Here is a 136,786-nt window from a genome sequence, read left to right on the forward strand (position 1 = left end):
ACTACTTTTCGATCATTGCAGTCAAACTTGGTGACGCTTATCACAGTTCTTGTCATATTTATCAATTATTTTGTCTTGGCTTTGTGGGCAAGGAAACAAGACAAATGCGAGTTGACCAGCAAACATACTGTTATAATATTACCAGATAATGATCCTTATGAAACAGAATGTTTCTTAGTTACTCTTTATACTGGCAGTCGTTTTGGATCTGGGACGACAGCAGATGTATATTTGATGATGGTGGGCAAAGCTAGTGAGAGCCAGGTACATCTTTTAAAATGCCCTGGGCATCAAGTATTTGTACGAGGAGGGATAGATACATTTCTGATAACTACCAGACATTCATTAGGAGACTTAAGTTACATCAGGATATGGCATAATAATGCAGGAGACTCTCCTGGCTGGTTCCTAAGCAGGATTAAGGTTGAGTGCATGCGTACCAGGCAGGTGTTGTATTTTGTGTGTCAAAATTGGCTTCATATTGGCAAAGACAATGGTTTCATACATAAAAGAATTGCCCCGTTAAAAACAGATAAGCCATTAAATAAAATCAATTATTTTCAAATTCAGCTCTCTTCCAAACTCTGTGAGGACCATTTGTGGTTTTCTGTTTTCTTCACTGCTCTGCCGGGAGTCTTCAATAGATTTCGGAGACTTTCATGTTGTTTGGTTATCCTTATGAGCAGTTTACTGGTCAACATCATTTTTTTCAATGCAGAAAAAAGTGAAGACGATGAGCCGCAGATCCAGTTTGTGAGATCAGTTATGGTAGGTGTTGAAAGCGCTTTAATTGCAGTACCCATACAGCTTATAGTGTGTTCATTGTTGAGGTTCACAGAAGACAAAGCACCTTTTCAGCAACACACATTTTCAGAAAGCAAATTAGATTATGACAGCTTTAGCAGACATTCAAAAGTGAAGACCATTAATTTGAAAGAACGCTTAGAGGTGTTCTACCAAACACAAGACGACCGTGACTCCACCGTGGAAATACATTCTATTAACTCAAAATCGCTTTCCGTACCTTCTTCCCCAGTAAACTTACCTGCTAAGCCACACATTTCACGTCAAATCAATAACTGTGTTATTTCTGAAGTTTTAGCAAATAAAATTGACACACTTGAAAATGACCTTGAAGAACTTAGCCAAAGCTCAGAAAGTATTCATATTTGGAAAAAACCTCAATCAAATTACTTTAAACTGATTAAACAAATTCAAGCTTGTGTTCCACCTTGGTGGTGCATATATGTAGCTTGGATTTTTGTTTCCATAACCTCAAGTGGGTCAGCGGTTTTACTCGTAATGTATGGTTTATCCTATGGCTACGAGTTGTCAATGACGTGGCTCCTGGCATCCACGATATCATTTTTTCACAGTGTTTTTGTTATTGAAATTGTCAAAGTTGTTATTTTGACAGCATTGGCTGCTTATTTTCCCAAATATTGCCATGACATCCAGTGGGCAAGTAGTTTTTTGCCAGAAAATAGTCTTTTTGAGATGTCCACTAATGCAGATGAAAGAGAGTTACACTGCAAGCTGGTAGCACTCCGAAAGACAGAACAATACCGACCACCTCGCGATGATGAAATGGTAATATAGCGGCAACTGAAAAAAAAGAGATAAATATTTAGCTGTACATCTTATAGCAAACCGCAACCTAAAATGGATTATACAGTAGGTCGGAGGATACAAGTAATTAATGGGATGGAAACACCTTTTTTGTTTGTGTGAAAGAACTAGCTTGCAGAGAGCGATGGAAAACTTGTGTTGGTGGCTGGGACATTATCACCTGTATTGCCTTTGTGTTGTTTAATGTAATGCTATTACCTTAAAATACAAGCATCGTGACTTTGTGGGCGATAGCCCTCTGTGTATAAAAATACAAGCACCGTGACTTTGTGGGCGATAGCCCTCTGTGTATAAAAATACAAGCACCGTGACTTTGTAAGCAATAGCTCTCTTTGTAAAAAAATACAAGCACCTTGACTTTGTGGGCAATAGCCCTCTGTGTATAACAAATACAAACACCGTGACTTTGTGGGCGATAGCCTTCTGTGTATAAAAAATACAAGTATTTGACTTTTTAGGCGATAGCTTTCTGTGTATAAAAATACAAGCACCGTGACTTTGTAGGCCATAGCCCTGTTTGTAGAAAAATACAAGCACCGTGACTTTGTAGGCAATAGCCCTGTGTATAAAAATACAAGCACTGTGACTTTTTTGAGCGATAGCCCTGTGTATAAAATTAGAAGTACCTTGACTTTTTAGGCGATAGCTTTCTGTGTATAAAAATACAAGCACCATGACTTTGTAGGCCATAGCCCTCTGTTTATAAAAATAAAAGCACCGTGACTTTGTAGGCCATAGCCCTAAGTGTATAAAAATACAAGCACCGTGACTTTGTTGGCCATAGCCCTCTGTTTATTAAAATACAAGCACCGTGACTTTTTTGAGCGATAGCATTCTGTGTATAAAAAATACAAGTACCATGACTTTTTAGGTGATAGCTTTCTTTGTATAAAAATACAAGTACCGTGACTTTTTAGGTGATCGCTTTCTTTGTATAAAAATGCAAGCACCGTGACTTTGTAGGCCATAGCCCTGTGTGTATAAAAATACAAGTACCGTGACTTTGTAGGCGATAGCTTTCTGTGTATAAAAATACGAGCTCTGTGACTTTGTAGGCCATAACCTTGTGTGTATAAAAATACAAGTACCGTGACTTTTTAGGCGATAGCTTTCTGTGTATAAAAATACAAGCACCGTGACTTTGTAGGCCATAGCCCTGTGTGTATAAAAATACAAGTACCGTGACTTTGTAGGCCATAGCTCTGTGTGTATAAAAATACAAGTACCGTGACTTTGTAGGCAATAGCCCTGTGTATAAAATACAAGCACTGTGACTTTTTTGAGCGATAGCCCTGTGTATAAAATTACAAGTACCTTGACTTTTTAGGCGATAGCTTTCTGTGTATAAAAATACAAGGACCATGACTTTGTAGGCCATAGCCATCTGTTTATAAAAATACAAGCACCGTGACTTTTTAGGTGATAGCTTACTTTGTATAAAAATACAAGCACCGTGACTTTGCGGGCCATTGCCCTGTGTGTATAAAAAAACAAGCACCGTGACTTTGTGGGCCATAGCCCTAATTGTATCAAAATACAAGAACCGTGACTTTGTTGGGCATAGCCCTCTGTGTATAAAAACATAAGCACCGTGACTTTGTAGGCGATAGCCCTGTGTGTGTAAAAATACAAGCACCGTAACTTTGAGCGATAGCCCTCTGTTTATAAAAATACAAGCACCGTGATGTTGTAGGCGATAGCCCTGTTTGTATAATAATACAAGCACCGTGACTTTGTGGGCGATTGCCCTGTTTGTATAAAAATACAAGCACCGTGACTTTGTAGGCAAAAGCCCTGTTTGTATAATAATACAAGCACCGTGACTTTGTAGGCAAAAGCCCTGTTTGTATAATAATACAAGCACCGGGACTTTGTAGGCGATAGCCCTGTGTATAAAAATACAAGCACCGTGACTTGGTGAGCGAGAGCCCTGTGCGTGTAAGAAATACAAGCACCATGACGTTGTGGGCGATAGCCCTGTGTATAAAAATACAAGCACTGTGACTATGCAGGCGATAACCCTCTTTGTTTAAAAATACATGCACAGTGACTTTGTGGGCGATAGCCCTCTGTGTATAAAAATAGAAGCACCGTGACTTTGTATGCGATAGCCCTCTGTGTATAAAAATACAAGCACCATGACTCTGTAGGCGATAGCCCTGTCTGTATAAAAATACAAGCACCATGACTTTGTAGGCCATAGCCCTGTGTATAAAAATACAAGCACCATGACTTTGTGGGCGATAGCCCTCTGTGTATAAAAATACAAGCACCGTGACTCTTTAGTTGATAGCCCTGTGTGTATAAAAATACAAGCACCGTGATGTTGTAGGCGATAGCCCTCTGTGTATAAAAATATAAGCACCATGACTTTGTAGGCGATAACCCTGTGTGTAAAAATACAAGCACCGTGACTTTGTGGGCCATAGCCCTCTGTGTATAAAAATACAAGCATTGTGACTTTGTAGGCTATAGCCCTCTGTGTATAACAAATACATGCACCGTGACTTTGTGTATAAAAATACAAGCTTCGTGACTCTGTGGGCCATAGCACTGTGTATAAAAAATAGCACCGTGAAATTGTGGGCAATATCCCTCTTTGTATAAGAAATACAGACACCGTGACTCTGTGGGCCATAGCCCCCTGTGTATAAAAATACAAGCACCGTGACTTTGTAGGCGATAGCCCTGTGCATAAAAATACAAGCACCGTGACTTTGTAGGCGATAGCCCTCTGTGTATAAAAATACAAGCACTTGTATTTGTGGGCCATAGCCCTCTGTGTATGAAAACACAGGCACCGTCACTTTGTAGACGATAGCCCTCTGTGTATAAAAATACAAGCACCGTGACTTTGTGGGCCATAGCCCTGTGTGTATAAAAATACAAGCGCTATGACTTCGTAGGCAATAGCCCTATGTATATAAATAAAAGCACCGTGATTTTTTGAGCGATAGCATTCTGTGTATAAAAAATACAAGTACCGTGACTTTTTAGGTGATGGCTTTCTTTGTATAAAAAATACAAGCACCGTGACTTTGTAGGCCATAGGCCTATGTTTATAAAAATACAAGCACCGTGACTTTGTTGGCCATAGCCATCTGTTTTTAAAAATACAAGCACCGTGACTTTTTGAGCGATTGCCTTGTGTGTATAAAAAATACAAGTACCGTGACTTTTTAGGCTATAGCTTTTTGTGTATAAAAATACAAGCACCGTGACTTTGTAGGCAATAGCCCTGTTTGTATAAAAATACAAGCACCGTGACTATGTAGGCAATAGCCCTGTGTATTAAAATATAAGCACTGTGAATTTTTTGAGCGATAGCCCTGTGTATAAAATTAGAAGTACCGTGATTTTTTAGGCGATAGCTTTATGTGTATAAAAATACAAGCACCGTGACTTTGTAGGCCATAGCATTGTTTGTATAAAATTACAAGCACCGTGACTATGTAGGCAATAGCCCTGTTTGTATAAAAATACAAGCACCATGACTTTGTAGGCCATAGCCCTGTGTGTGTAAAAATACAAGCACCATGACTTTGTGAGTGATAGCCCTCTGTGTATAAAAATACAAGCACAGTGACTATGTAGGCAATAGCCCTGTTTGTATAAAAATAGAAGCACCGTGACATTGTAGGCAATAGCCCTGTGTATAAAAATATAAGCACTGTGACTTTTTTGAGTGATAGCCCTATGTATAAAATTACAAGTACCGTGACTTTTTAGGCGATAGATTTCTGTGTATAAAAATACAAGCACCGTGACTTTGTAGGCCATAGCCCTGTGTGTATAAAAATACAAGTACCGTGACTTTTTAGGCAATAGCTTTCTGTGTATAAAAATACAAGCACCTTGACTTTGTAGGCCATAGCCATGTGTGTATAAAAATACAAGCACCGTGACTATGTAGGCAATAGTCCTCTGTGTATAAAAATACAAGCACCGTGACTTTGTAGGCAATAGCCCTGTGTATTAAAATATAAGCACTGTGAATTTTTTGAGCGATAGCCCTGTGTATAAAATTACAAGTACCGTGACTTTTTAGGCGATAGCTTTCTGTGTATAAAAATACAAGCACCGTGACTTTGTATGCCATAGCCCTGTGTGTATAAAAATATAAGTACCGTGACTTTTTAGGCTATAGCTTTCTTTGTATAAAAATACAAGCAGCGTGACTTTGTAGGCCATAGCTCTGTGTGTATAAAAATACAAGTACCGTGACTTTTTAGGCTATAGCTTTCTGTGTATAAAAATACAAGCACCATGACTTTGTAGACCATAGCTGTGTGTATAAAAATACAAGTACCATGACTTTTTAGGCGATAGCTTTCTGTGTATAAAAATACAAGCACCGTGACTTTGTAGGCAATAGCCCTGTTTGTATAAAAATACAAGCACCGTGACTATGTAGGCAATAGCCCTGTTTGAAAAAAATACAAGCACCGTGACTTTGTAGGCAATAGCCCTGTGTATTAAAATATAAGCACTGTGAATTTTTTGAGCGATTGCCCTGTGTATAAAATTACAAGTACCGTGATTTTTTAGGCGATAGCTTTCTGTGTATAAAAATACAAGCACCGTGACTTTGTAGGCCATAGCCCTGTGTGTATAAAAATACAAGTACCGTGACTTTTTAGGCGATAGCTTTCTGTCACTTTGTAGGCCATAGCTATGTGTGTATAAAAATACAAACACCGTGACTATGTAGGCAATAACCCTGTTTGTATAAAAATACAAGCACCATGACTTTGTAGGCCATAGCCCTGTGTGTATAAAAATACAAGTACCGTGACTTTTTAGGAGATAGCTTTCTGTGTATAAAAATACAAGCACCGTGATTATGTAGGCAATAGCCCTGTTTGTATAAAAATAGAAGCACCGTGACATTGTAGGCAATAGCCCTGTGTATAAAAATATAAGCACTGTGACTTGTTTAAGCGATAGCCCTGAGTATAAAATTACAAGTACCGTGACTTTTTAGGCGATAGCTTTCTGTGTATAAAAATACAAGCACCGTGACTTTGTAGGCCATAGCATTGTTTGTATAAAAATACAAGCACCGTCACTATGTAGGCAATAGCCCTGTTTGTATAAAATTACAAACACCGTGACTTTGTAGGCGATAGCCCTGTGTATAAAAATATAAGCACTGTGACTTGTTTAAGCGATAGCCCTGAGTATAAACTTACAAGTACCGTGACTTTTTAGGCGATAGCTTTCTGTGTATAAAAATACAAGCACCGTGACTTTGTTGGCCATAGCCCTGTGTGTATAAAATTACAAGTACTGTGACTTTGTTGTACATAGCCCTCTGTGTATAAAAACACAAGCACCATAACTTTGTAGGCGATAGCCCTGTGTGTGTAAAAATACAAGCACCATGACTTCGTGGGCGATTGCCCTGTTTGTATAAATATACAAGCACCGTGACTTTGTAGGCAATAGCCCTGTGTATAAAAATTTAAGCACTGTGAATTTTTTGAGCGATAGCCCTGTGTATAAAATTACAAGTACCGTGACTTTTTAGGCGATAGCTTTCTGTGTATAAAAATACAAGCACCATGATTTTGTAGGCCATAGCCCTGTGTATAAAAATATAAGTACCGTGATTTTTTAGGCGATAGCTTTCTGTGTATAAAAATACAAGCACCGTGACTTTGTAGGCCATAGCCATGTGTGTATAAAAATACAAGCACCGTGACTATGTAGGCAATAGCCCTGTTTGTATAAAAATACAAGCACCATGACTTTGTAGGCCATAGCCCTGTGTGTGTAAAAATACAAGCACCATGACTTTGTGAGTGATAGCCCTCCGTGTATAAAAATACAAGTACAGTGACTTTGTAGGCCATAGCCCTCTCTTAATAAAAATACAAGCTCCGTGACTTTTTAGGCTATAGCTTTTTGTGTATAAAAATACAAGCACCGTGACTATGTAGGCAATAGCCCTGTGTATTAAAATATAAGCACTGTGAATTTTTTGAGCGATAGCCCTGTGTATAAAATTACAAGTACCGTGACTTTTTAGGCGATAGCTTTCTGTGTATAAAAATACAAGCACCATGACTTTGTAGGCCATAGCCCTGTGTGTATAAAAATATAAGTACCGTGATTTTTTAGGCGATAGCTTTCTGTGTATAAAAATACAAGCACCGTGACTTTGTAGGCCATAGCCCTGTGTGTATAAAAATACAAGTACCGTGACTTTTTAGGCGATAGCTTTCTGTCACTTTGTAGGCCATAGCCATATGTGTATAAAAATACAAGCACCGTGACTATGTAGGCAATAACCCTGTTTGTATAAAAATACAAGCACCATGACTTTGTAGGCCATAGCCCTGTGTGTATAAAAATATAAGTACCGTGACTTTTTAGGTGATAGCTTTCTGTGTATAAAAATACAAGCACTGTGACTTTGTAGGCCATAGCATTGTTTGCAAAAAAATACAAGCACCGTCACTATGTAGGCAATAGCCCTGTTTGTATAAAAATACAAACACCGTGACTTTGTAGGCGATAGCCCTTTGTATAAAAATACAACCACTGTGACTTTTTTAAGTGATAGCCCTGTGTGTATAAAATTACAAGTACCGTGACTTTTTAGGCGATAGCTTTCTGTGTAGAAAAATAGAAGCACCGTGACTTTGTAGGACATAGCTCTGTGTGTATAAAAATACAAGTACCGTGACTTTTTAGGCGATCGCTTTCTGTGTATAAAAATGCAAGTACCGTGACTTTGTGAGCGATAGCCCTCTGTGTATAAAAATACAAGCACCGTGACTTTGTGGGCGATAGCCCTCTGTGTATAAAAATACAAGCACTGTGACTATGCAGGCGATAACCCTCTTTGTTTAAAAATACATGCACAGTGACTTTGTGGGCGATAGCCCTCTGTGTATAAAAATAGAAGCACCGTGACTTTGTATGCGATAGCCCTCTGTGTATAAAAATACAAGCACCATGACTCTGTAGGCGATAGCCCTGTCTGTATAAAAATACAATCACCATGACTTTGTAGGCCATAGCTCTGTGTGTATAAAAATACAAGCACCGTGACTTTGTAGGCAATAGCCCTGTTTGTATAAAAATACAAGCACCGTGACATTGTAGGCAATAGCCCTGTGTATAAAAATATAAGCACTGTGACTTTTTTGAGCGATAGCCCTATGTATAAAATTACAAGTACCGTGACTTTTTAGGCGATAGCTTTCTGTGTATAAAAATACAAGCACCTTGACTTTGTAGGCCATAGCCCTGTGTGTATAAAAATACAAACACCGTGACTATGTAGGCAATAGCCCTGTTTGTATAAAAATACAAGCACCATGACTTTGTAGGCCATAGCCCTGTGTGTGTAAAAATACAAGCACCATGACTTTGTGAGTGATAGCCCTCTGTGTATAAAAATACAAGCACCGTGACTATGTAGGCAATAGCCCTGTTTGTATAAAAATAGAAGCACTGTGATTATGTAGGCGATAGCCCTGTGTATAAAAATATAAGCACTGTGACTTTTTTGAGTGATAGCCCTATGTATAAATTTACAAGTACCGTGACTTTTTAGGCGATAGCTTTCTGTGTATAAAAATACAAGCAGCGTGACTTTGTAGGCCATAGCCCTGTGTGTATAAAAATACAAGTACCGTGACTTTTTAGGCGATAGCTTTCTGTGTATAAAAATACAAGCACCTTGACTTTGTAGGCCATAGCCATGTGTGTATGAAAATACAAGCACCGTGACTATGTAGGCAATAGTCCTCTGTGTATAAAAATACAAGCACCGCGACTTTGTAGGCAATAGCCCTGTGTGTATAAAAATATAAGCACTGTGACTTTTTTGAGTGATAGCCCTATGTATAAAAATACAAGTACAGTGACTTTTTAAGTGATAGCTTTCTGTGTATAAAAATACAAGCAACGTGACTTTGTTGGCCATAGCCCTGTGTGTTTAAAAATACAAGTACCGTGACTTTGTAGGCCATAGCTCTGTGTGTATAAAAATACAAGTACCGTGACTTTTTAAGTGATAGCTTTCTGTGTATAAAAATACAAGCAACGTGACTTTGTTGGCCATAGCCCTGTGTGTTTAAAAATACAAGTACCGTGACTTTGTAGGCCATAGCTCTGTGTGTATAAAAATACAAGCACCGTGACTTTGTAGGCAATAGCCCTGTTTGTATAAAAATACCAGCACCGTGACATTGTAGGCAATAGCCCTGTGTATAAAAATATAAGCACTGTGACTTTTTTGAGCGATAGCCCTATGTATAAAATTACAAGTACCGTGACTTTGTAGGCCATAGCCCTGTGTGTATAAAAATACAAACACCGTGACTATGTAGGCAATAGCCCTGTTTGTATAAAAATACAAGCACCATGACTTTGTAGGCCATAGCCCTGTGTGTATAAAAATACAAGTACCGTGACTTTTTAGGAGATAGCTTTCTGTGTATAAAAATACAAGCACCGTGACTTTGTAGGCGATAGCCCTGGGTGTGTAAAAATACAAGCACAATGACTTTGTGAGCGATAGCCCTCTGTGTATAAAAATAAAGCACCGTGACTTTGTGGGTGATTGCCCTGTTTGTATAAAAATAAAAGCACTGTGATTATGTAGACAATAGCCCTGTTTGTATAAAAATAGAAGCACCGTGACTTTGTAGGACATAGCCCTGTGTGTATAAAAATACAAGTACCGTGACTTTTTAGGCGATAGCTTTCTGTGTATAAAAATACAAGCACCTTCACTTTGTAGGCCATAGCCCTGTGTATAAAAATACAAGCAGCTTCACTTTGTAGGCAATAGCCGTTTGTATAAAAATACAAGCACCATGACTTTGTAGGCCATAGCCCTGTGTGTATAAAATTATAAGTACCGTGACTTTATAGGCCATAGCCCTGTGTGTATAAAAATACAAGCACCATGACTTTGTATGCCATAGCCCTGTGTGTATAAAATTATAAGTACCGTGACTTTTTAGGCGATAGCTTTCTGTGTATAAAAATACAAGCAGCGTGACTTTGTAGGCCATAGCTCTGTGTGCATAAAAATACAAGTACCGTGACATTTTAGGTGATAGCTTTCTGTGTATAAAATACAAGTACCATGACTTTGTAGGCCATAGCCCTGTTTGTATAAAAATACAAGCACCGTGACTTTTTAGGCTATAGCTTTTTGTGTATAAAAATACAAGCACCGTGACTTTTTAGGCTATAGCTTTTTGTGTATAAAAATACAAGCACCATGACTTTGTAGGCCATAGCCCTGTGTGTATAAAAATATAAGTACCGTGATTTTTTAGGCGATAGCTTTATGTGTATAAAAATACAAGCACCTTGACTTTGTAGGCCATAGCATTGTTTGTATAAAATTACAAGCACCGTGACTATGTAGGCAATAGCCCTGTTTGTATAAAAATACAAGCACCATGACTTTGTAGGCCATAGCCCTGTGTGTGTAAAAATACAAGCACCATGACTTTGTGAGTGATAGCCCTCTGTGTATAAAAATACAAGCACCGTGACTATGTAGGCAATAGCCCTGTTTGTATAAAAATAGAAGCACTGTGATTATGTAGGCGATAGCCCTGTGTATAAAAATATAAGCACTGTGACTTTTTTGAGTGATAGCCCTATGTATAAATTTACAAGTACCGTGACTTTTTAGGCGATAGCTTTCTGTGTATAAAAATACAAGCAGCGTGACTTTGTAGGCCATAGCCCTGTGTGTATAAAAATACAAGTACCGTGACTTTTTAGGCGATAGCTTTCTGTGTATAAAAATACAAGCACCTTGACTTTGTAGGCCATAGCCATGTGTGTATGAAAATACAAGCACCGTGACTATGTAGGCAATAGTCCTCTGTGTATAAAAATACAAGCACCGCGACTTTGTAGGCAATAGCCCTGTGTGTATAAAAATATAAGCACTGTGACTTTTTTGAGTGATAGCCCTATGTATAAAAATACAAGTACAGTGACTTTTTAAGTGATAGCTTTCTGTGTATAAAAATACAAGCAACGTGACTTTGTTGGCCATAGCCCTGTGTGTTTAAAAATACAAGTACCGTGACTTTGTAGGCCATAGCTCTGTGTGTATAAAAATACAAGTACCGTGACTTTTTAAGTGATAGCTTTCTGTGTATAAAAATACAAGCAACGTGACTTTGTTGGCCATAGCCCTGTGTGTTTAAAAATACAAGTACCGTGACTTTGTAGGCCATAGCTCTGTGTGTATAAAAATACAAGCACCGTGACTTTGTAGGCAATAGCCCTGTTTGTATAAAAATACCAGCACCGTGACATTGTAGGCAATAGCCCTGTGTATAAAAATATAAGCACTGTGACTTTTTTGAGCGATAGCCCTATGTATAAAATTACAAGTACCGTGACTTTGTAGGCCATAGCCCTGTGTGTATAAAAATACAAACACCGTGACTATGTAGGCAATAGCCCTGTTTGTATAAAAATACAAGCACCATGACTTTGTAGGCCATAGCCCTGTGTGTATAAAAATACAAGTACCGTGACTTTTTAGGAGATAGCTTTCTGTGTATAAAAATACAAGCACCGTGACTTTGTAGGCGATAGCCCTGGGTGTGTAAAAATACAAGCACAATGACTTTGTGAGCGATAGCCCTCTGTGTATAAAAATAAAGCACCGTGACTTTGTGGGTGATTGCCCTGTTTGTATAAAAATAAAAGCACTGTGATTATGTAGACAATAGCCCTGTTTGTATAAAAATAGAAGCACCGTGACTTTGTAGGACATAGCCCTGTGTGTATAAAAATACAAGTACCGTGACTTTTTAGGCGATAGCTTTCTGTGTATAAAAATACAAGCACCTTCACTTTGTAGGCCATAGCCCTGTGTATAAAAATACAAGCAGCTTCACTTTGTAGGCAATAGCCGTTTGTATAAAAATACAAGCACCATGACTTTGTAGGCCATAGCCCTGTGTGTATAAAATTATAAGTACCGTGACTTTATAGGCCATAGCCCTGTGTGTATAAAAATACAAGCACCATGACTTTGTATGCCATAGCCCTGTGTGTATAAAATTATAAGTACCGTGACTTTTTAGGCGATAGCTTTCTGTGTATAAAAATACAAGCAGCGTGACTTTGTAGGCCATAGCTCTGTGTGCATAAAAATACAAGTACCGTGACATTTTAGGTGATAGCTTTCTGTGTATAAAATACAAGTACCATGACTTTGTAGGCCATAGCCCTGTTTGTATAAAAATACAAGCACCGTGACTTTTTAGGCTATAGCTTTTTGTGTATAAAAATACAAGCACCGTGACTTTTTAGGCTATAGCTTTTTGTGTATAAAAATACAAGCACCATGACTTTGTAGGCCATAGCCCTGTGTGTATAAAAATATAAGTACCGTGATTTTTTAGGCGATAGCTTTATGTGTATAAAAATACAAGCACCGTGACTTTGTAGGCCATAGCATTGTTTGTATAAAATTACAAGCACCGTGACTATGTAGGCAATAGCCCTGTTTGTATAAAAATACAAGCACCATGACTTTGTAGGCCATAGCCCTGTGTGTGTAAAAATACAAGCACCATGACTTTGTGAGTGATAGCCCTCTGTGTATAAAAATACAAGCACCGTGACTATGTAGACAATAGCCCTGTTTGTATAAAAATAGAAGCACCGTGACATTGTAGGCAATAGCCCTGTGTATTAAAATATAAGCACTGTGAATTTTTTGAGCGATAGCTTTCTGTGTATAAAAATACAAGCACCGTGACTTTGTAGGCCATAGCCATGTGTGTATAAAAATACAAGCACCGTGACTTTGTGGGTGATTGCCCTGTTTGTATAAAAATAAAAGCACCGTGATTATGTAGGCAATAGCCCTGTTTGTATAAAAATAGAAGCACCGTGACATTGTAGGCAATAGCCCTGTGTATAAAAATATAAGCACTGTGACTTGTTTAAGCGATAGCCCTGAGTATAAAATTACAAGTACCGTGACTTTTTAGGCGATAGCTTTCTGTGTATAAAAATACAAGCACCGTGACTTTGTAGGCCATAGCCCTGTGTGTATAAAAATACAAGTACCATGTCTTTTTAAGCGATAGCTTTCTGTGTATAAAAATACAAGCACCATGACTTTGTAGGCCATAGCATTGTTTGTATAAAAATACAAGCACCGTCACTATGTAGGCAATAGCCCTGTTTGTATAAAAATACAAACACCGTGACTTTGTAGGCGATAGCCCTGTGTATAAAAATATAAGCACTGTGACTTGTTTAAGCGATAGCCCTGAGTATAAACTTACAAGTACCGTGACTTTTTAGGCGATAGCTTTCTGTGTATAAAAACACAAGCACCATAACTTTGTAGGCGATAGCCCTGTGTGTGTAAAAATACAAGCACCATGACTTCGTGGGCGATTGCCCTGTTTGTATAAAAATACAAGCACCGTGAGTTTGTAGGCAATAGCCCTGTTTGTATAAAAATACAAGCACCGTGACTATGTAGGCAATAGCCCTGTGTATTAAAATATAAGCACTGTGACTTTTTTGAGCGATAGCTCTGTGTGTATAAAATTACAAGTACCGTGATTTTTTAGGCAATAGCTTTCTGTGTATAAAAATACAAGCACCTTCACTTTGTAGGCCATAGCCATATGTGTATAAAAATACAAGCACCGTGACTATGTAGGCAATAGCCGTTTGTATAAAAATACAAATACCGTGACTTTGTAGGCCATAGCCCTGTGTGTATAAAAATATAAGTACCGTGAATTTTTAGGTGATAGCTTTCTGTGTATAAAAATACAAGCACCGTGACTTTGTAGGCAATAGCCCTGTGTATAAAAATATAAGCACTGTGAATTTTTTGAGCGATAGCCCTGTGTATAAAATTACAAGTACCGTAACTTTGTAGGCCATAGCCCTGTGTGTATAAAAATTTAAGCACCGTGACTTTGTTGTGGGCCATAGCCCTAAGTTTATAAAATACAAGCACCGTGACTTTGTGGGCCATAGCCCTGTTTGTATAAAAATACAAGTACCGTGACTTTGTAGGCCATAGCCATGTGTGTATAAGAAATACTAGCACCGTGACTGTGTGGGCCATAGCCCTCTGTGTATAAGAAATACTAGCACCGTGACTGTGTGGGCCATAGCCCTCTGTGTATAAGAAATACAAGCACCAAAATAGAATTTGGTTTGGTTTGAAGAAATGTCTCAAAGAGTTAGTTGTGGCTAATAAAACCAAACTCTCACATCCATAAGAATGAGCATTGTTACTGCAACTTGCTGGTATCTCACTTATCAATTGCAAAGTTAAATATTTCTTTAGGAATATTTTAAAAACATCGTCAGAAATAAAACATCCCCAATCATCATTTTAGACAGACGGTAATATATACATATATTTCAAAGAAAGAAATACATTAATTTAAATACAATGTATATATATATATATATATATATATATATATTATATGTTTAGATATATATTCCTGCAGATGCATTTTTCTCCACTGTGTGACCATAGGGAAACCTGTTCCTTACATAATTGTTAAGCTATCTATCTTACAAAACAATGGATTTGGGCATTCGTGTACTCACGTTTGTGTATACGATATGTATAATTAAGATCATATCTCAGTACAGCAGACCTGTGGAGGTCATTAAACTAGTTCATCCATTGTCCAGTGAGGATCAGCTTATTTGTACATTAAACAAAGGGAATGTTAGTGAATAGAAATTGCACATTTTATGACACCATTATTGTCTGTTCCAACCTGGGCCAGTAAACATGATTCTATGAAACTATGCCAGTTTAATGCGTTAGATTTGGGATATAAGTAATTACTATTATTTAATATATGTCATTTATATCTGACTTTGACAACCCATAACAACTTACTGTAGGGAATATGCTGACCTGTCATACCCATAACAATTTACAATAGGGAATATGCTGACCTGTAATGCCCATAAATATTTACAGTAGGGAATATGCTGACCAGTTATACGCATAACAATTAATTGTAGGGAGTATGCTGACCTGTTATACATATAACAATATACTGTAAAGAATATGCTGACCTGTTATACCCAAAATAATTTACTGTAGGGAACATGCTTACCTGTTATACCCATTACAGTTTACTGTAGGGAATATACTGACCTGTTATACAAGTAACAATTTACAGTAGGGGACATGCTGACCTGTAATACCCATAACAATTTACAGTAGGAAATATGTTGACCTGTAATACCACTAACAATTTATTGTAGGGAGTATGCTGACCAGTTTTACCGACAACAATTTACTGTAGGGATTATGCTGACCTGTCATACCCATAACAACTTACTGTAGGGAATATGCTGACCAGTTGTACCCATAACAATTTACAGTAGGGAATATGCTGACCTGTTATACCCATAACAATTTACTGTAGGGAATATGCTGACCTGTAATACCCATAACAATTTACAGTAGGAAATATGCTGACCTATTATACCCATAACAATTTACTTTAGGGAATATTGTGACATTTTATACCCATAACCAAGTACTGTAGGGAATATGCTGACCCTCATACCCTTAACTATTTACTGTAGGGAATATGCTCAACTGTCATACCCATAACAATTTATAGTAGGGAATATGCTGATCTGTAATACCCATAACAATTTACAGTAGGAAATATGCTGACCTGTAATACCACTAACAATTTACTGTAGGGAATATGCTGACTTGTTTTGCAATTAACAATTTACAGTAGGGAGTATGCTAACCTGTAATACCCATAACAATTTACAGTAGGGAATATGCTGACCTGTTATACCCATAACAATTTACTGTAGGGAGTATGCTGACCTGTTATACCCATAACAATTTACTATAGGGAGTATGCTGACCAGTTGTACCCATAACAATTTACAGTAGGTAATATGATGACCTGTTATACACATAATAATTAACAGTAGGGAATATAATGACCTGTTATACCCATAACAATTTACTGTAGGGAATATGCTTACCTGGAATACCCATAACAATTTACAGTAGGAAGTATGCTGACCTGTTATACCCATAACAATATACTGTAGAGAATATGCTAACTTGTTATACCCTTAACAATTTATAGTAGGGAATATGCTGATCTGTAATACCCATAACTAATTACTGTAGTGAGTATTCTGACCTGTAATACCCAGAACAATTTACAGTAGGAAGTATGCTGACCTGTTATACCCATATCAATTTACGGTAGGGAGTATGCTGACCTAGTACATCCATAACAATTTACTCTAGGGAGTATTCTGACCTGTAATACCCATAACAGTTTACAGTAGGGAGTATGCTGACCTGTTATACCCATAACAATTTTCTTTAGGGAATATTCTGACTTGTAGTACCCATAACAATTTACTGTAGGTAATATGCTGACCTGTTATACCCATAACTTTTTACTGTAGGGGTATGCTAACCTGTAATACAAATAATAATTTACAGTAGGGTGTATGTTGAACTGTTATACCAAAAACAATATACTGTAGGGAGTATTCTCACCTTTTATACCCATAACAATTTACTTTAGCGAATATTCTAACCTGTCATACCCATAAAAATGTACTGTAGGGAATATGTTGAGCTGTAATACCCGTAACAATTTACTGTAGGGAGTATGCTGACCTGTAATACCCATAACAATTTACTGTAGAAAGTATGCTGACCTATTATACCCATAACAATTAATTTAGGTAATATTCTGACCATTTATACCCATAACAATTTACAGTTGGGAATATGTTGACCTGTTATACCCATAACAATTTATTGTAGGGAATATGCTGATCTGTAATACCCATAACAGTTTACAGTAGGGAATATGTTGACCTGTTTTACCCATAACAATTTATTTTTGGGAGTATGCTGACCTGTTTTACCCACAACATTTTACTGTAGGGAATATGCTGACCTATAATACACATAACATTTTACAGTAAGGAGCATGCTGACCTGTTATACCCATAACAATTAATTTAGGTAATATTCTGACCATTTATACCCATAACAATTTACAATAGGGAATATGCTGACCTGTAATGCCCATAACAATTTACAGTAGGGAATATGCTGACCTTTTATACCCATAACAATTTATGGTAGGGAGTATTCTGACCTGTTATACATATAACAATATACTGTAGAGAATATGCTAACCTGTTATACCCATAACAATTTACTGTAGGGAGTATGCTGACCTGTTGTACCCATAACAATTTACAGTAGGGAATATGCTGACCTGTTATACCCATAATAATTTACATAAGGAGTATGCTGACCTGTAATACACATAACAATTTTCTATAGGGAGTATGCTGACCTGTTATACCCATAACAATTAACAGTAGGGAATATGCTGACCTGTTATACCCATAACAATTTACTGTATGGAGTATGCAGACCTGTTATACCCATAACAATGAACAGTAGGGAATATTGTGCCCTTATATACACATAACAATTTTCTTTAGGGAATATTCTGACTTGTACCCATAACAATTTACTGTAGGTAATATGCTGACCTGTTATACCCATAACTTTTACTGTAGGGGTATGCTAACCTGTAATACAAATAATAATTTACAGTAGGGTGTATGTTGAACTGTTATACCAAAAACAATATACTGTAGGGAGTATTCTAACCTTTTATACCCATAACAATTTACTTTAGCAAATATTCTAACCTGTCATACCCATAAAAATGTACTGTAGGGAATATGCTGAGCTGTAATACCCGTAACAATTTACTGTAGGGAGCATGCTGACCTGTAATACCCATAACAATTTACTGTAGAAAGTATGCTGACCTATTGTACCCATAACAATTAATTTAGGTAATATTCTGACCTTTTATACCCATAACAATTTACAGTTGGGAATATGCTGACCTGTTTTACCCACAACAATTTACTGTAGGGAGTATGCTGACCTGTAATACCCATAACAATTTACTGTAGAAAGTATGCTGACCTATTGTACCCATAACAATTAATTTAGGTAATATTCTGACCTTTTATACCCATAACAATTTATTTTTGGGAGTATGCTGACCTGTTTTACCCACAACAATTTACTGTAGGGAATATGCTGACCTGTTATACCCATAACAATTTACTGTAGGGAGTATGCTGACCTGTTATATAAATAACAATTTACAGTAGGGAGTATGCTGACCTGTTATACCCATAACATTTTACAGTAGGGAGCATGCTGACCTCTTATACCCATATCAATTTACTGTAAGGAGTATGCTGACCTGTTATACCAATAATAATTTACTGTAGGAAGTATGCTGACCAGTAATACCCATAACAATTTACTGTAGGGAATATGTTGACCTATTATACCCATAATTATTTACTGTAGGGAGTATTCTAACCTTTTATACCCATAACAATTTACTTTAGCGAATATTCTAACCTGTCATACCCATAAAAATTTACTGTAGGGAGTATGCTGACCTGTAATACACTTAACAATTTAATTTAGGTAATATTCTGACCTTTTATACCCATAACAATTTAAAATAGGGAATATGCTGACCTGTAATGCCCATAACAATTTACAGTAGGGAATATGCTGACCTTTTATACCCATAACAATTTATGGTAGGGAGTATGCTGACCTGTTATACATATAACAATATACTGTAGAGAATATGCTAACCTGTTATACCCATAACAATGTACTGTAGGGAAAATGCTGACCTGTTATACCCATAATAATTTACATAAGGAGTATGCTGACCTGTAATACACATAACAATTTACAGTAGGGAGTATGCTGACCTGTCATAGCCATAAAAATTTACCATAGAGAGTATGCTGACCTGTAATACCCATATCAATTTACTGTAGGGAATATGCTGACCTGTCATACCCTTAACAATTGAGAATAGGGAATATGCTGACCTGTCATACCCTTAACAATTGAGAATAGGGAATATGCTGACCTGTTATAACCATAACGATTTGCTGCAGAGTATATGCTGACCTATTATACCCATAACAATTTACTGTAGGGAGTATGCTGACCTATTATACCCATATCAATTTACTGTAAGGAGTATGCTGACCTGTAATACCCATAACAATTAACAGTAGGGAATTTGCTGACCTGTTTTACCGATAATAATTTACTGTAGGGAGTATGTTGATCTATTATACCCATAACAATTTACTGTAGGAAATATGCTGAGCTGTAATACCCATAACAGTTTACTGTAGGGAGTATGCTGACCTGTAAAACCCATAAAGTATGCTGACCTGTAAAACCCATAACAATTTACTGTAGGGAGTATTCTAACCTTTTATACCCATAACAATTTACTGTAGGGAGTATGCTGACCTGTTATACCCATTACAATTTACTGTAGGGAATATGCTGACCTGTCATACCCTTAACAATTTACTGTAGGGAATATGCTGACCTGTTATACGCATAACAATTTATTGTAGGGAGTATGCTGACCTGTTATACCCATAACAATTTACTGTAGGGAGTATTCTGATCTGTAATACCCAAAATAATTTACCGTAGGGAATATACTGACCTGTTATACAAGTAACAATTTACAGTAGGGAACATGCTCACCTGTAATAACCAAAACAATTTACAGTAGGGAATATGCTGACCTTTTATACCCATAACAATTTATTGTAGGGAGTATGCTGAACAGTTTTACCGACAACAATTTACTGTAGGGATTATGCTGACCTGTCATACCCATAACAACTTACTGTAGGGAATATTCTGACCTGTCATACCCATAACAACTTACTGTAGGGATTATGCTGACCTGTCATACCCATAACAACTTACTCTAGAGTTGTACCCATAACAATTTACTGTAGGGAATATGCTGACCTGTTATACACAAAACAATTAACAGTAGGGAATATGCTGACCTGTTATACCCATAACAATTTACTGTAGGGAATATGCTGACCTGGAATACCCATAACAATTTACAGTAGGGAGTATGCTGACCTGTAATACCCATAACAATTTACAGTAGGGAGTATGCTGACCTGTTATGCCCATAACAATTTACTTTAGGGAATATTTTGACCTTTTATACCCTTAACAATATACTGTAGAGAAAGTGCTAACTTGTTATACCCATAACAGTTTACAGTAGGAAATATGCTGACCTGTAATACCAATAACAATTTATTTTTGGGAGTATGCTGACCTGTAATACCCATAACATTTTACAGTAGGGAGCATGCTGACCTGTTATATCCATTACAATTTACAGTAGGGAATATGCTGACCTGTTAATCCCATAACAATTTACTTTAGGGAATTTGCTGACCTTTTATTCCCATAACAATTTAATGTAGGGGAAATGCTGACTTGTAATGCCCATAATAATTTATAGTAGGGAATATGCTGATCTTTAATAGAAAATAACAATTTACAGTAGGGAGTATGCTGATCTGTTATGCCCATAACAATTTACAGTAGGGAGTATGCTGACCTGTTATGCCCATAACAATTTACAGTAGGGAGTATGCTGACCTTTTATATAAATAATTTACAGTAGGGAGTATGCTGATCTAGTACATCTGTAATAAGTCACTAGTGGTGGGGTGTTGGTAGGTGAGTCGTACCTGTTTCCCTGCAGAAGTCGTCAATCCCGGCCTTTCAAATAGTCTTTGACCTGCTGCTGCTCTTGGATTCTGTAGTGGTTAGGCAGAGAGATGGGAACCCCCCAAAAACCCCTGACAAGTCACTACACGTGTGGACAGTGACAAAATGTTTTATTTTGCCTGAATGGTAGATCACTGTAATGTTAATTCAATATACACAGTTTAGCAATATGACTTTGCTAACAGTAAACTCAGTTTCACGCACAGTATAGTTTAACCTTTCATAATAAGTTATAGCAATATTACAAAGAACAATACAATGACGATAAACGCTCTAATATCTCACAAATAATCTAACAATCTGGCATTACCATTAGGAAATAACAGGAAGTTCTGCAACAGATAGTTTTCCCTTAATGTAGTCTCGCTCAAATAACACCTATTGCACCAAAGTCTTAATGGCTACAGGCAGAAAGCAGAAGAGTTCTCTCCACACTTTTTACTGGGAATGTCAATGTATTACTATTATCCACAAGGTGGTGGCATCGAGATGATATCTTAAATGTATCCAGACTAATGGTCACGTTGCTTTCAATGACTTCCGGATGGTAGAATATATATATGTATAACTGTTCTGTCCTTCATAACTGTATGCAAAGGGGGTAACACCCTGTTCTCTTGAGTGTCTGCTAACAGAATGTATATATCACAGTTCTGTTCTTGGATTGAGTTAACAGAGGTAAAGTATTTCAATTAGGTTAACTGTGTACTATGCAGGCTGTTATTGTGACCAGTTCATTAAACAGCATGAATCCCAAGTCACATACAATGCACACCACTGGTTACTATAGACTGGTAGCTGGTTGCTTTGCTTTCTTAAGGTAAATATCCCTTGGTAGCAAAGGGAGGGAAAATAAATCTTGGATAAAGTTCAGTTTATAGTGCTGTAAGGGTTGTTACTCACTGTGCCTTACTGAGTCTTTCATAATAGATAATGGGAGCCACAGTACACTTTAGGATATCACTGTGCCTGCGATCACTGCACCTGCTCCTTCTTCATTTGTCTCACTGGGAGTCTCTTACTTCATATTGCTGGCTACTTGCTGCCCACTGCGTCCTCTGACCTGGCAGTGCAGCTTCTTCACTTTCCTGGCTTGGCTTCTGGTCACAGACCTGCAAACAATCCCAGGTGCTGCACTCCTCACAGACTACTTCTCAGTTCCCTCACACACCAGACATGTGCTTTCTCAGCCAGTTTCAGGGTCCTTCTCTCTCCTCCCCTTTTTGTTACAGTTTTTAGTCTGAGCTCACTAGTGAAGCACACTCTTCCAGATTTCCTGGGTCCTAGTGCACCTCCTCACTTCAGTTCCAGAACATTCTCCAGCTCAGGGCAACATACAAATGTCCACATATATGGGGGTCTTTACAGGGTATCACACACTCCCCCGCTAGAACTATGCGTGTCCTCACGCAACTTTGTATCTACTCAAAAGTCCTGAACAATCTAACTTTGTCATAGGGCAATTATACGTACAGGTTACAATAGTTCACATTCGGTATCTTACAGGCATTATACCTTTGGTGCTTCGTTCTGACCTTCTGACTTCTAGGTCAGGTACATGACTCTCTAACTGATCAAGGGCAGGAAGGGGGTCAGCTTCGCCTTCCATAGACCTTACTGTTAAAGGTTCTGGGGCTGTACCCCCTACTGTATTAAATGGAACCGGGCCGCACATGAATGTGAGCAACTCTATGGGGTCATTAAGAGGGACGTCCCCAGAAGATCCCCATCTCTCTGCCATAGGGGAGTCCTCCTGCTGTATCAAGGAAGCTTCAGCAGTGCATAACTTTAACTGGTCACGTGGTACTGTGCTGAGTTGGCCATCTTTATTCCTCTGGATTAGGTAGGCGTACCGGCCATCAACGGGGACACCAACAATGGTATAAGGGACATCCTCCCACATGGCATCCAACTTGCTTGATCTGTGGTTTTTCTTCTTCCAGACTTTGTCTCCCATTTGTAAGGGCAGCGCTCTGGCATCTGAATTGTAATTCCTCTCCTGACGTTGATGCACAGTCTCCATCCTCTTCTCAACTATCTCTCGGGCAGTCACTATCCGGTGCTGATGTTCACGAACCCAATTAGTCTGTGTGGTAACAGGATCCATTAGCTCGGGAGCCAACTCCAGATCCTTGGGCAGCTTACCATGCCGTCCGAACATGAGGTAGAAGGGCGTGAATCCTGTGGAACAGTGTTCTGTGTTATTATACAGATACACAAGGTCAGGCAGGAGGGTAGGCCACTGAGAGCGCTTCTCGGCTGAAAGACTTCTTAGCATTCCAATCATAGTCTGGTTTGCTCTCTCACACAAGCCATTGCATTGAGGATGATAGGCGGTCGTCCTCGTCTTCTTACAAAGAGCAAAGTTCATGAAACAGCTGTGACTCGAATGCGGGTCCTTGATCTGTCAAGATCCGATCAGGGTACCCATAGGGGCGGACAAAGTTCCTTAGAAAGACCTCCGCTGTAGTCCTGGCTGTCAGATCACGTACTGGGACAACTACTAGGAATTTGCTGTAGTGGTCAGTGATGGTCAGTGCGTATTGGAATCCACTTGGGCTGGGCTCAAGTTTGACATGATCCAAGGCAACAATCTCCAATGGAAAATTGACTCTTTATTGGATGTAGTGGGTCTCTTTGGCTGGTTTCAGGATTCCTTTTAAGGCTGCAGGCTATACAGTCTCGACACCATTCCTCAATGTCAGTCCTCATCCCTATCCAGAAGAATCTTTTCCGTAATATGGCTTCCGTCTTTTGGGTTCCGAAGTGTCCAGATTTGTTGTGATAAGCAGTAAGAAGGAAGCTGGCCTGTTGTCTCGGTACAACTATTTGGGTTACATTTTGGTGAGTTGCTGGATCAAGGCTTATTCGGACCATGAGTCCCTGTTTGAGTTTAATACGGTCTCTGTGTCTTAACAGTTTGACAAACTCTGGATTGGCATCCACCCTCTGCAGCTTAGTCAGCCGGCGTTCATGTTGGATGAAATCCATCAACTCCTGCAGCACCGGGCTCTCCCTCTGCACTTGTTCCCAATCAGATTCAGATGTGTCAGGCTGAGGACTATTAGATTTTGGGTTGGCAGTGGCAGACACAGGGTCAGAGGTGACGACACTTTGTTTGCTCCTCGGCGTCTTGAATAAGGGAGTCTCAATATCTTCGGCCCAATCTCTATCTTCTTCCGAGACATCCACAGTGGGTAGGCGGGATAAGGCATCGGCATTTCCATTCAACTTCCCACTTCTGTAGGTAACAGTATAATTGAAATTGGCCAGGCGAGACATCCACCTCTGTTCAAGTGCTCCCAGGCGAGCGGTAGAGAGATGTGCCAGGGGATTGTTGTCAGTGACAATTACAAATGGTGTGACAGCCAGATAATTCTTAAATTTCTCTGTGATGGCCCAGACGAGAGCAAGGAGTTCAAGTTTAAAGGTGCTGTAATTCTCATTATTTCTCTCGGTCTTTCGCAGGCCTCGGATGGCATAAGCTATCACTCTCTCGTGTCCATCTTGTACTTGTGACAATACAGCTCCCAGACCATGGTGACTGGCATCTGTGTAGACTTGGAAAGGCTTCTCATAATCTGGGTAAGCCAGAAGGGGAGCCTCTATCAGCGATGACTTCAGTTGCTTGAAGGATATTTGTTGTTCCTCAGCCCATGCAACCAAGGAAGTGCTCCGTCTCTCTTGACCTGACTTGCCTCGCAGGAGCTCATGCAGTGGTGCAGCCACTCTTGCAAAGTTCTCAATGAATCGTCTGTAGTAGCCAACGAAACCTAGGAAGCTTCGGACCTCTTTTACTGTTCTAGGTACGGGCCAGTCTCGCACTACCTGAATTTTTTCTGGATCCGGCTTTACCCCTTCAGCACTGACGATGTGTCCTAGGTACTGTACCCTGGGCTTTAACAGATGACATTTTGATGGTTTTAACTTCAAGCCGCACTTGGTCAGTTGTACAAATACCTCATCTAGGTGTTTCAAGTGCTCTTCATAGCTTCTGGAATAAATGATGACATCGTCCAAGTACAGGAGAACCATTTCAAAGTTGTGTTGGCCAAGGCAGTGCTCCATGACCCTTTGGAAGGTGGCTGGTGCATTGCAGAGTCCAAACGGCATCCGGTCAAATTCAAAGAGTCCCATCGGGGTAGTGAAGGCCGTCTTCTCCCGATCCTCCAGGGCCATCGGGATTTGCCAGTACCCGCTTGTTAGATCCAGAGTGGAAAAGTAGGTAGCTGTCTTCAGTGCCGTTAACGACTCCTCAATCCTAGGTAGCGGATAGGCATCTTTATGTGTCACTGCATTCAGCTTCCTGTAATCAACGCAAAACCGGAGGCTGCCGTCCTTTTTCCTGACAATCACCAGCGGTGCCGCCCATGGGCTGTGGCTCTCACGAATTACACCAGCTTCCTTCATCTCACTGATCATATTCCTCACAGGTTGGTACATGGCCGGTGGTAGAGGTCTGTGTCTTTCCTTAATTGGGGGGTTACTCCCAGTGGGGATGTGGTGATGGACACCTTCAGCTTTCCCGAAGTCGGATGGATGTTGACTGAATGCCTCAGCATTCTTCCACACTACCTGGAGCGCTCCTTGGCGTTTCTCCTCAGGGGTGTCTGAGTCTCCTCCCCTTTTTGTTACAGATTTTAGTCTGAGCTCACTAGTGAAGCACACTCTTCCAGATTTCCTGGGTCCTAGTGCACCTCCTCACTTCAGTTCCAGAACATTCTCCAGCTCAGGGCAACATACAAATGTCCACATATATGGGGGTCTTTACAGGGTATCACACATCCATAACAGTTTACAGTATGGAGTATGCTGACCTGTTATACCTATAACAATTTTCTTTAGGGAATAGTTTGACTTGTAATACCCATATCAATTTACTGTAGGGAATATGCTGACCTGTCATACCCTTAACAATTGAGAATAGGGAATATGCTGACCTGTTATACCCATAACGATTTGCTGCAGAGTATATGCTGACCTATTATACCCATATCAATTTACTGTAAGGAGTATGCTGACCTGTTATACCCATAACAATTAACAGTAGGGAATTTGCTGACCTGTTTTACCGATAATAATTTACTGTAGGGAGTATGGTGAGCTGTAATACCCATAACAGTTTACTGTAGGGAGTATGTTGACCTATTATACCCATAATAATTTACTGTAGGGAGTATGTTGACCTGTTATACCCAAAACTATTTACTGTAGGGAGTATTCTAACCTTTTATACCCATAACAATTTACTGTAGGGAATATGCTCAACTATCATACCCATAACAATTTACAATATGGAATATGCTGACCTGTTATACGCATAACAATTTATTGTAGGGAGTATGCTGACCTGTTATACATATAACAATATACTGTAAAGAATATGCTAACCTGTTACACCCATAACAATTTACAGTAGGGAATATGGTGATCTGTAATACTCAAAATAATTTACTGTAGGGAACATGCTGCCCTGTTATGCCCATAACAATTTACTGTAGTGAGTATGCTGACCTGTTATACCCACAACAATTTACTGTAGGGAGTATTCTGATCTGTAATACCCAAAATAATTTACAGTAGGGAATAGGCTTACCTGTTATACCCATTACAGTTTACTGTAGGGAATATACTGACCTGTTATACAAGTAACAATTTACAGTAGGGAACATGCTCACCTGTAATACCCATAACAATTTACAGTAGGAAATATGTTGACCTGTAATACCACTAACAATTTATTGTAGGGAGTATGCTGAACAGTTTTACCGACAACAATTTACTGTAGGGAGTATGCTGACCTGTAATACCCATAACATTTTACAGTAGGGCGCATGCTGACCTGTTATATCCATAACAATTTACTTTAGGGAATATTCTGACTTGTAATACCTATAACAATTTACTGTAGGAAATATGCTAACCTGTAATACCACTAACAATTTATTGTAGAAAGTATGCTGACCGGTTTTACCCACAATAATTTACTGTAGGGAACATGCTGACCTGTTATGCCCATAACAATTTATTGTAGGGAGTATGGTGACCTGTTATACCCATAACAATTTACAGTAGGGAATATACTGACCTGTAATACCCATAACAGTTTACAGTAGGGAGTATGCTGACCTGTTATACCCATAACAATTTTCTTTAGGGAATATTCTGACTTGTACCCATAACAATTTACTGTAGGGAATATGCTGACCTGTCATACCCATAACAATTTGCTGTAGGTAATATGCTGACCTGTTATACCCATAACAATTTATTGTAGGGAATATGCTCACCTGTTATATCCATAACAATTTACCTGTAGGGGTATGCTGACCTGTTATACCCATAACAATTAACAGTAGGGAATATGCTGACCTGTTATACCCATAACAATTAACAGTAGGGAATATGCTGACCTGTTATACCCATAACAATTTACTGTAGGGAATATGTTGACCTGTAATACCCATAACAAATTACTGTAGTGAGTATTCTGACCTGTAATACCCAGAACAATTTACAGTAGGAAGTATGCTGACCTGTTATACCCATATCAATTTACGGTAGGGAGTATGCTGACCTAGTACATCCATAACAATTTACTCTAGGGAGTATTCTGACCTGTAATACCCATAACAGTTTACAGTAGGGAGTATGCTGACCTGTTATACCCATAACAATTTTCTTTAGGGAATATTCTGACTTGTACCCATAACAATTTACTGTAGGTAATATGCTGACCTGTTATACCCATAACTTTTACTGTAGGGGTATGCTAACCTGTAATACAAATAATAATTTACAGTAGGGTGTATGTTGAACTGTTATACCAAAAACAATATACTGTAGGGAGTATTCTAACCTTTTATACCCATAACAATTTACTTTAGCAAATATTCTAACCTGTCATACCCATAAAAATGTACTGTAGGGAATATGCTGAGCTGTAATACCCGTAACAATTTACTGTAGGGAGTATGCTGACCTGTAATACCCATAACAATTTACTGTAGAAAGTATGCTGACCTATTGTACCCATAACAATTAATTTAGGTAATATTCTGACCTTTTATACCCATAACAATTTACAGTTGGGAATATGCTGACCTGTTTTACCCACAACAATTTACTGTAGGGAGTATGCTGACCTGTAATACCCATAACAATTTACTGTAGAAAGTATGCTGACCTATTGTACCCATAACAATTAATTTAGGTAATATTCTGACCTTTTATACCCATAACAATTTATTTTTGGGAGTATGCTGACCTGTTTTACCCACAACAATTTACTGTAGGGAATATGCTGACCTGTTATACCCATAACAATTTACTGTAGGGAGTATGCTGACCTGTTATATAAATAACAATTTACAGTAGGGAGTATGCTGACCTGTTATACCCATAACATTTTACAGTAGGGAGCATGCTGACCTCTTATACCCATATCAATTTACTGTAAGGAGTATGCTGACCTGTTATACCAATAATAATTTACTGTAGGAAGTATGCTGACCAGTAATACCCATAACAATTTACTGTAGGGAATATGTTGACCTATTATACCCATAATTATTTACTGTAGGGAGTATTCTAACCTTTTATACCCATAACAATTTACTTTAGCGAATATTCTAACCTGTCATACCCATAAAAATTTACTGTAGGGAGTATGCTGACCTGTAATACACTTAACAATTTAATTTAGGTAATATTCTGACCTTTTATACCCATAACAATTTAAAATAGGGAATATGCTGACCTGTAATGCCCATAACAATTTACAGTAGGGAATATGCTGACCTTTTATACCCATAACAATTTATGGTAGGGAGTATGCTGACCTGTTATACATATAACAATATACTGTAGAGAATATGCTAACCTGTTATACCCATAACAATGTACTGTAGGGAAAATGCTGACCTGTTATACCCATAATAATTTACATAAGGAGTATGCTGACCTGTAATACACATAACAATTTACAGTAGGGAGTATGCTGACCTGTCATAGCCATAAAAATTTACCATAGAGAGTATGCTGACCTGTAATACCCATATCAATTTACTGTAGGGAATATGCTGACCTGTCATACCCTTAACAATTGAGAATAGGGAATATGCTGACCTGTCATACCCTTAACAATTGAGAATAGGGAATATGCTGACCTGTTATAACCATAACGATTTGCTGCAGAGTATATGCTGACCTATTATACCCATAACAATTTACTGTAGGGAGTATGCTGACCTATTATACCCATATCAATTTACTGTAAGGAGTATGCTGACCTGTAATACCCATAACAATTAACAGTAGGGAATTTGCTGACCTGTTTTACCGATAATAATTTACTGTAGGGAGTATGTTGATCTATTATACCCATAACAATTTACTGTAGGAAATATGCTGAGCTGTAATACCCATAACAGTTTACTGTAGGGAGTATGCTGACCTGTAAAACCCATAAAGTATGCTGACCTGTAAAACCCATAACAATTTACTGTAGGGAGTATTCTAACCTTTTATACCCATAACAATTTACTGTAGGGAGTATGCTGACCTGTTATACCCATTACAATTTACTGTAGGGAATATGCTGACCTGTCATACCCTTAACAATTTACTGTAGGGAATATGCTGACCTGTTATACGCATAACAATTTATTGTAGGGAGTATGCTGACCTGTTATACCCATAACAATTTACTGTAGGGAGTATTCTGATCTGTAATACCCAAAATAATTTACCGTAGGGAATATACTGACCTGTTATACAAGTAACAATTTACAGTAGGGAACATGCTCACCTGTAATAACCAAAACAATTTACAGTAGGGAATATGCTGACCTTTTATACCCATAACAATTTATTGTAGGGAGTATGCTGAACAGTTTTACCGACAACAATTTACTGTAGGGATTATGCTGACCTGTCATACCCATAACAACTTACTGTAGGGAATATTCTGACCTGTCATACCCATAACAACTTACTGTAGGGATTATGCTGACCTGTCATACCCATAACAACTTACTCTAGAGTTGTACCCATAACAATTTACTGTAGGGAATATGCTGACCTGTTATACACAAAACAATTAACAGTAGGGAATATGCTGACCTGTTATACCCATAACAATTTACTGTAGGGAATATGCTGACCTGGAATACCCATAACAATTTACAGTAGGGAGTATGCTGACCTGTAATACCCATAACAATTTACAGTAGGGAGTATGCTGACCTGTTATGCCCATAACAATTTACTTTAGGGAATATTTTGACCTTTTATACCCTTAACAATATACTGTAGAGAAAGTGCTAACTTGTTATACCCATAACAGTTTACAGTAGGAAATATGCTGACCTGTAATACCAATAACAATTTATTTTTGGGAGTATGCTGACCTGTAATACCCATAACATTTTACAGTAGGGAGCATGCTGACCTGTTATATCCATTACAATTTACAGTAGGGAATATGCTGACCTGTTAATCCCATAACAATTTACTTTAGGGAATTTGCTGACCTTTTATTCCCATAACAATTTAATGTAGGGGAAATGCTGACTTGTAATGCCCATAATAATTTATAGTAGGGAATATGCTGATCTTTAATAGAAAATAACAATTTACAGTAGGGAGTATGCTGATCTGTTATGCCCATAACAATTTACAGTAGGGAGTATGCTGACCTGTTATGCCCATAACAATTTACAGTAGGGAGTATGCTGACCTTTTATATAAATAATTTACAGTAGGGAGTATGCTGATCTAGTACATCTGTAATAAGTCACTAGTGGTGGGGTGTTGGTAGGTGAGTCGTACCTGTTTCCCTGCAGAAGTCGTCAATCCCGGCCTTTCAAATAGTCTTTGACCTGCTGCTGCTCTTGGATTCTGTAGTGGTTAGGCAGAGAGATGGGAACCCCCCAAAAACCCCTGACAAGTCACTACACGTGTGGACAGTGACAAAATGTTTTATTTTGCCTGAATGGTAGATCACTGTAATGTTAATTCAATATACACAGTTTAGCAATATGACTTTGCTAACAGTAAACTCAGTTTCACGCACAGTATAGTTTAACCTTTCATAATAAGTTATAGCAATATTACAAAGAACAATACAATGACGATAAACGCTCTAATATCTCACAAATAATCTAACAATCTGGCATTACCATTAGGAAATAACAGGAAGTTCTGCAACAGATAGTTTTCCCTTAATGTAGTCTCGCTCAAATAACACCTATTGCACCAAAGTCTTAATGGCTACAGGCAGAAAGCAGAAGAGTTCTCTCCACACTTTTTACTGGGAATGTCAATGTATTACTATTATCCACAAGGTGGTGGCATCGAGATGATATCTTAAATGTATCCAGACTAATGGTCACGTTGCTTTCAATGACTTCCGGATGGTAGAATATATATATGTATAACTGTTCTGTCCTTCATAACTGTATGCAAAGGGGGTAACACCCTGTTCTCTTGAGTGTCTGCTAACAGAATGTATATATCACAGTTCTGTTCTTGGATTGAGTTAACAGAGGTAAAGTATTTCAATTAGGTTAACTGTGTACTATGCAGGCTGTTATTGTGACCAGTTCATTAAACAGCATGAATCCCAAGTCACATACAATGCACACCACTGGTTACTATAGACTGGTAGCTGGTTGCTTTGCTTTCTTAAGGTAAATATCCCTTGGTAGCAAAGGGAGGGAAAATAAATCTTGGATAAAGTTCAGTTTATAGTGCTGTAAGGGTTGTTACTCACTGTGCCTTACTGAGTCTTTCATAATAGATAATGGGAGCCACAGTACACTTTAGGATATCACTGTGCCTGCGATCACTGCACCTGCTCCTTCTTCATTTGTCTCACTGGGAGTCTCTTACTTCATATTGCTGGCTACTTGCTGCCCACTGCGTCCTCTGACCTGGCAGTGCAGCTTCTTCACTTTCCTGGCTTGGCTTCTGGTCACAGACCTGCAAACAATCCCAGGTGCTGCACTCCTCACAGACTACTTCTCAGTTCCCTCACACACCAGACATGTGCTTTCTCAGCCAGTTTCAGGGTCCTTCTCTCTCCTCCCCTTTTTGTTACAGTTTTTAGTCTGAGCTCACTAGTGAAGCACACTCTTCCAGATTTCCTGGGTCCTAGTGCACCTCCTCACTTCAGTTCCAGAACATTCTCCAGCTCAGGGCAACATACAAATGTCCACATATATGGGGGTCTTTACAGGGTATCACACACTCCCCCGCTAGAACTATGCGTGTCCTCACGCAACTTTGTATCTACTCAAAAGTCCTGAACAATCTAACTTTGTCATAGGGCAATTATACGTACAGGTTACAATAGTTCACATTCGGTATCTTACAGGCATTATACCTTTGGTGCTTCGTTCTGACCTTCTGACTTCTAGGTCAGGTACATGACTCTCTAACTGATCAAGGGCAGGAAGGGGGTCAGCTTCGCCTTCCATAGACCTTACTGTTAAAGGTTCTGGGGCTGTACCCCCTACTGTATTAAATGGAACCGGGCCGCACATGAATGTGAGCAACTCTATGGGGTCATTAAGAGGGACGTCCCCAGAAGATCCCCATCTCTCTGCCATAGGGGAGTCCTCCTGCTGTATCAAGGAAGCTTCAGCAGTGCATAACTTTAACTGGTCACGTGGTACTGTGCTGAGTTGGCCATCTTTATTCCTCTGGATTAGGTAGGCGTACCGGCCATCAACGGGGACACCAACAATGGTATAAGGGACATCCTCCCACATGGCATCCAACTTGCTTGATCTGTGGTTTTTCTTCTTCCAGACTTTGTCTCCCATTTGTAAGGGCAGCGCTCTGGCATCTGAATTGTAATTCCTCTCCTGACGTTGATGCACAGTCTCCATCCTCTTCTCAACTATCTCTCGGGCAGTCACTATCCGGTGCTGATGTTCACGAACCCAATTAGTCTGTGTGGTAACAGGATCCATTAGCTCGGGAGCCAACTCCAGATCCTTGGGCAGCTTACCATGCCGTCCGAACATGAGGTAGAAGGGCGTGAATCCTGTGGAACAGTGTTCTGTGTTATTATACAGATACACAAGGTCAGGCAGGAGGGTAGGCCACTGAGAGCGCTTCTCGGCTGAAAGACTTCTTAGCATTCCAATCATAGTCTGGTTTGCTCTCTCACACAAGCCATTGCATTGAGGATGATAGGCGGTCGTCCTCGTCTTCTTACAAAGAGCAAAGTTCATGAAACAGCTGTGACTCGAATGCGGGTCCTTGATCTGTCAAGATCCGATCAGGGTACCCATAGGGGCGGACAAAGTTCCTTAGAAAGACCTCCGCTGTAGTCCTGGCTGTCAGATCACGTACTGGGACAACTACTAGGAATTTGCTGTAGTGGTCAGTGATGGTCAGTGCGTATTGGAATCCACTTGGGCTGGGCTCAAGTTTGACATGATCCAAGGCAACAATCTCCAATGGAAAATTGACTCTTTATTGGATGTAGTGGGTCTCTTTGGCTGGTTTCAGGATTCCTTTTAAGGCTGCAGGCTATACAGTCTCGACACCATTCCTCAATGTCAGTCCTCATCCCTATCCAGAAGAATCTTTTCCGTAATATGGCTTCCGTCTTTTGGGTTCCGAAGTGTCCAGATTTGTTGTGATAAGCAGTAAGAAGGAAGCTGGCCTGTTGTCTCGGTACAACTATTTGGGTTACATTTTGGTGAGTTGCTGGATCAAGGCTTATTCGGACCATGAGTCCCTGTTTGAGTTTAATACGGTCTCTGTGTCTTAACAGTTTGACAAACTCTGGATTGGCATCCACCCTCTGCAGCTTAGTCAGCCGGCGTTCATGTTGGATGAAATCCATCAACTCCTGCAGCACCGGGCTCTCCCTCTGCACTTGTTCCCAATCAGATTCAGATGTGTCAGGCTGAGGACTATTAGATTTTGGGTTGGCAGTGGCAGACACAGGGTCAGAGGTGACGACACTTTGTTTGCTCCTCGGCGTCTTGAATAAGGGAGTCTCAATATCTTCGGCCCAATCTCTATCTTCTTCCGAGACATCCACAGTGGGTAGGCGGGATAAGGCATCGGCATTTCCATTCAACTTCCCACTTCTGTAGGTAACAGTATAATTGAAATTGGCCAGGCGAGACATCCACCTCTGTTCAAGTGCTCCCAGGCGAGCGGTAGAGAGATGTGCCAGGGGATTGTTGTCAGTGACAATTACAAATGGTGTGACAGCCAGATAATTCTTAAATTTCTCTGTGATGGCCCAGACGAGAGCAAGGAGTTCAAGTTTAAAGGTGCTGTAATTCTCATTATTTCTCTCGGTCTTTCGCAGGCCTCGGATGGCATAAGCTATCACTCTCTCGTGTCCATCTTGTACTTGTGACAATACAGCTCCCAGACCATGGTGACTGGCATCTGTGTAGACTTGGAAAGGCTTCTCATAATCTGGGTAAGCCAGAAGGGGAGCCTCTATCAGCGATGACTTCAGTTGCTTGAAGGATATTTGTTGTTCCTCAGCCCATGCAACCAAGGAAGTGCTCCGTCTCTCTTGACCTGACTTGCCTCGCAGGAGCTCATGCAGTGGTGCAGCCACTCTTGCAAAGTTCTCAATGAATCGTCTGTAGTAGCCAACGAAACCTAGGAAGCTTCGGACCTCTTTTACTGTTCTAGGTACGGGCCAGTCTCGCACTACCTGAATTTTTTCTGGATCCGGCTTTACCCCTTCAGCACTGACGATGTGTCCTAGGTACTGTACCCTGGGCTTTAACAGATGACATTTTGATGGTTTTAACTTCAAGCCGCACTTGGTCAGTTGTACAAATACCTCATCTAGGTGTTTCAAGTGCTCTTCATAGCTTCTGGAATAAATGATGACATCGTCCAAGTACAGGAGAACCATTTCAAAGTTGTGTTGGCCAAGGCAGTGCTCCATGACCCTTTGGAAGGTGGCTGGTGCATTGCAGAGTCCAAACGGCATCCGGTCAAATTCAAAGAGTCCCATCGTGGGTAGTGAAGGCCGTCTTCTCCCGATCCTCCAGGGCCATCGGGATTTGCCAGTACCCGCTTGTTAGATCCAGAGTGGAAAAGTAGGTAGCTGTCTTCAGTGCCGTTAACGACTCCTCAATCCTAGGTAGCGGATAGGCATCTTTATGTGTCACTGCATTCAGCTTCCTGTAATCAACGCAAAACCGGAGGCTGCCGTCCTTTTTCCTGACAATCACCAGCGGTGCCGCCCATGGGCTGTGGCTCTCACGAATTACACCAGCTTCCTTCATCTCACTGATCATATTCCTCACAGGTTGGTACATGGCCGGTGGTAGAGGTCTGTGTCTTTCCTTAATTGGGGGGTTACTCCCAGTGGGGATGTGGTGATGGACACCTTCAGCTTTCCCGAAGTCGGATGGATGTTGACTGAATGCCTCAGCATTCTTCCACACTACCTGGAGCGCTCCTTGGCGTTTCTCCTCAGGGGTGTCTGAGTCTCCTCCCCTTTTTGTTACAGATTTTAGTCTGAGCTCACTAGTGAAGCACACTCTTCCAGATTTCCTGGGTCCTAGTGCACCTCCTCACTTCAGTTCCAGAACATTCTCCAGCTCAGGGCAACATACAAATGTCCACATATATGGGGGTCTTTACAGGGTATCACACATCCATAACAGTTTACAGTATGGAGTATGCTGACCTGTTATACCTATAACAATTTTCTTTAGGGAATAGTTTGACTTGTAATACCCATATCAATTTACTGTAGGGAATATGCTGACCTGTCATACCCTTAACAATTGAGAATAGGGAATATGCTGACCTGTTATACCCATAACGATTTGCTGCAGAGTATATGCTGACCTATTATACCCATATCAATTTACTGTAAGGAGTATGCTGACCTGTTATACCCATAACAATTAACAGTAGGGAATTTGCTGACCTGTTTTACCGATAATAATTTACTGTAGGGAGTATGGTGAGCTGTAATACCCATAACAGTTTACTGTAGGGAGTATGTTGACCTATTATACCCATAATAATTTACTGTAGGGAGTATGTTGACCTGTTATACCCAAAACTATTTACTGTAGGGAGTATTCTAACCTTTTATACCCATAACAATTTACTGTAGGGAATATGCTGACCTGTCATACCCTTAACAATTTACTGTAGGGAATATGCTCAACTATCATACCCATAACAATTTACAATATGGAATATGCTGACCTGTTATACGCATAACAATTTATTGTAGGGAGTATGCTGACCTGTTATACATATAACAATATACTGTAAAGAATATGCTAACCTGTTACACCCATAACAATTTACAGTAGGGAATATGGTGATCTGTAATACTCAAAATAATTTACTGTAGGGAACATGCTGCCCTGTTATGCCCATAACAATTTACTGTAGTGAGTATGCTGACCTGTTATACCCACAACAATTTACTGTAGGGAGTATTCTGATCTGTAATACCCAAAATAATTTACAGTAGGGAATAGGCTTACCTGTTATACCCATTACAGTTTACTGTAGGGAATATACTGACCTGTTATACAAGTAACAATTTACAGTAGGGAACATGCTCACCTGTAATACCCATAACAATTTACAGTAGGAAATATGTTGACCTGTAATACCACTAACAATTTATTGTAGGGAGTATGCTGAACAGTTTTACCGACAACAATTTACTGTAGGGAGTATGCTGACCTGTAATACCCATAACATTTTACAGTAGGGCGCATGCTGACCTGTTATATCCATAACAATTTACTTTAGGGAATATTCTGACTTGTAATACCTATAACAATTTACTGTAGGAAATATGCTAACCTGTAATACCACTAACAATTTATTGTAGAAAGTATGCTGACCGGTTTTACCCACAATAATTTACTGTAGGGAACATGCTGACCTGTTATGCCCATAACAATTTATTGTAGGGAGTATGGTGACCTGTTATACCCATAACAATTTACAGTAGGGAATATACTGACCTGTAATACCCATAACAGTTTACAGTAGGGAGTATGCTGACCTGTTATACCCATAACAATTTTCTTTAGGGAATATTCTGACTTGTACCCATAACAATTTACTGTAGGGAATATGCTGACCTGTCATACCCATAACAATTTGCTGTAGGTAATATGCTGACCTGTTATACCCATAACAATTTATTGTAGGGAATATGCTCACCTGTTATATCCATAACAATTTACCTGTAGGGGTATGCTGACCTGTTATACCCATAACAATTAACAGTAGGGAATATGCTGACCTGTTATACCCATAACAATTAACAGTAGGGAATATGCTGACCTGTTATACCCATAACAATTTACTGTAGGGAATATGTTGACCTGTAATACCCATAACAAATTACTGTAGTGAGTATTCTGACCTGTAATACCCAGAACAATTTACAGTAGGAAGTATGCTGACCTGTTATACCCATATCAATTTACGGTAGGGAGTATGCTGACCTAGTACATCCATAACAATTTACTCTAGGGAGTATTCTGACCTGTAATACCCATAACAGTTTACAGTAGGGAGTATGCTGACCTGTTATACCCATAACAATTTTCTTTAGGGAATATTCTGACTTGTACCCATAACAATTTACTGTAGGTAATATGCTGACCTGTTATACCCATAACTTTTACTGTAGGGGTATGCTAACCTGTAATACAAATAATAATTTACAGTAGGGTGTATGTTGAACTGTTATACCAAAAACAATATACTGTAGGGAGTATTCTAACCTTTTATACCCATAACAATTTACTTTAGCAAATATTCTAACCTGTCATACCCATAAAAATGTACTGTAGGGAATATGCTGAGCTGTAATACCCGTAACAATTTACTGTAGGGAGTATGCTGACCTGTAATACCCATAACAATTTACTGTAGAAAGTATGCTGACCTATTGTACCCATAACAATTAATTTAGGTAATATTCTGACCTTTTATACCCATAACAATTTACAGTTGGGAATATGCTGACCTGTTTTACCCACAACAATTTACTGTAGGGAGTATGCTGACCTGTAATACCCATAACAATTTACTGTAGAAAGTATGCTGACCTATTGTACCCATAACAATTAATTTAGGTAATATTCTGACCTTTTATACCCATAACAATTTATTTTTGGGAGTATGCTGACCTGTTTTACCCACAACAATTTACTGTAGGGAATATGCTGACCTGTTATACCCATAACAATTTACTGTAGGGAGTATGCTGACCTGTTATATAAATAACAATTTACAGTAGGGAGTATGCTGACCTGTTATACCCATAACATTTTACAGTAGGGAGCATGCTGACCTCTTATACCCATATCAATTTACTGTAAGGAGTATGCTGACCTGTTATACCAATAATAATTTACTGTAGGAAGTATGCTGACCAGTAATACCCATAACAATTTACTGTAGGGAATATGTTGACCTATTATACCCATAATTATTTACTGTAGGGAGTATTCTAACCTTTTATACCCATAACAATTTACTTTAGCGAATATTCTAACCTGTCATACCCATAAAAATTTACTGTAGGGAGTATGCTGACCTGTAATACACTTAACAATTTAATTTAGGTAATATTCTGACCTTTTATACCCATAACAATTTAAAATAGGGAATATGCTGACCTGTAATGCCCATAACAATTTACAGTAGGGAATATGCTGACCTTTTATACCCATAACAATTTATGGTAGGGAGTATGCTGACCTGTTATACATATAACAATATACTGTAGAGAATATGCTAACCTGTTATACCCATAACAATGTACTGTAGGGAAAATGCTGACCTGTTATACCCATAATAATTTACATAAGGAGTATGCTGACCTGTAATACACATAACAATTTACAGTAGGGAGTATGCTGACCTGTCATAGCCATAAAAATTTACCATAGAGAGTATGCTGACCTGTAATACCCATATCAATTTACTGTAGGGAATATGCTGACCTGTCATACCCTTAACAATTGAGAATAGGGAATATGCTGACCTGTCATACCCTTAACAATTGAGAATAGGGAATATGCTGACCTGTTATAACCATAACGATTTGCTGCAGAGTATATGCTGACCTATTATACCCATAACAATTTACTGTAGGGAGTATGCTGACCTATTATACCCATATCAATTTACTGTAAGGAGTATGCTGACCTGTAATACCCATAACAATTAACAGTAGGGAATTTGCTGACCTGTTTTACCGATAATAATTTACTGTAGGGAGTATGTTGATCTATTATACCCATAACAATTTACTGTAGGAAATATGCTGAGCTGTAATACCCATAACAGTTTACTGTAGGGAGTATGCTGACCTGTAAAACCCATAAAGTATGCTGACCTGTAAAACCCATAACAATTTACTGTAGGGAGTATTCTAACCTTTTATACCCATAACAATTTACTGTAGGGAGTATGCTGACCTGTTATACCCATTACAATTTACTGTAGGGAATATGCTGACCTGTCATACCCTTAACAATTTACTGTAGGGAATATGCTGACCTGTTATACGCATAACAATTTATTGTAGGGAGTATGCTGACCTGTTATACCCATAACAATTTACTGTAGGGAGTATTCTGATCTGTAATACCCAAAATAATTTACCGTAGGGAATATACTGACCTGTTATACAAGTAACAATTTACAGTAGGGAACATGCTCACCTGTAATAACCAAAACAATTTACAGTAGGGAATATGCTGACCTTTTATACCCATAACAATTTATTGTAGGGAGTATGCTGAACAGTTTTACCGACAACAATTTACTGTAGGGATTATGCTGACCTGTCATACCCATAACAACTTACTGTAGGGAATATTCTGACCTGTCATACCCATAACAACTTACTGTAGGGATTATGCTGACCTGTCATACCCATAACAACTTACTCTAGAGTTGTACCCATAACAATTTACTGTAGGGAATATGCTGACCTGTTATACACAAAACAATTAACAGTAGGGAATATGCTGACCTGTTATACCCATAACAATTTACTGTAGGGAATATGCTGACCTGGAATACCCATAACAATTTACAGTAGGGAGTATGCTGACCTGTAATACCCATAACAATTTACAGTAGGGAGTATGCTGACCTGTTATGCCCATAACAATTTACTTTAGGGAATATTTTGACCTTTTATACCCTTAACAATATACTGTAGAGAAAGTGCTAACTTGTTATACCCATAACAGTTTACAGTAGGAAATATGCTGACCTGTAATACCAATAACAATTTATTTTTGGGAGTATGCTGACCTGTAATACCCATAACATTTTACAGTAGGGAGCATGCTGACCTGTTATATCCATTACAATTTACTTTAGGGAATATTCTGATTTGTAATACCACTAACAATTTACAGTAGGGAATATGCTGACCTGTTAATCCCATAACAATTTACTTTAGGGAATTTGCTGACCTTTTATTCCCATAACAATTTAATGTAGGGGAAATGCTGACTTGTAATGCCCATAATAATTTATAGTAGGGAATATGCTGATCTTTAATAGAAAATAACAATTTACAGTAGGGAGTATGCTGATCTGTTATGCCCATAACAATTTACAGTAGGGAGTATGCTGACCTGTTATGCCCATAACAATTTACAGTAGGGAGTATGCTGACCTTTTATATAAATAATTTACAGTAGGGAGTATGCTGATCTAGTACATCTGTAATAAGTCACTAGTGGTGGGGTGTTGGTAGGTGAGTCGTACCTGTTTCCCTGCAGAAGTCGTCAATCCCGGCCTTTCAAATAGTCTTTGACCTGCTGCTGCTCTTGGATTCTGTAGTGGTTAGGCAGAGAGATGGGAACCCCCCAAAAACCCCTGACAAGTCACTACACGTGTGGACAGTGACAAAATGTTTTATTTTGCCTGAATGGTAGATCACTGTAATGTTAATTCAATATACACAGTTTAGCAATATGACTTTGCTAACAGTAAACTCAGTTTCACGCACAGTATAGTTTAACCTTTCATAATAAGTTATAGCAATATTACAAAGAACAATACAATGACGATAAACGCTCTAATATCTCACAAATAATCTAACAATCTGGCATTACCATTAGGAAATAACAGGAAGTTCTGCAACAGATAGTTTTCCCTTAATGTAGTCTCGCTCAAATAACACCTATTGCACCAAAGTCTTAATGGCTACAGGCAGAAAGCAGAAGAGTTCTCTCCACACTTTTTACTGGGAATGTCAATGTATTACTATTATCCACAAGGTGGTGGCATCGAGATGATATCTTAAATGTATCCAGACTAATGGTCACGTTGCTTTCAATGACTTCCGGATGGTAGAATATATATATGTATAACTGTTCTGTCCTTCATAACTGTATGCAAAGGGGGTAACACCCTGTTCTCTTGAGTGTCTGCTAACAGAATGTATATATCACAGTTCTGTTCTTGGATTGAGTTAACAGAGGTAAAGTATTTCAATTAGGTTAACTGTGTACTATGCAGGCTGTTATTGTGACCAGTTCATTAAACAGCATGAATCCCAAGTCACATACAATGCACACCACTGGTTACTATAGACTGGTAGCTGGTTGCTTTGCTTTCTTAAGGTAAATATCCCTTGGTAGCAAAGGGAGGGAAAATAAATCTTGGATAAAGTTCAGTTTATAGTGCTGTAAGGGTTGTTACTCACTGTGCCTTACTGAGTCTTTCATAATAGATAATGGGAGCCACAGTACACTTTAGGATATCACTGTGCCTGCGATCACTGCACCTGCTCCTTCTTCATTTGTCTCACTGGGAGTCTCTTACTTCATATTGCTGGCTACTTGCTGCCCACTGCGTCCTCTGACCTGGCAGTGCAGCTTCTTCACTTTCCTGGCTTGGCTTCTGGTCACAGACCTGCAAACAATCCCAGGTGCTGCACTCCTCACAGCCTACTTCTCAGTTCCCTCACACACCAGACATGTGCTTTCTCAGCCAGTTTCAGGGTCCTTCTCTCTCCTCCCCTTTTTGTTACAGTTTTTAGTCTGAGCTCACTAGTGAAGCACACTCTTCCAGATTTCCTGGGTCCTAGTGCACCTCCTCACTTCAGTTCCAGAACATTCTCCAGCTCAGGGCAACATACAAATGTCCACATATATGGGGGTCTTTACAGGGTATCACACACTCCCCCGCTAGAACTATGCGTGTCCTCACGCAACTTTGTATCTACTCAAAAGTCCTGAACAATCTAACTTTGTCATAGGGCAATTATACGTACAGGTTACAATAGTTCACATTCGGTATCTTACAGGCATTATACCTTTGGTGCTTCGTTCTGACCTTCTGACTTCTAGGTCAGGTACATGACTCTCTAACTGATCAAGGGCAGGAAGGGGGTCAGCTTCGCCTTCCATAGACCTTACTGTTAAAGGTTCTGGGGCTGTACCCCCTACTGTATTAAATGGAACCGGGCCGCACATGAATGTGAGCAACTCTATGGGGTCATTAAGAGGGACGTCCCCAGAAGATCCCCATCTCTCTGCCATAGGGGAGTCCTCCTGCTGTATCAAGGAAGCTTCAGCAGTGCATAACTTTAACTGGTCACGTGGTACTGTGCTGAGTTGGCCATCTTTATTCCTCTGGATTAGGTAGGCGTACCGGCCATCAACGGGGACACCAACAATGGTATAAGGGACATCCTCCCACATGGCATCCAACTTGCTTGATCTGTGGTTTTTCTTCTTCCAGACTTTGTCTCCCATTTGTAAGGGCAGCGCTCTGGCATCTGAATTGTAATTCCTCTCCTGACGTTGATGCACAGTCTCCATCCTCTTCTCAACTATCTCTCGGGCAGTCACTATCCGGTGCTGATGTTCACGAACCCAATTAGTCTGTGTGGTAACAGGATCCATTAGCTCGGGAGCCAACTCCAGATCCTTGGGCAGCTTACCATGCCGTCCGAACATGAGGTAGAAGGGCGTGAATCCTGTGGAACAGTGTTCTGTGTTATTATACAGATACACAAGGTCAGGCAGGAGGGTAGGCCACTGAGAGCGCTTCTCGGCTGAAAGACTTCTTAGCATTCCAATCATAGTCTGGTTTGCTCTCTCACACAAGCCATTGCATTGAGGATGATAGCCGGTCGGCCTCGTCTTCTTACAAAGAGCAAAGTTCATGAAACAGCTGTGACTCGAATGCGGGTCCTTGATCTGTCAAGATCCGATTAGGGTACCCATAGGGGCGGACAAAGTTCCTTAGAAAGACCTCCGCTGTAGTCCTGGCTGTCAGATCACGTACTGGGACAACTACTAGGAATTTGCTGTAGTGGTCAGTGATGGTCAGTGCGTATTGGAATCCACTTGGGCTGGGCTCAAGTTTGACATGATCCAAGGCAACAATCTCCAATGGAAAATTGACTCTTTATTGGATGTAGTGGGTCTCTTTGGCTGGTTTCAGGATTCCTTTTAAGGCTGCAGGCTATACAGTCTCGACACCATTCCTCAATGTCAGTCCTCATCCCTATCCAGAAGAATCTTTTCCGTAATATGGCTTCCGTCTTTTGGGTTCCGAAGTGTCCAGATTTGTTGTGATAAGCAGTAAGAAGGAAGCTGGCCTGTTGTCTCGGTACAACTATTTGGGTTACATTTTGGTGAGTTGCTGGATCAAGGCTTATTCGGACCATGAGTCCCTGTTTGAGTTTAATACGGTCTCTGTGTCTTAACAGTTTGACAAACTCTGGATTGGCATCCACCCTCTGCAGCTTAGTCAGCCGGCGTTCATGTTGGATGAAATCCATCAACTCCTGCAGCACCGGGCTCTCCCTCTGCACTTGTTCCCAATCAGATTCAGATGTGTCAGGCTGAGGACTATTAGATTTTGGGTTGGCAGTGGCAGACACAGGGTCAGAGGTGACGACACTTTGTTTGCTCCTCGGCGTCTTGAATAAGGGAGTCTCAATATCTTCGGCCCAATCTCTATCTTCTTCCGAGACATCCACAGTGGGTAGGCGGGATAAGGCATCGGCATTTCCATTCAACTTCCCACTTCTGTAGGTAACAGTATAATTGAAATTGGCCAGGCGAGACATCCACCTCTGTTCAAGTGCTCCCAGGCGAGCGGTAGAGAGATGTGCCAGGGGATTGTTGTCAGTGACAATTACAAATGGTGTGACAGCCAGATAATTCTTAAATTTCTCTGTGATGGCCCAGACGAGAGCAAGGAGTTCAAGTTTAAAGGTGCTGTAATTCTCATTATTTCTCTCGGTCTTTCGCAGGCCTCGGATGGCATAAGCTATCACTCTCTCGTGTCCATCTTGTACTTGTGACAATACAGCTCCCAGACCATGGTGACTGGCATCTGTGTAGACTTGGAAAGGCTTCTCATAATCTGGGTAAGCCAGAAGGGGAGCCTCTATCAGCGATGACTTCAGTTGCTTGAAGGATATTTGTTGTTCCTCAGCCCATGCAACCAAGGAAGTGCTCCGTCTCTCTTGACCTGACTTGCCTCGCAGGAGCTCATGCAGTGGTGCAGCCACTCTTGCAAAGTTCTCAATGAATCGTCTGTAGTAGCCAACGAAACCTAGGAAGCTTCGGACCTCTTTTACTGTTCTAGGTACGGGCCAGTCTCGCACTACCTGAATTTTTTCTGGATCCGGCTTTACCCCTTCAGCACTGACGATGTGTCCTAGGTACTGTACCCTGGGCTTTAACAGATGACATTTTGATGGTTTTAACTTCAAGCCGCACTTGGTCAGTTGTACAAATACCTCATCTAGGTGTTTCAAGTGCTCTTCATAGCTTCTGGAATAAATGATGACATCGTCCAAGTACAGGAGAACCATTTCAAAGTTGTGTTGGCCAAGGCAGTGCTCCATGACCCTTTGGAAGGTGGCTGGTGCATTGCAGAGTCCAAACGGCATCCGGTCAAATTCAAAGAGTCCCATCGGGGTAGTGAAGGCCGTCTTCTCCCGATCCTCCAGGGCCATCGGGATTTGCCAGTACCCGCTTGTTAGATCCAGAGTGGAAAAGTAGGTAGCTGTCTTCAGTGCCGTTAACGACTCCTCAATCCTAGGTAGCGGATAGGCATCTTTATGTGTCACTGCATTCAGCTTCCTGTAATCAACGCAAAACCGGAGGCTGCCGTCCTTTTTCCTGACAATCACCAGCGGTGCCGCCCATGGGCTGTGGCTCTCACGAATTACACCAGCTTCCTTCATCTCACTGATCATATTCCTCACAGGTTGGTACATGGCCGGTGGTAGAGGTCTGTGTCTTTCCTTAATTGGGGGGTTACTCCCAGTGGGGATGTGGTGATGGACACCTTCAGCTTTCCCGAAGTCGGATGGATGTTGACTGAATGCCTCAGCATTCTTCCACACTACCTGGAGCGCTCCTTGGCGTTTCTCCTCAGGGGTGTCTGAGTCTCCTCCCCTTTTTGTTACAGATTTTAGTCTGAGCTCACTAGTGAAGCACACTCTTCCAGATTTCCTGGGTCCTAGTGCACCTCCTCACTTCAGTTCCAGAACATTCTCCAGCTCAGGGCAACATACAAATGTCCACATATATGGGGGTCTTTACAGGGTATCACACATCCATAACAGTTTACAGTATGGAGTATGCTGACCTGTTATACCTATAACAATTTTCTTTAGGGAATAGTTTGACTTGTAATACCCATATCAATTTACTGTAGGGAATATGCTGACCTGTCATACCCTTAACAATTGAGAATAGGGAATATGCTGACCTGTTATACCCATAACGATTTGCTGCAGAGTATATGCTGACCTATTATACCCATATCAATTTACTGTAAGGAGTATGCTGACCTGTTATACCCATAACAATTAACAGTAGGGAATTTGCTGACCTGTTTTACCGATAATAATTTACTGTAGGGAGTATGGTGAGCTGTAATACCCATAACAGTTTACTGTAGGGAGTATGTTGACCTATTATACCCATAATAATTTACTGTAGGGAGTATGTTGACCTGTTATACCCAAAACTATTTACTGTAGGGAGTATTCTAACCTTTTATACCCATAACAATTTACTGTAGGGAATATGCTGACCTGTCATACCCTTAACAATTTACTGTAGGGAATATGCTCAACTATCATACCCATAACAATTTACAATATGGAATATGCTGACCTGTTATACGCATAACAATTTATTGTAGGGAGTATGCTGACCTGTTATACATATAACAATATACTGTAAAGAATATGCTAACCTGTTACACCCATAACAATTTACAGTAGGGAATATGGTGATCTGTAATACTCAAAATAATTTACTGTAGGGAACATGCTGCCCTGTTATGCCCATAACAATTTACTGTAGTGAGTATGCTGACCTGTTATACCCACAACAATTTACTGTAGGGAGTATTCTGATCTGTAATACCCAAAATAATTTACAGTAGGGAATAGGCTTACCTGTTATACCCATTACAGTTTACTGTAGGGAATATACTGACCTGTTATACAAGTAACAATTTACAGTAGGGAACATGCTCACCTGTAATACCCATAACAATTTACAGTAGGAAATATGTTGACCTGTAATACCACTAACAATTTATTGTAGGGAGTATGCTGAACAGTTTTACCGACAACAATTTACTGTAGGGAGTATGCTGACCTGTCATACCCATAACAACTTACTGTAGGGATTATGCTGACCTGTCATACCCATAACAACTTACTCTAGAGTTGTACCCATAACAATTTACAGTAGGGAATATGCTGACCTGTTTTACACAAAACAATTAACAGTAGGGAATATGCTGACCTGTTATACCCATAACAATTTACTGTAGGGAGTATGCTGACCTGTAATACCCATAACAATTTACAGTAGGAAGTATGCTGACCTGTTATACCCATAACAATTTACTTTAGGGAATATGCTGACCTGTTATACCCATAACAATTTACAGTAGGATGTATGCTGACCTGTTATACCCATAACAATTTCCTTTAGGGAATATGCTGACCTTTTATACCAATAAAAATTTACAGTAGGGAGTATGCTGACCTGTTATGCCCATAACAATTTACTTTAGGGAATATTGTGACCTTTTATACCCTTAACAATATACTGTAGAGAATATGCTAACTTGTTATACCCATAACAATTTATAGTAGGGAATATGCTGATCTGTAATACCCATAACAGTTTACAGTAGGAAATATGCTGACCTGTAATACCAATAACAATTTATTTTTGGGAGTATGCTGACCTGTTTTACCCACAACAATTTACTGTAGGGAATATGCTGACCTGTTTTGCCCTTAACAATTTACAGTAGGGAGTATGCTGACCTGTAATACCCATAACATTTTACAGTAGGGAGCATGCTGACCTGTTATATCCATAACAATTTACTTTAGGGAATATTCTGATTTGTAATACCCATAACAATTTACTGTAGGAAATATGCTGACCTGTAATATCACTAACAATTTATTGTAGGGAGTATGCTGTCCGGTTTTACCCACAACAATTTACTGTAGGGAACATGCTGACCTGTTATGCCCATAACAATTTACAGTAGGGAGTATGCTAACCTGTTATACCCATAACAATTTACTGTAGGGAGTAAGCTGACCTGTTATACCCATAACAATTTACTGTAGGGAGTGTGCTGATCTGTAATGCCCAAAATAATTTACAGTTGGGAGTATGCTGACCTGTTATACCCATTACAGTTTACTGTAGGGAATATGCTGACCTGTTATACAAGTAACAATTTACAGTAGGGAATATGCTGACCTGTAATACCCATAACAATTTACAGTAAGAAATATGCTAACCTGTAATACCACTAACAATTTATTGTAAGGAGTATGGTGACCTGTTATACCCATAACAAATTACAGTAGGGAATACGCTGACCTGTTATACCCATAACAATTTACTGTAGGGAGTATGATGACCTGTTATATAAATAACAATTTACAGTAGGGAGTATGCTGACCTAGTACATCCATAACAATTTACTCTAGGGAGTATACTGACCTGTAATACCCATAACAGTTTACAGTAGGGAGTATGCTGACCTGTTATACCCATAACAATTTTCTTTAGGGAATATTCTGACTTGTAGTACCCATAACAATTTACTATAGGGAATATGCTCACCTGTTATATCCATAACAATTTACCTGTAGGGGTATGCTGCCCTGTTTTACAAATAATAATTTACAGTAGGGAATATGCTGACCTGTAATACCCATATCAATTTACTGTAGGGAATATGCTGACCTGTAATACCCATATCAATTTACTGTAGGGAATATGCTGACCTGTTATACCCATAACAATTTACCGTTGGGAATATGCTGATGTTATACCAATAACAATTTATTGTAGTGAGTATGCTGACCTGTTATACATATAACAATATACTGTAGAGAATATGGTAACTTGTTATACCCACAACAATTTACTGTAGGGAATATGCTGACCTGTTTTGCAATTAACAATTTACAGTAAGGAGTATGCTGACCTGTAATACCCATAACATTTTACAGTAGGGAGTATGCTGACCTGTTATACCCATAGCAATTTACTTTAGGGAATATTCTGACTTGTAATACCCATAACAATTTACTGTAGGGAATATGCTGACCTGTCATACCCATAACAATTTACAGTAAGGAGTATGCTGACCTGTTATACCCATATCAATTTACAGTAAGGAGTATGCTGACCTGTTATACCCATAGCAATTAACAGTAGGGAATTTGCTGACCTGTTATACCAATAATAATTTACTGTAGGGAGTATGCGCTGATCTATTATACCCATAACAATTTACTGTAGGTAATATGCTGACCAGTAATACCGATAACAATTTACTGTTGGGAATATGTTGACCTGTTATACCCATAACAATTAACAGTAGGGAATATGCTGACCTGTTATACCCATAACAATTTACTGTAGGGAGTATGCTGACCTGTTGTACACATAACAATTTACTGTAGGGAATATGCTGACCTGTTATACCCATAACAATTTAAAGTAGGGAATATGCTGACCTGTTGTACCCATAACAATTTACTATAGGGAGTATTCTGACCTGTTGTACCCATAACAATTTACAGTAGGGAATATGCTGACCTGTTATACCCACAACAATTTAATGTAGGGAGTATGCTGACCTGTTGTACCCATACCAATTTACTATAGGGAGTATGCTGACCTGTTATACAAGTAACAATTTACAGTAGGGAATATGCTGATCTGTAATACCCACAATAATTTACAGTAGGGAATATGCTGACTTGTAATACCACCAACAATTTATTGTAGGGAGTATGCTGACCGGTTTTACCCATAACAATTGACTGTAGGGAATATTCTGACCTGTTATGCCCATAGCAATTTACAGTAGGGAGTATGCTGACCTGTTATACCCATAACAATCTACTGTAGGGAGTATGCTGACCTGTAATAACCATAACAATTTACTGTAGGGAATATGCTGACCTGTTACAGCCATAACAATTTACTGTAGAGAGTATGTTGACCTGTTATATCAATAATAATTTACAGTAGGGAATATGCTGACCTGTTATACCCATATCAATTTCCAGTAGGGAGTATGCTGACCTAATACATCCATAACAATTTACTTTAGGGAATATTCTGACTTGTAGTACCCATAACAATTTACTGTAGGGAATATGCTGACCTATTGTACCCATACCAAATTACTATAGGTAGTATGCTGACCTGTTATACAAATAACAATTTACAGTAGGGAATATGCTAACCTGTCATACCAATAGAAATTTACTGTAGGGAATAAGCTGACCTGTCATACCCATAACAATTTACAGTAGGGAATATGCTGACCTGTAATACCTATAACAATTTACAGTAGGAAATATGCTGACCTGTAATACCAATAACAATTTATTGTATTGAGTATGCTAACCTGTTATACCCATACCAATTTATAGTAGGGAATATGCTGATCTGTAATACCCATAACAATTTATAGTAGGGAGTATGCTGACCTGTTATACCCATAACAATTTACTGTAGACAATATGCTGACCTTTTATACCCATAACCATTTACAGTAGGGAATATGCTGACCTGTTATACCTATAACAATTTAATGTAGGGAGTATGCTTACCTGTCATACCCATACAGGGTATGACAGGTATGTAGGGAATGTATTATTCCGTATAATACAATTTTTTTCCCCAACTGATGACATCAGAACTCACTGATTATAAGCAATAACGTCAGAACTGATCGTATATATAGACATTTATACATATATTTGCATCACTTGTGCAAAATATACAATTAATATCCAAAGTTACATAGCTCAGTCCATCAGCAGTGTCTAACAATGACCTGGCCATGAGTGTGAGGGAACACGGGATATATATACTAATTATCTTGGCTGTGACTGGAAGTATTAACAAGATATATGTGCTACTGTAGATACACTGCTGACTCTTTACTAAGTAGGTCACTGAATACATTCTATTATTAACCATGTTTGTATACAGTTGCTGAGAATACAAATCACTTATCATACTTATAGGCAAATATTTAGAGGGGCATCGGGGATTAGAATACATTGATAGCGAACATTTTACCGAGACTTCTTTATTTGTTCCAAACAATTTTCTGAGACCAAATTCAAGAGAATAAGGTGGTTTGATGTTTATCAATGTTTTCTTTTCTATGGCTGTATGTTATTATGTTATTATTTTATTTGTTTGTTATCTACCTTTTGAAAAATAAAGAGATTAAAAAAAAAAAGAAATACATTGATAGCAGAGCACAAGTTCTTATAGCAGTTTCTCTCAATGCAGAGCGCGTTTACAAGCGAGGGTGCTTGGAGGGTTACAAAAGTACTCCCCAGGGCTGGCTGGGAAGCCTTAATCATTATGGGACTGCAATGCCATCTTAGCACACAAGGGCATCTGATGGGGCAATGATACATCCCCAAATATTGGTATCTGGCTGATCTCTTAAGGTGCCTACACACAAACCGACTTTTCATCCAATTTGGCCGATTTCAACTAGGGGTGAGCGGGTTCGGATTTCTGAAATCCGAACCCCCCGAACACCGCCGATCTGAGGCCGATCCGAGTCAGGCTCGACTTTTCCCGCCTGACTCAGATCTGAAATCGAGGCAAAACGTCATCATCCCGCCTTCCGGGTCTCGCGGGTTTTGGATTCTATATAAGGTACCCGCGTCGTCGCCATTTTCTCACTCGGCTGTGGACAGTGAAGAGGGAGGGTGGGAGTTAGAGCTGGCTGGGCTGTGTAGTGTAGTGTAGTGCAGTGTTGTGCTGTGCTGTGCTGCTGTTGTCCATAGGGGCTGTGTCCACTCCTCCAAAGTCCATAGGGGCTGGCTGTGTTGTGCTGCTATTGTCCGTAGGGGCTGTTTCCACTCCTCCAAAGTCCATAGGGGCTGGTTGTGCTGTGCTGCTATTGTCCGTAGGGGCTGTTTCCACTCCTCCAAAGTCCATAGGGGCTGGCTGGACTGTGTTGTGAAGTAAGTTGTCCATAGGGGCTGTGTCCACTCTAAAGTCCTGTGCAGTGTCCCAGTCCTAAAGGGGTGCTGTAGTGTTGTCCAGTGGGTGCTCTGTCCATCAGGGGTGCTCCCCCCAAGTGCAAAAAAAAAAAATATTTTTTGTGAATTGTGTGCGCAGTAGCCGCACGTGCATCAACAAAGTAGAGCCAAGCGTGCGCCTGTGTCATAAGTAAAGGGCCGGCTGGCTTGACCGTTTAAGGGTGCTGTAACCCCCAAAGCACACACCAAAGCAAATAAAAAAATATTTTCTGTGTTTGTGAATTGTGTGCACTGTGGCTGCACGTGCATCAACAAAGGAGCAGCGCCAAGCGTGTGCCTGTGTCCCATAAGTAAAGGGCCGGCTGGCTTGTCTATTAAAGGGTGCTGTAACCCCCAAATTGCACTCCAAAAAAAATAAAAAAATATATATTTTTGTGTTTGTGAATTGTGTGCGCAGTAGCCGCACGTGCATCAACAAAGTAGCGCCAAGCATGCGCCTGTGTCATAAGTAAAGGGCCGGCTGGCTTGACCGTTAAAGGGTGCTGTAACCCCCAAAGTGCACTCCAAACCAAATAAAAAAATATTTTCTGTGTTTGTGAATTGTGTGCACTGTGGCTGCACGTGCATCAACAAAGGAGCAGCGCCAAGCGAGCGCCTGTGTCCCATAAGTAAAGGGCCGGCTGGCTCATTTCTTAAAGGGTGGTGTAACCCACAAAGTGCACTAGTCTCCAACAAACATAAAAAATTATTTTCTGCGTTTGTGTGCGCTTTAGCCGCACGTATATATCAATATAACATAAATGGAGGACCAAACTTTCTCCGATAAAAATAAAATAGGGAAAGATCAAGAACCACTTCCTCCTAGTGCTGTTGCTGCTGCTGGGAGTTCTTCATCATCCCAGAGAGGAAGTAGGAACACCACTACTTTTACTAAACAATTGACCCTCCAACAGTCCCTAGCGATGAGGATGAAGTACGACAGCAGTCATCCTGAAGCAAAACGTATAACTGAGGCCTTGACTGCTATGTTGGTGTTAGACGTGCGTCCGGTATCCGCCATTAGTGCAGTGGGATTTAGACAATTGATGGAGGTAGTGTGTCCCCGGTTCCAAATCCCGTCTAGATTCCACTTCACTAGGCAGGCGATACCGAGACTGTACAGAAACATCAGAAAAAGTGTCCTCAGTGTCCTGAAAAATGCGTTTGTACTCAATGTCCACTTAACCACGGACATGTGGACAAGTGGAACAGGGCAGACTAAGGACTATATGACTGTGACAGCCAACTGGGTAAATGTATCACCTTACGCAGCAACAACAGCAGCGTCACCAGTAGCAGCATCTCAGAAACGCCAGCTCGTTCCAAGGCAGGCTACGCTGTGTATCACCGGTTTCAGTAAGAGGCACACCACCGACAACCTCTTAGAGAAACTGAGGGAAATCATCGCCCAGTGGCTTACCCCACTTAGACTCTCCTGGGGATTTGTGATATCTGACAACGCCACCAATATTGTGCGGGCATTACATCTGGGCAAATTCCAGCACGTCCCATGTTTTGCTCACACAATAAACTTAGTGGTGCAGAATTTTCTGAAAAGCGACAGGGGCGTGCAGGAGACGCTTTGGGTGGCCCGAAAAATTTCTGGCCACTTTTTCCGTTCAGCGACTGCGTGCGCCTGTGTCATAAGTAAAGGTCCGGCTGGCTTGTCTGTTAAAGGGTGCTGTAACCCCCAAAGTGCACTCCAAACAAAATAAAAACTTCTTTTCTTTCTGTCTTTGTGAATTGTGTGCACTGCAGCTGCACGTGCATCAACAAAGGAGCAGCGCCAAGCGTGCGCCTGTGTCCCATAAGTCTGTTAAAGGGTGGTGTAACCCCCAAAGTGCGCTCCAACCAAAATAAAATAATCTTTTTTTCTGTCTTTGTGTGTGAAATGTATGCGCAGTAGCCGCACCTACATCCTCAAAGCAGCAGCGACAAGTGTGCGTCTGTCTGTTAAAGGATTACATCGGTGACAGCATCCAAGTAGGCATGTCAGACAGTCCGTACCTGTACTGGCAGGAAAAAGGCAATTTGGAGGCTCCTGTACAAACTGGCTCTATTTTACCTGAGTTGCCCCCCCTCCAGTGTGTACTCCGAAAGAGTGTTTAGTGCAGCCGGGAACCTTGTCAGCGAAAGGCGTAGGAGGTTGCTTCCACAAAATGTGGAGAAGATGATGTTCATAAAATGAATTATCAACTCTTCCAGGGAGACCAGCCTCCAGAACGTACAGAGGGACCTGTGGTTGTGGATTCCAGCGGGGACAAATTAAATTAATACTCTGTGAGGATGATGATGTACACAACACTGAAGAGGGTGAGGAATTGGTGGATGACGAGGATGAGGACGACATCTTGCCTCCCTAGAGCCAGTTTGTGCAGGGACAGATTAATTGCCAGCTTGTTTTGTGGGGGCCCAAACGAACCAATCATTTCAGCCACAGCCGTGTGGCAGACCCTGGCGCTGAAATGATTGGTTTGATAAAGTGTGCATGTCCTGTTTATACAACATAAGGGTGGGTGGGAGGACAATTCCATCTTGCACCTCTTTTTTTCTTTGCATTATGTACTGTTTGGGGCCTAGTTTTTCAAACTTCCATCCTGTCTGCCACTGCAGTGTCACTCCTAGATGGGTCACGTGTTTGTGCCGCCCACTCGTGTCGCTTAGCATAGTCATCCAGCGACCTCGGTGCAACCGTTTGGACATAAAAACACTATTGTGAGGGTTGAGGTGTTCAGAATAGACTGGAAATGAGTGGAAATTAATGTTATTGAGGTTAATAATAGCATAGGAGCAGAAAAACCCACAAATTCTGTGATTTTAGCTGTTTTTATGCCTTTTTAAAAAAAAATACAGATCCAAAACCCAGAACCCAAAACACGGAAGAAAGATCCAGATCCAAAAAACGAAGAAAGATCCAGATCCAAAACCAAAACACAAAACACGAAAAGTGGCCGGTGCACACCCCTAATTTCAACGAATCGTGACGACGAATCGGGTAATAAAAGTATAAATCATTAGTTAATACTCACGATCATGATGCTGATGTGCGTCCCTGCGTGTCGTTACTCGCATCCTCTGATCTGTAGGGCAGATTAGCCAACCTGGAACATGATGGAAGCCGATCGTGAGGGTTTTATTTCGCTCACGATGAATCGTACCATTCATCACACAACGCATTATTAGATTGACAGCTTCCTGTGCACACCCCATCGCCATCTTGTGCAGCATCATGTATGGAGGATGATAGACGCACTTTGGGAGCCTGCACATTGGAAGTCTTGTTTTGTTGGAAGTTTGGTGAGTATTTGTACATTTTAAATGCAACCACACTGACCACCAATATGTGCTCCCCCACTGCCCACCAATGTGTGCCCCCAGGTAATAAATGCATGACCCAGCCACCGCCCGCCGTATTGAGGTGGGCAGTGGCTGGGTCATGCATTTAAGCTCCCACTGCCCACCAATGTGTGCCCCCTTACCTAACCACGTCATGGGGCCACCTAATAATTAATTAGAAAACCAATCAATTTTTAAAAAAAATAATAGACAAAAATATTTAATCAAAATAAACAAATACATTCCAGGAAGATTATTCATATTGAAATAACATATTATATTAATAAGTACTTAAAAAAATAAATAAATACGTATTTTACAAAAGAATCACCATACATTATATTTAAAAACACATTATTTAAAGCTGGGGGTCTTCTACCTTTCGGTCTCCAGCTGTTGTGGAACTACAGATCCCAGGGTGACCTGCCACCCACCCTTGGGAAATAACAGCATGTTAAAACTGTTTTTAGGGCGTCCTGGGATGTAAAGTTCTACAACAGTGACAGACCCAAAGGTGGAAGACCCATGCTGTCAAACAAAGAAAAACATTATATTAGCAAGCAAAGAACACATGACATTCCTATAAAAGAAAACACGATTACAATACCATAACAAACCTTTAAAAACCTGTAAAAAATAAAATATTAAAACACTAAAAATGTTAACTATAACAACATTAAATTTAACAAAACTATATACACAAATATTCAAATTTACTTTTTTTTTCCCTTTTCATAGGTAATGTCCATGGATAGTGAACGTGAATTTGTTACAGGATTCATTGAAATCCTGCACTCGAAAAAGTGTCTGTGAAAGATCAGTTCTCGGAAGTACCACAACAAGTCGCACAAGTTGGCCGCACTAGAGGTACTTTTGGAGTATACGAAAAAGTACATCACTGATGCAGACCTGAAAACTGTACGGCAAAAGATTCAAAATCTCAGGACAGTGTACATCAAAGAAAAAAAGAAGGTGGATGACTCCAAAAAATCAGGAGCGGGCACAGATGATATATATAGTCCTGCGCTTTGGTACTACCATATGATGTCATTCATCAGTGATCAAGAGCCTCAAAGGGAATCTATCGTCTTGATGGCTGAGCGTGAGGGAGATGAGGAGGTTGCAGAAGTCTTGGTAAGTAGTGACAGTTTAAACCAAAATCCTTAATGTTTTTGTTGTTAAATCCCAAATGTCCAAGTTAGTCAGTAGTTCACAGACAGTCCTCCTGCCATGGTACAGCACCTCCCTCATTGTACAGCTCCTCCCTCACTTCTTTGGCACTTGCGGTGGATGTTGTATTTGTTGGTGCAGACACAGATGTCAAATGTTCAATGTCCTCCAGGGGTCCTACATCTTCTGGTCTAGCTGGGACTGGTCCTCGTTGAGTAGATTTTCTTTGCAGAAAGTTGTGCAGCACACAGCACGCCATCACGACCCAGTACGTAGATTGATGCTGGTGTGGAAAATGCGGAAGCGGTTGCTCATTATTCCAAACGCATTTTCCACAATGCGCCGTGCCCGGGATAGATGGTAGTTGTAGATCCTCTTCTCTCTGGTCAGGCCTCTCTGTGCAAATGGCTTCATCACATGTTCATGTAATGCAAAAGCCTCGTCTGCGACAAAAACGTAATTTAGGCCGTGCTTTGTCTGGTCCAGTGAGGGCAAGTTGAGGGTTTTGTTGGCGAGTCTGTGGTAGAAAGCAGTCTTTTTGAAGGACCCACCATCCAAAGCACGGCCATTCTTGCTGACATCCACAAACAGAAATTCGTAGTTGGCATTCACCACTGCCATGAGAACGATGCTGAAGAATCCTTTGTAGTTGTAGTAGTATGATCCGGTGTTGGCAGGTGGGTTGATGCGGATGTGTTTCCCATCGATGGTTCCTCCGCAGTTAGGGAAATTCCAACGTTGTTCAAAATCTTCCGCGATGCTGGTCCCCTCCACGGTGTTAGGAAACTGTACAAATAGTAAAAAAAAGGGGTTAAAACATGACTTTAATATTTTCTTTTTCTTTTTTTCCTATATAGACTCCCACCCAAGACCCTGATTTAGCATCCACACCGGACCTCAGTCTGCTCAGTGGTGACAGTGAGCCGGAGAATACCACACAAGTGTAAACTCCACTTCCACCTGGACCCTCATCTTCTTCACAACAACTGCAAAAAAAGAAAAAAAAACTGGGGAGAAAGGAGAACCTTACTGAACGTGAGGACAATTTTTTCCAAAATGCAGAACGTCTGCCGCAGAAACCCCGAGATGCAATAGATGATTTCACAGCTCATGTGAACAGCACATTGAGAAATATGGATACAGATATCCAAGGAAATTTTCTCAGGTTAACCCACGACCTCTAGAGTCGCTGTATGAGCAAAAATATCTCCAATTCTACTTACATAGCAGACCCAATGCTATTTTCCCCTGCCCCAAATAGGTATGTCCACTCCCCCCCTGCCCAGTTAGATATTACTCCCCCACCAAGCACCAGCACGACCTTGTATAATGCTCTGCTGGATGCAGCGGATGAGTCGCCCCAATATACAGAGATGTAAATTGTGTCTTGCTTTTAATATCACCAAAGGTTATGAATTCTAATAGGTGCTTGCTGCATGGGATAGGGTGGTGATGGCACCATTTGGACAAGGTCACTACACACATGGCACAAGTACACATTGCTGGAAGCCGCGGCCACAATGTGTACTTGTGCCGTGTGTGTATTGGCCTGTTCAAACTGGCGTCTGACCACCCTCTGGCGTCTGACCCACCCTCTGGCGTCTGACCCACCCTATCACATACAGCCGGCTACCTATTGGGATTCATAAATTTGGTGATATTGTTCTTTTGTAAAATAGTTATAAAAAAGGATATTGCACACAGTTAGTGCACACTTTCAGTTGCCTGCAGGTCAGTGCACATTGTACTAAAAGAAGGCAATTTTTTGCTTTATGATGAGTAAAAAAAAAATAAATTCTTTACACAAGACACCAATGTGTGGTGTGTTTTTTACTTACCTTGCAATACTGGTACTGCAGCACTTTAACGATGGCTTTGCAGGTCTCCGGAATGATGACGCCCAAGGACTGAGGTGAGTTGAGTGTCCCAAACTTCAGGTCTTCAAATGACCTTCCTGTAGCCAGGTACCTCAGGGTAGCCACCAGTCTGTCTTCAGCAGGGATTACCCTCTGCCACTTTGTGTCCTGTCTCCAGATGTGGGGGGTCCCCAGATGCAGCAACTCCTGGAAGGTGGCATCATCCATGCGCAGGTAGTTGCGGTAGTCGTCCGGGTTGTTCTCCTTGATCTCCATCAGCAGGGACATGTGAAAGTGAGTATCCCTGTGCTGCAGCCAGTCCTTGGTCCAACATGTTCTTCTCCTCCTTTGCTGGGCCCTCTCCTGGACCACCTTGACCCCAGCTTGGGCGACCAACACTCTATACCGATAGGGATCCATCAGCACAGAATTCAGGAACAGGATAGAATGCAGTTGCACACACTTGCAGGTAGAAGACACTTTGTAAAAGGCAAGCCACATACAAAGAGCACAATAGCAATGTACAGGGGTCAGCAGGTATACACCTAGCCTCATCTACTAGCAGAGCACAGTACAATGTACAGGGGTCAGCAGGTATACACCTAGCCTCACTAGTAGCAGAGCACAGTAACAATGTACAGTGGTACAGCAGGTATACACCTAGCCTCACTAATAGCAGAGCACAGTAACAATGTACAGTGGTACAGCAGGTATACACCTAGCCTCACTAGTAGCAGAGCACAGTACAATGTACAGGGGTCAGCAGGTATACACCTAGCCTCACTAGTAGCAGAGCACAGTAGCAATGTACAGGGGTCAGCAGGTATACACCTAGCCTCACTAGTAGCAGAGTACAGTACAATGTACAGGGGTCAGCAGGTATACACCTAGCCTCACTAGTAGCAGAGCACAGTACCAATGTACAGGGGTCAGCAGGTATACACCTAGCCTCACTAGTAGCAGAGCACAGTACAATGTACAGGGGTCAGCAGGTATACACCTAGCCTCACTAGTAGCAGAGTACAGTACAATGTACAGGGGTCAGCAGGTATACACCTAGCCTCACTAGTAGCAGAGCACAGTACAATGTACAGGGTACAGCAGGTATACGCCTAGCCTCACTAGTAGCAGAGCACAGTACAATGTACAGGGGTCAGCAAGTATACGCCTAGCCTCACTAGTAGCAGAGCACAGTACAATGTACAGGGGTCAGCAGGTATACACCTAGCCTCACTAGTAGCAGAGCACAGTACAATGTACAGGGGTCAGCAGGTATACACCTAGCCTTACTAGTAGCAGAGCACAGTAACAATGTACAGGTTACAGCAGGTATACACCTAGCCTCACTAGTAGCAGAGCACAGTACAATGTACAGGGGTCAGCAGGTATACACCTAGCCTCACTAGTAGCAGAGCACAGTACAATGTACAGGTTACAGCAGGTATACACCTAGCCTCACTAGTAGCAGAGCACAGTACAATGTACAGGTTACAGCAGGTATACACCTAGCCTCACTAGTAGCAGGAGCACAGTACAATGTACAGGGGTCAGCGGGTATACACCTAGCCTCACTAGTAGCAGAGCACAGTACAATGTACAGGGGTCAGCAGGTATACACCTAGCCTCACTAGTAGCAGAGCACAGTACAATGTACAGGTTACAGCAGGAATACACCTAGCCTCACTAGTAGCAGAGCACAGTACAATGTACAGGGGTACAGCAGGTATACACCTAGCCTCACTAGTAGCAGGGCACAGTACAATGTACAGGGGTCAGCAGGTATACACCTAGCCTCACTAGTAGCAGAGCATAGTAATAATGTACAGGTTACAGCAGGTATACACCTAGCCTCACTAGTAGCAGAGCACAGTAACAATGTACAGGGGTCAGCAGGTATACACCTAACCTCACTAGTAGCAGAGCACAGTACAATGTACAGGTTACAGCAGGTATACACCTAGCCTCACTAGTAGCAGAGCACAGTACAATGTACAGGGGTACAGCAGGTATACACCTAGCCTCACTAGTAGCAGAGCACAGTAACAATGTACAGGGGTCAGCAGGTATACACCTAGCCTCACTAGTAGCAGAGCACAGTAACAATGTACAGGTTACAGCAGGTATACACCTAGCCTCACTAGTAACAGAACACAGTACAATGTACAGTGGTACAGCGGGTATACACCTAGCCTCACTAGTAGCAGAGCACAGTAACAATGTACAGGGGTCAGCAGGTATACACCTAGCCTCACTAGTAGCAGAGCACAGTAACAATGTACAGGGGTCAGCAGGTATACACCTAGCCTCACTAGTAGCAGAGCACAGTACAATGTACAGGGGTCAGCAGGTATACACCTAGCCTCACTAGTAGCAGAGCACAGTAACAATGTACAGGGGTCAGCAGGTATACACCTAGCCTCACTAGTAGCAGAGCACAGTACAATGTACAGGGGTCAGCAGGTATACACCTAGCCTCACTAGTAGCAGAGCACAGTAACAATGTACAGTGGTACAGCAGGTATACACCTAGCCTCACTAGTAGCAGAGCACAGTACAATGTACAGGGGTCAGCAGGTATACGCCTAGCCTCACTAGTAGCAGAGCACAGTACAATGTACAGGTTACAGCAGGTATACACCTAGCCTCACTAGTAGCAGAGCACAGTACAATGTACAGGGGTACAGCAGGTATACACCTAGCCTCACTAGTAGCAGAGCACAGTAGCAATGTACAGGGGTCAGCAGGTATACACCTAGCCTCACTAGTAGCAGAGTACAGTACAATGTACAGGGGTCAGCAGGTATACACCTAGCCTCACTAGTAGCAGAGTACAGTACAATGTACAGGGGTCAGCAGGTATACACCTAGCCTCACTAGTAGCAGAGTACAGTACAATGTACAGGGGTCAGCAGGTATACACCTAGCCTCACTAGTAGCAGAGCACAGTAGCAATGTACAGGGGTCAGCAGGTATACACCTAGCCTCACTAGTAGCAGAGTACAGCAGGTATACACTAGTAGCAGAGCACAGGGGTCAGCAGGTATACACCTAGCCTCACTAGTAGCAGAGCACAGTAACAATGTACAGGTTACAGCAGGTATACACCTAGCCTCACTAGTAGCAGAGCACAGTACAAGGTACGGGGGTCAGCAGGTATACACCTAGCCTCACTAGTAGCAGAGCACAGTACAATGTACAGGTTACAGCAGGTATACACCTAGCCTCACTAGTAGCAGAGCACAGTACAATGTACAGGTTACAGCAGGTATACACCTAGCCTCACTAGTAGCAGGAGCACAGTACAATGTACAGGGGTCAGCGGGTATACACCTAGCCTCACTATTAGCAGAGCACAGTATAATGTACAGGGGTCAGCGGGTATACACCTAGCCTCACTAGTAGCAGAGCACAGTACAATGTACAGGGGTCAGCAGGTATACACCTAGCCTCACTAGTAGCAGAGCACAGTACAATGTACAGGTTACAGCAGGAATACACCTAGCCTCATTAGTAGCAGAGCACAGTACAATGTACAGGGGTACAGCAGGTATACACCTAGCCTCACTAGTAGCAGAGCACAGTACAATGTACAGGGGTCAGCAGGTATACACCTAGCCTCACTAGTAGCAGAGCATAGTAATAATGTACAGGTTACAGCAGGTATACACCTAGCCTCACTAGTAGCAGAGCACAGTACAATGTACAGGTTACAGCAGGTATACACCTAGCCTCACTAGTAGCAGAGCACAGTACAATGTACAGGTTACAGCAGGTATACACCTAGCCTCACTAGTAGCAGAGCACAGTAACAATGTACAGGGGTCAGCAGGTATACACCTAGCCTCACTAGTAGCAGAGCACAGTACAATGTACAGGTTACAGCAGGTATACACCTAGCCTCACTAGTAGCAGAGCACAGTACAATGTACAGGGGTCAGCAGGTATACACCTAGCATCACTAGTAGCAGAGCACAGTAACAATGTACAGGTTACAGCAGGTATACACCTAGCCTCACTAGTAGCAGAGCACAGTAACAATGTACAGGGGTCAGCAGGTATACACCTAGCCTCACTAGTAGCAGAGCACAGTAACAATGTACAGGTTACAGCAGGTATACACCTAGCCTCACTAGTAGCAGAGCACAGTAACAATGTACAGGGGTCAGCAGGTATACACCTAGCCTCACTAGTAGCAGAGCACAGTACAATGTACAGTGGTACAGCCGGTATACACCTAGCCTCACTAGTAGCAGAGCACAGTAACAATGTACAGGGGTCAGCAGGTATACACCTAGCCTCACTAGTAGCAGAGCACAGTAACAATGTACAGGGGTCAGCAGGTATACACCTAGCCTCACTAGTAGCAGAGCACAGTACAATGTACAGGGGTCAGCGGGTATACACCTAGCCTCACTAGTAGCAGAGCACAGTAACAATGTACAGGTTACAGCAGGTATACACCTAGCCTCACTAGTAACAGAGCACAGTAACAATGTACAGGGGTCAGCAGGTATACACCTAGCCTCACTAGTAGCAGAGCACAGTAACAATGTACAGGTTACAGCAGGTATACACCTAGCCTCACTAGTAGCAGAGCACAGTAACAATGTACAGGGTACAGCAGGTATACACCTAGCCTCACTAGTAGCAGAGCACAGTAACAATGTACAGGGTACAGCAGGTATACACCTAGCCTCACTAGTAGCAGAGCACAGTAACAATGTACAGGTTACAGCAGGTATACACCTAGCCTCACTAGTAGCAGAGCACAGTACAATGTACAGGGGTCAGCAGGTATACACCTAGCCCCACTAGTAGCAGAGCACAGTACAATGTACAGGGGTCAGCAGGTATACACCTAGCCTCACTAGTAGCAGAGCACATTAACAATGTACAGGTTACAGCAGGTATACACCTAGCCTCACTAGTAGCAGAGCACAGTACAATGTACAGGTTACAGCAGGTATACACCTAGCCTCACTAGTAGCAGAGCAGAATGTGCATAGCGTTAAAATGGTGGCTGCTTTTTATACCCCCTGGCTAGCCACTCCCATTGTTATTATTATTTAAATTTCCCACCAATCATGAAGAGCCTCTTCTGTTGTTTTGGGAAACTCACAATTTATCCTGAAGAATCTCACGATGCGTACGATCCGATAGATCGTGAGATTGGACGTCAAATTGGCAGCTCAGTCAGCAAAAACATTGGTAACATCGGACCCATTCGCACAGTTGTGGTTGACCATGACCTGCCGCACAAACTGCTAAACTTCCTTTCGCCATCTAGACCTCTGGATACGTATACAATCGCAGGGGCTTAATTATGCACATCCCTGTAACGGCGTTCAAACGCACAGGCGTGCCCGCGTTTCTCTAACCTCCCCTCCCCCGTCACCACCCACAAACGGTCACTTCCTGTCAATCAATGTCTGCTGGGTGTAAGTTCTCTCTGCGGCCGCTTCTCGATCGCAGCGGCTGGTTCGCGCACGTGCACTGCGGTGCATATCGCATGCACAGAATGCAAACATCGCCTGGCTGCGTGCGAACGCAGCCTTTGCGAACCAACCTGAATAAGGCCCTAAGTGTTTCCTTTAAATTTACATTTTATAAGCCCTTTTGTTTTAGCCACACTGTTAGCGCATGCTATTTTAATGTCCCCCATCTATTGTATTACACGGGTTGGGTACGGGATGCCGGCTCTTAGGATCCCGGTGCTCAGAATCCAGACGCAGGCATCCCGACAGGGTTAGGATACCGATACCTGCAGGTAAGTATCCTAACCCATAGTTGCCGACATTCTGGCTGCTCTTTCCGGGAGGCCAGCCACGGAGGGCGTGCCATGACTGATGACTACCATTTGTGGGCGGGGTCACTCAATCGCGTAATTTTGGCCCAGCCCCCGCTACACAATGCCAATAATACAGGCATTGCGAAGCAGGGGGCGGGGCTAAAATGACACGATTCAGCGTGAATCGCGTCACTGGCCCCCCGCTGCGGGGGTTTTTACAGTTAATCGCCGGGGGAGTTGGGGGTATCAGCAGCCGCCAGGAGGCTTGCCTGCCCTTCGGGGGGCCCGGGAGCTGCACCCAGTTATCAGGAGGCTAAACCTAACCTTCCTCCCCCAAGACTAAAGCTAAACTTCCCCTTAGTGCCTAACCTCTAACCCTCCCCCCCCCCAGTACATACCGTCGGGATGCCGGCGGGTCTTGATGCTCTCGCTGGGATTCTGACTGGTGTTGGGATTTCAGCGCCGGCATGCTGAGTGCCGACATCCTGACAGCTGGGATATGAACTACATCCCGTTTTACACATCTTTTATTGGTCGTTACCTGACTCTGGTTCCTCAGAACAGGCCCTTTATCCAATCTTTATTTTATCTTTATTTTATTTTTATTTACCCTTTATCATTTTTTTTTGTACCTGACTTCGGGGGCAATAATGTTCCAAAATAATAACAGTTATAATTATGCATACAAGAAATATTTTATGTCATTTGGGGGCATATCCTTTAATTAATTAATGATAGCAGCACCAATTAACTTACAAACTTGTGGCACTACAAGTGTCAGCATGGATGTACTTATAGCATTAACATGGCCTCAATAAATAAATAAAAATATTATTGTCTTCATCGTTTAAAATGTTCTTATCTTTTAACATTAATGCCCCAATAATTAATGAAGTAAATAATCATGGCCTATCAAGATATGTATTATTTTCTGGGGCCCCTTAATTGAGTATTAGGCAGTGGCAAAGTAACACATATGTGTAATGTGGCTGCTTGTTACTTTCTGGTCAGACAGATAGTGTAAAATCATGCAGTCTGAGCAACCGATCAGATTATAGCTGTTATCTTCCAGAAATGTTAAGTAGAATCTGATTGGTTGCTATGGGCAACATCTCCAAATCTAAAAACCCGTACTTTAGTAAATATACCTCTTTGCCTCTAGTATCATTCTATAACATACGCTGGAAACTCACCAGAAAAGATCGTCCGTTATTCACAGGCTATTACATTCCCTCCTATGGGCTGCATTCAATTAGCCGCGATAATTTCGCAGGCGGCAGTGGAATGTACTTTCCTCCGACTTCGCATGTTTTGGACAACAAAACTTTTTGTGCACGGCCCCACTTTTAGCCCTATTCAATTCCATAGGACGCGAAAACGGGTCCCGGCGAAACGCAAACAGGCGAAAAGTGCTGTCAGAGTTGGGGAAATCAGCCGGACCCCCACCAAAAGATGCACTAACATTGGGGATCAGTATAGATGCTCCCGATTAGCCCTACTGAAGCTATTTGGGGTACTTAAGTGCTGTCAATTGCTCCAAAATAGCGTCTTTGCACAAGTGGTGAAGAATAGTATTAAGCAGTTTTTTGGGGTGAAAATAAGTAGCCCTGTCAAATTTGGGGTACTTGAGAATGGGTGCAAGCATAGTTACACATCGCTAACGTCAAGTTTTAAGTGCCGCAAAAAACGCACCTTCAGCAAACATCCGCAATAAAAAACCCTCCCCCATACTTACTGACCCTCCACAAGTCTATTTTACTAGTTTTTGCATTTGTACCCCCACTTTGTACTTTTTCACCCCCATTTTCAAAGTGCTTTTTTGGGGTGTTCCTCTTTTTTTGTTTGAGTTTTTTTTTTTTTACGCAGTTATCCTTTGGGGGGCTGTCCAAAGGGTGCAGAGTGGTTTCCGCACCTTGGCATCCCAAAACCGCAATTCTGCACTTTTGTCCGCTGGTAAACTTTTTCTCCTATTACATTGCATGACTTCCGCGTAAGCGAAAAGTCTTTGCAATTGAATACGACGAATAGTTTCTGCCTGGTGAAAAGCCACAGTCGGTGATACTTTTTCGCCGATCGCGGCTTCTCGCTCCTAATTAAATACGCCCCTTTGTTTGGATACACGTTTATTTATAGGTACCTATGAGGATGTTCATTTAAGACACTTCATCTGTGTGCAGAAAAATACTTCATTAAGATGCTTGAATGAGTTGTTTTTTTTTGCAAGCATATTACCCAGGGCTGTAACTGGCCGTAACAGCGCCCTGTGCCGGCCCGCCCCCATTACACATGACCGCATACATATACCCATACAAACACTCACACACATACATATACCCATACATACAAACACATATATATATATATATATATACCCATACAAACAAACACACATATATATCCATACATACATACAAATACACACACATATATATACCCATACATACACACACACACATATATATATATATATATATATATACCCATACATACAAACACATATATATATATACCCATACATGCATACAATCACACACACACATATATATACCCATACATGCATACAAACATATATATACTAGGGGTGTGCACCGGCCACTTTTCGTGTTTTGTGTTTTGGTTTTGGATCTGGATCTTTCTTCGTGTTTTGGATCTGGATTGGTTTTGCCAAAACCACCCTTCCGTGTTTTGGGTTCTGGGTTTTGTGTTTTGGATCTGTATTTTTTTGAAAAAAAGCATAAAAACAGCTAAAATCACAGAATTTGTAGGTTTTTCTGCTCCTATGCTATTATTAACCTCAATAACCTTAATTTCCACTCATTTCCAGTCTATTCTGAACACCTCACACCTCACAATAGTGTTTTTATGTCCAAAAGGTTGCACCGAGGTAGCTGGATGACTATGCTAAGCGACACGAGTGGGCGGCACAAACACGTGACCCATCTAGGAGTGACACTGCAGTGGCAGGCAGGATGGCAGTTAGAAAAACTAGGCCCCAAACTGTACATAATGCAAAGAAAAAAAGAGGTGCAAGATGGAATTGTCCTTGGGCCCTCCCACCCACCCTTATGTTGTATAAACAGGACATGCACACTTTAACAAATCAATCATTTCAGCGCCAGGGTCTGCCACACAACTGTGGCTGAAATGATTGGTTCGTTTGGGCCCCCACAAAACAAGCTGGCAATTAATGTGTCCCTGCACAAACTGGCTCTACGGAGGCAAGATGTCATCCTCATCCTCCTCATCCACCGATTCCTCACCCTCTTCAGTGTGTACATCCTCATCCTCACAAAGTATTAACTCGTCCCCACTTGAATCCACCACCACAGGTCCCTCTGTACCTTCTGGAGGCTGGTCTCCCTGGAAGAGCTGATAATTCATTTTGATGAACATCATCTTCTCCACATTCTGTGGAAGCAACCTCCTACGCCTTTCGCTGACAAGGTTCCCGGCTGCACTAAACACTCTTTCGGAGTACACACTGGAGGGGGGGCAACTCAGGTAAAATAGAGCCAGTTTGTACAGGGGCCTCCAAATTGCCTCTTTTTCCTGCCAGTACAGGTATGGACTGTCTGACATGCCTACTTGGATGCTGTCACCGATGTAATCCTCCACCATTCTGTCAATGGTGACAGTATCATATGCAGTGACAGTAGACATGTCAGAAATTGTTGCCAGGTCCTTCAGTCCGGACCAGATGTCCAAACTTGGTCCTGCCTGCCCTGCATCACCGCCAGCGGGTTGCTTAGGATACCTAAGTTTTTTCCTGGCAGCCCCAGTTGCGGGAGAAAATGAAGAAGGAGCCGTTGACGTGTCACGTTCCGCTTCAGCTGACAGTGTGTTCACCAGCAGGTCTTTGCACCTCTGCAGGCTTGTGTCGGCCGGAAAGAGAGACACCACATAGGCTTTAAACCTAGGATCGAGCACGGTGGCCAAAATGTAGTGGTCTGATTTCAACAGATTGACCACCCTGGAATCCTGGCAAAGCGAATGAAGGGCTTCATCCACAAGTCCCACATGCCGAGCGGAATCGCTCCGTCTTAGCTCCTCCTTCACTTTCTCCAGCTGCTTCTGCAAAAGCCTGATGAGGGGAATGACCTGACTCAAGCTGGCAGTGTCTGAACTGACTTCACGTGTGGCAAGTTCGAAGGGCTGAAGAACCTTGCACAACACAGAAATCATTCTCCACTGCGCTTGAGTCAGGTGCATACCCCCTCCTTTGCCTATGTCATAGGTGGATGTATAGGCTTGTATGGCCTTTTGCTGCTCCTCCATCCTCTGAAGCATATAGAGGGTTGAGTTCCACCGCGTCACAACCTCTTGCTTCAGGTGATGGCGGGGCAGGTTCAAGAGTGTTTGCTGGCGCTCCAGTCTTCGGCACGCAGTCGCTGAATGGCGAAAGTGGCCAGAAATTTTTCGGGCCACCCAAAGCGTCTCCTGCACGCCCCTGTCGCTTTTCAGAAAATTCTGCACCACCAAGTTTATTGTGTGAGCAAAACATGGGACGTGCTGGAATTTGCCCAGATGTAATGCCCGCACAGTATTGGTGGCGTTGTCAGATATCACAAATCCCCAGGAGAGTCTAAGTGGGGTAAGCCACTGGGCGATGATTTCCCTCAGTTTCTCTAAGAGGTTGTCGGCGGTGTGCCTCTTACTGAAACCGGTGATACACAGCGTAGCCTGCCTTGTAACGAGCTGGCGTTTCTGAGATGCTGCTACTGGTGACGCTGCTGCTGTTGCTGCGTAAGGTGATACATCTACCCAGTGGGCTGTCACAGTCATATAGTCCTTAGTCTGCCCTGTTCCACTTGTCCACATGTCCGTGGTTAAGTGGACATTGTGTACAACGGCATTTTTCAGGACACTGAGGACACTTTTTCTGACGTTTCTGTACAGTCTCGGTATCGCCTGCCTAGTGAAGTGGAATCTAGACGGGATTTGGAACCGGGGACACACTACCTCCATCAATTGTCTAAATCCCACTGCACTAATGGCGGATACCGGACGCACGTCTAACACCAACATAGCAGTCAAGGCCTCAGTTATACGTTTTGCTTCAGGATGACTGCTGTCGTACTTCATCCTCCTCGCTAAGGACTGTTGGAGGGTCAATTGTTTAGTAAAAGTAGTGGTGTTCCTACTTCCTCTCTGGGATGATGAACGACTCCCAGCAGCAGCAGCAACAGCAGCAGCGGCAGCAGTAGGCGTAGCAATGCAGGATCCTCCGGAGGAATCCCGGATAGGAGAGTCAGTCATGCCAGTGATATGGCCTGCAGGACTACTTCCGATCCTGACTAAGGAGGAAATTGACGAGGAGGGAGTTGACGGTGTGGTTTGCAGGCGCTTGGATACAACAGGACAACGGGATTTAGGTGTCCCTGGACTGCTTACGGTCTGAGCCAAAGTTTCTGAACTTGACAGTAACTTTTTATGAACGCGCTGCAGGTGCCGTATAAGGGAGGATGTTCCTAGGTGGTTGACGTCCCTACCCCTACTTATTTCACCTTTACATATGGTACATATGGCAAGACAGTTGTTGTCCGGATTTGGATAGAAATATTGCCAGACCAAAGAGGTGGAATGTTTGGTCTTCTGCCCAGGCATGACCGTGATGGGCTTTTTCATCCCACGGACAACAACTGTCTCCCCCGGAGCCTGATTTAAACAAACCACATCACCATCAGAATCCTCCTCGCCAACTTCCTCCTCAGCGCCAGCTACACCAGTATCCTCATCCTGTTGTACTTCAACAGTGACATCTTCAATTTGCATATCAGCAAGTGGACTGTGGGTGCTCCTTTCAGCACTTGCAGGGGGCGTGCAAATGGTGGAAAGAGCCACCTCTTCCCGTCCAGTGCTGGGAAGGTCAGGCATCGCAACCACCACCACACTTGGACTCTCTTTGGGGATTTGTGATATCTTCTTAGAAAGCACAGTTCTTCGCTGTGCTTTTGCCAGCTTAACTCTTTTGATTTTTTTAGTGGGAGGAGTGCTTCCATCGTCATGTGAAGCTGAACCACTAGTCATGAACATACTAGGGATCGACCTTAGCCGTTCCTTGCCACTCCGTGTCGTAAATGGCATATTGGCAAGTTTACGTTTCTCTTCAGCTGATTTAAATGTCTTTTTCAAGGTCATTTTCCTGAACTTTGCCATTTGGGATTGTATGTGCCCTCTACTATGACATTGGGCATCGGCCTTGGCAGACGACGTTGATGGCATGTTATCGTCTATGTCATGACTAGTGGCAGCAGCTTCAGCACTAGGAGGAAGTGGTTCTTGATCTTTCTCTATTTTATTTTTATCGGAGAAAGTTTGGTCCTCCATTTATGTTATATCGATTTGATATATACGTGCGGCTAAACACAGAAAATAAATTTTTTTTTGGTTCGGACTGGAGTGTACTTTGTGGGTTACAGCACCCTTTAACGGTCAAGCCAGCCGGCCCTTTACTTATGACACAGGCGCACTCTTGGCACTACTTTGTTGATGCACGTGCGGCTACTGCGCACACAATTCACAAACACAGAAAATAATTTTTTTTTGGTTTGGACTGGAGTGTACTTTGGGGGTTACAGCACCCTTTAACGGTCAAGCCAGCCGGCCCTTTACTTATGACACAGGCGCACGCTTGGCACTACTTTGTTGATGCACGTGCGGCTACTGCGCACACAATTCACAACCACAGAAAATAATTTTTTTTTGGTTTGGACTGGAGTGTACTTTCGGGGGTTACAGCACCCTTTAACGGTCAAGCCAGCCGGCCCTTTACTTATGACACAGGCGCACGCTTGGCACTACTTTGTTGATGCACGTGCGGCTACTGCGCACACAATTCACAAACACAGAAAATAATTTTTTTTTAGGTTTGGACTGGAGTGTACTTTCGGGGGTTACAGCACCCTTAACGGTCAAGCCAGCCGGCCCTTTACTTATGACACAGGCGCACGCTTGGCACTACTTTGTTGATGCACGTGCGGCTACTGCGCACACAATTCACAAACACAGAAAATAATTTTTTTTTTGGTTTGGACTGGAGTGTACTTTCGGGGGTTACAGCACCCTTAACGGTCAAGCCAGCCGGCCCTTTACTTATGACACAGGCGCACGCTTGGCACTACTTTGTTGATGCACGTGCGGCTACTGCGCACACAATTCACAAACACAGAAAATAATTTTTTTTTTGGTTTGGACTGGAGTGTACTTTCGGGGGTTACAGCACCCTTAACGGTCAAGCCAGCCGGCCCTTTACTTATGACACAGGCGAACGCTTGACACTACTTTGTTGATGCACGTGCGGCTACTGCGCACACAATTCACAAACACAGAAAATAATTTTTTTTTGGTTTGGACTGGAGTGTACTTTCAGGGGTTACAGCACCCTTTAACGGTCAAGCCAGCCGGCCCTTTACTTATGACACAGGCGCACGCTTGGCACTACTTTGTTGATGCACGTGCGGCTACTGCGCACACAATTCACAAACACAGAAAATAATTTTTTTTTGGTTTGGACTGGAGTGTACTTTCGGGGGTTACAGCACCCTTTAACGGTCAAGCCAGCCGGCCCTTTACTTATGACACAGGGGCACTCTTGGCACTACTTTGTTGATGCACGTGCGGCTACTGCGCACACAATTCACAAACACAGAAAATAATTTTTTTTTAGGTTTGGACTGGAGTGTACTTTCGGGGGTTACAGCACCCTTAACGGTCAAGCCAGCCGGCCCTTTACTTATGACACAGGCGCACGCTTGGCACTACTTTGTTGATGCACGTGCGGCTACTGCGCACACAATTCACAAACACAGAAAATAATTTTTTTTTTGGTTTGGACTGGAGTGTACTTTCGGGGGTTACAGCACCCTTTAACGGTCAAGCCAGCCGGCCCTTTACTTATGACACAGGCGCACGCTTGGCACTACTTTGTTGATGCACGTGCGGCTACTGCGCACACAATTCACAAACACAGAAAATAATTTTTTTTTAGGTTTGGACTGGAGTGTACTTTCGGGGGTTACAGCACCCTTAACGGTCAAGCCAGCCGGCCCTTTACTTATGACACAGGCGCACGCTTGGCACTACTTTGTTGATGCACGTGCGGCTACTGCGCACACAATTCACAAACACAGAAAATAATTTTTTTTTTGGTTTGGACTGGAGTGTACTTTCGGGGGTTACAGCACCCTTAACGGTCAAGCCAGCCGGCCCTTTACTTATGACACAGGCGCACGCTTGGCACTACTTTGTTGATGCACGTGCGGCTACTGCGCACACAATTCACAAACACAGAAAATATATTATTTTTTTAGCACTTGGGGGGAGCACCCCTGATGGACAGAGCACCCCCTGGACAACACTACAGCACCCCTTTAGGACTGGGACACTGCACAGGACTTTGGAACTGACTGCACAACACAGTCCAGCCAGCCCCTATGGACTTTGAAGTAGTGGACACAGCCCCTATTAACAACAGCAGCACAGCACAACACAGCCAGCCCCTATGGACTTTGAAGTAGTGGACAACAGCAGCACTACACTACACTACACTACACAGCACTAACTCCCACCCTCCCTCTTCACTGTCCACAGCCGAGTGAGAAAATGGCGCCGACGCGGGTACCTTATATAGGATCCAAAACCCGCGAGACTCGGAAGGCGGGATGATGACGTTTTGCCTCGATGTCAGATCCGAGTCAGGCGGGAAAAGTCGAGCCTGACTCGGATCGGACTCGGATCGGGGGGGCTCGGGGGGGTTCGGATTTCAGAAATCCGAACCCGCTCACCCCTAATATATACCCATACATACATACAAACACACACACACACACATATATATATATATACCCATACATACACTCACACACACACACACACACACACATATATATATATACCCATACATACAAACACACACATATATATACCCATGCATACAAACACACACACGCATACAAACACACACACATGCATATATATACCCATACATACAAACACACACATATATATACCCATACTTACATACAAACACACATATATATATATATATATACCCATACATACAAACACACACACATATATATACCCATACATACAAAAAGTCACACACATACATACAAACACACACACATGTATATATACCCATACATACATACAAAAACACACACACATATATATACCAATACATACATACACTCACACACATATATATACCCATACAAACACACACATACATATATATAACCATACATACAGTCACAAACATATATATACCCATACATACATACAAACACACACACATATATATACCCATACATACATACACTCACACACATATATATACCCATACATACATACACATACATATATATATACCCATACATACAAACACACACATATATATACCCATACATACATACATACACTCACACGCATATATATATACCCATACATACATACACATACATATATATATACCCATACATACAAACAGTCACACACATATATATACCCATACGTACATAAAAACACACATACATATATATACCTATACATACAAATACTCACACACATATATATATACCCATACATACAAACACTCACACACATATACATATATATACCCATACATACAAACACTCACACACATATACATATATATACCCATACATACAAACACTCACACACATATACCCACACACATATATATATATATATATATATACCCATACATGCATTCAAACACACACACATATATATATATATATACCCATACATACATAGAAACACACACATATATATATATACCATACATACATGCAAACACACACACATCTATGTACCCATACATACATACAAACACACACACATATTTATACCAATACATACAAACACTCACACACATACATACAAACACACACACACACACACACACATATATATAAACCCATACATACAAACACTCACACATATACAAACACACACACACATATATACCCATACATACTCTCACACATATACAAACACACACACATACATATACCCATCCATACAAACACTCACACACACATACATATATATATACCCATACACAGAGCCGTAACTAGACTTTTTGGTGCCCTGTGCCAGAAAGAGCATTGACGCCCCCCTAATTTTTCAAAGGGACATAATGCACCCAAAAAGGGGCCATGGCCTCATGGGGAAGGGCCAGGGAAGAGATAGGAGAGGCCGGGAGATGCTGGGGATGAAATAAGAGGAAGCTACAAGCAAGAATGATAATAAACAGAAATTTGACAGGCCCAAACAGCGCCCCCTGCCCTGTGGTGCCCTGTGCGATGGCACCGGCCGCACTACCCTAGCTACGGCTCTGCCCATACATACAAACATTCACACACATACATATATATACCCATACATACAAACACTGACACACATATACATATATACACCCATACATACAAACACTCACACACATATATATATATACACCCATACATACAAACACTCACACACATATACATATATATACACCCATACATACAAACACTCACACACATATACATATATATACCCATACATACAAACACTCACACACATATATATACCCATACATACAAACACTCACACACATATACATATATATATATATATATATATATATACCCATACATACAAACACTCACACACATATATATACCCATACATACAAACACTCACACACATATACATATATACATCCATACATACAAACACTCACACACATATACATATATACCCATACATACAAACACTCACACACATATACATATATATACCCATACATACAAACACTCATATACATATATACATCCATACATACAAACACTCACACACATATACATATATATACCCATACATACAAACACTCACACACATATACATATATATATCCATACATACAAACACTCACACACACATATATATATATACACCCATACATACAAACACTCACACACATATACATATATATACCCATACATACAAACACTCACACACATACATATATACACCCATAAATACAAACACTCACACACATATACATATATATACCCATACATACAAACACTCACACACATATACATATATATATCCATACATACAAACACTCACACACACATATATATACACCCATACATACAAACACTCACACATATACATATATACACCCATACATACAAACACTCACACATATACATATATATACCCATACATACAAACACTCACACACATATACATATATATACCCATACATACAAACAGTCACACACATATACATATATATACCCATACATACAGTCACACACATATACATATATATACCCATACATACAAACACTCACACACATATACATATATATACCCATACATACAAACACTCACACACATATACATATATATACCCATACATACAAACACTCACACACATATACATATATACATACATACATACAAACACTCACACACATATACATATATATACCCATACATACAAACACTCACACACATATACATATATATACCCATACATACAAACACTCACACATATATACATCCATACATACAAACACTCACACACATATACATATATACACCCATACATACAAACACTCACACACACATATATATACACCCATACATACAAACACTCACACACATATACATATATATACCCATACATACAAACACTCACACATATATACACCCATACATACAAACACTCACACACATATACATATATATACCCATACATACAAACACTCACACACATATACATATATATACCCATACATACAAACACTCACACACACATATATATACACCCATACATACAAACACTCACACACATATACCTATATATACCCATACATACAAACACTCACACACATATACATATATACCCATACATACAAACACTCACACACATATACATATATATACCCATACATACAAACACTCATATACATATATACATCCATACATACAAACACTCACACACATATACATATATATACCCATACATACAAACACTCACACACATATACATATATATATCCATACATACAAACACTCACACACACATATATATATATACACCCATACATACAAACACTCACACACATATACATATATATACCCATACATACAAACACTCACACACATACATATATACACCCATAAATACAAACACTCACACACATATACATATATATACCCATACATACAAACACTCACACACATATACATATATATATCCATACATACAAACACTCACACACACATATATATACACCCATACATACAAACACTCACACATATACATATATACACCCATACATACAAACACTCACACATATACATATATATACCCATACATACAAACACTCACACACATATACATATATATACCCATACATACAAACAGTCACACACATATACATATATATACCCATACATACAGTCACACACATATACATATATATACCCATACATACAAACACTCACACACATATACATATATATACCCATACATACAAACACTCACACACATATACATATATATACCCATACATACAAACACTCACACACATATACATATATACATACATACATACAAACACTCACACACATATACATATATATACCCATACATACAAACACTCACACACATATACATATATATACCCATACATACAAACACTCACACATATATACATCCATACATACAAACACTCACACACATATACATATATACACCCATACATACAAACACTCACACACACATATATATACACCCATACATACAAACACTCACACACATATACATATATATACCCATACATACAAACACTCACACATATATACACCCATACATACAAACACTCACACACATATACATATATATACCCATACATACAAACACTCACACACATATACATATATATACCCATACATACAAACACTCACACACACATATATATACACCCATACATACAAACACTCACACACATATACCTATATATACCCATACATACAAACACTCTCACACATATACCTATATATACCCATACATACAAACACTCTCACACATATACATATATACACCCATACATACAAACACTCACACACACATATATATACACCCATACATACAAACACTCACACACATATACATATATATACCCATACATACAAACATTCACACACATATACATATATATACCCATACATACAAACACTCACACACATATACATATATATACCCATACATACAAACACTGACACACATATACATATATACACCCATACATACAAACACTCACACACATATACATATATATACCCATACATACAAACACTCACACACATATACATATATATACCCATACATACAAACACTCACACACATATACATATATATACCCATACATACAAACACTCACACACATATACATATATATACCCATACATACAAACACTCTCACACATATACATACAAACACTCACACACACATATATATACACCCATACATACAAACACTCACACACATATACATATATATACCCATACATACAAACATTCACACACATATACATATATATACCCATACATACAAACACTCACACACATATACATATATATACCCATACATACAAACACTGACACACATATACATATATACACCCATACATACAAACACTCACACACATATACATATATATAGCCATACATACAAACACTCACACACATATACATATATATACCCATACATACAAACACTCACACACATATACATATATATACCCATACATACAAACACTCACACACATATACATATATATACCCATACATACAAACACTCACACACATATACATATATATACCCATACACATATACATATATATACCCATACATACAAACACTCACACACATATACCTATATATACCCATACATACAAACACTCACACACATATACATATATATATACCCATACATACAAACACTCACACACACATACATATACATATATATACCCATACATACAAACACTCACACACATATACATATATACACCCATACATACAAACACTCACACACATATACATATATATACCCATACATACAAACACTCATGTACATATATATACCCATACATACAAACACTCACACACATATACATATATATACCCATACATACAAACACTCACACACATATACCTATATATACCCATACATACAAACACTCACACACATATACATATATATATACCCATACATACAAACACTCACACACACATACATATACATATATATACCCATACATACAAACACTCACACACATATACATATATACACCCATACATACAAACACTCACACACATATACATATATATACCCATACATACAAACACTCATGTACATATATATACCCATACATACAAACACTCACACACATATACATATATATACCCATACATACAAACACTCACACACATATACCTATATATACCCATACATACAAACACTCACACACATATACATATATATATACCCATACATACAAACTCTCACACACACATACATATACATATATATACCCATACATACAAACACTCACACACATATACATATATACACCCATACATACAAACACTCACACACAAACATACATATATATACCCATACATACAAACACTCACACACAAACATACATATATATACCCATACATACAAACACTCACACACACATACATACATAACTGAACACATACAGTACATTATAGGTGGCAGACATTGAACTGACCTGGTTATGCTTATTTCGGCTGGTCACAGCTGCCTTCCATCCTGGGCAAGTCAGTTCAGCCTCTGTGCTCCACCCTGATCTCATCATTTCCAGGCCAGTTACCGGGGATGGAAGGTGGTTAAAGGGCGGGGCTTCAGCAGGGTCCCAAGTCTCTAATGAACCGGGGGACACAAGTTGTGGACGGCGGCAGGTTGCTTCAGAAGAACCTGGGGGCAGAGCTTCAGGGCAAGGGGCGGAGCTATGGGCTGTAAGGAGAGGATAGTTGGATGGGCCGTGGCCATCTTGGCTCCTCCTGTAGACTGTCAGAATGAGCTTCTATGTAGAAGCTCATTCTGACTAAGGGCCGGGCGGATGCAGCTTGAGTCACATGACCGGCCTGGCCATCCGCTGCGCTGTCCGTTCGGAGAGCTCAGATCGCGGCAGCGCGCTGGGGGAGAGAGTCACTGGATAGCTGCGCCGGCTCTGGGGTAGGTGGAAGCATCGGCAGGGGGGGGGGGGGGGACACGGACAGACAGGCAGAGCTCAACCCTGGAATGCCCCTAGCATTCTGAGCCACCCCTAGACATTTGCTTATTATGCCTAGGGCCGGCTTTGCATTGGAGGACACTGACCCCACATTTTCTCTGATTCATTGTGGTCATTTGTTACCCATTTCACATTTCATTTCCATATATTTTATATACATTTTACACTATGGTCATTGTTTATTTATTTTAATATATATATTTTTTATTGAAGCAATGTACAATAATCATAAACATAACTAGAACTATGTATGTGGTCAAAAACAGTTGGACCTAGTAAACAATTATGACATAAGGCGTAATAATAAAGTCAGGAGTGGAGACAGTTAAACAATATGCCTTTCATTATTAAAATACATCTAACAGCAAACTGGATTGCTGAAATATTAAAGTACATACATAATAAATTGTTGATTTTTCAACTGAACAAAGTAAAACAACAACAATTATTAATAAAGATTTAAATAAATTAAACTAAAAAAAGAAAATTTGCTCTCTCCTCCCTCCCCCCCACGCTCACTCCACGTTAGAAATCGGTGGTACACCCTCCAACTCTCGTGAAAGATACCAGGATGTATATCGTAAGGTGTCTCGAATTTGGATTTGAATACTCGTGGAAAGAGTTGTAATAAAACTTTTCCACATCTCAAAAAATCTTTCAGTTTTCATCTCTTTCTCTTGCACTACTTCTACCCAAGCCATACGAAACAAATAAAATCATTTTGTTTTGAAGAGGGATAGGGTGGGAGGTTCTGGGTGTATCCACTCCTGTAGAATAGACTTACGAGCGGCAGCACTGACTGCTAACAACAGGTGGCTAGCACCTCTTGTAACTCTAGTTCCTCTTGGGAGAATGCCAAACAAGGCCCATTCAGGGGTCATAGTCATGTGATGAACCAAGTGGTCCTTAGAGTAATTTAGTACTTGCAACCAGAGGCCCTGATTCAGAGCCGGACGCTCTGACAGAGCGCTTGCTCTGAATCAGGGCCGTCCCTCTGAATTTAAGAGCAGCCTACTGGCCGCTCGCATAGCTGTGGGTGACCACCCACAGCTATAGCGAGCGGCCAAAATGATGGTCACGATGGTCAAGACCATTGCGACCATCGGGCTTGCGACGAGACCCTTGTGGTAGGGTCTCGTTGCCGTAAGCCCTGGAGTGCTTTTGGCTCTATCAGAGCCAAAAGCACTCCCACTGACATCACTAGTGATGTCAGTGGGGCCGGCCCCAGACGGTAGGCGTTCCCATGGAAACGCCTCCGTCTGGGCAGCCACACCCTAGGCACGCCCACTAAAGGGGGCGTGCTGTCACTCACCATTGACAGCACGCCCCCTTTGGTGCGAGACCCATAACGACGGCTTGGCTGTCATTACTCGGGTCTCGCGCATGCGCACTTGGCCAACATCGACCTGCTTGCGAGCGCTCAGCGCTCGCGAGCGGGTCTGAATTAGGCCCAGAATCTGTGAATTATCAGACATGACCATAAACAGTGAAATAAATCAGCCTGAGATTGGCCGCACTTAAAACAAGAGTCAGAGGTTAAAAGACCAATAATAAATCTTCTATGTGGAGACATATAGGACCTGTGCAGTATATTCAAAAACATCTCTGTGTGTACATTGTGGAAAATAATATATGACATGACCTATGATGAGCTTTTAATAAATCCATACATTGAGAAGCTGTGAGATCCATGTCTGGGGCCCTCCCTGAGAAGGAGAATAGTCTAATATATGTTGGAAGTGGCTGTAAGCTATAGAAATCGCTTTTTTCCTGAACGGTGCCTGTTGTAGCAAGGTGTCCAAAGGGCTTGACCAATCAGTTTGGGAGAAATATCTAATGGTTTGGCTGACATAGTGTTGGGCCAGGAGAAAAGCTACAGGATAAGCAGCCATTACAGGAAATTTCTTGGTTGCCTCCCGAAACGTGAGGGGTCGTTTCGCCGACACATCCACTAAACATCCAATGTTAACCGCCAACCCCCCCACTCTCCATATGTTAGAGGGATGTCTAGCCATGCCCTCTTGGAAATCGGGATTATACATAAAAGGAAGATAAAGGGATTTATGTACATTTAAATTATGTTTTTGTCGTAGACTGCCACAGCTTCCTGGGGGGCCAAAGCAACGGGTTCTCTCTCAGATGGGTCGGGACCTCCTGATCATAGAGGTGCATAAATGATATCAAATCTCCCCCTTCTAGAAATTCTCTCTCCAAAGAAGTATTTGTGTAGACTTCTTTATCGTGCAGCTAATCTTTAAGGTAACGCAGAAGAGCGGCCTGAGAGTACCACTATACATTTGGGAAATTAATTCCACCGTTTGATTTAGGTTGTTGTAGCTTTAACAGGCCAATGCATGGTTTTTCCTTGCCAAATAAATCATCTGAAAAGAAAATGAATATGGGTAATGTCTTTGATGGTGAGTGACAATGGTAGAACTTGTATTAAGTACGTAAGGCGGGGAAAGGTTATCATCTTAATGAGGTTTGCTCTGCCAATGTATGAAACAGGAAGGGATTTCCAGCTCAGTGGCTTTCCTACTTAATTGTTGGGTATAGTTAAGGTTATAAACAAGACCTGGCTTCCTAGGAATTTTCACTCCCAAATAAGTAAAGTGATCAGAGCTCCAAGAAAGTGTGACATTATCTGTTCCCACAAAGTTAGATACATTCTGGCCCAATCCAAGAGCCGTTGACTTAGCCTAATTAACTGTGAAGCCAGACGCCTCTCCGAACAAACGCAGTTTTTCAATTCGATGTGTTAGGGAATCCGAAGGGTTGGAGATGTATAATAGAATGTCATCTGGAAATGCAGTTAGTTTTATGACTTTGGAGCCAATGGAGATGCCCTTAATGACACTATAATTTTCTATTATTCTCAGAACGGGATCAATAGCTATATTAAAAAGGATCGGGGAGAGCGGACATCCCTGACGGGTGCCACGGGACATGGATAAAGGTTCACTACAATAGCCATTTAAGAGAATGGAGGTAGATGGAGACATATAAAAGGTATCGGATGAGACTTATAAAAGTGAGGTGAAAGTTTCGACGAGAGAGAATAGAAAACCGATGTGGTCATAGGACGGTGTCGAATGCTTTAGTTGTGTCTAAACTGATTAGAGTATTGTCGGTCCGAATGTCTTGAAAAGAAGCAACCACTGCGGCTATAGCTGCTCTCACTCCTTGACAGAATGCCAGTCACGTACGAAGCCTAGTTGATGGGTAGTGGGAATCTGAGGAACAATAAGTTGGAGCCTGTCTGACATAATCTTGGCCAATAATTGTATGTCCGTATTAAGCAGGGTTATGGGACGATATGAATCAACAAGTTGGGGGTCACGCTTAGGCTTGGGAACTACAATAGTGTGGGCAGAGTTAAAATGTGGGAATGGTGATTGGTTGTGGAGAATATCATTAAATAGTTCCACCAAGGCAGGAGCAATGTGAGGTTTTAAGATTTTGTAATATTCATTGGAGAAGCCGTCGGGACCTGGAGTTTATGTAATTGGAGCTGAGAAATAGCCGCAGTAATCTCCTCTAATGTGACGTCCTCACCGAATCCCACCGATTGAGACGGAGAAAGAGGGGTAAATTTGCCTCTTGCATAAGCATATCATGTGCAGTTTTATCAAAAGAGGGAGCTGAAATAAATTAGTATAATGGGTCTCAAATTATTTTGAAATATCTGGGGAATTAGTAATTGTGGATCCTGAAATTGGGTGTTTGCTGTAATAAATCTATGAGGTTTACTTGATTTGGCCATGGTCGCCAGCAATCGACCTGTTTTATTTCCCCAGCGAAAATATTCACATTTGGAGAACACCAAGGGGTATATTTACTAAGATGGGAGTTCTATTTTAGAAGTGATGATGCCCATAGAAACCAATCAGTTTCTACTTCTCATTTATCTAGCATCTTTTAGAAGATAATACCTGGAATCTGATTGGTTGCTATGGGCAACATCACTTCTTAATAGAACTCCCATCTTAGTAAATTTACCCCCAAGTCTCTTTAAGCTTGGTATAAAAGAAAATCTTTCAAAAGTTGTTTAGTTTGTGTGTAGTGTTGCATTGAGTTATCTGATGGTGAATAATGCTTGAGATAATGCAGCATGCAGGGATGGGTATTGTTTATTGGATTTTGTTTTAGTCTAGATACAAACTCTATCATATGGCCTCTAAGCACTGCTTTAGACGCTCCCCAGAATGTTGTTGGTCTCTCCCAGCTTTCCACATTGTCGTCTAAATAGTTTGCCCACTGAGCAGTGAGGAAGTCTTTAAATTCGGTAGATTGGTATAGATAGCTGAGAAAGCGCCAGAGACGTGAGCCACCCGTCTGCACGGATCTAGTAAGAGATATAGAAATTGGGGCATGGTCGGAAACCAAAATATTGTGTATATCAGCGTGGTGAACAGACGCCACTAGGGAATTGCTAATTAAAATTGTGTCAATTCGGGACCATGAATGGTGAACCCCAGAAAGAAAGGTGAACGTTTTGTCTGTTGGGTTGAGGAAGCGCCAGATATCCGTGAGCTGGAGAGAGGATTTGAGGGAATGGATTTGTCTCCATGATGAATGGTTATAGTTTCTGGGGGGAGGCTGTTTATCAAGTATAGGGTCATCTACGGAATTGAAGTCCCCACCCAGGATAAGAGGAAAGTTAGTTCGCTGTGCTAAAAGGTGTTTGAGATCTCGCAAAAAATCTGAAGTTGCCACATTTGGGGCATAAATGTTTACTAAGGTGTAGTGGGAGTCCTCGCCTCTACATCTAAAAGCTAGTAGCGGCCGTTAGGGTCTACTTCCGAATGAAGAATAGAATAGTGAAGGTCTTTATGGAACAAGATTGCTACCCCCCTGGCCTTCCTTTGGAAATCAGCTGAAACACATTGGGTCTCATTCAGACCCGGTCGCAAGCGCCGATGCACTCGCAACCGGGTCGATGGTTAGCCCTGCACACGCGCAGCAGCCGCAATGCACGTGCGTAAGCCCCGGATCGACAGCTCGCCCCGTTTTGTAGGCGGGGCAGGGGGGTGGTTTCACAAACTGAGGCGTTCCTTAAGGAACGCCTGCCGTTTTGTGGGTGGCCGCACTGACATCATCAGTGATGTCAGTGGGGAGCTTCGTGCTCGATCAAAGCAGGAAGCTCCCTGGGGCTTGCGGTTGCTGAGACCCAGCCTTAGGGTCTCGTCGCAAGCCCTGATGGTCGCGATGGTGTTCACCATTGCGACCATCAACCTGGTCAGTCGCTAAGCTGTGGGTGGTAACCCACAGCTTAGCTAGCGACCAGGAGGCCGCACTAAAAAAAAGAGAAGCGGCAGCCCTTATTCAGAGAATGATCGCTTCTTGTGACCGCCTCTGAATGAGGGCCATTGTCCCAACCATGGTGCCCAGAGAGAGGACCCGCTGCCCTGCTTCCAGTGAGTTTCTTGAAGAAAAATTAATTGGGGACGAAAACGTTTTAAATGATTAATCATTCGTTTACGTTTTATCGGAGAATTAAGACCCCCCACGTTCCAGGAGACAAGCTTGAAATGTGTGTTGGAGTGAGAGACATTTAAACCAGAAGGATCTATAGGAATATTAGCCAATACCTTTTCTAGGGAGATGCACAGTGAATAGGTTAAATACTTCTATCACCAACCCCCCGTCGCTGCAAGTGGAGGGAAATAGGTGTATCAACATCTGGCCTTTCACAACAATAATATCAAGAGAGGGGAAGAGACGAGCAAACAAAAAACATAAACAAAAATAAAAAAACATACATCGCTTCATATCACTGTTTTCATTGTTTTCCAAAAACCATCAATATCTAGTGAGGACCATATAGCCAAATGGCACTCGCGAGTAACAATAGAACAAAAAGCAGGGGCGTATCTACCCAATGGCCAGGATGGCACTCGCCAGGGGCGCCAGCCAAAGGCAGGGGGGGCGCCGTCCGGCAGTGCCACTAGCAGCCAATGGGTGGACTATCCCAGGGGCTTGAACTGTCCCCGCTAGTCCCCTGGGCCCCACAAGTGTAGGGCAGACCGCAGTGAGAGCGGTCTGCCCTACACAGTAACAAACAGAGCTGGAGTCTGTGTGTTTGTTATTGCAGCCAGCCAATGAGAGTCCATTGGCTGCTGCATCCACAGAGCCGGCTGGAGATCACTCATGAGCTCCGCCTTCCAGCTCCCCCCACAGCGGGTGGTGGGAGAGACATCATGACGTCTCTCCCAATAGTGCAGAGTGAGAGGGGGGGTGTGTGTGTGTTTTTCTGGCATGGGGGGCGGAAGTGTAGCTACTAGGGGGCACGTTATGGATGGAGACGGGGGCTATGGCCGCTACTGGAGGCACTGTATAGGGATTACTACTACTGGGGGCACTGCATAGAGGGGACTACTACTGGAGGCAGTTCCTGAAATTATGGGAGGAGGGGGGCGCCCGTCCATTACCTTGCCAGGGGCGCTCGGATCCCTAGATACACCCCTGACAAAAAGAACAACAGAATTTGAGTAGCTCAATTGTTAGACTACATATTCATATAGAGTAAAACAGAAGTATGTAATAGGCATATCATATATGGAATTATCTGTTTGGAGAGCCGCCCTGGCCAAGCATACGGGTTATATGTGTTTTGGCTTGAGTTGGGTCAGTAAAAAACATTGTACGGCCATTGTCTTGGACCCTGAGCTTACCAAGGTACATTAAGGCAAACCTTTGTTATCATGGAGCTGTTTGCACACATCGGAAAACTCTCTGCGTTTTTGGGATACAGATGCAAAGAAGTCTTGGAATATCAATATGCGAGACTCATTGACTGTGAGATGTGGAAGTCTCCGGAATGCCTGCAAAATGTCCTCCTTCATGCGAAAATCAAGGAATTTTACTATGACCGGTCTGGGTCTAGTTTTAACATCAGGGCGGTCAGGGCCTATACATTGGGCACGTTCAATGTGTGGAATTATGGATTCATCATGCCTATCTAAAGCCCCAAAAATATTAACAGAGAGATATTCGGATAACTGGGCTTCTCGGATATTCTCAGGGATACAGATGAAGCACAAGTTACTTCTCCTGTGCCTGTTTTCCAGGTCATCTATTTTGGTTTGTAAAGTTTGGATTGATACTGCTTGAGTATCTGAAGCTTGTTGAATTGTATGAACTTGGGGCCTGATTCAGAGCCGCTCGTAAGCGGCCGCTCGTTCGCACTGAGCGATGTTCGCACAACTGCGCATGCGTACGGTTTGTAATACGCATGCGCGAACCAGTCAGTGCGGCCGAAAATCGTTTGTTCGCTATATAGCGAATGCCTGCTACTTTGAGTGACAGGATGAGGCGTATGTGGGTGGTAACAGGGGAAGGTGCTTGAAAACGGGAAGTGGAATTCAGAACGCAGGCGTGCTTAAAGGTCAAAACAGGCGTTTTAAGGGTGTGCATAATTAAAACAGCAGCGTCATTGACCATGTCACTGGGTTGTTTTATAGTCAGAACTGCTCGCAATATAGTGGTAGGAAAAACCAACCACAAGAATAGCGAGCAGTACATACGCTGTACGATGTACTTGTTTAATCTAATAAATAGCGGACATGACGTATGGTGCGAGCGGCAAGGGGGCGTACATTTCAAAATTTCGACCGCAAGTTTTGTTCGCTCGTTCAGACTTAGAGGCGTGAACAGACCGCAATGAGCGAACGGTTCATTTGAATAGCCACCCCTTGTTTTTGAACGACCGCAAATAGCGAGCGGCTCTGAATGAGGTCCTTGGTCTCCCGAGTCGCTAACTCGTTGCTCCAGGGAATTTAATCTAGAAGAATTAGCTTAAATTTTACACAATGCTGTATCAAAAAGAGTTTGTAAACTCTCAAGTTTTTTGTCAATCAAGGGAATAAGGATTTTGGATATTTCCTTTGCCATTTCTGCAGAGGAAGGGTGATTAGAAGGGGCAGCTTCAGTAGGAGCAGAGTCTGAGGAGGGGGATGGAGGACCAGATTTCCCAGTGGATTTATTAGATCTGCTCATTCTGGTGTTTGCAGATGGGTTTGATGATTTGTTAGTTGTATTTTTTTGGAAGTATCTGTCCATAACGTGTCACTGTGGACACTAAATTAGGAATGGCATAATACAAGTAAGAATATGAACAAGAAAACTTCCACAATATACCCAATTATTTATACAGGAAGTATAGCGATAAATAGAGAAAGTGTGGAACTACTCAGAAACATATTGCTCTACATTATTAGAAAATAGTGAATACTATCCTTGAAGAAACTAAATATAAAATCCAATAAAATTATATAATATTAAGATAGTACACAAATGTAACCACTAGGTGGTAGTAGAGTATTAGAAACTTTAACTTTAGTAATTACATATAGTAAAGCTAAAATTCAAAACGAGGACCCAGCTTTTTGTGATAGTTACATCAATTATCAAACCATACAAAATGACAGTACATTTTACATATCTACTAATGAATATTGGGATACAAGACAAAGAAATATTGGGAGAAAAAATGTATATAATGAGGTCAACTTCAAACAACTGGATACACAGACATCTCTACTAGGTTTGTTTGTGTTTATCCCATTTTTTAAAGAATATATATTTTTAAAGTTTTCAGACCAACTATCAGAGTAATGAATACAGTAAGGGATACTTTTTTCTTCTTGTTAAATACAGGTCCCCCTGGTGTTCCAGACCATTTATTTTAATTAGAGGGTGTTTTAAGTAGAGATGAGCAGTTCGCATTCTGTGGAATCCGAACCGCTTTGAACATAGGGGATCCGAGTCCACCCGAACCCTGTTCGGGTGTTCCCCGCCTGACTCAGATCCCCGTTCGGGGCCGAACGGCGGCCATCTGATGTCGGATTCTCGCTAGGGAATCCGACATCAGGGCTCCTCGAGTGTAGGGCAGAGCGCTGTGATAGCGCTCTGCTCTACACAGAACAAACACACAGACTCTCATTGGCTGCTGGACGGAGGGAGCCAGCTGGAGCTCACACAGGAGCTCCGTCATCCGGCTCCCTCATCGCGTGGCAGCAGAGCGGACGGCGGCTGGAGCGGGGATACAGGTAATTTTTTTTTTTGTGTGTGTGTATGGGGGCCTGCTAATGGGGGGCCTACTACTGGGGGTGCATACTACTGGGGGTGCATACTACTGGGGGCCTGCTAATGGGGGGCCTACTACTGGGGGCCTGCTAATGGGGGGTCTACTACTGGGGGCCTGCTAATGGGGGGCATACTACTGGGGGGGCATACTACTGGGGGCCTACTACTGGGGGTGCATACTACTGGGGGCCTGCTAATGGGGGGCCTACTACTGGGGGTGCATACTACTGGGGGCCTACTACTGGGGGTGCATACTACTGGGGGCCTGCTAATGGGGGGCCTGCTAATGGGGGGCCTACTACTGGGGGGGCCTACTATGAGGGCCTGCTAATGGGGGGCCTACTACTGGGGGGGCATACTACTGGGGGCCTGCTAATGGGGGGCATACTACTGGGGGGGCATACTACTGGGGGCCTGCTAATGGGGGGCATACTACTGGGGGGGCATACTACTGGGTACCTGCTTATGGGAGCATACTACTGGGGGCCTGCTAATGGGGGGCATACTACTGGGGGCCTGCTAATGGGGGGCATTCTACTGGTGGCCTGCTAATGGGGGGCATACTACTGGGGGCCTGCTAATGGGGGGCATACTACTGGGGGGCCATACTACTGGGGGCCTGCTTATGGGGGCATACTGGTGGCCTGCTAATGGGTGGCATACTTCTGGGGGCCTGCTAATGGGGGGCATACTACTGGGGGCCTGCTTATGGGAGCATACTACTGGGGGCCTGCTAATGGGGGGCATACACTAGGGGGGCATACTACTGGGGGCCTGCTAATGGGGGGCCTACTACTGGGGGCCTGCTAATGGGGGGCATACTACTGGGGGGCATACTACTGGTGGCCTGCTAATGGGGGGCATACTACTGGGGGCCTGCTAATGGGGGCATACTACTGGGGGGGCATACTACTGGGGGCCTGCTTATGGGGACATACTACTGGTGGCCTGCTAATGGGTGGCATACACTAGGGGGGCATACTACTGGGGGCCTACTACTGGGGGGACATACTACTGGGGGCATACTACTGGGGGCCTGCTTATGGGGGCATACTACTGGTGGCCTGCTAATGGGGGGCATACTACTGGGGGCCTGCTAATGGGGGGCATACTACTGGGGGCCTGCTAATGGGGGACATACTACTGGGGGGGCATACTACTGGGGGCCTGCTTATGGGGACATACTGGTGGCCTGCTAATGGGTGGCATACTACTGGGGGCCTGCTAATGGGGGGCATACTACTGGGGGCCTGCTTATGGGAGCATACTACTGGGGGCCTGCTAATGGGGGGCATACTACTGGGGGCCTACTACTGGGGGCCTGCTAATGGGGGGCATACTACTGGTGGCCTGCTAATGGGGGGCATACTACTGGGGGCCTGCTAATGGGGGGCATACTACTGGGGGCCTGCTTATGGGGGCATACTACTGGGGGCCTGCTAATGGGGGCATACACTGGGGGCCATACTACTGGGGGCCTGCTAATGGGGGGCATACTACTAGGGGGGCATTCTACTGGGGGTCTGCTAATGGGGGGCATACTACTGGGGGGCATACTACTAGGGGCCTACTTATGGGGGCATACTACTGGTTTCCTGCTAATGGGGGGCCTACTACTGGGGGCCTGCTAATGGGGAGCATACTACTGGGGGGGCCTGCTAATGGGGGGCCTACTACTGGGGGGCATACTTTTGGGGGCCTGCTTATGGGGGCATACTACTGGGGGTCTGCTAATGGGGGGCATACTACTGGTGGCCTGCTTATGGGGGCATACTACTGGGGGGCATACTACTGGCGGCCTGCTAATGGAGGGCATACTACTGGGAGGCATACTACTGGGGGCCTGCTTATGGGGGCATACTACTGGTGGGGCCTGCTAATGGGGGGCATACTACTGGGGGCCTGCTAATGGGCATACTACTGGTGGGGCCTGCTAATGGGGGGCATACTACTGGGGGCGCCTGCTAATGGGAGGCATACTACTGGAGGGGCCTGCTAATGTGGGGGCATACTACTGGGGGGCCTGCTAATGGGGGCCTGCTAATGGGGGCATACTACTGGGGGGCCTGCTAATAGGGGGCATACTATTGGAGGGCCATACTACTAGGGGGCATACTACTGGGGGCATACTACTGGGGGCCTGCTAATGGGGGGCATACTACTGGGGGGGCATACTACTGGGGGCCTGCTAATGGGAGGCATACTACTACTGGGGGCACTGCATAGGGGGCCCTACTACTAAGGGGACTGCATAGGGGGCACCACTGCTGGGGGCTTTGTGTAAGGGACACCACTGCTGGGGGCATTGTGTAAGGGACACTATTGCTGTGGGCAATGTATAAGTGGCACTACTACTGTGGGCATTGTATAAGGGGCATTACTACTGTGGGCTTTGTGTATAAGGGTCACTACTGTGGGCATTGTGTAAAAGGGGCACTACTGTGTGTCGTAACATAAATAAGAGACACTACTTTATGGTGTAATGTGAATCAGGCCCTACGTGCGGTGTAATGTGAATAAGATTGTGCACTGTGACTCCTTGGGCCGTAGCCCACTTTGTAAACAAGTACTGTGATTCTGCTGGCCGTACCCCACTGGGTGGGTGCACTACTTTTCATTTCTGCCACTGCTGTGTGGCAATGTGTCATAGATGTGCTTTATACTGTGGTGTCGTTGTGCCGCTGCTTTGTCACTTAGTAACCAGTCAGCTCACTGCAACCTTTGGCCAATAATGGTGAAAACAATATTATAAGCTGTGATGTGGTCTAAATTGACTGGAAATTAATGTTAATGAGGTTAATAATACTCTAGGAAGAAAAAAAGGACCAATTTATGTGATTTTAGCTTTTTTTGTAAATTTTTGTAAAAAAATCTAATTCCAAGACCAGTCACCGCAGTTTGGCAAATCCAAATCCAAAGCTGGACGACGAATTAGAACCAAATCCAAATCCGGCAAAACTGGTCCGGCGCACATCCCTAGTTTTAAGTAACTAATGGGAAAATGAACAAGAGGGAGAAGGGTAATAAGACTGGGGACAGGTCGTTAGGTAGGGGGGAGAGGATCAAATACAAGGGAGGAGAGGATTCAAACAAAAAGGGTAAGGTCACTGTAGACCAGGGAGAATAATGGTAAAACAAGCAATGCTAGTACCGGGTATGGTGCTGTGAATGGTATGGGGCACTGAGAACTGTTGTTTTCAGGAATCCATGAATGAGGTTCAGAGCAGCCTTTGTTAGAGGTGAACTCCACAGTCACAGATAATTTACTGTTCAGTTATTATGAGAACCGACGAGAGCCGAAATACAGTAGGTCAGCAGCTGTTCCTCCAGGTACTATGCTGTATTGAAGGGGTGTCAGCCAAACAGTTCCCAGGTATCCCGATCAGCAATAGGGCTTCCACGGAAGCCGCTGATTACCTCCGGACCAGGACCGCAGCCGCCTTTCCACACAGTCGCCCAGCGTGAATCAAAGGGGGGCTTAGCTCCTGTGGATTGCCCATACCATGGAAAATGGTCGAGCGCAGCAGAAAATCTTCAACTGTCTCCGCCCGTGCTCAGGAGCCGCCAGCAGAGCCACACCCGATACAACGCGGGGAAAACAGGGCAGATGCAGCCGCTAGCAATGGTCTTTACAGAAGCGGAGGGGGGAGTTAGTTCAGCGCCCGTCAGCGCCACCAAGCCCCGCCGGGACAAGGAGAATCCCACCAGTCAGAGGCAGAGTTCACAGCGGCGTCTTCTCAGCAACACGGGAGCTCCGCAGGATAGACTGGTCGCGGTCACTGCCGGTTCAAAAAACGGAAGGGCACTGCGGGAGCCGCGCGCCAGTAACAACACCGGCCCCGAGGACCTCAGCAGCGGAAAGTCCAGCTGGTTACTGCACGGAGTGTGCCAGGTAGGTAATCCCCCTCAGCGCTTCCTGATGATGTGAATAAGCAGGTAATTTCAGCGCCCGTTTGTGCTGCTAACTCCTATCAGGAGCAGCAGGGTGCAGCCCGGAGTGGGCAACAACGGGGTTCCAATATACCCCAAGATAGCCGTGAAGCTAGAGTCAGCGAGGGAGCCCCGCTAAGGTGTAGGCAGGGGTATTGGTGGTCATGCATGCCATCGCGTCTGATGGCCGGACTCCGGGGAAAACGTTATTTCTTCCAGGCTATACAGCTATCCCCAGGTTCAGTATATGGAGATGTCTGTTTTGAGAGCCATAACTAGACAATCCACCGACAAAGCCGGAGGATTATATCAGATTATGTTCCTGCTGCCGGGAGCTGTGGTAAAAAGCTGCCATGCTGGATGAGCTGCCTATTTATTTCTTCTTTGTATATGTTTGAAGTGAACGTCGCTGTAGATTCCATTCCTGCAGATCATATGGAAAATGTTATCCTTTTTATAATTCTTCATCACTATAAATTCTTTTACAGACCTTTAGTCACTCCATACCTTATTTTTATAATTCATGTAAAATAAATAAAATGTAATAATAATAATAATAATAAATAAAACTGTGCTGCGGACACTTTGTGGCACCTTGTAAGTACAAGATAATATAATTCACCATAATAGCAATTATAATAGTCAGAATAATAATATCCAATGAATATAAATGATTGAACCTGGCAAGTCCCCTCACCAGCATTTGCTCCAATGTGCTGTACACACTGACGGGCAAAATACTAACAATAAAAGACAAAAAACAATCATGTAAAGCAGATCAGCTCCGTAATCTCCTGTATAACGAGTCTGCAGCACCAGCTCCAATTATGTCTGTCCTGAGAACGCTACTAGAAGATACTTACTGAAGGCTGACAGCAAAACAGCTGTGCAATACCAACTATGAACAGCTGAGGACGCTGTGGTACTGCACAATTACTTGTACTCTGTAACAGGGGACTGTGCTGTAATTTCCAAACCTGTGCGTATGCACTGGCCCACCATCGACCCGGTTGAGCGCCCGGGTCTGAATCAGGCCCTTAGTTATTATTATTGCTAGTTGTATTACTGCAAATGAAGCAACAGCAAGACACAACATGCTGGGATGTAGTTGACATCCCTACAGTCGGGATGCTGTTGCTCAGAATGCAATCGCCGGAATTCCACTACCAGCAAGAATTTACCGCAAGGCAATCCAAGCGGCCACTTAGGGTTCAGCGAATCCCAGGGGGCCCGCCGATAATGTTGTAAAATATCAGAGTGTTGGGCTGGCTGAGTCCCGGTAAGCTAGGGATGGCCATCGATAATCGTTGATTCATTGTCATCGATGGTTTATGACTGATGTCGAATGCTTTTGCCATCAATGGGGGAGAACAAGATGGTTTCCCTCCATTGATAACTAAGCATAACCGAATGTTGTTTTTTTTTACAAGGTCTCGGGAATCGGAGCATAGCTCCGCACCCGGTACCCGCGAAGCCTGTCCCCCGGTTCAGTCACAAAATAGGGATGACCATCGGTTGGTGAAACCATCGATGGTCATCCATTGAATAGTTTGTAGCCATCGATTGCTACTTGTTATTTTGCCATCAATGGTAATCATCGATGGTAATACCACTGATGGCCATCCAAGACTAGGGACATCCGTGCGCCGGAGGTGCACGCACCCAAAAAGGGGGCGTGGCCTGTCCGTAAAGGAGCGTGGTCTAATTGTACACCTCCTTTTACATCACTAAGGGGCGTGCCCATCATCTCCGAGATGCTGGGCTGCCCCAGGGCTTCCCCCATACTGTGAATAGATGCTGTGCGCATGTGCACAGATTCTATTCTCGCTCTGCATACACACTGCTCTGCTATGCAGAGCAGCAGGGTATTCTTCCCCCAACTTCCCTCCCAGCACAGGACACTGTGGCCTGCGGGTGGGATAGCGGGACAGTCCCGCTGAATGTGGGACAGTTGGGAGGTATGCATCGCTCTCTCCAGCATTCAGCTGGCACGAGGCAGCAGTGGCTGCTTCGGTGTCAGTAACACCTGGTGCAACCAATATAACACACACATCCCCGTTGCAAAAAGGGGGTGTGGCTTTCCTGATGGAGGTGAAGCTTAGTGGGCGTTTCCACACAGGATTACTTTCCTTTGGGGGAGTGTGGGCTGCCCCTGGAGACTCTGGGGGTCATTCAAACCCGCTCGCGAGCGCAGGACGCTCGCAAGCGGGTCGATGTTACCCCAATGCACATGCGCACGACGGAGGGAGCTCCGTCGTGCGCATGCGCAAGACTCGGACAGCGACAGCCAAGCTGTCGCTCCGGGTCTCGCACCAAAGGGGGCGTGCTGTCGATGGTGACTGACAGCACGCCCCCTTTGGTGGGCATGCCGGGGACGTGGCTGCCAGACTGAGGCGTTCCCATGGGAAAGCCTACCATCTGGGGCCGGCCCCACTGACATCACTAGTGATGTCAGTGGGAGTGATTTTGGCTCTGATAGAGCAAAAATCACTCCAGGGCTTGCGGCAGCGAGACCCTACCGCAGGGTCTCGTCGCAAGCCCGATGGTCGCGATGGTCTTGACCATTGCGACCATCTTTTTGGCCGCTCGCATATGCTGTGGGTGGTCACCCACAGCTATGCAAGCGGCCAGGAGGCCGCTCCATTTTAGGAGGGCCCTCATTCAGAGCGAGCGCTCTGGTCAGAGCGTCCGGCTCTGAATCAGGCCCTCTGGCTGAACTGCTGTCTCCTTCTCAGTGCAGGATAGCGTCAGACTGCAGCACCCGGCTCCTGTCATTGCAGAGGAGTTGGCATTTTGGTGTCACTCCCTGGAAGGGTGACAAACGGGTGCGTCCTACAGACTATTGTGACGCTTTTGCTCTGTAGCATCGCCAGCCCCACAGGCGTGACTGGGGTAGTGATGGCTCCCTGCTCTGCAAGGGGCGTCTGAGGCTGCTGTCAAGTGACGATGTAGGCTGCTGCATTGATACCCCCCATCCTTCTTGTCCCCTGGGCCCCCTGCCTAGTGCCGAGATCCCCATCCTACCTCCTACAGCCCCTCACTTTAAGTGGAGCAATCTGCCATCACCCTTACCTTATACAATGTATGCCGCCCAATTGTGTGATAGATACACTGTGCCAGGTACTTGTATGGAACATAATAAGTATATGTACAGTTTGGCCATGCTTTATATGCCGTATAGATCACTGATATCATTATATGTACATGTGGGGAATCTCCATATACAGTAAATAAGAGGATTTGTTTGTTATTAATTACTCTACTTTATGGTTCAAAATAAGTATATGCAACGTGTCTCTTATATACAATGTGCCTCTTATATGTAACGTGTTTCTTATATGCAACATCTCACTTATATGCAACGTGTCTCTTATATGCAATGTATCTCTTATATGCAACATCTCACTTATATGCAATGTGTTTCTTTTATGCAACGTGTCTCTTATATGTAACGTGTCTCTTATATGCAACGTCTCTCTTATATGCAATGTGTTTCTTTTATGCAACGTGTCTCTTATATGCAACGTGTCTCTTATATGCAATCTCTCTTATATGCAATGTGTTTCTTATATGCAACGTGCCCTTTATATGCAATGTGTCTCTTATATCCCACGTCTCTCTTATATGCAACGTGTCTCTTATATGCAGTGTGTCTCTTATATACAACGTCTCTCTTATATGCAACGTCTCTCTTATATGCAATGTGTCTCTTATATACAACGTCTCTCTTATGTGCAACGTCTCTCTTATATGCAATGTCTCTCTTATATGCAACTTCTCTCTTATATGCAATGTGTCTCTTATATGCAATGTGTCTCTTATATACGTCTCTTATATGCAACGTCTCTCTTATATGCAATGTGTCTCTTATATACAACGTCTCTCTTATATGCAACTTCTCTCTTATATGCAATGTGTCTCTTATATGCAACGTCTCTCTTATATGCAACCTGTCTCTTATATGCAACGTCTCTCTTATATGCAACGTCTCTCTTATATGCAATGTGTCTCTTATATACAACGTCTCTCTTATATGCAACTTCTCTCTTATATGCAACGTCTCTCTTATATGCAACGTGTCTCTCTTATATGCAACGTCTCTCTTATATGCAATGTGTCTCTTATATGCAACGTCTCTCTTATATGCAACCTGTCTCTTATATGCAACTTCTCTCTTATATGCAATGTGTTTCTTATATGCAACATGTCTCTTATATCCAATGTGTTTCTTATATGCAACGTCTCTCTTATATGCAATGTGTCTCTTATATGCAACGTGTCTCTTATATGCGATGTGTTTCTTATATGCAACGTGTCTCTTATATGCAATGTGCCTCTTATATGCAACATGTCTCTTATATGCAACGTGTCTCTTATATGCAACGTCTCTCTTATATGCAATGTGTTTCTTTTATGCAATGTCTCTTATATGCAATGTGTTTCTTATATGCAACGTCTCTCTTATATGCAATATGCCTCTTATATGCAATGTGTTTCTTTTATGCAACGTGTCTCTTATATGCAACGTCTCTCTTATATGCAACGTGTCTCTTATATGCAATGTGTCTCTTATATACAACGTCTCTCTTATATGCAACGTCTCTCTTATATGCAATGTGTCTCTTATATGCAACGTCTCTCTTATATGCAACTTCTCTCTTATATGCAATGTGTCTCTTATATGCAACGTGTCTCTTATATGCAACGTCTCTCTTATATGCAACCTGTCTGTTATATGCAACGTCTCTCTTATATGCAATGTGTTTCTTATATGCAACGTGTCTCTTATATGCAGTGTGTCTCATATGCAACGTGCCTCTTATATGCAACGTCTCTCTTATATGCAATGTGTCTCTTATATACAACGTGCCTCTTATATGCAACATGTCTCTTATATACAACGTATCTTTTATATGCAACCTGTCTCTTATATGCAACCTCTCTCTTATATGCAATGTGTCTCTTATATGCAACGTGTCTCTTATATGCAACATCTCTCTTATATGCAATGTGTCTCTTATATGCAATGTGTCTCTTATATGCAACCTGTCTCTTATATGCAACATCTCTCTTATATGCAATGTGTCTCTTATATGCAACGTGTCTCTTATATGCAACGTGTCTCTTATATGCAATGTGTCTCTTATATGCAACGTCTCTCTTATATGCAATGTATTTCTTATATGCAATGTGTATCTTATATGCACTGTGTCTCATATGCAACGTGTCTCTCATATGCAACGTGCCTCTTATATGCAGTGTGTCTCATATGCAACGTGTCTCTTATATGCAGTGTGTCTCATATGCAACGTGCCTCTTATATGCAGTGTGTCTCATATGCAACGTGTCTCTTATATGCAGTGTGTCTCATATGCAACGTGCCTCTCATATGCAACGTGCCTCTTATATGCAGTGTGTCTCATATGCAACGTGCCTCTTATATGCAGTGTGTCTCATATGCAACGTGCCTCTTATATGCAGTGTGTCTCATATACAACTTATCTCTTATATGCAATGTGTCTCTTATATGCAGTGTGTCTCATATATGCAGTGTGTCTCTTATATGCAATGTGCCTCTTATATGCAATGTGTCTCTTATATACAAAGTGTAGTTTTTTTTTTTACTTGTTGAGATAAATGTAATGTGTGTATATATATATATATATATATATATATATAAATTAGTATTTATGTGTAAACTGTATATATGCACTAGTTTAATGGTCTCCATGTTTGGCTCTGCCTTCTCCCTTACTGACCCCACCTCCTCTCAGCTGTGTGCCTCCCCCATCGCAGTTCCATCCTGATCCCCCTAACCCCCCGCCGTTGTGGCTCTGTATCACCAACTGTTCCGTCCATGCCCCCAGCTCCCCCATTCTGGCTCCTATCGGACTGATCCCCCCCCAATCACAGCTCTGTAACATCCCGGCTCCATCATATGTCATATTACGGACATGTTAACAAGGAGTGTTTACTTTTGTGAGGGAAATTGAAGGTAGGCACTAGCCAACCTCTACAGTACAGGCTACACTTCCATAATACTGGTCACACCCCCCACATCACTAGTCACGCCCCCTGTGGTAGCACACAATAGACACTTTATAAATTTCAGCTCCAGGCCCATGTGGACCTTAATCTGGCACTGTCTGTCTCCTCACTCCGTGGCAGGCTCTCTCCTCACTCCGCGGCATTCTCCTCACTCCGCGGCATTCTCTCTCCTCACTCCGCGGCATTCTCCTCACTCCACGGCATTCTCCTCACTCCGCGGCATTCTCCTCACTACGCGGCAGGCTCTCTCCTCACTCCACGGCATTCTCCTCACTCCGCGGCATTCTCTCTCCTCACTCCGCGGCATTTTCTCCTCACTCCACAGCATTCTCCTCACTCCACGACAGGCTCTCTCCTCACTCTGCGGCAGGCTCTCTCCTCACTCTGCGGCAGGCTCTCTCCTCACCCCGTCGCATTCTCCTCACTCCACGGCAGGCTCTCTCCTCACTCCGCGGCATTCTCCTCACTCCGCGGCATTCTCTCTCCTCACTCCGCGGCAGGCTCTCTCCTCACTCCACGGCAGGCTCTCTCCTCACTCCGCGGCAGGCTCTCTCCTCACTCTGCGGCAGGCTCTCTCCTCACCCCGTCGCATTCTCCTCACTCCACGGCATTCTCTCTCCTCACTCCGCGGCATTCTCCTCACTCCGCGGCATTCTCTCCTCACTCCGTGGCAGGCTCTCTCCTCACTCCACGGCAGGCTCTCTCCTCACTCCGCGACAGGCTCTCTCCTCACTCCACGGCAGGCTCTCTCCTCACTCCGCGGCAGGCTCTCTCCTCACTCCGCGGCAGGCTCTCTCCTCACTCCGTGGCATTCTCCTCACTCCGCGGCATTCTCTCTCCTCACTCCGCGGCATTCTCTCTCCTCACTCCGCGGCATTCTCCTCACTCCGCGGCATTCTCTCTCCTCACTCCGCGGCAGGCTCTCTCCTCACTCCACGGCAGGCTCTCTCCCCCCTTCCGCGACAGGCTCTCTCCTCACTCCACGGCAGGCTCTCTCCTCACTCCACGGCAGGCTCTCTCCTCACCCCCGTCGCATTCTCCTCACTCCGCGGCATTCTCTCTCCTCACTCCGCGGCAGGCTCTCTCCTCACTCCGCGGCATTCTCCTCACTCCGCGGCATTCTCTCTCCTCACTCCACGGCAGGCTCTCTCCTCACTCCGCGACAGGCTCTCTCCTCACTCCACGGCAGGTTCTCTCCTTACCCCCATCGCATTCTCCTCACTCCGCGGCATTCTCTCTCCTCAATCCGAGGCAGGCTCTCTCCTCACTCCACGGCAGGCTCTCTCCTCACTCCCATCGCATTCTCCTCACTCCGCGGCATTCTCTCTCCTCACTCCGTGGCAGGCTCTCTCCTCACTCCGCAGCAGGCTCTCTCCTCACTCCGCGGCATTCTCTCTCCTCACTCCACGGCAGGCTCTCTCCTCACTCCACGGCAGGCTCTCTCCTCACTCCGCGGCATTCTCTCTCCTCACTCCACGGCATTCTCCTCACTCCACGACAGGCTCTCTCCTCACTCCGCGGCAGGCTCTTTCCTCACTCTGCAGCAGGCTCTCTCCTCACCCCGTCGCATTCTCCTCACTCCACGGCAGGCTCTCTCCTCACTCCGTGGCATTCTCCTCTCTCCGCGGCATTCTCTCTCCTCACTCTGTGGCAGGCTCTCTCCTCACTCCGCGGCAGGCTCTCTCCTCACTCTGCGGCAGGCTCTCTCCTCACCCCGTCACATTCTCCTCACTCCACGGCATTCTCTCTCCTCACTCCGCGGCATTCTCCTCACTCCGCGGCATTCTCTCTCCTCACTCCGCGGCAGGCTCTCTCCTCACTCCACGGCAGGCTCTCTCCTCACTCCGCGACAGGCTCTCTCCTCACTCCACGGCAGGCTCTCTCCTCACTCCGCGGCAGGCTCTCTCCTCACTCCGCGGCAGGCTCTTTCCTCACTCCGTGGCATTCTCACTCCGCGGCATTCTCTCTCCTCACTCCACGGCATTCTCTCTCCTCACTCCGCGGCATTCTCCTCACTCCGCGGCATACTCTCTCCTCACTCCGCGGCAGGCTCTCTCCTCACTCCGCGACAGGCTCTCTCCTCACTCCGCGACAGGCTCTCTCCTCACTCCGCGGCAGGCTCTCTCCTCACTCTGCGACAGGCTCTCTCCTCACTCCATGGCAGGCTCTCTCCTCACCCCCATCGCATTCTCCTCACTCCGCGGCATTCTCTCTCCTCACTCCGTGGCAGGCTCTCTCCTCACTCCGCGGCAGGCTCTCTCCTCACTCCGCGGCATTCTCTCTCCTCACTCCACGGCAGGCTCTCTCCTCACTCCGCGGCATTCTCTCTCCTCACTCCACGGCAGGCTCTCTCCTCACTCCGTGGCATTCTCTCTCCTCACTCCGTGGCATTCTCCTCACTCCGCGGCATTCTCTCTCCATTCTCCTCACTCCGCGGCAGGCTCCCTCCTCACTCCACGGCATTCTCTCTCCTCACTTCGCGGCATTCTCCTTACTCCGCGGCAGGCTCTCTCCTCACTCCGCGGCAGGCTCTCTCCTCACTCCGCGGCATTCTCTCTCCTCACTCCGCGGCATTCTCTCCTCACTCTGCGGCAGGCTCTCTCCTCACTCCGCGGCAGGTTCTCTCCTCACTCTGCTTCAGGCTCTCTCCTCACTCCGCGGCAGGCTCTCTCCTCACTCCGTGGCAGGTTCTCTCCTCACTCCGCGGCAGGTTCTCTCCTCACTCCGCGGCAGGCTCTCTCCTCACTCCGCGGCAGGCTCTCTCCTCACTCCACCGCAGGCTCTCTCCTCACTCCGCGGCAGGTTCTCTCCTCACTCCGCAGCAGGCACTCTCCTCACTCCGCGGCAGGCTCTCTCCTCACTCCGCGGCAATCTCTCTCACTCCGCGGCAGGCTCTCTCCTCACTCCGCGGCAGGCTCTCTCCTCACTCCGCGGCAGGCTCTCTCCTCACTCCGCGGCAGGCTCTCTCCTCACTCCGTGGCAATCTCTCTCACTCCGCGGCAGGCTCTCTCCTCACTCCGCGGCAGGCTCTCTCCTCACTCCGCGGCAATCTCTCTCACTCCGCGGCAGGCTCTCTCCTCACTCCGCGGCATTCTCCTCACTCCGCGGCATTCTCTCTCCTCACTCCGGGGCAGGCTCTCTGCTCACTCCGCGGCATTCTCTCTCTCCGCACTCCGCGGCAGGCTCTCTCCTCACTCCGCGGCAGTCTCTCTCCTCACTCCACGGCAGGTTCTCTCCTCTCTCCGCGGCAGGCTCTCTCCTCACTCCATGGCAATCTCTCTCACTCCGCGGCAGGCTCTCCTCACTCCGCGGCAGGCTCTCTCCTCACTCCGCGGCAGGCTCTCTCCTCACTCCGCGGCAATCTCTCTCACTCCGCGGCAGGCTCTCTCCTCACTCCGCGGCATTCTCCTCACTCCGCGGCATTCTCTCTCCTCACTCCGCGGCAGGCTCTCTCCTCACTCCGCGGCAGGTTCTCTCCTCACTCCGCTGCAGGTTCTCTCCTCACTCCGCGGCAGGCTCTCTCACTCCGCGGCAGGCTCTCTCCTCACTCCGCGGCAGGTTCTCTCCTCACTCCGCGGCAGGTTCTCTCCTCACTCCGCGGCAGGCTCTCTCCTCACTCCACGGCAATCTCTCTCACTCCGCGGCAGACTCTCTCCTCACTCCGCGGCAGGCTCACTCCTCACTCCGCGGCATTCTCTCTCCTCACTCCGCGGCAGGCTCACTCCTCACTCCGCGGCATTCTCTCTCCTCACTCCGCGGCAGGCTCTCTCCTCACTCCGCGGCAGGCTCTCTCCTCACTCCGCGGCAGGCTCTCTCCTCACTCCGCGGCAGGCTCTCTCCTCACTCCGCTGCAGGTTCTCTCCTCACTCCGCGGCAGGCTCTCTCCTCACTCCGCGGCAGGCTCTCTCCTCACTCCGCGGCAGGCTCTCTCCTCACTCCGCGGCAGGCTCTCTCTTCACTCCGCGGCAATCTCTCTCACTTCGCGGCAGGCTCTCTCCTCACTCCGCGGCAGGCTCTCTCCTCACTCCGCGGCAGGCTCTCTCCTCACTCCGCGGCAGGTTCTCTCCTCACTCCGCGGCAGGCTCTCTCCTCACTCCGCGGCAATCTCTCTCACTCCGCGGCAGGCTCTCTCCTCACTCCGCTGCAGGTTCTCTCCTCACTCCGCGGCAGGCTCTCTCCTCACTCCGCGGCAAGCTCTCTCCTCACTTCGCGGCTGGCTCTCTCCTCACTCCAGGGCAGGCTCTCTCCTCACTCCGTGGCAGGCTCTCTCCTCACTCTGGGGCAGGCATTCTCTCTCACTCCGCGGCAGGCTCTCTCCTCACTCCGGCACCGGCCCCCCTTGTGCACAGTCAGGCAGCAGGCTGCTTTGTCACAGAAGTAGTGGTCGTCTGTCAGGCATTAGCTAATCGCCCACCCCCTAGTTCTGTCTACTTTCCCTTTTGATCCTCTTACTATAAGAGACGAGGAGCAGGGAAGGGAATGGATGCTGGCCGTGTAGAGGTCGGTACCGTCACCAAGGCAGCGCTGCCTGTGGAGTGGACTGTCTCTAATGATCATCAATATGTATGTAATATATTATTAGCAAGCAATGTATGTTGTTGTGTAGCATATGTGAAATGGCACAAGGGGGAGGGGGGGCACTAGCCGGAAGCTTTGCCTAGGGTGCAGAGAGAGCTTGCACCGGCCCTGCCCACAGGCACTGATGTCTCTCCCATAGTTCAGAGGAGCGGTGGACGGCAGAGGACGCAGGATTGGGGCTTAAGGTTAGTATTCTGTTTTTATGTGTGTGTACAGTATGCGCAGCACTCTTACATAGGGCATTACTACTGGGGGCACTTTTACAGGGGGCATTACTACTGGGGCATTATTACAGGGGCATTACTACTGGGGGCTAACTACTTGGGGCATTATTACAGGGCATTACTACTGGGGGCACATTTACATGGGCACTACTACTGGGGGCTAACTACTTGGGACATGACTACTGGGGACACTTTTACAGGGGCCTTACTATTAGGTGCAGTACTACTGGGGGCATTATTGCAGGGGCATTTCTAATGGGGGTACCTATAGAGGGAGCATTATGTTTGGGGGGCATTACTACTGGGGCCACTACTAATGGGGGCATTGAATAAGGGGTACCACTGCTGTGGGCATTATGTGTAAGTGACACTATTGCTGTGGGCATTGTACAAGGGACACTACTACTGTGGGTATTGTATTAGGGGCACTACTACTGTAGGCATTGTGTATAAGGGGCACTAATGTTGGCACTGTGTATAAGGGGCACTACTGTGTGGTGTAGTTTGAATTGGGGTTACTGTTGTGTGACCAGACCCCTTTCTTTTGAGACCTCGCCTTTAGCATACCTCCCAACCACCCCAATTATGGCAAGAAAGTGTCCCAGATGAGGAAGGAAATGGTGAATAGATGCCATGCGCATGCATGCGGCATCTATTGACTGGAGAAAGGGACAGAGTATGCCCAGCAGCTCCAAGAGCACTGGGCATGTACCCAGCATGATTGGAAATATGGGGAGGTGCTCATGATTATGGATTTTCCCATGAGACCACACCCCTTTCCTTTGTCGGGTGCACACACCTTCGACGCGTGCAAATTCCACCAGGGGGCACCAAAATGTATCTTCGCTTACCGAAAATATTAGGCTCGGGCCGGCCCTGCTTTCCTGTACCCCTACTGTGCCTTTAATGTCACATGGGCTTGTCTTGCACAAGCCTTGAATGCATTGGTGGGGTTTCCGTAGCAGGCAGTAGTCCCATCCCCGGTAATAGGGGTCCGGGACAAGTGATGGTGGCACAATGTTCCCCTCCACAGCCGCTTCCCCCTGAAGAACTGGTTTGGGCAAACACATTGTCCACTACGGTACAGAACCTGGCAATAGGTTACAAGAACCTCCGCTTAGGCCTGCTAAGAGACCATTGTTGTCACCCCCCCATTACTCAGTATAATGATGATGACATGACTTCGGATGAGGAAGCCCACTCCTAAAGAGGTTGAGGCTAGGTCTAAGATATTTATTCCGGGCCTCATTCGTGCCGTCCATATGGCCATGTTCATCATGGTCGATGGCCTTCCCACGGTTACGCCCACATATGCCTACTTTAAGGATGTTAAAGGTGCAGCTACTGTTTTTTCCCCTATCTGTCCAGTCGGTGGAGCATTTAGAGAAGGCATGGAAGTTTTCAGGGAAGCTATTTCAACCACAAAAGTGGTTTTTGTGGACATCTATTTCACTAAATGGGAGTCTCCCTTCAGGTGGATTCTCATGGGACATGTGCAACTTTACCACAGTCCATGTCATCTCTGACTAATGCTACGGACTGTAAGGTGGAGGTGTGTCTTAGGTCCATTTACTCCCTCCCTGGAGGGGCCTCCAGACCGGCTATGGCAATCTGGTGGGTGGCTCAGGCCATGGAATGATACGTTCTTGGAGAGCAGATGCTAATCCAAGAAGGGCTTGGAATGTTTACCTTATAATGGTCAGGTTCTGTTTGGCCCTGATGTAGACAAAATTGTGGATACGCTGGCGGCAGCTAAATCTGCATGTCTGCCTTCAGCTCCAATTCCATCCGGATCTAGGGACCTCATCCTTTTGTTCCTATTGTCCCCAGGGTACACCAAAGGTGCAGTCTTTTCCGAGACCCTTCGGAGCGAAAAAGGTTGCTAAATGCAGGAAACGGGCTTGGAGCACCAGATGCCAAGCCCTCTCTAGGTCCTATTAATCCTCTGCAAACCAGCAGGTAAGCAACCCTGGTTTACCAGATGCCTGGCTGCTGACCCGGCCGAGAAGCCTGCTGCATGACGGACTGGCCTCCCCCTGGGGGAGCCTAAGGTGGAAATTCGACTGTTACAATTCGCCCAGTGCTGGCGTCACACCACTGTAAACAGTTGGGTGAGAGATGTAGTCTCTCACGGGTATACCCTCTCTTTCCGCAGAAGGCCTCCCTATCAATTCTTAATGCTGGCCTTCACTCAGTTCTGGAAAAAGGCCCTGGAAATCCAGAAAGTTTTGCACTCTAGGCTCCAAGCAGGTGTCATAGTGCCTGTTCCGCTACCCCAATGGGGGAGAGGTTATTATTCCAACCTCTTTCTGGTACAGAATCAGAATGGTTCATTCCATCCTATCCTCAACCTCTAGCCCCTAAACAAATTTCTCAGGGTACCGTGGTTTAGGATGGAAACTCTGCGTTCCATTATTTTAGATATGGAACCTGGGGATTTTAGTGTGTCTCGGATATCCAGGATGCCTACCTACATATCACTATTGCCACAGCTCATCAACGTTTCCTCCGATTTGCTGTGTTGGATCTCCATTACCAGTTTCAAACTCTACCCTTTGGTCTCTCCACGACACGGTGGGTATTTACCAAGGTAATGGGGGTCATGGCGGCCCACCTACGGCTTCAGGGGGTTCGCCTGCTACCCTATATGGACGACCTTCTACTGTCAGCAGGATCTCCAGAAATACTTTGCAGCCATCTGCAACTGACTATATCAGTGTTGCAGACTCACGGCTGGCTGATATATTGGAAGGTCCTCCCTAACTCCACCCCAAAGGATGATCTATCTGGGTGCTCTGTTGGACTCTCATCAGCAGTGGATCTTCTTAACAGAAGAAAAGATCTCTGTGTTGCAGACAAGGATACGCACTTGTCTACAGGGTCGTCTAGTGTCCATTCACTCAGCAATGCGCTTACTGGGGTCCATGGTGTCCACGTTCGACATGGTGGAGTATGCCCAGTTTCATTCCAGACCTCTGCAGAGGATTAGTTCTCTCCGGATGGGATGGATTACTCCATCGGATAAAGACACAAATGATGGTGCTTTCTCCGAAGGTACACCTGTCTCTAACTTGATGGTTATAGACGTCTCATCTCAACAAAGGATGCCCATTTTGGATACTGGACTGGGTCCTTCTCACGACGGATGCCTGTCTTCGGGGCTGGGGCGCTGTGACAGGTCCACATGTCTTTCAGGGATGGTGGACATCAGCAGAATCTGCCCTCCCAATCAGTATTTTGGAACTCATTCTGCACTAAAGACCCATGCAAAGTCAGTCAGACAGCGCCACCACGGTGGAATATGTGGTACACGTGTGCTCCTAAGGGTGTGTGGCCCTGATTCAGAGCCGGACACTCTGACAGAGCGCTCGCTCTGAATCAGGCCGGGCTATCTGGTACACCCACTCCCCGACCGAGGATCACAACACTTATCTGCTAATCCCCACACCATATAACGGAACTACCTAGGGAAGCATTGTGCCTTACCCAATAAAAGGTTGGATCCTACACATATTGTCTGCCTCATTTGTATTCACCCACGTACAGCCACAAACATTATCTATACAACAGCCACATACCCACACTTCCATTTCCCCAACAGCCCCACATTTCCACTCCCTTCCTATCCCACAATGCCCCCTTTTTTTCCCCCTCCCCCCCTCTTTTTTTTTCACCTTCCCTTTCTCCCACACACACACCCTTAGGAGCGCACGTGTACCACATATTCCTCCGTCTGAACCAACAGGCACAGGTACTCCTGTTTTTACGCTGCTGTACCTACCATTTCCTCAGCCCACCTCCCTCCCAGTCCCCCCACCCTAACCCCACCACCACACCACAATTGTAAAGCGCTGACCGTCCCCCTCATTTAACGCCACCATGGTGGCTTACATAAACCGTCAAGGAGGAACTCAAAGTCAGGTGGCCCTGAAGGAGGTGTCCCGCAACCTGGGCAGAAATTAACTTCCAACCATTTTGGCTATGTTCATCCCAGGAGTCCTTAACTGGGAAGCGGACTTCCTCAGCTGGCACGATATGCATCCAGGGGAATGGTCTCTTCACCAGGAGATATTTCAGCAAATGGGGCCTTCCAGATATATACCTCATGGCCTCCAGACACAACTGCAAGCTGCTTGTGTACTGGTCCCGAAACAAGAGACGCTGCGGCTCTCCTGAAAGCGCTCTGTCGGTATGGTCGACCTTCCAGTTTGTGTACCTGTTTCCTCTGTTCTCCCTTCTTCCTCGTGTGCTTCGAAAGTTCAAGCTAGAAGGGGGTATGATCCTGCTGGTGACTCCAGCATGGCCCAGACATCCCTGGTACTCAGATCTGCGGAGTCTCTCCATCGACACTCGGTTGCTGTTGCCTCAAAGGTCCGGACCTGTTTTCTCAGGGTCCTTGCTTTTTCCCGGATCTGGGTCTCCTGTCTTTGACTTCATGGCACTTGAGACATTCCTCATAAGGGCAGGGTGTTCTCCAGTTCTGTGGTGAACACCATGCTCGGGGCTCGGCAACATGCTTCTGCCAGGATTTACCACAGGGTGTGGCATACCTGCTTTGAATGGTGTCGTCCCAGGGGGTACGATCTCCAGGATTTCGAATATCCAGATCTCTGGATTTCCTACAGGTGGGCTTAGAAAGGGTCTCCGCCTTGCCTCCTTGAAGGAGCATGTTTCCCGCACTCTGAGTGTGGATTCAGTGTAGGATTGCTCCGCTTCCTGTTATCTGCACCTTTATGCGGGGTGTCCTTCCCACTTAGCCTCCCTTTGTCACCCCAGTGGCTCCTTGGGATTTGGCTGTGGTCCTTAGGGCTCTCCAAGGACCTCCATTTGAACTCTGGGGTTCAGTGGACTTCAAATGCTTGCAGGGCAGATTGTATTTCTTCTAGTTAGTGCTTTAGCTAGAAGGATGTCAGATTTGGGGGCTCTCTCTTTGCCCTCCCTTTCTGATTTTCAACAGGAACTGGGTGGTTCTTAGGACTTGCCTTGGTTTCCTTCCTAAGGTGGTGTCTAGTTTCCACATTAATCAGGAAATTATATTACCGGCCTTTATCTCACCAGACCTTTCAGCAGGTGAGGCCTCATTGGATGTGGTACGTGTTCTCCGTATTTACGTGGACCGTACTAGTTCCCTTCGGAAGACGGACTCCCTGTTTGTCCTCTAGGGTTTCCATAAGAAGGGATGGCCTGCCAACAAACAGTCGTTGGCAAGGTGGATCGCATAGTGATCTCTGAGGCTTGCACTCATGAGGGCATTCTAGTACTGCCCTCTGTTACTGCTCATTCTACTCGGTGTGTGGGTCCCTCGTGGGCAGTTCACCATGGCGCCTCGGCTGTTAAGCTTTGTGTGGTGGCCACGTGGTCTTCTGTCCATACCTTTGTAGGTATTATGCATTTGATACCTTTGCCTCTCAGGATGCTTCCTTCGGGCAGCGGATTCTCCCTTCTGCACAGGAGCATCCCCACCCTTGAAGGTACTGCTTTGGGACATCCCCATGGTATCCTGTGGATATCCTATAGACCATGCAGTAGAAAAAAGAGATATGGTAAGAACTTACCTTTGTTATCTCTATTTCTACGAAGTCCATAGGGTTCCACAGAACTCCCACCTTGTCACACCTGTGCTTCACCTGTGGGTTTAGTTCTGGTCACCAGTTTTCCGTCTCCTTCTCTGTGAGAGTGTGACTCTTGTGTGTTCCAGTCTTCCGTCTCTGTTTTCTCCTCCTCTGGCCTATGGCTTGGTACGTAACTGAAGGTGCCTTGGCCTGGGGGCGGGGTATAGGAGAGGAAGCCCCGGTGCATCCTGGGACTAAAAGATTAACTGTGTAGTGCCCAACGGCAGAGCCATCGCCTATGCCCCCCCAAGGTATCCTGTGGAACCCTGTGGACTTCGTAGAAATAGAGATAACAAAGGTAAGTTCTTACCATATCTCTTATTTTTATACCAGGAGAGAACAGTAGTATATGCTTTAGGTTTAAGTCAAAGAAAATAGTATTATTAATAGTAATTACTAAAGATACTGCACCCAATTTGTACACGATATAGCACTTTAGCTTAGCATAGATTAGCCAGTGTTATCAATAAACACTAAAGTCGGGTACGCAGTCACACTATCGACAGTTAACTTTTCTGGGATCTGGAGTGGACATTGGGCCTTATTCAGGTTGGATCGCACGACTGCATTCGCACGGAGCCGGTCGATGTTTGTGCTTTGCACATGCGTATGCATTGCGCTACTGGAACCGACCACTGCATTCGGGAAGCGAACACAGTGAGCATACAGTCCAGCCGCATAGTGATTGACATGAAGTGACCGTTTAGGGGTGGAGAGGCGGGGGTGGTCGAAGGAACGCAGGTGTGCCTGTGCGTCTGAATGCAGTTACAGGGGCGTGCATAATTAAGCCCCTGTGATTGTATACGCTGGCAGAGGTCTAGATGGCGACAGGAAGTTTAGCAGTGTGTGAGGTAGGGTCAGGTCAACCACAACTGTGCAAATGGTTCCGATGTTACTCAATGTTACCGATGATTTGGCTGACTTGCGGATACATGTCATGGGAAGTGGGTAGCTTTATACAGTGATGGGCGTCTTTGTATAGTGCTGCGGTTGCCGTGCGATTGCATTCATTAGCATATTTTCGCAGCTAGCGGATGCGTGCGATTGCAGCTGTGCGATCCGTGCTGAATCAGGGCCATAATGGATGTCCCCTGAGATTCAGATAAGCTGTTTTAAGCTCTTACATTTCTACATTTCTTCTTCGTTAACTCTCTTTCTTCGAAGTCCATAGGGTCCACAGGGAGACCTTGGGGTGTAGGTGGTGGTTGAGAACCGGACACCGAGGATGCAACAATCCTTCCCCCTAAACCCCGCCCCCAGCCAGAGGCACTTCAGTTCGTGACAAGCCTAAGGCCGGAGGAGGAGAGGATAGTAGGAAGACTGGTACACACAAGAATCACATTCTAACACAAAAGGAGATGGGAAACAGGTGAGCAGGAAACATAGCCCATAGAAGCCAGGTACATCAGGGTGGGTGCCCTATGGACTTCGAAGAAAGAGAGTTAACGAAGGTAAGTTTTATCATAACTCTCATTTTCTTCTTCAGGGTCCATAGGGCTCCACAGGGAGACTGTGGGGATGTCCCAAAGCAGTTATTCAAGGGTGGGGATGCTCCTGAGCTGAGAGGAGAATCCGGCGTCCAAATGAAGCATCCTGAGCGGCAACTGTATCGAAGGCATAGAACTTAAGAAAGGTGTGAACAGAAGACCACGTGGCTGCCCTATAAAGCTGTTCAGCTGAGATGCCACGGTGAGCTGCCCATGAGGGACCCACGGAGCGAGTGGAATGAGCAGTGACAGTTGCCGGTACAGGAAGGGCTGCCTGCGTGTAAGCCTGTGAGATAGTCATGCATCTAGCCAATGTCTGTTTATTGGCTGGCCAACCCTTCTTGTGAAATCCATAGAGCACAAATAGGGAGTCTGTTTTCCTCAGAGAACTGGTACAGTCCACGTAGATCCTGAGAACTCGGACCACATCCAAGGAGGCCTCACCTACCGAGAGGTCTGGTGATTGGAAGGCCAGGACTATGATTTCCTCATTAATATGGAAACGAGTAACCACCTTGGGAAGGAAATCAGGGTGAGTCCGAAGAGCAGCCCTGTCCTTATGAAAAATTAGAAATGGGGAGCAACATGAGAGTGCCCCTAAATCCGATACTCTTTGGGGGGACGCCATAGCCAGAAGAAAAAGAGTCAATTGAGAGCCACAGACTCCAAAGGTTCAAACGGAGTGCCCTGTAAGGCCTAAAGAACCACTGACAAATCACACGGGGCCACAGAAGGGACAAAGGGATGTTGTATGCAGAGGACACCTTGAAGGAAGGTGTGGACATCCGGCAGTGAAGCAACTCTATGCTGGAACCAAATGGACAGAGCAGACGTGTTACTTAGCTTCAGTGAAGTAAGGCGGAGTTCAAGATCCAATCCAGTTTGGAGGAAGGCCATGACTCTAGAGACACAAAACACATGAAGTTCATAGCTTCTGGAAGTAGGTATGCCACACTCTATGGTAAATTCTGGCAGATGCCGACTTACGTGCTCTGAGCATAGTCTGGACCACAGAGTGAGAAAAACCTTAAGACCTCAGGAGGGATGTCTCAAGAGCCACGCCGTCTCAGACAGACAACCCAGGTCTGGGTGAAGACCGTGAGCCTGAGACAACAGGTCTGGCTGCTGAGGTAGCAGAAACAGTGCATCTATGGAGAGGTTCCAAAAATCTGAGTCCCAATGCCATCTGGGCCATGCTGGGACCACTAGCAGGACAGTGCCTCCGTCTTGTTTGAACTTCTGAAGAAGTTGAGGAAGAAGGTAGACTGGAGAGAATAGGTACGCCAGATGGAAGGTCCACTTCACTGATAAGGCATCTATGAAGGCTGCCTCTGTGTTCCTTGTTCTGGATCCATACACTGGAAGTTTGTGATTGTGTCTGGAGGCCATGAGGTCCACCTCTGGTAGGCCCCATTTATCCACTAGGAGTTGAAAGACTTCTGGGTGGAGAGACCATTCCCGGCATGCACGTTGTGATGGCTGAGGAAGTATGCTTCCCAATTGAAAACTCTCGGAATGAACACTGTGGAGATGGCCGGGAGGTGACCTTTGGCCCATGTGAGAATATGTGACACTTCTATCATTGCTGACCGACTTCAAGTACCTCCTTCGTGATTGATGTAGGCCACTGCTGTGGTGCTGTCAGACTGCACTTGTACAGGCTTGCCCTGAAGAATATCCTGAGCCAGAGTGAGGGCTTTGTAGATGGCTCTGAGTTCCAATACATTGATTGGCAAGGTCGACTTGGCTGATGTCCAATGCACCTGGAAAGAGTGTTGACCGGTCACTGCACCCCAGCCCCGGAGACTGGCATCCGTTGTAAGCAGTACCCAATCCTGGATCCAAAGGGGGTGACCTTTGGTTAAATGGGATGTCTGTAGCCACCAGGAAAGGGACAGATGGACCTCTGGAGAGAGAATCATCGTTTGAGCCTTGATCCAATGGGGCAACCCGTTCCACCTGGACAGGATTAGCTGTTGCAGGAGCCTGGAGTAGAACTGAGCATACTCCACCATGTTGTATTTGCAGTGTAGAGATCTTGTCTGCTGTCAGGAAGATTCTCTGATCTTTAGAATCCAAAAGAGCTCCCAGATGAACCATCCTTTGTGAACGATTCAGGGAGGATTTCTTCCAGTTGATTAACCTGCCGTGCTTTTGTAGGAATGCAATGGTTACCTGAAGATGGCATTGAAGCACCTCTGGGGAGCTTGCTAAGGGTAAGAGGTCATCCAAGTATGGTAGCAGCCGGACCCCCTTACCACGAAAATGGGCCGCCATGATAGCCATAATCTTGGTAAACACCCATGGAGTTGTAGACAGTTCAAAGTGTAGAGCCTGAAATTGGAAGTGTTGCTGTAGTATAGCAAACCCGGAGATATTGCTGATGAAAGAGCGCTATAGGTACATGTAGGTAAGCTTCCTGAATATACGGAGATACCATAAAGTCCCCAGGCTCCATAGCTAGGATAATAGAGTGCAGGGTTTCCATCCTGAACCAGGGTACCCTGATGAACTTGTTCAGGGTTGAAAATAGACCGATGAGACCCATTTGGCTTCTGAACCAGAAAGAGAGTAGAATACTAACAGTTCCCTCGTTTTGATAGCAAGGACTGGAGCTATAACTCTGTTTGGGTCTGATGGAGGGCCTGTGTAGAAAAATTGGTGGGGTGGCCATTCTAGAAATGAGAGGACATACCTGTGGGAGACCACTTCTCTTATCCAAGTGTTTGTGGTGGTTTTACGCCAGCACTGGGCAAACTGAAAAAGTCGGCCTCATACTCTGGGCACCCCCAGGGGGAGGCCCGTCCCGTTAGGCTGAAGGCTTGTCCTCGGATTTTGAAGCAGGATGTCTGGTGATACTGGGCTTAGTGGCCATAGTGGAAGCTAACAGTCAGGGAAGGACTGACCCTTAGGATTTCTTTGGGGACAAAAGTACCTAAAGGATGTTGTCCTAGGTTTTGCGGTAGCTGCTGAAGGCAGAAAGGCATTCTTTGATGCTGCTAATGTGGCTACAATCTTGTCTAAATCTGTGCCAAACAAGAACTCCCCATTGTAAGGTAATGCTTCTAAGGCTTTCTTAGAATCTGCAACCACCTTCCATGACCACTGCCACAGAATGCGGCAGGCAGACACCGCCGTAGCCGAAGCTCTAGAAGCTAGGAGACTGGCATCCAAGGACGTTGCTCCAATAAATGAAGTTGCATCCCTTATGTGAGCTACATAAGACATCTGATCCCGAGAGGCGTCTGGGGGAAAAGATTCTTCAAGGGCGTCTGCCCAGCTCTCAATTGCTTTTGCCACCCATGCAATAGCCATGGTCGGGCGAGCAATGGTGCCTGAGAGTACACAGATTTAAGGCCAGTTTCAATCTTTCTCTCCATAGGGTTCTTTAGTGAGGAAATTGTAGGGATGGGTAACGTAACGCTTTTAGTCAATCGCGTAACATGGGAATCCCCCACATGGGGAGTCTCCTATCTTGCACAATGAGCTGCAGGAAGAGGATAACAAGAGGTCAGGCGTTTTTGGGGCTGAAACCTCTTATTAGGCATCTGCCAAGCCGCTGCCAGGTGCTCGATTAGTTGATCTGAGAGGGGAAATTCTGCTGAAGCCACTTTTTGTTGTTTAAATAGTGGGTGCTATGATTTGGGGGCGGGCTCATCATCTTCCATTTGTACGATAGATCTAACCGCTTGCACCAAAGCAGGTATATTAATTTTAGACTGAATCTCTGCTTCCTCCTCCGGAGGGGAATCAGTGTTAGAGAGAACAGCATCTTCCGCCTCCTCAGATGACACCTCAGAATCTGAGAGCTGCCTGGACTGTGAGGATAACACAGGACACTTAGTAGTCTTAATGGGTAGGGACTTCTCACCTTACAACATATTTTGAAAGGCTGTAGAGGTAGCTGCCAGACTTTGCAGTGAGTTAGAAAGTATGTCTACCCATGGAGGGGGCATAGGAGGTACATGCATTGCTTGTACCTGTTGTGGCAACCCCATAGGAGGAATTACAGCCAGGACTGCTAGGCAGTCCAAAATAGTGGCCAGCACCTGAGAAAAGGAAGCCCACTGGGGCTCCTGAGCCGCGGCTGGGATTCTGATGGGCCTGGTGGGGTATAAGAGTTAGCACATAGCCCATCCTGTATTAAATCCTCCTCATTTAAGCCTGCATCACATAATTTGCATGAGAGCAGAATGGGTGCAGCTGCCTTTGCTGGACATAGCTGCAGAGTAGTATAGCACACAATATATGCAACCACTTGGTATGTGATATACAAGTGGGAATGCAATATACTGATCCTGTCTTATGCTTGGGCAAGCTGCAGGAGCGCACAGCACAAAATATGGCACAGTGCAGTAACTAATACTGCTTTTATACATAAGTTCCGGGTCTGACTCGGAGGTTGGAACAGGGTTCCAATCCAGATAAGACCCGGAACTTCCCTGACGCCGACCCAGAATATTCTCGAGTCAGCGACGTTCACACCGGAGCCGGGTCTGCAGTGACCCGGCTCTTTTGGCGTTGAAGTGGACGCTTGGAGATGACGTTATTTCCAAGCGCCACTGAAGCCGGCAAATAGGCAGTCATGCGGCACGATCCAAGTCATGATGACCTTTTACACCCAGAAGCAACCCGGGTTATCCCTGGAATAACCCGGTTTTTAGCTGTGGTGTAAAAGGGGTAACCAGGGGCATAACTATACCTACAGGGGCCCCATAGCAAAAAAATTTACAGACCCCCCTCTCAGCCCGCGCCCCCCTCTCAGCCTACCACCCCCACTCTCATCCTGTGAACCCTCCTTTGCCCGAGACCCCCCCCACATCCTCCTCAATCCCCGACTTACCTGATTCATGGTCGCGCTGTGCAGGGCAGGCGCACCTTCTCTCCCGGTTGGCTCTATCTCACTGACTGATGCTGAGAGGAGGCGACCACGCCTTCTCCCATTGTCAGTCAATGGGGAGAGCTGGAGGCGGAGCTGACTGGGAAGACGCGACCAGGGAGCGGGGGGGCTGCGACAACGGAGCAGGTAAGTGGAGTAAACGGGAGTGAGGAGAGTGATGGGGGAGTGAAGAGGGTGCGGAGGGAAGGATCGCGGACAGAGGTCTGGCACCATAGGTGCAGGGGGAGGGCATCACATCATGCATCACAGTGTGTGTCCGCAAATCGTCCGCTGTGATCGGGAAGTGATCACAGTGAGCACGCTGTCCCATCTCATAGTAACTGACAGGAAGTGACCGTTTGAGGGTGGTCAAAGGAACGCAGGCGTGCCTGTACATTTGAATGCCGTTACAGGGGCGTGCATAATTAAGCCCATGTGATTGTATACGCTGGCAGGTCTAGATGGTGACAGGAAGTTTAGCAGTTTGTGAGGTAATGTCAGGTCAACCACAACTGTGCGAATGGTTCCGATGTTATTCGATGTTACCAATGTTTTCGCTGACTTGCGGATGCGTGTCATGGGATGTGCGCAACTTTATACACTGATGGGCGTCTTGGTATAGTGCTGCGGTTGCCATGCAATTGCATTCATTAACATATTTTCGCAGCTAGCGGGTGCGTGCGAACGCCGTCATGCGATCTGAGCTGAATCAGGCCCCAGGTTAGCGGGGAAAGTAGCAGTGGACTATACTGGTACATTTGGTCCTACTACCGCTAACCAGGGGAAGTCAGACCCTACAAAATCGGCTGCTGCTAAAGATGATGTTGTCACATTGGCATGTAATAAACTCTGACCCCTCCTACCAGTGTCAGTGATGTCACTACCGGGGAGATCCAGCATAACACACATCTACAGTCTCCAAACACTTATTTCCCATACTTACTCATCACAAACCACCTCATGCTGAATACACAGACGCTCCTAATAACCACTCTATAACCACGTCACAGCATTATCCACAACCAAAAATGTCTGACAGTACAAAAGAAAGGAAAAAGCACACAGGGATGCACAGGCCACATACACAAAGAGAAAACAGTCTGCAGAGGAGCAAAGGTGGGGACATCCCCCAAAAAAGTACAATAGTAAAGATAATACTCTATTGCCCCAGCCCTGATGCTCACAAACCACACTTCCCCTCACCGTCCAGTAACACAGGGACCACTTTCTAATGAGTCCCACCTTTCCACTAAAATCGGGGCTATTGGAAGGAATAAAATAAGCCGGGTACACATTAGAACTATATTGGCACCATTTGCCTATTGGAAAGACAAATCATGCATATCGTCAAATGTGTATGCACAATTGCGCGCTCCCGTAGATGACATACTAGATTGTTTGATTGACCGTGCTGCACAGTCAATTAAACGATATTGTGTGTGCGGCTGCGCATTTTAATGAAGGACAGAACAAGTTATCGTTCCATTGTTCATTAAATCATGTAGTGTGCACGGCCAATCTGTGATGGTCCGGGGTGAAGAGAAATTGCCCCGACCATCTGCACGATTGGCCGCTGTTATAATGTGTACCCGGTCTGTCATTTTACAATCTATATTAGAAAAATGACAATAAGAAGCTGATTGGTTGCTTGGGCAACTTCTCCGCTCTATCTCTTTCCAAAATGTGTTAAATCTCTTCCTTGGTTCCGATGGCTATCCCTGCAATGCTGAGAAATAAATGTTTCCGTACCATCACAAATGTTTTCCCAATGTTCTACCATTCAGACTCATTTGATTGGATCCCACGCCACCCTGTATTTAAAAATGAGAGTTATGGTAAAACTTACCTTTGTTAACTCAGCTGAGACGCCACATCGTGCTGCCCACGAGGGACCCACAGAGTGAGTGGTATGAGCAGTGACAGAGACCATCACAGGAAGGTCTGCCTGGGTATAGGCCTGTGAGATAGTCATGCGAATCCACCTGGCCAGAGTCTGTTTGTTGGCAGACCAGCCCTACTTGTGAAAACCATAAAGGACGAAGAGAGAGTCCGATTTCCTGACAGTACGGGCTACGTAGATCTTCAGAGCATGGACTACATCCAAGGAAGCCTCACCTGCTGAAAGGTCAGGAAACTGGAAGGCTGGAACCACAATTTCCTCATTAAGATGGAAACTGGATACCACCTTGGGAGGAAATCCGGGTCCGAAGAACAGCCCTGTCCTGATGGAAAATCAGAAATTGGGAGCGACAGGAAAGCTCCCCTAGAACCATTGACAAATGCCATGGAGCCACTGGAGGAACAAAAGGAGGTTGTATGCGGAGGATACCCTGAAAGAAGGTGTAAACATCCATCATGGCAGCAATTTTTCACTGAAACCATATGGACAAGGCAGAGACCTGCATTTTCAATTAACTAAGACGGAGTCCTTGGTCCAATCCGGCTTGAAGGAAGGCCAGGACTCTAGAGACCCTAAACACCTGAGGGTCATAACTCTTAGTGGTGCACCACTGAAAATAGGTATGCCACACTCAGTGATAAATACACGCAGAGGCCAGCTTACGGGCCCTGAGCATAGTCTGAACCACAGAGCGAGAGAAACCCTTGGACCTTAGGAGGGATATCTCAAGAGCCAAGCCATCAAAGACAGCCGAAAAAGGTCTGGGTGGAGGCATGGACCCTGAGATAACAGGTTCGGCCGTTGAGGAAGCAGATACGGCGTGTCTATGGAGAGGCTCAAACGATCGGCATGCCAATGCCGTCTGGGCCAAGCTTGTGCCAAAAGTAGGAGCATGTCTCCGTCATGCTTGAACTTCCAAAGAACTTGAAGAAGAAGGGAGACCGGAGGAAAGAGATATGCCAGATGGATGGTCCACTGTACTGACAATGCATCTATGAAAGCTGCTTCAGAATCCCTTGTTCTGGACCCATACACCAGTAGCTTGCGATTGTGTCGGGAGGCCATGAGGTCCACCTTTGGTAGGCCCCATTTGTCCACTAGGAGTTGAAAGACTTCTGGGTGGAGAGACCATTCCCCTGCATGCACGTTGTGATGGCTGAGGAAGTCCACTTCCCAATTTAGTACTCCTGGAATGAACACTGTGGAGATGGTCGGGAAGCGTCTCTCGGCCAATGCGAGAATGCGCGTCACTTCTGCCATAGGTGCCCGACTGCGAGTGCCTCCCCCTGTAGCATAGTCTGAAAGGCCGTAGCCATAGCTGCCAGACTCCTCACAGTGGATAGGGTATTAACCCACGAAGGTGGAATAGGAGGTACCTGCAATGTCTGTACCTGCTGTGGCAATCCCATAGGGGGAATTACAGCAGGGACAGCCAGGCGGTTGCAATGGAGGCCAGCGCCTGTGAAAAGGAAGCCCAGGGAGCCTCCTGTGCAGGGGTTAATGGAGCTGATTGACCTGGTGCAGAATAACAGCACAAAGGCCATCCTGAAGCAAATCCTCCTGAGTTAAGCCAACAGCACAAGATTTACATGTGTAGCTGATTGTTTTGTATTCTTGCCCTTGTTAGACATAACTGTAGAGTACAGAAACATACAATATGGTGCTGAGCAAATGACAGTTCAAGTATACACCAATTATATGTAATACACCAATTATATGTAATACACACTATGGCACCTGGCAATAGGCAACTGAATGCATGCACAGTGATCCAAATATATGAACGTGTGAGCAGTATAGAGATCCTGCCAGCGTTTATAGAAAAACTGCAGGATATGACAGCCCAGGTTAATGGCACAGCTAAGTGCACCTAAGCAGTATGTGACTGTCTTCACCGATGATTTCCTCAACGTGAAGTACATAAGCCCCCAAAACACCGGTATGCCAGGGTTTCAGAAAGAGAAAATGAAAGGGACAGGCATAAGCTGACAGATTGAGTATAAGAACATACAACAGCGCTAGCAGTAAATCACATACAATACATAAACCTCTATACTGTAATGTGTGCACCTTTTTCAACTACACAGACTCTATGGGCAGGGACCCAACTTCTGGCAGGCTGTAGCGCTACATAACCTGACTCCAGGGAGAGGTATGTAGAGGGACCGAACCCAGCATTTCACCAAGACAAGCTGTGGTTTTCACTATATAGAAAATGGGCACTGGAGCTCTCAGAGGGGGCATGGCCCACTTACAAATGCAGTTCAGGACGACCAGACCTCGTAGGAATGGCGCCCTGAAGCTGAGGGGCCGCTTTAAAGGGGAAGGCTGACCTCCTCTTGCTGATTTTTGACCACCAGGACCCGGTTTTCCTGCACCTCTGTACCCTGGTGGTTTAGTGGATCACGCGGACGGGGCCGGTGTGCACACTCAACGCCTCCGGTCTGTCCCCAGAGAATGGAGGTAAGACTACCACTCCGCGGATCACCGCGAGCGATGACCCGCCTTACCTGTCCCGATGTCCGGGCTGTAGTCTGGGACGTCCCGTGGGGCCAGCTCCCCGGGATCCTGCAGAAATCACCATGACTTGCAAGCAGACGGCAACAGTGTTGCGGCACCCGCAGAGGTGATGGAGCGGCAGCACAGACGTCCAAAAGACAGTTTGATGCTGCATACTCAGTTGTAAAAAAGAAATAAATTATAAAATAAAGCTTTGGGCTGCATAAGGCAGCCCCCTGTATAAAAAGGTGAACCGACTCCAGCCGGACACCACACAAAACTGAGTTGCCTCAGGCTCGGGGTATAGGGGAGAGGACCAGAGCATCCTGGGAGCTGAAAGCTTTAACGGTATGGTGTCCAGTCCTAACTACCACCTACACCCCAAGGTATCCCTGTGGACCCTGAAGAAATACACATTTCATACCAGGGACTTAAACTCCCAACCTCATGTACTACAAGCAGATACCTAATACATGGAGCTATTTGCTCCTGCATAGGAAGCTTGCTAATTCTAACTATATGAAACTAATTACGTTAGTTCAAACCATTGCAGCTAAGTAGATCTATGTAATAATATAAATAATATTTATAAGGCACTTTTCTCCTAATAGGACTCAAAGTGCTTTACATTTGGCTTTACAGCACAAAATACAAAACAAGCTTAACAAGGTACATTAGTGAAATTCTTGGGTGAGCAGGATAGTCTATTTTTAAAGGACTCTGGAGTGGAGACCTTTTGAAACCAAGTTTGAAAACGATTCGCTGTCTTACAGGCAGCCAGTAAGGGAGTAGAGAATGGCTGTTATGTGGCTGGAACAGGGCTGGTTGGATAATACAACTATATTGTGTGTAGAATCAAAGAGTCGTTCTAAAGCGAGAGATTTCCCCTTTATTGGTGCACTCATTGTATGACAAAGACATTTGTCTAAAACATAACTTTTAATGATTAAATAAGTAAATTAATAATAAATGCACTATATGATACAAACAAAAAACATACATTTCTACATCAGGGTCCATAGGGTATCCACAGGATACCTTGGGGTATAGGTGATGACGTCAGGCATCGGGCACCATAGAGTTAAGTTTTCAGCCTCCCAGGATGCACTAGGGTCCCCCCCTATACCCCGCCCCCGAGCCAAGGCATCTCAGTTTCGTTGGTGCCCGGCTCGGAGTCGGAGCACCTGTTTAGAGGGGGGCTAAGGATAGCCCCTGAAGTTTCTTCACTGCAGCTGTGGCTGCACATCTGGAAGTACAGCATGGACAGTCACTACTGACGCCCATGCTGTCTTCCCTACAGAACGCCGGTACTAGCGGTGACCCCAGATGTTTTGGACCATGGCCGGATTCAAGGGGCAGCAGGTAAGCAGCAGGGTCCCGCGGTGGGTCCCTGCTGTAACATGGTCCAGAGTCCCCAGGCAGGGGGCTCCCTGGGGACTGGCTGCAGTGTGGAGCCAGGTATCTAACCTGCGCTTCCACTACCCCCCTGGGACAGCGGACCGCAGCTGAGCGGTAGCGCTGCGGCATCCCATCCCAGGGGTTAATTGCATGCCAGGGGAGCGCACCTTCCCTGTATACAGCCGGCGCCTCCCCCGCTGCACGCAGCCTTCTCTGCGCTGCCGATTGGCCCTGTGGCAGCGCTCCTCCCCCAGGCCGGCCTCCTCTCTGCTCCTCGGTGGCCATCTTTAGAAGCATGGTGAATGCGGCTGGAAGCTGCTGATCGGTGGCATCGTGGTCTGGATCCCCTGGCATACCTCTCCTCCGTTGAAACAGGTCTGTGTATGCAGTGCTGTGTCCTACCAGGCTCTGTGTCTGCGTAGTTGAGGAACAGCGCTGATAGTGCAGGGATTGATTTCTTTGCATCGTATGTGACTTCTGCTAGCGTCTGCTGCCTGTACTTTCACTTTCTACTGTCAGCCATTTCACTGTCCCTGCTCTTCTTCTGCTAAAGCCCTTGCGGTGCGGCGATTGCAGGGTGGTTCTCCCACTATACTAACGAGTATCAGTGAGAGGGGTCACATACTTACCATCATGTCTGAGAGTGAATTTCCTCTCCAGCTTATGTGTACTAAGTGCAATGTACCAATAGCGGAGGGGGAGGGTAACGCGGAGGGGCTATGTCGGCAGTGTTATTTATTGGCGCGGCAAATTACTGTCATGGCTCCGGTGCAGGAACCTCCCTGGGCTTGTTCGCTAAGACACTTACAACCCTGGTGGGCCAGTTAGCTCCGCCACCTGCGTTTTCTCAGATGGGATTGTCCCAGCAGTCAGTGGTGTCGTCACCCATGCAGGGGTTCCCGAGACAACTGATGGTACCCCACAGTCTCCCTATTTCCCCTCCCCAGGTTTCACAGGAGCCTGCGTGGGTTAATTCTCTGACAAGTTCTGTGCAGCATTTGTTGGATGTGTTACAAGGGGAGTCTGTGTTGCGGCAACATAAGCGGACTGTGGCGTCTCTGTCTGCTCCTTATGAGGATGACGACGTGACGTCCGATGATGGGGAGATTCTGGATCTATCTGACCAGGAACCTCTCCGTACTAAAGAGTCGGACGCTAAGTCTAAGGTTTATATTCCTGGCCTTATTCGGGCAGTCCGCACAGCTTTAGTTATTGAGGATGACGATCCTCCGGTGTCCAAGTCCAAATATGCCTTTTTTAAGGATATTAAGGGTGACGCCACAGTGTTTCCTCTTTCGGGTCAGTTAGTAGACCATTTAGAGGAGGCGTGGAAACACCCTGGCAAATGGTATCAGCCGCAGAGGCGCTTAGCGGTGGCTTATCCGTTTGCGGACAATTATTTTTCTAAGTGGGAATCCCCTCCACAGGTGGATTCTCATGTGACACGCCTAGTCCGAAGTGCCACATTGCCCATGCCCTCCATGAAGGATGCTATGGACCGCAAGGTGGAGATCTGCCTAAAGTCCATTTATTCCCTCGCGGGGGGGGGGGGGCATCCAGACCGGCTATGGCTGTATGTTGGGTAGCCAGAGCTATGGAGCGCTGGGCTGATAGTTTGGAGGCGTCTTTGGATTCCGACTGTCGGCTGAACAGGCCGAGTTGGTAGGCAATCTCCGGGATTCGGCCACTTACATCAATGAAGCGGTCTTGGATATCAGTACCCTCACGTCTCGGATTTCTTCGGCAGCTGTTGCTGCTCGTCGCACCTTATGGTTGCGATCCTGGAAGGCGGACGCTGATTCCAAAAAGGGCTTAGAAGCTTTGCCTTTTAATGGAGAAGTCCTATTTGGTCCGCATCTGGACAAAATTGTAGCCACGCTGGCGGCAGCCAAGTCTGCATGTCTCCCGTCTGCTGCGGTCCCTTCCAGTTCGGGTACATCGTCCTTTCGGCCTTACAGGGCCCAGGGTAGGCCTAAAGCACAGTCTTTTCCCCGACAGGCTGGCCCCAAGAAATCGGCCAAGCCCAGGAAACAGGCCTGGAGTACCAGACGTCCGGCCCCTAAGTCAGATGACAAACCTGCGGCCTGACGGTCCGGGCCTCCCTTTGGGGGATCCCAAAGTGGGAGGCCGCCTGCTGCAGGTCGCCCCGTGTTGGTCGGGGACCACGACAGACAATTGGGTTTACGAGGTGGTTTCTCACGGGTATGCCCTCTCCTTTCGGCACAGGCCCCCATCCCAATTCTTCACCACGGGTCTTCCATTAGACCGGAACAAAGCCATAGAACTGCGGAAGGTTTTGCACACTATGCTCCAAGCTGGAGTTATAGTGCCTGTTCCATTCTCCCAGAGCGGCCAAGGTTTCTATTCCAATCTATTTTTGGTGCAGAAACCCAATGGGTCGTACTGTCCAATTCTCAACCTCAAGGCCCTCATCAAGTCCTTGCGGGTGCCACGGTTTCGGATGGAGAGCCTATGGTCCATCATTCTGGTGCTGGAACCTGGGGATTACATGGTGTCATTGGACATACAGGACGCTTACCTGCATGTCCCTATTCTTTTACGCCATCAACAGTTCCTCAGGTTTGCAATCCGCAACGATCACTTCCAGTTCCGGGCGTTACCTTTTGGCCTGGCGACAGCACCATGAGTGTTCACCAAGGTCATGGCGGCTTACCTGCAGCTGCAGGGAGTCCGCATGTTGCCGTACCTAGACGACCTTCTGTTGATAGCAGGATCTCCAGAGCTCCTTCTACGCCACTTGGACCTGACGATTGCAGTACTGCAACGTCACGGCTGGTTAATAAACTGGCAAAAGTCCACTCTGATCCCGTCTCAGAGGATTCTGCACCTCGGAGCCTTATTGGACTCCAGACAGCAGAGGATCTTTGTGACGGGGGAAAAGATCTCTGCCTTACAGTTGAGGGTGCGCAGTTGTCTGCAGAGTCGCCGAGTGTCTCTGCACTCGGCGATGAGGTTACTGGGCTCCATGGTGTCAGTATTCGACATGGTGGAATTTGCCTTGTTTCACTCCAGACCTCTGCAGCAATTGATCCTGTCCAAATGGAATGGACTGCCTCAGAGTCTAAAGTCCCAGACGATGGTGCTCACTCTGGAGGTTCGCCTGTCCCTAGCCTGGTGGTTGCAGACGATCCACCTTAACCAGGGTCGTCCATTTTGGGTGGCGAACTGGGTCCTGTTAACAACGGACGCCAGCCTTCGGGGCTGGGGAGCTGTCACGGGTCCACACCTTGTTCCAGGGCAGGTGGACTCAAGCAGAAAAAGAGCTTCCAATAAACATCTTGCAACTCCGCGCGGTTTTCAATGCTCTCCAGCAGGCACATCGGGTTCTCCAAGGTCACCCCGTGCAGGTCCAGTCGGACAACGCCACCACCGTGGCCTACATAAATCGGCAAGGAGGAACCTGAAGTCGGGCGGCACTTGTAAAGGTGTCCTGCATCCTGGTCTGGGCAGAGCGTTATCTGCCAGCCATATCAGCAGTATTCATCCCGGGAGTCCTCAACTGGGAGGCAGACTTTCTCAGTCGCCAGGACGTTCATCTGGGGGAGTGGTCTCTGCACCAGGACAACTTTCAACTTCTGGTGGACAGGTGGGGTCTTCCAGAGATAGACCTCATAGCATCACGGCACAACAACAAGTTGCCGGTGTACGGGTCTCGAACAAGAGACCCGTCCAGTGAATGTTCCGGTTTATCTCTTTCCTCCGTTTTCCCTTCTTCCACGGGTAATCTGGAAATTCAAACAGGAAGGAGGGACGCTCCTGTTGATAGCTCCTGCGTGGCCCAGGCGGCACTGGTTCTCAGACCTTCAGTCTGTCCGTGGACATTCCTCTGCAGTTGCCGCTACGACCGGACCTGCTGTCACAGGGTCCTTGTCTTCACCCGGACCTGACTCTGCTGTCTTTGACGGCGTGGCTGTTGAGACGGCCATGTTAAGGTCCAAGGGGTTTTCCAGCTCTGTAGTACAAACTATGCTAAGAGCTCGTAAACCATCTTCTGCAAGGATATACCATCGTGTGTGGCATACGTTCTTCCAGTGGTGTCGACCGAGAGGTTATGCCCCTCGGGACTTCTGTCTGTCTAGAGTGTTAGCTTTCCTACAGGCGGGACTAGACCATGGGCCTTGCCTTGCTTCTCTGAAGGTGCAGGTGTCTGCCCTGTCAGTCTGGTTCCATAGTAGGATTGCTGCAATCCCTGATGTGCGCACCTTTATGCAAAGTGTTCTTCAAATTCAGCCGCCTTTTGTTCCACCGGTGGCGCCTTGGGATTTAGCTGTGGTCCTGAGGGCTCTCCAGGGACCGCCGTTTGAACCACTGGGCTCAGTGGACCTTAAATGGCTGACAGCTAAAACTATTTTTCTTCTGGCCATTGCTTCGGCTAGATGTGTTTCTGACTGAGGAGCTCTCTCCTGTAGACCCCCTTTCCTGATTTTTCATAGGAACAGGGCAGTGCTGCGCACTCGTCCTGAATTTCTTCCCAAAGTTGTTTCACGTTTCCATATCAACGAGGAAATCGTTGTGCCGGCTTTTAACTCACCTGATCTTTCAGTGGGTGAGGCCACTTTGGACGCTGTGTGGGCCTTAAGGATTTATGTTGACCGCACTTCTTCGTTTAGGAAGTCGGACGCCTTGTTTGTCCTCTATGGCTTCCGTAAAAAGGGTTGGCCTGCTTCAAAGCAAACTTTGGCAGGTTGGATTCGTATGGCAATTTCAGAAGCTTATCTTCATGAAGGCCTTCCGGTTCCATCCTCTGTGAGGGCTCATTCCACTAGGTCTGTGGGTCCTTCGTGGGCAGCTCGACGTGGTGCCTCTGCAGTTCAGATCTGCAAGGCTGCTAGGTGGTCCTCTGTCCATACCTTTGTGAGGTATTACGCGTTTGACACCTTTGCCTCTCGGGATGCTTCCTTCGGGTGGCGGATTCTCCTTCCAGCACAGGAGCGTCCCCACCCTTAAAGGATACTGCTTTGGGACATCCCCAAGGTATCCTGTGGATACCCTATGGACCCTGATGTAGAAAATAAGAGATATGGTACCTTTGTTATCTCTATTTCTACGAAGTCCATAGGGTTCCACAGGACTCCCGCCCTGTCGCACCTGTGCTGCAGATGGGCTTTACTCTGGTCACCGGTTTTTCCGTCTCCCTCTGGTGAGAATGTGATTCTTGTGTGTGTCCAGATCTTTTTTCTCTCTCTTCCTTCTCCTCCTCCGGCCTATGGCTTGGTACGCAACTGAGATGCCTTGGCTCGGGGTATAGGAGGGGGACCCTAGTGCATCCTGGGAGGCTGAAAACTTAACTCTATGGTGCCCGATGCCTGACGTCATCACCTATACCCCAAGGTATCCTGTGGAACCCTATGGACTTTGTAGAAATCAAGATAACAAAGGTAAGTTCTTACCATATCTCATATTATTTTAGAAAACACAAAAATACTCGCGCAGCCAGCTTGAAAACATATTGCTGCGGTATTTGTCTGAATAGGGACAAACTGGTAATGTTGTCCTCTATACTCAATAAAAGAACTCTGTATCTTGTATAAACCTGTCAGGCAAAAATGCTTAATTTTCATATATATAAATGATTAAGTATTTCTTCAAGGTTTATTTAGAACAATAAGAGTGAATGTAAATAACCAATACCCTGATTAGGGTTAAATTACAAGGCAACATGGGAAATTAAAGGAGATGTGATATTGTGCAGCAAAAATAACCTTTCCCAAATGAATTTATGATATTGAGACAGAAAGTATACATTGCATCTTGTCCTGATCACAGGAGGATTATGAGTCCAATAATCAGGGTATTGGTTATTTACATTCACTCTTATTGTTCTAAATAAACCTTAATAATTTATATATATATTATACATATTTCTAAAATATGTCTGTTTATTTATTATTAATTTACTTATTTAATCATTAAAAGTTATGTTTTAGACAAACTTCTTTGTCTTACAATGAGTGCACCAATAAAAGGGAAATCTTTGCTTTAGAATGACTCTTTGATTCTACACACAATATAGTTGTATATTGACTTTTTCCCGCGGTGCACCACCAGCCATAAGGAAATTAAGTAAATGGTCTATGATAAGACAACAAATATATTCATAATAGGCTGGGCATATTAATACATTTATTTTCTTTTCATTCCTGTGCGGATTCAAGAAAACCCTACTCCCTTTTGTGATATACTGGTTGGATAATAGCCTGGCAGCTGCATATTGTACCATCTGCAAGTGGTGCAATTCTCTTGGTGGGAGACCGAGGTAGAGGGTGTTGCAGTAGTCTAGGCGTGATGATATAAATGCATGTATGACTTTAGGCAGATCTTCTCAGGGAATTAAGTGCTTGATTCTGGCTATGTTCCTCAGATGAAAGAATGAGGATTTGATTGTGGCTGATACTTGATGTTTAAGTGTCAGAGGCCACTATCCAGGACACCACCGAGGACAACACAGAGATTCTGAACATGTTCACTATTTTGTAGTATATGGCTGTAATGTATGAGGTTGAGAATTCGAGTCCCGGGCATGGCATGCTGAGCAATGTCTGTTTTAAACACAGGGGGATGTAACCGAATGACAAGGTTCACACAAATCACACTAATGGGGTAAATTCAAATCCACAAGGGGCAGGGGTGTGTAGTAACAGGGGCGGAAACGCTGGCAATGGCAGCTGAACTCACAACTCTCTCTCCCCGATCTCAGCCCTGTGGGGCTTCAAACAAAAATCTGATATTCCGGGGGTACGGTGAGTGTGGCATATAGTCATACTTAGACGCACAGACTCAAGGGGGCCAGCAAACTGGCAGATTGTTGCATCGCAATGAGCATGCTTGCGACGGCCACTGCGATCGCAGTGTCCATGCAGACCTATCGCAGAGTGATTGACAGAAAGTGCTGTTTGTGGGTGGTAACAGGAGGGTGGGTGGTTGGCGAAAAGCAGGCGTGCCAGTGCGTTTGAACGCCTTGGCATGGGCGTGCAAAAAATGATCCACTGCGATGCCTCACGCAGCCTGAGCACTCATAGCGTGAAATGAGGTCAGAGCTTGTGCAAGTGTGCGTGAGGCTGTGATGGTACTCGATGTTACCGATGGTTTTGCAGTCTTACTAAACATGACGGATGTGCGTAAGGTAAGGTGGCCGTCCCGTGTAGTGCTGCGACGGGATAGCGATTGCAATAGATTAGCATACTATCGCATTTTAATCGCTATTACAATAGCAGTTGCGATCGGTGGTGAATCAGGCCCCATGTTACTAAGATCTCTGCTTCAGCAGTACTCTCCAGTATCTCCCCCTCCCAGAGCCTGGGCCATACCATGTACAGAAGGAGGGGGTGGCCGTGCCGCGGCGTGCTGCTGTCACTCCCTCCTCTGCTTCCCACACTGCCCAGCTACTGTACACGGGACGTGTGTGACGTACGTATGACAACCCTGAGTAAACACCACCCCCGCAGCAGTGCAGAGTGGTAGGTGCCAGCAGCGCAGTGCTAGTGAGCGCGGCTTGGCCGGACGTAGTACGTACCATCTCTCTGCGGAGCGGGGGGAGGGGGATTGCTGTGATGACTGAGTGACAGGCCAGGCAGCGCTGCCCTGTGTGTGCTCTCTCGCTGTCCTCAGGCGCCAGTGATGCCCCCCGCGCTCGGCGCTAGTGGTAGGTGCCGCGGCGCAGTGTTCCCAGGCCCCTCCCCCTGTCCCCCCTCACTCAGACTCTGTGTTCCCCGGGGCCCGGAGCGGACACTTGGCCGCAGGTGGCGCCGCTCGCTCCTGCTCCCCGGTCTCCCCGGTCTCCCCCATGGCCCTGTGCGGGGACGTCGGCGCCTCGTCTCTCCCCAGCGAGCTGATCGTGCACATCTTCTCCTTCCTGCCGGCCCCGGACCGGCTGCGGGCCTCGGCCGCCTGCTCGCACTGGCGGGAGTGCCTCTTCTACCCGGCGCTGTGGCCGGAGCTGCGGCTGAGCCTGAGGGTGTCCCTGGCCGAGCGGCCGCGCCTGGAGTTCCTCATGCGGAAATGCGGCTGCTTCGTGCGGGAGCTGCGGGTGGAGTTCGCCGCTGAGAATTACATGCCCAGCTCGGCCGAGCCCGGCGCGGCCTCCCCGTCCTGCTCGGCCCCTGACCCGCAGGGAGGCGGCGATGGGGACGCGCAGTCCTCGGCTCGGTGGCTGGAGGTGCTGAAGACCTACCTGGAGCTGGTGCTGTGTGTGCTGAGCAGCATCCGGAGCAACCGGTGAGTGACAGGAAAGAGACTCTGCAGCAGCTGCGCCCACCTCCCCCTGTGTATACAGCAGTGCGGGAGGGGGCACAGTGTACTTACCTACAGGAGGGGGGTGGTCACAGGGGTCCATACTTACCTATAGGAGGGGAGGACAAACTACATATCTGCAGGAGGAGGGGGCACGGGGGTCTGCGCTTACCTGCAGGAGGAGGGGGCACGGGGGTCTGCGCTTACCTGCAGGTGGAGGGTTACGGGGGTCTGCGCTTACCTGCAGGAGGTGGGGGCACGGGGGCCTGCGCTTACCTGCAGGAGGTGGGGGCACGGGGGTCTGCGCTTACCTGCAGGAGGAGGGGGCACGGGGGTCTGCGCTTACCTGCAGGAGGAGGGGGCACGGGGGTTTGAGCTTACCTGCAGGAGGAGGGGGCACGGGGGTCTGCGCTTACCTGCAGGAGGAGGGGATATGGGGGTCTGCGCTTACCTGCAGGTGGAGGGGACACGGGGGTCTGCGCTTACCTGCAGGTGGAGGGGGCACGGGGGTCTGCGCTTACCTGTAGGAGGAGGGGGCACGGGGGTCTGCGCTTACCTGCAGGTGGAGGGGGCACGGGGGTTTGAGCTTACCTGCAGGAGGAGGGGGTACGGGGGTCTGCGCTTACCTGCAGGAGGAGGGGACATGGGGGTCTGCGCTTACCTGCAGGTGGAGGGGACACGGGGGTCTGCGCTTACCTGCAGGTGGAGGGGACACGGGGGTCTGCGCTTACCTGCAGGTGGAGGGGGCACGGGGGTCTGCGCTTACCTGTAGGAGGAGGGGGCACGGGGGTCTGCGCTTACCTGCAGGTGGAGGGGGCACGGGGGTCTGCGCTTACCTGCAGGAGGAGGGGACACGGGGGTCTGCGCTTACCTGCAGGAGGTGGGGGCACGGGGGTCTGCGCTTACCTGCAGGAGGAGGGGGCACGGGGGTCTGCGCTTACCTGCAGGAGGAGGGGGCACGGGGGTTTGAGCTTACCTGCAGGAGGAGGGGGCACGGGGGTCTACGCTTACCTGCAGGAGGAGGGGGCACGGGGGTCTGCGCTTACCTGCAGGAGGAGGGGGCACGGGGGCCTGCGCTTACCTGCAGGAGGTGGGGGCACGGGGGTCTGCGCTTACCTGCAGGAGGAGGGGGCACGGGGGTCTGCGCTTACCTGCAGGAGGTGGGGGCACGGGGGTCTGCGCTTACCTGCAGGAGGAGGGGGCACGGGGGTCTGCGCTTACCTGCAGGAGGAGGGGGCACGGGGGTCTGCGCTTACCTGCAGGAGGAGGGGGCACGGGGGTCTGCGCTTACCTGCAGGAGGAGGGGGCACGGGGGTCTGCGCTTACCTGCAGGTGGAGGGGACACGGGGGTCTGCGCTTACCTGCAGGTGGAGGGGGCACGGGGGTCTGCGCTTACCTGTAGGAGGAGGGGGCACGGGGGTCTGCGCTTACCTGCAGGTGGAGGGGGCACGGGGGTCTGCGCTTACCTGCAGGAGGAGGGGACACGGGGGTCTGCGCTTACCTGCAGGTGGAGGGGGCACGGGGGTCTGCGCTTACCTGCAGGAGGAGGGGGCACGGGGGTCTGCGCTTACCTGCAGGAGGAGGGGGCACGGGGGTCTGCGCTTACCTGCAGGAGGAGGGGGCACGGGGGTCTGCGCTTACCTGCAGGAGGTGGGGGCACGGGGGCCTGCGCTTACCTGCAGGAGGTGGGGGCACGGGGGCCTGCGCTTACCTGCAGGAGGTGGGGGCACGGGGGCCTGCGCTTACCTGCAGGAGGAGGGGGCACGGGGGTCTGCGCTTACCTGCAGGAGGAGGGGGCACGGGGGTCTGCGCTTACCTGCAGGAGGAGGGGGCACGGGGGTCCGCACTTGCCTAGGTACTATTTTGGGGATCAGTGATGTGGTGGGGTCTTTTTGGGTATCCTTCTAAATGCTGTGTGGTGGAGGCTTTTAGGGAAGGACACTGGGGTCTGTACTTGCCTACTGGAGGGGATGGTCACAGGGGTCCATACTTGGCTACAGGCGAGGACATAGGCATCTGCACCTATAGTAGGATAAGGACGTGGGTTTGTATTTGCCTATAGGACGGGAGGAGACACTACATATCTACAGGAGGGGGACACACAGCTATATGTTTACAGGGGGGGAGACCCAGGGGTCTGCGCTTACCTGCAGGTAGAGGGGGCATGGGGTCTGCACTTACCTGCAGGAGGAGGGGCACAGGGGGTCTGCACTTTCATAGGTATTATTTTGGGGATCAGTGATGTGGAGGGTCTTCTTGAATAACCTTCTAAATGCTGTGTGGTGGAGGCCAGAAGTCAGAGGGTACACAGTGGGAGGATTAATTTGGCAACCAATGAACCACTTAACTGACTAATACCTGTTCCAAAAATGTCCCCAATATTGTCTTTTTTTATTATATGTAAATGGCTATTTAAGCCTGATTTAGTATGTAGATTTGGTAAAACATTATACTAAATTAAGGTTATGTAACTATTAACATCAATTTTACATCATGTGTGTTTTTTTTTTTTTAACCGTATAAACCTACAGGTAGTCGCAGTGGGTGGGCGATCCTCCCCATCACTGCTGTGGCTCTCTGCCTGGGATGGGGCGATCCTCCCCATCACTGCTGTGGCCCTCTGCCTGGGATGGGGCGATCCTCCCCATCACTGCTGTGGCTCTCTGCCTGGGATGGGGCGATCCTCCCCATCACTGCTGTGGCCCTCTGCCTTGGATGGGGCGATCCTCCCCATCACTGCTGTGGCTCTCTGCCTGGGATGGGGCGATCCTCCCCATCACTGCTGTGGCTCTCTGCCTGGGATGGGGCGATCCTCCCCATCACTGCTGTGGCCCTCTGCCTGGGATGGGGCGATCCTCCCCATCACTGCTGTGGCCCTCTGCCTGGGATGGGGCGATCCTCCCCATCACTGCTGTGGCCCTCTGCCTGGGATGGGGCGATCCTCCCCATCACTGCTGTGGCCCTCTGCCTGGGATGGGGCGATCCTCCCCATCACTGCTGTGGCTCTCTGCCTGGGATGGGGCGATCCTCCCCATCACTGCTGTGCCCTCTGCCTGGGATGGGGCGATCCTCCCCATCACTGCTGTGGCTCTCTGCCTGGGATGGGGCGATCCTCCCCATCACTGCTGTGGCTCTCTGCCTGGGATGGGGCGATCCTCCCCATCACTGCTGTGGCTCTCTGCCTGGGATGGGGCGATCCTCCCCATCACTGCTGTGGCTCTCTGCCTGGGATGGGGCGATCCTCCCCATCACTGCTGTGGCCCTCTGCCTGGGATGGGGCGATCCTCCCCATCACTGCTGTGGCTCTCTGCCTGGGATGGGGCGATCCTCCCCATCACTGCTGCGGCCCTCTGCCTGGGATGGGGCGATCCTCCCCATCACTGCTGCGGCCCTCTGCCTGGGATGGGGCGATCCTCCCCATCACTGCTGCGGCCCTCTGCCTGGGATGGGGCGATCCTCCCCATCACTGCTGCGGCCCTCTGCCTGGGATGGGGCGATCCTCCCCATCACTGCTGTGGCCCTCTGCCTGGGATGGGGCGATCCTCCCCATCACTGCTGTGGCCCTCTGCCTGGGATGGGGCGATCCTCCCCATCACTGCTGTGGCCCTCTGCCTGGGATGGGGCGATCCTCCCCATCACTGCTGTGGCCCTCTGCCTGGGATGGGGCGATCCTCCCCATCACTGCTGTGGCCCTCTGCCTGGGATGGGGCGATCCTCCCCATCACTGCTGTGGCCCTCTGCCTGGGATGGGGCGATCCTCCCCATCACTGCTGTGGCCCTCTGCCTGGGATGGGGCGATCCTCCCCATCACTGCTGTGGCCCTCTGCCTGGGATGGGGCGATCCTCCCCATCACTGCTGTGGCCCTCTGCCTGGGATGGGGCGATCCTCCCCATCACTGCTGTGGCCCTCTGCCTGGGATGGGGCGATCCTCCCCATCACTGCTGTGGCCCTCTGCCTGGGATGGGGCGATCCTCCCCATCACTGCTGTGGCCCTCTGCCTGGGATGGGGCGATCCTCCCCATCACTGCTGTGGCCCTCTGCCTGGGATGGGGCGATCCTCCCCATCACTGCTGTGGCTCTCTGCCTGGGATGGGGCGATCCTCCCCATCACTGCTGTGGCTCTCTGCCTGGGAGTGGGTGAGTGCCTAGGGGGAGGTACGGGGAGCTGACAGCATGACTGTGGGAGTTCCTTTAAGGTTCGCGCTAATCAGTCTGTATATAAAGTGGTGCAGGCAGTCAAGGGTGCCCTGAACCATTTGAATTCGGGCTGCAAGAAGACAGTGTTCCTGCAGCCGCATCTGGTGCTGTGCCCGTGGGGAGGAGAAGGGGACTGCAGTGGATTCGGTAAGACGGGCACTGCCTCTTGAGCCTGACGGCTGCTGGAAGTTCACTTTCCAGCGGCCGATGGTGAATGTTTTTAACATGGTCGCTTTAGATATGATTGTGTCAGGGAATGCCCAGCTTAGCTTGGCTGCATTTGGTACAAGGATGCCTGGCAAGGGGTTGATTTATTGCAGTATGGGAGCAGTGGGACCCTACAAGATGCACCGTGGAAATGTGTTAATTCTAGATTTTCCCCTAGTTTTATTAGTACATGATCTGCTATGGCCATTTCGGTAAGGAACATTAGTGCCCCATTATGAACAAGTCATGTAATATATATTTGCCAATTAAACTGATGCCCAGGGAGGCTGCCAGTGATAATAGAAATGATCCTTGAAGGAGATGCACGCAGTTGGTTATGTTCTTTTGCCAATTCATTTATTAAAACAACAGGTACAGAGTTGACCTACATTGGCTTTTGAGCTCCAGTATTCCTGTTGTTTATGCCATGTTAGTACAGATCTACACAAGACGCTGTTAGGTTTTTGTGCATATAAATGTCTCCATAGCAACCAGCAATACCTAAGGATGCATAGCGATATACACCAAAGTATCGTGATCTCATGGAAGCAGCTCATTTGGGAAAAGTTGTTTGTGCTCTTTGCTTGGTAATATCCAGTAGGAAATGTTGCAGGGTGACTTTATTAGGATTTCTTGGTAGCATATTCCTTGTATTATAAGGTAGATATTTGGATGTAGACTAATGGTACATACACACGGTCCAACTTGCTCGATCATCGATATCATTGAACGATTTTTCTTTATACTTTAAAAATGAATGATATCGTTGAATGATTTAATCAATGATCATGAACGATATCTGACAGTATTTTCCCTTACCGTTCCAGCCCGACGGGTCTCAGGCTGCTCCCCCACTGGCTCTCAGTCAAAAGTGCCCATTATACAGTGCCCCCTGTAGTTATGTCCATATGCAGTGCCCTTGTATTTGTGCCCTTTATACAGTGCCTCCTATAGTTTTCCTCTGTTATACATTGCCCCCCTGTAGTTTTCCCCTTTATACATTGCACCCCTGTAGTTTTCCCCTTTATGCATTGCCCCCTGTAGTTTTGTTTGGCGCCTTATCCGGTGTCCTCAGGCTGGCGCCTTATGCCGTGTCCCCAGGCTGGCGCCTTATGCCGTGTCCCCAGGCTGGCGCCTTATGCCGTGTCCCCAGGCTGGCGCCTTATGCCGTGTCCCCAGGCTGGCGCCTTATGCCGTGTCCCCAGGCTGGCGCCTTATGCCGTGTCCCCAGGCTGGCGCCTTATGCCGTGTCCCCAGGCTGGCGCCTGCCCAGAACTTACCTTAATATGCTGCTCGGTGCTCCCACTCCTGCTGCCTCGCTCTGACTGGATCCAACTAGATCCAGCAGGCGCGCAGAGCAGGCTCCTCACGTCGCGGGAGTCACCCGTGCAGTGCATCACTGGGAACGCTTGCCTCTGAAGCGATCAGAGGCTCCTTTAGCCTCCGGTCGCTTCAGAGGCCAGCTTTCCACAGCAGGAGGCGGAGCGCGTTGGCGGAGGGTGACCGGGAATTCGGCGGGGGGGGGGGGGGGGGGGGAGTGCTGGGCGGTAGGCTGTTTCTGCCGGGTGATGCGCCCGCATAAAACAGCCTGGGGAGAACACTGGATGATAGTTGGCCTGCATGTACGGTCGACCTCAGATATCGTTATCGTCCATACTGCCACTCGCATCGTTGGTCGTTCAATGCCAAAAAGTCAACGATATGAATGATATAAGGATATTATCGTTCATATCGTCCTGCAAAGTTGGACCGTGTGTATGCACCACTAGATGCAGAAATAGTCAGTGTCCATAGAAAGTCTGGGTGTTTTTTTTCAGAGGCTCTATAATCCCTACTTAAAATTTAGTTGAAACCGTTTATAATGGAACTTAGTAATGCAAGTGCGTTGGTATACAGCAGGTAACTCTATCTTGTTCCTAATGATGTCTAATCTGCTCCTAGGAAATCAGATTGTGCTGTTATACTGTATGTGTTCCCTTTTAAAATAAAGGAACCTTATTTTGTGTATATATAATCCTTCCTTCTTGCCTGTATATCCTTGACATGCTAAGTGAGACGCACTCTATTGCACACGGGATACTGGAATGGTCGCTGCGAATTGATGATAATACAGGGCTGGGTTGCAATGTAACATAAAGGGCATGCATGGTAGGTATGCCTACGCTGGAAGAGCCTAAAGTGGGTCATCAGTGACACTTAATTACTGCAGGGCAAGAAGCACTGAGAGTGCCATAGGCTGGGAGTGGTACAGGTAATTATAAGGGTGGGGGGGTGAGGAGAGACAGGATGTGATGGAATAAGAGAGGGGTACAGAGATAATGGAAGAGTTGGGGATAAAGCCTGGCGACGCCAGCAGCTATGGGTGCTTACGCAGATAATTTTTGGTGCTTGCAACTCGCCAAATGATGGGTCCAAAATACTAGTGAAAGTATAATCTCTGACGACAACAACTGCCTCCTGGCTTACACTTCCAGTCGTACCCCTTCTCTGCTGTAATAGCAACATTATAAGGGTCCCCGTGTCTGAGCCCACACCCGGTCCTGGATGTTGACCACCGCAGTCAGAATCGTAACGCTGCTATTTGGAGGGTTGGTGAGGATGAGATTACAGTACAAGACTAAAGATGGCTACACACTGTCAGATTTATTTTCTGATTAGGATGAGGAACGGGATGATTTTTTGGAAACTGGAAGCCCCTATATCTGTGCTACACATTTTGCAATATTTCCATAGAAGCTAGCGATTGATCACCACACTGATTTTGCATATGTCCACCCACAAGGATGTTGACCTAGTGACAGGAGAAGCTAGGAAATAAGGGCAGATCATTGAAAATGCGCACACAAAGTTCGATATTGGGATTCTGAGGCAGAGATTTTCCTTGTTGACCGCTAGATCGTGTAATGGAAGGAATGCGTTTGTGGATGTTTTCTAACCGTTTTATTGGTGGAACACTGAAACGATCGTTCATACGCACTATACAATAAATCGGGGCGATTATTCGCTAATCGGCCCA

At 45.2% G+C, this 136,786-nt stretch overlaps 3 protein-coding genes across 3 annotated transcripts in view; 2 read left to right on the plus strand and 1 right to left on the minus strand.

Moving 5' to 3' along the window:
• Positions 1 to 1,623, plus strand: part of PKDREJ (polycystin family receptor for egg jelly) — a 6,093-nt gene extending 4,470 nt beyond the window's left edge. Inside the window, 1 exon segment of the mRNA XM_088464613.1 lies at positions 1 to 1,623. This exon segment is cut by the window's left edge and continues 4,470 nt beyond it. Within this exon segment, the coding sequence (XP_088320739.1) occupies positions 1 to 1,623 (1,623 nt within the window).
• A 32,153-nt stretch (positions 1,624 to 33,776) lies between these two features.
• On the minus strand, positions 33,777 to 108,009 carry LOC148439537 (uncharacterized). The gene is given in 6 exon segments (XM_088464615.1): positions 33,777 to 35,351; positions 35,353 to 35,836; positions 42,701 to 43,519; positions 43,521 to 43,768; positions 43,770 to 45,789; positions 107,891 to 108,009. Coding segments are annotated over 6 exon segments (5,265 nt in total).
• A 20,628-nt stretch (positions 108,010 to 128,637) lies between these two features.
• The window catches only part of FBXO33 (F-box protein 33), a 46,587-nt gene continuing 38,438 nt past the window's right edge, over positions 128,638 to 136,786 (plus strand). Inside the window, exon 1 of the mRNA XM_088464612.1 lies at positions 128,638 to 129,350. Within this exon, the coding sequence (XP_088320738.1) occupies positions 128,920 to 129,350 (431 nt within the window). The 5' untranslated portion in view covers positions 128,638 to 128,919. The remainder of the gene's footprint in view (positions 129,351 to 136,786) is intronic.

Source organism: Taudactylus pleione, unplaced genomic scaffold (assembly GCF_031769625.1).
Source record: "Taudactylus pleione unplaced genomic scaffold, aTauple2 ptg001720l, whole genome shotgun sequence".
NCBI lineage: Eukaryota > Metazoa > Chordata > Amphibia > Anura > Myobatrachidae > Taudactylus > Taudactylus pleione.